This window comes from Gouania willdenowi, chromosome 24, assembly GCF_900634775.1.
Source record: "Gouania willdenowi chromosome 24, fGouWil2.1, whole genome shotgun sequence".
NCBI lineage: Eukaryota > Metazoa > Chordata > Actinopteri > Blenniiformes > Gobiesocidae > Gouania > Gouania willdenowi.
The window spans coordinates 18,871,711-19,000,284 of record NC_041066.1 but is presented as its reverse complement, the minus strand read 5'-3'; the positions used below and the strand labels follow the sequence as shown (position 1 = coordinate 19,000,284).

The 128,574-nt window shown below is 36.6% G+C and overlaps 4 protein-coding genes across 8 annotated transcripts in view; 3 read left to right on the top strand and 1 right to left on the bottom strand.

Moving 5' to 3' along the window:
* Positions 1-7,970: 7,970 nt before the first annotated feature.
* myb (v-myb avian myeloblastosis viral oncogene homolog) lies at positions 7,971-18,344 on the bottom strand. The gene is made up of 15 exons (XM_028439690.1): positions 18,227-18,344; positions 16,196-16,307; positions 15,986-16,057; positions 15,751-15,843; positions 14,127-14,347; positions 13,151-13,379; positions 12,993-13,058; positions 12,348-12,452; positions 11,881-12,108; positions 11,630-11,709; positions 11,085-11,199; positions 10,900-10,995; positions 10,303-10,392; positions 8,723-8,807; positions 7,971-8,648 (listed from the first exon to the last, which is right to left on the bottom strand). Exons 1-14 carry the CDS (start codon positions 18,247-18,249, stop codon positions 8,733-8,735), a joined length of 1,605 nt encoding a protein of 534 aa, XP_028295491.1. The 5' UTR covers positions 18,250-18,344; the 3' UTR covers positions 7,971-8,648; positions 8,723-8,732.
* Positions 18,345-28,867: 10,523 nt separating this feature from the next.
* Positions 28,868-51,273, top strand: hbs1l (HBS1-like translational GTPase). Of its 3 annotated transcripts, XM_028439406.1 has the most exons (18): positions 28,877-29,052; positions 29,629-29,694; positions 31,362-31,490; positions 31,657-31,908; positions 41,583-41,679; positions 41,806-42,017; positions 43,324-43,489; positions 45,495-45,612; positions 46,831-46,977; positions 47,285-47,359; positions 47,469-47,586; positions 47,696-47,764; positions 47,847-47,951; positions 48,190-48,280; positions 49,572-49,680; positions 49,814-49,914; positions 50,245-50,389; positions 50,955-51,273. In XM_028439406.1, exons 1-18 carry the CDS (start codon positions 29,010-29,012, stop codon positions 50,964-50,966), a joined length of 2,055 nt encoding a protein of 684 aa, XP_028295207.1. In that variant the 5' UTR covers positions 28,877-29,009; the 3' UTR covers positions 50,967-51,273. The 3 variants fall into 3 exon arrangements, 2 of the variants coding, with proteins under 2 accessions (XP_028295209.1, XP_028295207.1); XR_003672947.1 differs by lacking the exons at positions 43,324-43,489; positions 45,495-45,612; positions 46,831-46,977; ... (7 more) ...; positions 50,245-50,389; positions 50,955-51,273 and adding an exon at positions 33,398-34,883 and having other exon boundaries at positions 28,868-29,052; positions 41,806-41,841; XM_028439408.1 differs by lacking the exons at positions 41,583-41,679; positions 41,806-42,017; positions 43,324-43,489; ... (9 more) ...; positions 50,245-50,389; positions 50,955-51,273 and adding an exon at positions 33,398-34,887 and having other exon boundaries at positions 28,868-29,052.
* A 4,248-nt stretch (positions 51,274-55,521) lies between these two features.
* On the top strand, positions 55,522-65,591 carry aldh8a1 (aldehyde dehydrogenase 8 family, member A1). The gene is made up of 7 exons (XM_028439702.1): positions 55,522-55,757; positions 58,798-58,945; positions 60,514-60,669; positions 60,764-60,913; positions 62,542-62,798; positions 64,601-64,762; positions 64,848-65,591. Exons 1-7 carry the CDS (start codon positions 55,620-55,622, stop codon positions 65,298-65,300), a joined length of 1,464 nt encoding a protein of 487 aa, XP_028295503.1. The 5' UTR covers positions 55,522-55,619; the 3' UTR covers positions 65,301-65,591.
* A 41,006-nt stretch (positions 65,592-106,597) lies between these two features.
* sgk1 (serum/glucocorticoid regulated kinase 1) overlaps positions 106,598-128,574 on the top strand; it is a 39,561-nt gene continuing 17,584 nt past the window's right edge. Inside the window, exons 1-3 of one of the 3 annotated variants that reach the window (XM_028439339.1) lie at positions 106,625-106,837; positions 111,413-111,649; positions 125,077-125,295. In XM_028439339.1, coding sequence (XP_028295140.1) covers positions 106,739-106,837; positions 111,413-111,649; positions 125,077-125,295 — 555 coding nt within the window. In that variant the 5' untranslated portion in view covers positions 106,625-106,738. Of the gene's footprint in view, positions 106,838-111,412; positions 111,650-125,076; positions 125,296-128,574 lie in introns of all 3 variants that reach the window. The other 2 variants (XM_028439340.1, XM_028439341.1) reach the window with 2 other exon arrangements.

The window sequence follows — 128,574 nt, the reverse complement described above, 5'->3', positions numbered from 1 at the left end:
CGCACACGTTTCTGGCGGATGTTTTTAACCCACCAGAACAGTTAAGAACAAGAAGAAGACATCGAAACGCGTATGAAAGTAAGTGAAAGTTGATTAGGATACTCTTATATTTTTCATATCAGGCTATCATATCATAATACCCGTCCGACTGTAATACCGGTCCGTCGGAAACACTTCCGTTGTGACCGGTTTGCATTCGTGTTGTGACCTGTTTGCATTTGTGTTTGTTTCTGTAAATGCATTCACCTGACACTTCCCAGCCACCGTAGTTACCCCCCCTGCGGTGTAGTTCACACCTACACAGGCCAGACAATGGCCCCCCATGGTTTCACACATGCACAGAGCTGGTTCGGAACGGCCCTGGTTGCCAGTGTGAGTACACCCTGAGTGGTTGTTTAATGTGTCTTTGTGTGTTTTATGAATCATTTTGATATTGTTTTTCATCTTTTTGTACTTTTGTTTTCTGTGTTGCTGGGGTTTTGTGGACCTTATTGTGTTGTTCTTTGTCTAACTTCCAACTTCATGAATTAAAATTTTGTTTTGGGAGCCGCACAAAATTAGACCGAGGACCGTCAGTTGCCTGTGTCTGATCTATACTTTTACTTTTTGAGTACTGAAGACTAGTTAGTACTTTTGCCACCTCTAGACCACAGTCGAGCTTTAAGTCTGAGCGTTGTTATCTCATTGTTACATTTATGTCCAGCCCTTTTCTACTGACACTTTAACACTACTGTCTCCCAATGGCCTCCCACCACACTCACACATACGCTCCCCTGAATGAGTGAGCAGGCATTGGGGGTTTATGTATCGGAAGGGGAGTGTGTTTTGGACGCGCGTAGGCTCGATGGAGGGTGGATTTATTGACAACAGGGGCGCCCTCTGACAAGTGTCCTTAATCAGAGCAGTCAGGCATAATCATGCTGTGTGAATCGACTTGTCAGGATCACTTAGTGGCAACAATGGAGTGAGAAGAAGAGAGGAGAAGAAGAAGGAGAAAAGAGGAGGGATTTCTTAAAGTCTGTAAAGTGGTAGTGCTAGTGTGTTCTATTAAAACTAAGGGAAAATAATATTAGTTTGAAGGTGTTTGGTAGTGATAAAGACAATGCTGGGACTGCATGCATGTGTGCGTGTGTGTATGAGTATGCGTGTGTGTGTGTGTGTTTGGTAAGTTCAATTGAAAGGCCCTTCATTCTGCTCTATTTACCCAGGTGAATAGGGAAGCTGCACCAAGCCTGAGCGGGAAAACATGTCATTTTTTCACTCTGTGCGTGTATGTGAGTGTGTATGTGTGTGTGTTTGCACATTAACACTTGTGACTATATGCAAGATACACGTGGACTTGTTGTTGTGAACTACAACCCAATTGGATCAAATTGCAAACACTGACACAGACAAACAGCTACACAACAGGCAGCATTAGATTAGAAAATAAATATATATAGTCGATATGCTCAATAATTAAAAAATAATGACACAGAGATAATGTAAAGGTATACACGGCGGTGTAGGGGGAAGTGTCTGCCATGTGCATGCTTGATGATGAGGGATTACTGGGAGGTGTGAAACCTAATTTGACCATGAGCTCAAACACCAGAAGAGTGTGTGTGTGTGTGTGTGTGTGTGTGTGTGTGTGTGTGTGTGCGGTTATTAGGCATCCTGTTTAGCTAAAATCACCAAGGGATCCGACACTTGATCTGAGACCTACTCTTTTCTTGTCCTCATATAACAATTGAGTAGAGAATACAGAAGGAATCATCATTCCATCTCACCTTCTGTACCTGCTTATCCTCTACAGAGTCCCATTGGTTGCTATAGTGACTAGAGTAGCATAGTACTCAAGACCACACAATACTAGACCAAGACTGGCCAGAAACCAGAATACACAGAGACCAAGACAAGGCCAAAACCTTAGGAGTCGACCGTAAAAATCTATATTAAAAACCATGACATGGTTGATTAATTTAAGATCATTCTCTCTTTTAAATGCATTTGACATACAAGGTGTCTGCAACTCTTTCAAAGCACAACATGTGTCAGGATAATAAGGCTTAGAGTAAGTGTTCAGGAATATCTGACTAAAAATAAGATGGACTGATGTCTCGGTGTTAGCAGATGTCTGACACATCAGGTACTGGAAGAAGTTTCCAAGACGGCAGAACAATCAGTGAACCCCAGGAGCAGCGGCGAGGCCAGGGAGTAGGGGGGAGTGCCACAGATGCCGTTAGGAGGGCCAACGAGGCGAGGTGGGCCCGCTTCGCCGGCGGCGGGGAGAAGAGTGAGGCGGTGGTTGCTGCTCCTCCAGCCCATAGAATGTAACCCAGCACGAGCACAGCACCACTTCGCACCCCAGCCCCTAGAGCCAATCCTCATCCCGAAGTTATGGATCTGACTTGTAGACTTCTCTTACTAAAGAATCCACGTTTAACTGAACTATAGCGGCGATTAGTGCGCCATTAACCCAACACAAAACTACCATATTGTGCTCTTTTGGCTGTAAACAGAGAATAACTCGTTTCAACTGTCCACAACAATGGCGCCGGGTCGGGAGATGCCCGTATGTTGTGACATCATGTGGGAACTATATCTGAGCCTGTGGTTACATGACTGCCGTAAAGTGAAACGTTCTCCAGGCATTCTCCAGGTCACATGACCTGGTGAAAGACGGTCCGTCTCCTCCAAACTTACATACGTATTTCAAGATGGAAGCCCTGCATAGGAGCATTGATACTGTCAAGTGCTGTATATTGGCCTGAAGAATCATTTAAAATAACTCCTATGAGTCAACTCTTTAGGTCAAAAAGTCCAAGGTGTGTCTTTAAAGCCAGAAAGTTGCCATTTTAAATGACTTCAGTTTTGTGGCATGTCTGTGATTTACTTTTTTTCTACAAAATTAAACAACTGAATGAACATTCTCCAAGACTGGTGATTCCATAGTTTTTGCCAGGGGTTGTTGTATTACCTTCTTATTCTTTGCTTCCTCATTTATGAACTCCTATGTCCTCATTTGGTCCACCTACCTCTGATATATGGCTGCATTTTGCCACTTCTTCAATACAAATCTGATGTGAGCAACTCCATTATATAATTTTGTGCATTTATTTTTGTGAATATTTATACAATTACTCTAACTCTTGTTTTCTTCACAACGCCCTCCTTTAATGGAAATCAAAGATTCGAAATGGGGGTAGACTGGGATGTGCTCTCCCTTAACAGTTGAACATTTTGTATTGATTGGTAAACCAAATAACTAATCAACCAAAATGAATTTTGGAGTAAAAACATACAAACATGTTCTCAAACGTGATCTATATTAGCTATCTATCAATAACAGCAGTTCTGACCCCCTTTCGGAGGTGTGTACAGTTGTTGTTCAGGGCTATCTGCGGCAGGCACATTGGTCTGTGCATTTTTTGCTCCTGAAAAACAACAAACGAACGGCCAAACGAAAGGCAGCCAAGTGTGGGAACACAGTAACTGTTAGAGAGCATTGTCTAATCACCTCAGTAACACTCCTCGTCTCTCTCTCTCCCCTCCTTCACCTCTATTGCCCTCCTATCTCCCCAGCCTCAGTCTCTCTCTCCTCTAACACAGCATCATCTATCTGCTCAATCTGCGTGTTGCGGTTGTGTATCAGCATGTTCTTCATGAAAACAATGAACAGTCCATGTGTAGTGGTCGTCACTCCAACCAGGGTTGGATTTTTAGGGCGAAGGTCATGAACATTTATCATCTCACACACACACAATAACTGATGACTTTACTGTTTGGGCTTTCACCTAACAACACAATTCACAGTTCAGCACTTCTTTAAGTGGAAAAATAAATGAACTAATAATCAAATACAAGATTTTTTTTTTACGCAATATGACGCGATTACTTGTTGTAATCAACCAATGAGCCTGAGTTTTGCGGTTTGTGGTCACCATGCGTTGTTCCAGCTGTGTTCTGTGTGTCTGACTGGAACCACAGGCATTAGGCTGGTTTCAGATTAGCATCTTTATTATTCATGAGAAGAAAAAAAAAAGTAGCTTTAACCCCCAAAAATATTTTCAATTAAAAAAATCAAAAGATCAACAACTTTTTTTTTAATGAAAATAACAAAACAAATGCATTTGAACATTTTTTTATTGAGTTTTTTGGTTAAATCAACTTTTTTTTTTAATTGAATTTGAATTCCTATTTTCCTATGTTGCTCTTTATAGCCGTTAAACAGTCAAACAAAGATTGAACTCATTGTACAGAGTGATTATTGATTGATTGATTTGAAAAGCATTAACATTAAATAATGTCAATGAATTAATCTTCTATTCTTGCTTTATCTGTAGGTTGATGAAGATCTGTAAAAATTCAGCTGATATAGAATATAGAACAAGATACACTGGGATAAGGGATGCCAGTCTATCATAGAAAATACATTAATATCATGTTTCATTTCTTACAGAATTCAATGAATAAATAAATAAATAATAATAATAATAATAATAATAATAATAATAATAATAATAATAATAATAATAATAATAATAATATATATATTTATAACTATATTTTTCTTTCTCCAGATGTTGTGAAAAGGATTTGCTTTCCTTGCATGGTTATAGTTCATATAAAACAATTAAATTGCTGTTTGTTTTTATATTGGCATAATTGAATGGTGTATAAACTTTTTTTTTTTAATTTTTTTTTTAATGAAAATACCAAATCTAAAAATGGGGACACAAACATCAATACGCTGACCCAATATAACTGCTGATAAGTTGTTCCACTGAGCACTTGAGTACTTGAGATGAGTTAACAAAAATGTTCATTTTTGTGGAAACATTTGTAAATATAATTCTCCAATCTCCCTCATTATGGATTTGCACTTCCATCCTTGCCTTAGGAAAACATCTGGCAAGCTTTTATTGTACAGTTGCTTTTTTCGACTGTTAGCTATCGAGCAGCTAACCCAACTCTACAACACAGATAGGAGAAAACATCTAACACCTTTTATTCTGGAATATTGAAGTGTTTATTAATTCTAAATGTTTTCAGATCTATGAAAAAGGTTAGTTAGTCCTTGACCACAAGAAAAAATAACTCTCATGCAGCTTCCAATGGCAGAGTAGACGGCAAATTAACAGGAAGCAGTTGCTTTTCAACGTAAAATGTTATTGGAACAAATTGTATTTCTCCCTCCGCTATATAAGTGTAAGCAACACAGCAGGATTGTAATCAGGAACATTTAAGATGATGAATTCATATAGTAGTTGAATTTTTCCTTCTTTTATTTTTTTTAAGCCTCAGACATGCTGTTTGCAGCCATCATTTATTTCCTATTAAAACCTTTATACATATTTGACCTAATATCTGTTCATGCTTATTGGGATCTAAAACATTTATGATTATTGTATTATATTATATGTATTATTATAGTCTGATATGGCCTTTTGTGAGTGACACTAATATATATTAAAAAAAAAAACACACAACTCAGGGCCTAGCATGGTAATAAAAAAAAATAAAAAAGGTAACGATTAAGGTAAATAAAGATGATTGTCGAATATTTTAATGGCTAGCATTAACATTAAAATCTTAATAAACTGTGGGTTCATTGTAAAAGCTATTTAGTTTCTCATTGATCTTTCATCATTTGTCATCCCCCTATAGCCCTTACTTTTCTCTCCTGATCTCATCTCCAGTACCATGGATGGTACTTAGTTATCATGCTCAGCCAGTCCAGCCCAGCCCTCGTACCTGACCGCTGCCAGCAGGGAGCGGCTGAGCTCGCCTGAATATCTTTGACCACAAAAAGCAACCAGGGAATGAGGAAATCATGCTTAGTAATCTACACATGGGCAGCATGTGAACTTGTGGCATTTGTGTGTGTGTTTTTTTTTTTTGTGTGTGTGTTGCAGGAGCGCGTTCAGGAGCCAGCCCGCCATTTCTGCAACATCCGGCCATAAAGATATTGTGACATGCTAAACCAAATTTATGAGCCAATCTGCTTGCGAAAGGCGTGTTTGATTTGAAAAGAGGGGGAAAGACAGATTAAAAAAAAAACCTTCAGTGGTGATAAGTTAGTTCAGCTTTGACTTTTAGTGGCATGGCTCAAACATTTATTTTACAAATTACATTTAAATAGGACAAAAATAAAGTCCAAGATCATCAAACTTCAACTCATGTTGTATACAGTATTGTAGTTCAATAAGGTTTTATTTAGTTATCACACAGGAAGTTGCAAACTTAGGCAGGAAGTTGCAGACGTTTAATAGTGTATTTAACTATTGAAGAGCTAAATTTACATACTTGTGCGTTAATTTACATGCATTGTCCTTCAAATGAATTAATTTTAAAAAATTATTTTTTATTGTAGCCTAATATATATATATATATATTTATTTTTTTTTTAACATTTTGACAACATGAATAGAGCATGAATATAATAAATAATCAAATGTATTAGTTGTTTTAATTTTCCATTTATTTTCATTGCAAAAAAATTAAGCATTTGATCGAAATCGGCAACAACTTGGTAAATAATGGCAAATTTAAATTTGACTACATAAATAAATAGTCTACTAAATGATAAAAATAACTAATATGCTTAAGTTCAAGCAAAGAAAAGTCAATTTAGATTTTATGATTAAAGAATTACTATTACACAATGCAATATGGACGTATGCAGTTGGTTCCACTAAATGCAACATATGGATAAATAGATTTACGTGTTCATAGTTAGATTATTAATTAGCTTAAATAACATGAAACATATACATGGATTAAATTAAATCATTCTAAACATGTTAACCTGGAAGCAAAATTTAGTTTATTTATTTTTTTAGTTGAAGGTAGTGACGTTAAATAGACGTACATTAGATATTCTTGGGTGGTTTTATATAAGTAAAATGTTTGATCATTTAAAAAGCAGGTGTTTTACTTTAAAAAGAGGACAAAACCTCCAAATTTGGTGAAATATGGGCTGAAATTCACCCTTCACAGTTTTATATGCAATAAAACGAAGAAATGATACGATTACATTGAAAACAAAAGAAAACAAGTGCAACGTATTTACCAAAAAACAAACTTTAATTAAATGGCAGTAAATAGAAAAGTAGAAAAGACATATTTTAATAATAATATTAATAATATTAATAACAATAAAAAAAGACTTGGCATTTAAAAGTATTTGCATCAAATGCTGGTATCAAAAACTATAAACAGTTGTTTGCAAAAATGTTTGACAAGGTACAAAAGCACAATGCTGATAGTCAATGCGCAACACTAGGGAGCAAATAAAAAGTGTTTGTTTTTTAAGTACAAAAATTGTTTGAGCATTTCCTCGTGGCATCCAAACAACATATCAGTGTTTACTACTGTTCCTTTTTCATAGATATAAAAATTCAAGTTGAGCTTGGTCCGAACGCTTAACAAATAGAAGCTCAAATAAATGCATAGAGACGCGTTGCATAGACATTTGAAATTTAACAAAAACATCTGTTTGTTCATTGGATGTTTGTTTTTTTTTTTTTATACAGGCTGTGACAATTGCCTGAAATGAATCCAAGGTTGAAATGAGAACTAAAAGGCATCAATGTGGCGATCAGGTAATACTAACAAAGTCTGCCACATTTAGTCGTACACAACGTAGAAAAAAAGAAGAGCCTGAGCAGTTCTTGTACAGCAGTGTTTCCAACATCTGTCCCACCATAAAACACTTGAAATTTAGACCAATAACAGCCTTAAAGCAAAAAAAAAAAAAAAAAAAAAAAATACAGCATAAATAACAATATGTTTAAAAAAAAACAACAGTTTCATGAGTTAATTACAGAGGTCAGTTTTGAAATCATGTGCTTTTGGGTGTATTGGTAATGCTAAAAAAAGAAGGCCAAAATACTTAAAATTCCAACACTGCTATGATGGCCAATTGTAAAAAAAAAAAAAAAAAAAAAAAACTATGACATGTATAGAAAAAAAAAGAAACCAAATAAATAAACAAAACCAACTTGTTCTTTATATTAATATAAAACAAATTTGCTATTACTTTTACAGCCCAACGCAAACATAGAACGAGACCGTTTACCATAAAAAAAAACACAAAATACAAAATTGCGTTACTGATAGAAAAACAAATAAGGCATATAATATTTATAAAAAAACCCTCCCTTTAAAAAAAAAAAAAAAAAAAAAAAATCTGTATAAAAATGTAATGTCTTTGGCTGGTTGAAATCCAACAACCGTGAGTGTGTAGACAGCGATGGCTTTACGCCTCTCCCAAAAATTTTACAACAAATAAATACAACTCTGAGCTCTACATGACCCGGGCTCTGTTTCACAACACAGGTTTAAGAAAACCTGAATCTTTACATGTAATGTAAGCCTGGATTGACTTATTCAGAATGGAAAAACCCAGGATTTTCAGTGTATACTAAATTAACGAGTGAGACCATCAATTATTTTTCCAAAAAAAAGGACGCAACCCCTTCTTCTTGGTGATGTAAACGTTCTCTCTTATTTTCACTTTTTCTTTTTTTTAACAAAATACTAAAAGTTTTTCACAACGGTGTGAAATCTGGGCCCGGAGTCCATTGTGGGATAAGTGTTGTTGTACTGGTGGCTCAGGTCAGAGGTCACAGGATATTCCTCTGGTTTTCACACAGGTCTGTGGACTGTTAGAGGAAAACAACACATGGTAAGTGAGTTTTAGATGTTTCGTTGTGAAAAAAGCTTTAAAAACACATACCTGTAGTGGGCTATGAGCACCTCTGTAAGGCTGCTGGTGTGATTTGTTGTACGTTATCGCTTACTGCTGAGTTGTTGATGACATCCTGCATAGAAAAGGTTTAAAAAAAAATTAAAAAAAACATGTCATGAGCAACAATGACCAATCATCATGCAGCAGCATAGACGGAGAGAAAAACAGTCGTTGGCACAGTCAATTCTCAAATGTGTAAATAAAGTTCAGATAATGTAAATTATTAGTGAGGATGCAGAAGGCACTATCATCTTTTTCTTCTGTCGTCGTTAACTCCTCCTACACCGTGTCCGATTTTGACAAACAAACTATCAAACGTTCATAAAGTTCCCAAGATTAATGCTTGAACTTTTATAATTTGTAACTTTTATACTTTTTGAGTTAATACATTTTTTTTTTTTAGCTCCGATCCCATTTTTAGAGTGGACAGCTGGTTGAGCTACTCCACTTTTTACCCTAAAATCTTTGCAAACAAATTACAAACAATTCAACATATTTACACCTTATTGCTAATGTTAAGCTATTGCTAGGTTAATATTTAGCTAATGCTTGGTAATGCTATTGTTTGGCTAATGCAGAATGAATGCTAATGCTAGGTTAGTGCTAATGCTAAGTTAATGCTATTGCTAGGCGAATGCTATGTTTATTCTAATGCTAGGCTAATGTTAATGTCAGGTTAATGCTAATGCTAGGTTAATGCTATAGCTAGGTGAATGCTAATGATAGTGCTAATGCTAGGTTAATGCTAATGCTAGATTAATGCAAATTATAGAATAATGCTACTGCTAAAGTAATGTTAATGCTAGGTTAATGTTATTGCTAGAGTAATGTTAATGCTATAACTATGTGTATGCTAATGATAGTGCTAATGCTAGGTTAATGCTAATGCTAGATTAATGCTAAACAGAAAATAATGTTATTACTAGAGTAATGTTAATGCTATTACTAGAGTAATGTTAATGCTAGGTTAATGCTACTACTAGGCTAATGCTAGGTTAATGATATTGCTCATGTTAGGTTGGTGTTAATGCTAGGCTCCCTCTCAATCTACTATGTATGACTGAAAGGGAGATTTTTGGTCATGTTGTTGTTGATGTAATGTGTTTGTTGCTGATTTTAAACGTTTGATTTTGAATGTTTTTACGGCTGATATTAATGTTCTTGTTGATTTTTAAGCTGTTGAATGTTTTCTGTTGCACTTTTTGATCACGTAAAGCACATTGAGTTGCCCTGTGCATGAAATGTGCATACAAATAAATTTGCCTTGCCTAATGCTAATGTTAGGTTTGTGCTATTGCTAGATTAATGCTAGTGCTAGGTAATGCTAACACTAAGCTAATGCTAAAGCTAGCTAATGCTATGCTGATGCTAATACCAAGTTAATGCTATGCCAATGCTAAGCTAATGCAAAGCTATTGCAGTGCGACGCGGGCCAGCAACTGCATTCTCACTTGCAATTTCTTCAGGAAATGCAAAAACTCTAGTCAAGTTTTAATTTTTTTCATTCCAATATATCAAATCTGTAAACTTTAACTCGGCATATGTTCAAATGTGTAAAGTCAACTCACAGGAAGGCCGTAGGCAGGGTTGCCATTGTTGTTGAAGAGCTCGTTGTATCCCTCCCACGACAACTGAGGGCTTATACATGGGGATAAAACCTTGGGAAAACAATAAACAGCGATAAATAAATATTTGTAATCCTGAGAAAATAAAAAAAACGACTGAGAAAACATGAATTATTGTGTCAATTACCAAATAATCTCGCTGTAGATATCTCAAATTCACCAATTTAATGAAACTCCACAATATTTTTAAGGTCTTGCATTTTTTCCTTTGTTTATATCACATGAATGCAGTCATTTTTTTATTGTAAATTGTAGAAAGAACTTTTAACTTTTACACAAATCATGCAATTTCTCACAAACAATTTCACAAAATTACACAAAATTGTGGATAAAATCGAGAATTTTTTAAGTGAATTGAACTGATATTGAAAGCTAGGGAATATTTTGATGTTAAAATTGTTCTTTTTCCCGCCTAAAATCTGCGGCCCACTTGCGATCAAAATGATCCATATTCGGCCCCTGGACAAAAATTAGTTTGACACCCCTGACCTACAACCTAATATAACACTTTATATTATGTATTTGAAGTATTTATTTTACCTCTTTCTTTATTTTCTTCAGAGGAGGCAGCTCAATGAGACATTCATGTGGCTCTTGTTTGATGGACACAACTTTCTGCTCCTCACAAGTGTTGGTCTGTAAAACATAAAACAATTATACATAAATCCAATGGACACAACAATTATAAAACTTCATGAGATTATTTATTTTAATTATTTCCTCACCATTAGCGTCAGTGGTTTGTACTTGCTCTCCACTGAGGCCGGGTTTGATGCATATGGTGACGGGGTCGAGGGATTGGATTCGATCAGTGATTGATTGATGCTTGGATTTTGCAACCTGAGAGAAAAAAAAAAAAACTACGTTTAGTTAAAAAAATAAATAAATAAAAAAGTTAGAGATTTCAAAAGCTTTGAAACAGGGGTGTCAAACTCATTTTAGTTCAAGGGCCAAATACGGACTAGTGGGCTCCAGGTTTTAGGCACGAAAACTAACAATTTCAACATTATTGTGCCCAAGATTGCACTACCAGTTATAAATTAGACAAAGTATGAAAGACGTCAACAATATCTAGGCAACAAGTAACAGATACTTAAGTGTCCTTTGATTTAGTTATTGTTTTTGACCAATTTTTGATTGAAATTTTGTGGAAAAATGTGCAAAGAATTGCACAATTGTGTTTTTGTTTTTTTTGGTATTTTACACAATTATTCATGTTTTCATTTGCCCTTGAGTTTGACATATGTGCTTTAGAGAGAAGTACACTCACGTTTCATTCGTTGAGTTTGTCGGTGAGCTCATCGGTGAACTGTCCTCTGAGTGTTCAGGGCTCTTTGGGTGGCTGAAAAGCTGCAAAACAAGTAGGAAAAGTCAAAATGAGAAGTTAATATGTGCGTATTCGACGTGAAAGGAAGAAACATTTAAAGGATGGGATGCAAACAAGAGATCTGAATGACTGGTAGACATACAAAAGAAAGACAGACAGAGAAATAGCCAAAACCTGTTTGTAGGGACACTCACTGAATCGAGGACGCATTCCATGTACTCTGTGAAGCCTGGGCCGCTGTGTTGGCTGGAACCGTTATTGCTATAGGCTCGTGTCGCAGAGGCGCTCTCCTCGGGGAGGCCGCTCTGCTCGTGGGGCAGCGCCGGGGCGGCCGCCTGGTGATGGGACACAGACCTCGGGAAGTTGTTGGGATGGTTTGTCAAATAGCTCTGTGTGTGCCATCTTGGATACGGTACATTCACCTGGAAAAGACGAATTAGAAAGAGTGAGAAGGGGGGTCATTTAGAAAAAGCTGTTCAAAACATGAAGAAAGGGGGGGGAGAGTTTCAAAGTTTCTATTTCATCACTTCTGCTGAAAACATACAGCCCCAGATGTTTCCTCTGTCTTTTCGCACACATCCTCACGCATCTAACCACCGTCCATCGAGTAAAGATGCTCAGAAACCTTGGTGGAACCCACAGACTCAGACACAGGACTTACTGTTAGCGATGGCTGCCCTCTCAGTTCAAATTCTGTAGACATGAGCAGCATTTCGATCTCCTTCACCCTTAGTTCTTTTTCTGGGTCGTCGTCACCATAGTGTCTCTAAAAGAGAGAAAAAAGAAAGCACAGGAAACTTGCTCAACTCCGAGTCTGTAGCAACTTTATTTTTTGTCTTTTTTTGTAAACCTTCCTATTATCCTCAAATATTACTAACACACTTTACCCCAGGAATACCCCTACCTTCATGAACTGTGATTAAGTTCTCATGAGAGCATTGTCATCTACCACATCCACCCACCACCCCATTTCATGTATCAACTCAAAAGTATCAAATCTGCACCTACAGGTGTGAGAATCTCAGGTCGCATACAGACAAATTTTTCACAGCTAGAACAGCTTGGGGTCAAATTAACCACAGAGGAACACAAATACGTGCAATATGGGTTCATCACATTGAAAAAATATTATAATCATTATAAGCCTAACCAATTGTATCCATCAAATTAGGAAAATTCATGAAATATGAAGCAAAAAAAACCCAAAGTCAACTATTGTTTTTTGAATGATAAACATTGAATGGGGTCAATTTGACCCCAAGGATAATAGGAGGGTTAATTGAACCATTGTGTTTTTATTTAGTACCTGTATAGCAGCAGTCCCAGGCTGAGGAATGTTCATGTTCAAATGCATTGCCATGTTAAAGGACATCTGTTAGGCACATAATAAAAAAAACATATTTGGATTAATAAAATGTTCTCCTGGAGGTTTTTTTTTGTTTTGTTTTTGTTTTTCAAACTCACTCTGTGTGTGTCGGGAATGTAGGGGTAGGGAATTGGTGTCATTGGAGGCAGCTGGGCGTGACTGGGTGAGTGGTGGGGGAAGGCCATGATGTGATTGGCCGTCTTGACGAAGCCGTGGCTGCCGGAGTGTGACGTGTTGCTGATCTTTGGCAGGTTCTGCAGGTAGCCCTCTTGTTCCACCTTTCGCCTCATCGTGGAGTTCCAGTGGTTCTTGATGGCGTTGTCCGTTCTGCAGGGTGAGGATTGACTTTAGATAACTGACTTTTGTCATTGTAATTGGCATTGAAATTCTATAAAAAGCTGTCATTTACAATGTAATTAAATGCAAAACTGGCAAACCATGTTACTGTTCTATGGCTCACATATATAAAGTTAACAATTATTATAATATGTTTCATAGTAAGTTTACCGCTCAGTTCTCTTGAGGATAATTTTGCCATTTTTTAAAAGAAAATGGAAATTAAAGAGTATAGTGACACAAAAAAGGCTCAGATGCCCACACCAAAAATATTAATACCAATATTTGCATTGATCAGGAAGCCTAACAAGGTAACCAAGAGATGAAAAACAAATTAGATGATAGATAATATTTTCCAGTGTATTTTACAGCAGATTTAAGACATGGGTCAAAAATGACCCATTATCATAAGATATGCTAACAGAAAGCTAACACAAGAGGAAATATCAGTTTTATGAGCCTATTTATTAAAGGCTCAGTAACTGTGATTATTTGTAATTGAACTTTAGTTATAAAGAACGTAATATAATCGACTTTCACAGGAAAAAAATTATTGGAATTGGAATTAATTTGAAAAAATGCCAGTCAATGTAATCAGAATTTATACTGGATAATACTGCAACAAGGTTAGAGTGCTGTGGGTTTAAACGCAGATATGCATGGCCTTAAGCAGCACCTTGAGAAGTCTTTTTAACCATATTAACCAAAGTCCTCTAACTCCGTTTCCATCTCTCTTACCTTCCCGGGAGCAGTTTTGCGATCTCCGCCCAGCGGTTTCCAAGCCTCTCGTGCGCCTGGTAGATGATTCTGTCCTCTTCCTCCGTCCACGATGTCTTCTTCACCTCGGGATTTAAATGGTTGTGCCAGCGTTCGCGACATTGTTTCCCGATGCGTCCCTTCAGGTGCTTGGCGATCACCGACCAGCGCTTGGCTCCGTATTTCTGCACCAGCTCGATCACCTGAGGTGTGAAGGAAGTAGGCGAGAGGTGAAGGGGAGCGGGATAGACGGGAGAGAACGAGAGGAGACAAGGATAGGAAGTAGGAAACAAAACAAACATTTCATCAGGTGAGGTTGTAGGAACATTAATGAAAACGTTTCCAATAAATATTCCCCCTTTATTTTGCAGAGATGTGTGAGAACACCTGGTGGTGGTGAGCAGACAGGGAGTTTCCAGTGGAACGTTAGCTACTTGGCTAATGATTACAATGTCGTCTGGGTGGAAATATAACTCCTTTTGGGTCTCAATAAACACATGCTGCATGTTGTGTAACAGCATTTTTGGAAGAAAATGGAAATGTGGGTCAGCAGTGAAGAAAATGCAACATTCCCCATGAATGATTGATGTTGTGTTTAAGCCGTTACCAAGTCACTACAATACAGACACAACATCTACAACCTGGTTTTTCATTAATTAAATACCAATAAATCATATTCTTGTACAAGGAGTGGGGAGATATTTCTATGTGGTCCATTACATTTCAGTGGTTCTCAAACTTTTCAGCCCACGACCCCTAAAATAAAGATGCCACAAACCGAGAACCCCCACTGTAACTGTCTGTGTTCAGAACAGTCATGTGGAGGCGGGGCCGTCTATAAGGGGGAATAAAGGGTTTTTTTGGGGTCCATCCACAAATCAGCAAAAAGATGGTCCAATGTTCTATGAATCTGTGATAACCACATTTATTTACTTATCTAAATAATATCCACTGTTATCCAGGAAGTTTATTATTTGCACCATAGTATATAGTCATCTTAAAGATGTAAAGGTGGTGAAAAGGGATTTTAAAAAAACACAGAAATTGGTTAAATGTTGCAAATGAGTGTGTTCAAAAAAGTGTCAATATTGGCCTAAAACTGGCAGAAATGGGGGGAGGGGGGTTTGGGGTAATGCAATTTAAAAAGTAGGAACGATTAGTGTAAACTGGCAAATAACAGGCATGACAAACCATGAATGTGGTTCAATTTCTCAAAAAATAAACATAAGAGGTTAAAAGTGACAATAATGGGTCAAAATATGTGGCATGCGGTGGAAAGGCTTTATCTTAAAGTGGAAACAATGTGCAGAAAATACATTGAAATGTGATGGAGAAGTGGTAGAAATGGGAGTAATGTAGCAAACATGCATTAAAAGGAGCAAAAATATGGCAAGAAAATTTGATGAAAATAGGTTAAATTTGGCAAGTTTGATGTAGTTGCAGAAAAAGGGTAAAAATCAGCAAAAATGGGCTCAGAATGTTCCAAAAATATTCTTAGTTTCTTGAAGCCATCTGGTGACCCCCCTCCCAGTGTCTCTTGAAACCCAAATGGGGTCCCGACCCCAAGGTTGAGAACACCTACATTACTGTATATGCGCTCTCTTACCCTCTGGTCTTCCTCTTTGGTCCAAGGGCCTTTGATCAGTTCTGGGTTGAGAACCTTCTGCCACCTGTGCTGACACTGCATATCTGTGCGATTCTGTTTGGAAAGAAAAAGCACCGTTTAAATAACGTTATTCAGACTTAAGTTATGATGTACAATAAAAGCAGCAACTCTGAACTAAAGCTGCGTGTGTGTGTGTGCGTGTGTGTGTGAGGGAACCCACAAAGTTGTTACTTACTGGTAATAGGCTTGCAATAACTTTCCAGTCTTCTGACCCATGATGTTCCACTAGTTTCTTCAACTTTTCATCCTAAAAAGTAAGAGTTTATATTCGTCAGGCTTTTATTTTGTCAATAAATTGTTAGTTTCTTGAGATTTAAGAGATTATGGTTCTTGTATTTCGGGGATAAGATCTTAGCAAAAGTTATTCACGTGTGTGTGTGTATACCTCTTCTCGCGTCCAGCGTGTTTTCCCTAGCTGTCGTTTCCCTCCCTTGATCACTGCTCCATCATAGTCGGGTTCGTACAGCTCTTCGTCATCCTCCTCGCTACTGTAAACACTGCATTTACACAGAGAGGAAGGAACATTTTTAAAAAACCAGGGTTAAGTCTGAGTGAAAATGATCATCTAAGATAATAAATAGGTGAATAATAGTCTGACAAGTGACTGCCTATTTCAGAACTACTCCCTAATCATCTCTTTACACAGGGCATAAAGAACCCAGCCAAACTCTTTTAAACTCATCAGGTGTCAACACAGACAAGAGAACCAGTCGATCCTGAAGGTGCAGGGCTTGCAGCCAAGATACCTGCAAGGACACTGAGAACGATGGAGGGGGAAAAGGAGAGAGAGAGGGAACAGCAGTGGAGTAGGATGAACAGGTTCCTGTGTTTTTGGTTTCCACAGATACTGGGATTGGCGAAGGCATCATAATTTTGTGACCCTGACATGTTCAGGCCTGCAGTAGCATTGTGCAGCACATGCACGCACGCACACACACACACACACACACATGCTGATACTAAGTAGCAAGTTAACCAATCAAAATGTAGAGTCAGACAACGTGAAAAGCAGGTCTGACTCTGAACACAAAGTGTACCAAAAAGCTGTGTGCATGCATGTGTACACACACACTCACTCACACACACACACACACACACACACATGCCTAATGTATGCCTTAGCTTGTGCAGAAATATATTTACCTAAGCCTGATCTTCCTCATTTGTAACTATTACTTCCATGTACGACTGAACATAATCAATAGCTGTGACCATGTGGGACCGAGGAAAAAAGTTCATTTTTTAAGATAAAAAAATAAATAAAAAATAAAAAATAAAATAAAATGTAAATAAAACTACAAAAGAGATTATATATATTTTTTTTAAAAAATAAGGTGATATAAACACAATCAAATCTACCATATAAATTAAGCATATACATAAAATAGATTTCCTTAGTGCTAAAATTGAAAAAAATAAAATAAATAATAATATATATATATATATATATATATATATATATATATATATATATATTCTCATCTTTACCAATCAACAACTTCTCTTTCTTGTCTCGAATATTAATGAGTGGTAACTATAGCTGTTTATTAAGTGGTGCCTCTCACAATCCACAACTTTTCTGAGCCCCCCATCCATTCTGGGTGGGAGGGAATCAGGGGTCCTCCATCCCAAACCACTGTCCATGTCTATGGACACATCAAATCAATGTAGAATAGACCTAGCAGACATTAAAAGTTTCAAATTGAGAGGAAATAACAAAAGGGGAGACTTTTGTATTTTTTGTATTATCTGTGTTCTGTAACAGGCTCGTAGAATAAACAGTGGAGGCAAACGGATGACTTTTTACCCTACAGGGAAGCCTAGTGCCAAAGTGCAATGCCAAAAAACCCAAAACAAACACACAAAAAAAAGGAATAGATATCCAGAAAGTTTGTCTGCAGTATGTTTTTACTCAAACCAACCATCTTTATGTAGAATAATATATGAGTGGTGACTCAGCGTGGATGAACAGTGGCCGGAGCGCGTGCAGCCACTGGTCAGTATCAGTCCGTGTGTGGCTGCCTGTCACTAATGTTAGTACAAGTGAAATATGCTCGAAATCCTCCCAAAACACAAGTTTTATTCAAACCAGCAGGTTGGAGTTTGAACTAAACCATCCCGTGCTGGGGTTGAGAGGCAACAGGTGCCTTTGCTGCGCTCAGCGTGGCTTAAAAATCGCTGCGCGTCCCAGGACGCACCTGACATCCACAGCTGGACCAAAACGCACACTTTAAAAGCATTTTAAAAAAGACCTATTTTTAAAAGAAAAGAATGAATGAGCACATTCGTAACCTAGAATCATCCCTTGGCGTGTAGACATAGCATTCCCCAATACGAAACAGTAGGAAATAAAGGCTTGTGAGCAAATACAAAGAAAAGAGAGAAGGACAAAGTTGGATTTCTCTGCTTCACGTACCTGTTTCGTGGTCGGCGTTTCATTATAATAACCTGGGGAGTCCGAAGATGCTACTTTTGGCTTAAAGTGGAATTAAAGTGTGTGAGGAGAGTAAAGACTCTGTCTTTAAGCTGTCACCTCGCCCCTCCCTCCCAGAGCCCCGGCGCGTAAAAAGCGTAGCGTGGGCCACGAGCAGCATGTGAAGCACGAGAGCTCTTTACAGCCGTCAGATATTACAGCTACAGACACAGGATACAGTCACATAATAACCATGGGTAAAGTAGATACAGCAACAATACAGGAGAAAGTTCAAGATTTCAACAAAATGTACTCAAATGTAAAAAAAAAAAAAAAAAAAAGGTGAATTTATATCAAACTTGATTTAGGCTGCTACTAAGTTGTGCATCACCAACCAAAATGTACATATTGTTGAGTGACTTTTTCTAAAGTATTCAAAAAAAAAAAAATTATGTAAAAGACACGCTTGGTAGTATTGCTTCAAATCGTCCTTTAGCCATGCAGTGGTTCCCAACCACTGGTTCGTGTACCCCCAGGGATACTTGATATCCTTGCAGGAAGTGCTTGGAAATATTTATGATTTCTATTTTTTTGGATAATTTTTGTGTATTGTTGTCATTTTCTGTGTTTTCTGTTATTTATGTATATTTGTGTAGTCATTTTGTGTATTTTATTGTCATTTTGTACGTATTTGAGATTGTTTTGTGAAAATTTTGTTGACATTTTGTGTATTTTTTTCTCTCTCTCTTCGTGTATTTTTGTCCTACTTTTGTACTTTTGGGAGTTATTTTGTATGTTTACTTAGGTGGCCTCACAAAATGAATCCGAGGGCCACATGAGCTTAATTATAAGCCAAATTCAGACACTGTACATGCTCTGCAGCCTTTTTTAATTTGATTTTTTTTTATTTTTACCTGTTGACAATAAATGGCATCAATGGTACAAACAATAATGTGGCCAAAGTTTCAAAGTTATCATTCACAGTTTTGATGCTTTTTGTGTGTGAATAAGAGACAAAGTCGTGATATATTCTTTATATCCACAAAATACACCTCACAAACAGGTAAGGCGACTTAATGCATTTACAAGTCTTGTGTATGTAGTAATGTAATAGTTGCATCTAAAGACAGTTCATATTTGGGGTGAACCCAAAGAAACACAAACGGTTGGGAAACACTAATGTAGTAAGGTGAGCTTCAGATTTCCGGAATGTCAGTGAACGCACCACGCAGCAGCACGCTGCCACACAGGCACAGACGGCGGGCTCTGCTTCACTATGGCGCTAAAAGCTGAAAACACTGCTGTGCTGGTATCTGTACCTCTCTGCTGCTGCTAAAAAGCAGAAGGAAACCAACGAGTGGATGAAGTAAACAATAGGAATAGAAGCTGATGTTCCCCCCACCCCACACACACACTTACCCACCTGCTTTCACTCATTGCTGCTGTTGCAGATGTTTCCCACTGATAAAAAAAAACCCCTTCAAGACAACCTTGTCTTATCAGCTGGGGACACCGTGGGCTGTGTGCTAGCCTATGCAAATAAAGTCAATGAAATATGGTTGCACTAAAACTTCTTGTCTTGGGTACGGAAGTGTATTGCATTCACTTGAAAAAAAAAAAATCAAATTTATTTTGTGGTTTGTTTTTTCAGGCAATTTTTTTTTTCATTTTTTTTTTTTTTTTGGGAGGAACATTTTTCTTTTTTTTTGCAATAATTTATTTTTTTTGTAATTTTCCTACTATTTTTTTCTGTTTTTTTGTGCTATTTTTTTCTGGGGTTTTTTTCTGTTTTTCAAACTCATTTTTTCCTGTTTTTTTTTTTTTTTCACAATTTTTGGGACAAAATTTTGTTTTGTTTTTTGTTTTTCTGACCATTTTTATTTTGTTTTTTTGTTTTACTGACCATTTTTCTGTTTTTCGTGCTAATTCTTTTCTGTTTTTCTGACTATTTTTTTTCCGTTTTTCTGCCAATTTTTTCCCTGTTTTTTGCGCTAATTTTTTTCTGTTTTTCTGACTATTTACGAAAAACAGTAAAACAGAAAGTATTACTCAAAAAAACTGAAAAAAATGAGTCTGACCAGGAAAAATTGCTCTGAAAAACAGAAGAAGAAAAAAATTAGTCTAAAAAACAGGGGGGAAAAGCCCAAAAAACAAACTAGAAAAAATTAATTATTCAGAAAAAACTGCCTGATTTTTTTTTTTCCAAGTGAACACAAAATGCTTCCGTACTTAGGTTCACATTTCATATAAAATAAAACTTTAAAGGACTTTTTTGGAAGCCTGTTGATCAGAAGGCTTGTCTTAATTCTGTGTTAAAACACAGTCTGTCTGCATGTGTGTGACTGTGACTGTGGTTGTTTTGTTGGATCGCTCTCCATTCTCCCTGAACTAGGCCTGTCAACACTCGAACAATTATTAAAAGAGGAGGAGGAGGAGAAAAGTGGGGCTTTATTTGTATAAAAATGTCTCCTTATTGTATTAGTTCCTGCATACGCAACCGTATTGTCCTGGTCACTTGTAATTATCATCAACCCAGAGTAATCTATTGTCCCAGAGCAGCCAACATAATAGTGGGCTGATAAAGGGCCGCACATACGAGCATTACACACATTACCATGAACAGCTATTTCTCTTCTTCATGCAACAACATAGTGAATGTAATTAAGTCCAAGTTAAGAAAAGCATGCACACATTGAAAGAATGTATTTCTGAAGCTTGTCAAGTCTCTCACTATGCGTACATTTCGTTTGTGGAATAAAAACAGCATTTTTTGGTTTATAAAACATTCAAAAGGCATGACTTTGCTTTGATGCCTTTAATAATCTACACACCGGCAATAGATGGAATAATCTGAATATTTAACAAAAGAGGATTGATGTAAAGCAAGTTAACATTACTCTATAGATCAGGGGTTCTCAACCTTGGGGTCAGGAGGACCCCATTTGGGGTCACGAGACACTGAGAAGGGGCCGCCAGATGCCTTCAAGCAACTAAGCATTTTTGTTTTTAACAATTATGCCCATTTTTGCTTATTTTTAGTATTTTTCTGCAACTACACCAAACTTGCCATATCTTAACTTACTTTCATCACCTTTTCTTGCCATATTTTTGCTCCTTTTAATGCATTTTTGCTTCATTACTCCCATTTCTGCAACTTCTCCATCAAATTTCAATGTCTTTTCTGCATGTTTCTTTTCCACTTTCAAGACATTTTTGGCACTTATTAACCCTTTCCACCACTTTTCCCACCTAATGTTTCATATGTTGACCCATTATTATCACTTTTAACCTCTTTTTACCATATTTCATGAATATTTTTTTGTCAATTTACCCACTTTCCCGATTTGTCATGCCAATTGTTTGCCAGTTTAAACAAATTTTTCTGCCACTTTTAAGCCAATATTGACACTTTGAACCCTTTTTACCACTTTTTCTTTTTAGGGCCACTCTAATTTGCAACTTTTGACCAATTTTTGTGGTTTTAAATCCCATTTTACTACCTTTTCCACAAATTTTTGTGACTTTTGACCCATTTTATGTCCGATTAATAAACTTCCTGGATAACAGTGGCTGTTACATGATTGATCGTCAATGGTCATGGTTGTGTTCAACCACATTCAGGTACAGTAGGGGTCCCCGGTCTTTAGCACCTTTATTTCAGGGGTCTTGTGCAGAAAAGTTTGAGACCCACTGCTTTAGATGATGATGTTTTGATGCAAAAAACAGAAGCGTTAAATGAACCATGCCCTCTTATATAAGCAAAGTAGAATTATCCTTCTTTTTTGGATGACAAAAGTGTTTCCATTGTGCGTAAATGTAATGTCCTGTCGTGTGTGCCTCTGAAGCAATGCGCTTCACCTTCTTTTCCCCTTGAGGGCAACATTAAAAACCTGCATCTTGTTATGTGAAACCAAATTGAAAGAAGGTAGTCAGGGCATGCAAATTCCCCAGTGGTAGGTTGAGCAGGAAGCTTGAGACCCATTGACTCTTTTGCTGAGGACATTTGCATGGGCACGATTGGACAGGTTAAGGCCAGGTATTACGCCTGCTGCTGCTCCCCCACCACCCTTGCAAAGCATTGTGTGCACAGGTTGGTTCATTTGAATGATTTTAATGATGGACTCGGGGCATGAGGTCTCATCCCAGCAGGCTTTCAAATCTTCTCTCTCTCTTTCTCTCTGTGTGTATGGGTATGAATTGTGCTTTTAAGACGGGCTGATCCTAAGTCAAACAAGTATCGAATGTGAATCTGCATGTTTATGTGGTTAAAAGGACTGAGCATGCACTGGATTTCCTCAATTGTACTTCTGAATGGCAATAAAACAAGATAAATGACTTTTTTCTTCTTCTTTTTTTTTACATTTAGCATCAATTTTTAGAATGCAAAAACAAAGGACACAAGATACTGTTCCTTGTTGTCGGCAGCACATACTGTGTTCAACAACAGACTAGGACGTATATATATATACACACATAATACAGCAACCATTGGTTAATGCAACAAGGGGTTTACAGTGTTATTTAAAACAATGAATAAAACTGAAACAACTATGGTAACACTAACTTATACATCAGGGATGGGCAACTTATCACGGTGGGGGCCACAATAATCTGATCCTAGAGCCACATTATCAATATTTCATGTCAGCATTTAGAATAATGGCTAATCACTTTTTTTAGCCTTTGTGGTTTTAATGATTTCTTCATTTTCAGTCATTTTGTGTGTTTAGGGGTCATTATGTGTGTTTTTGTTATTTTTGCGTTACAATGTGGTGTATTTTTCTGTCATTCTTTGCATTCCTGTTGTCGATTTGTGCGTTTTTTGACGTCATTTTTTGTATTTTTGTTGTTGTTCTCTGTATTTTCTTGTCGTTTTGTTAGCAGTTTGTGTGTCTTTAGAGCAATTCTGTAATATTTTGTGTTTTTGTCGTCATTTTGTTTGTTTAGGTGGTTGTTGTGTCTGTTTTTGTTGTCATTTTATGTTTTGTAAGTCATTTTGTGTATTTTGGGAATTGTTTGTGTACTTTGTGCACAAGCCCTTCAAACTTCTTCAATTACAAGTTTTGTGGATTTTGCCATGTATACCAGTTGCCTATGCCTGGTATACATGTTTTAAACTATGTTCATTTCCTGTATCTAATTTTTGCTTGTTATTTTATCAGGTGTCTTTTTTTTAGTCCTGTTACATAATATTGTTAGTATTTGAATGCTTTTGTACAATTTAAATTTACACTTGTACAAAATAAAATACCAAATCAGAACAAACTAATAAATGGTAAATATAAGAAAGGGTTTAAATTTCAAGGTGACGAAGAAAAAATAAAATGCCTTGCTATAAAATGATTATTGCGGCTTTGTTCAGCGTTAGTTTTGTCGATTAAAGTAAAGTTTTCGTCAAAGTTTTTGTCGACTACCGGTACATTTTGACTAATTACAAGAAAATACATGTTGACGAAAACTCTATAAAAATGATATGCATAATATACTAACATTTTTGACAACTAAAAAGACGAAACTATAATTTCGTCACATGGAACGAAATCTAATCAGAACTCATCTGATCATGTGTTTTTATGCATTGATTGAATTCAAATCAACACTGGTTATGTTGCTGCTTCAGTTGCTGAAACTCACAAACTTGTGCCTTTAAACAACTTGATCGTATTGAATGTAAAGCTTTAAGTAATGTTAATAAATGCTAATAAAATGGCAACAAAAGCTTATTGTAGACATAATTTTTCTTTAAAAAAAACAAAACAGTTGATTAAAGCATTAATCTGTACAAAGAACAAATTTTACCGTTATTTGTTAAAGTACATTATACAGTATATAATGTATATTAACCCATATCAAGCATATTATCTTGACAATTTCAATGAAAAATGACTGCAGTCGTGTGATAAAAGCGCAGGAAGATAGTCAATCCCATCGAAACACTTTATATTTTAATTGTGTTTGTGAAGTTTAAGAGACTTAAGGAAAATCTACATCTGAATTTCCATGATGATTTATGAAGTAATTTTTTACTTTTTCCTGCAGGCCGATTTAAATGCTCCAAAAGGGCCAGATTTGGCCCCCGGGCCTTAGATTTGACACATCTGCTTTAGATGATTTGTTCTATTTCTATTTCATATCAGGCAAAGTCTGAGGTTAGAATGCCCCAGAAACCTTTGTGTAAAATAGAGGAAGAGTTCCATCTCTGTCACCTGTGTGACCCTGTAAAAGGAGCATCGTGCTTTTCCTCACAGTTCTGACTGCAATATCAACTGTTTTATTTTGAAAAGATCTTCATAATTACCAAAGCACAACATATCTTACTCCTCTCTATTTTTAGTTCGAGTTACTGTAATTGAGTTGCTTTTATGAGTACTTGTATTTTTTTCGAGTATTTTTCTAAATCAGTAGTTTTACTTGTACTTATAAAAGAAGCAACATAATTCATTACATTTCTACACCTAAACCTTATTGAGTAAATTATTCGTTTTTGTTTTAAAATGATCAACTGACATAATGGAGCTACATAAAATGAAATGACCAGACAACAATCAAATGCATCACATCATATCCGACCAATCACATTAAACGTAACGCACCGTACTGACACAGTGGTGAATGTAGGTTATTGTCTTAGTTTTAGAGTTCATAACAGTAGCTATACTTAAAGCCTGAGAATCTTTTTTATTTTTAATTGAATGTTGAGGTTTACTGTATGCAAGGGAATTGTGGCAAGATTTATTACCAAAAATAAACATGGAGGGTGAAAGTAACGAGTAACTTTTACTTTGAGTACTATTTAATTGAGCTACTTTTTAGGCTGGGCTATCAGACTCACTCTGTTCTTCTTGTTGTTCTTGTTGTTGTGTACACTAGTTAAAATCGCTACTCCTCTGTTATACGTGAACAGATTTCGGTAGGTATAATCTATGGATGTGTACGCATTGACGCTTGGAGCCCAATTTTCGATTTGGGGCCCAGAAGAAAAACCTAATGTTGGTTTCTCATTTATTTGTGAGTCAAATATTACGACGATTGGTGGTCCCGAATCATTGGCACATACCAATATATAAATGGGGCTCATTACCCTGTACGTGTCACGGGGGCGCCAGGGGGCCCCATTTTTAAAATGACAACTCCTCCGTTAGTTTTCATTAGATTGGAATGCAGTTTGGTATGAAAACCCATTTCCGATAATTAAAAAATGCATGTTAACATAGTCGTGTGATATATCGTTTCAAAGATAATTCAATGTAGATTACGATTATGCCTTGCACAATTCGATTACAGGCCCGAGGGGTCTTTTTCTCATTTGTTTTCTCATTTAATTGTGAGTCAAATATTGTGACAGTTGGTAGGACCGAATCATTATTACATACCAATATATGAATGGGGCCCACGGGGTCGCCAGGGGCCCCATTTTTTAAATGACTACTCCTCCGTTAATGTTCATTGAATCGGGCTGTAATTTGACACGGATATTCTATGAGCGGATGTCAAGAGCCTCTCGGAGACCTTTTTGAATGAATCCACACCCTTTACCGGTAATTTCTAAACTTATTGGAACATAGTCGTGTGATATATCATTTCAAAGGCAATTCAACGTATATCACGATTTTAAGTCGCACAATTTCATTTGTTGTACTCAGTGGAACCTAGTCATTTGACTGAATTCTCGGGAACGTGTACGTGCTATTTGTCGCAGAGACGATCCACAGGCCCGGCCATAGTTCATCAGACCTTGTTACTTGTACTTGAGTATTTTATGTAAAACTTCCTTGTACTTGAGTACGATTTGAATCAAGTAACAGTAGTTCTACTTAAGTGGGATATATCAGCACTCTTTACACATCTGTCCATTTTTTTGATATCTTTCATTTGCACTGAGGATAAAGTAGCGTAGATGGAATGATGACAATGCAGAGTTTAAAAACTTCTTCCACCACTATGCCTGCAGATGTCACAAATATCTGTATACAGTTATGACAGCAACATTTAGCAGAGAACTACGTGTTATTGGAAAATCAGTGAACAAATGTCACTTTATTTTTTGAGGTAGGCAGGCAAAAAAAAAAAAGAAAATGTTGGGTTTTTTGGTGCAGCAGGTGTTATGATGTCACTGTTTGTACTACTTAAGGAGTGTGTGTGCAGATGGGTTGTTTCCTAACCAAAGGGCAAAGTATTCCACTCGGTATTCCAGCTCAAGAATATTGGCAAGATTAAAATATCTATAAATTCAAGATAAAAATATTTTAAAAAATAACTTGTATAACATATCTAGCAGTACAAAAATCATCATTATTATAATTGATGATTAGTCTTTCCTCTTCTCGAACCAAAAAAAAAAAAAAAAATTTAATACAGTATATTGTCTGCATCACCACAGTCAATATGCAACTATTGCTTTTTTTTACAATTTTTTTGTCTGGAAGTATTGGATTCAATAAAGCAGAATAAGCCGCAGGTTTCACAAATATTACAGCCAATAGAAATTATTCTGCTGTGTTCAAAATTTAAAAATACACATAATTTTGTTTTAGGCTGAGATTCTTTTCCCTCTTTGAAAGTCATTAAAATGTTATTTTATAACGCTATTTGTTTCACTTCAGTTTCAACAATGTAAATATTAAATTAGGCAGTTCGGTTTCTGCAAAGAAAGCTCGAGAGTGCAGTGATGTTTCTCATTATTTGCTTTGGTGATGCGGAAAACCTCCAGGTGAAGGTGAGAAGAAGAAGAAGAAGAAGTAGAAGAAGAAGAAGAAGAAGAAGAAGAAGAAAAAATCATCATCAAAGCCATAAAATACTTTTGACGAACCAGTTCTTTTGTAAACATCGGTCATCTCTTGATAGACTCAGTCATATTTGAATTTGCTGCCTGTTAAACACACGTGAAGTGTTGTAATATCTGCTGTGTGTGTGCTCAACAAATTAGATGACAAAGCAATCCCCCCCGACATCATGTAGAACAATGATACAGTTATTAAAATCAAACAAAATGTTAATAACTGCTTATCTTGTCTAGTGGGGGTGTCATAAATTATTTTTTCCTAATTTGAGGTTGAAGAATTTTCCATTACAATTTTTTTTAACTCACAAAGTAAATGATTTAGTAAAAAAACTACTTCATTAAATGTTTTTTAAAAAGAAGTTAAAGTAACGGAATCACTATGAGGGCATGGACCTGCAACAACTGTAACAGTTTCTTATCTGTTGCTTGGAAACATTATTATATATTGAAATCATTACAATATATAACTGTATATATATTTGTTTTTTGTTTTTTTTTAAAGAAGAATATATTTTAAGTGACGTAAAGACAGACTGTTTTTATTTTAATTTTCATAAAAACAGGTAATTGTTTGTCAGGAGATACAATGTTGATGTTAAAAATGCACTTCCAGGGTCCTCAACCTCTGTAAGAAATGTTTCAGTATTAATGTCAGTGTGTGGAAAAATTATAAATAAATTAAAAAATAAACTAAAAATAAACTTCCATTGAAGTGAGTTTTGACAACAACAAAAAAAAAAACGGTTGTCATTTTTATGTTGAGGCGGAGGGGGGTGTTGTCGGCAGCTGCTGAATGTAATTAGTAAAGTAACTTGTAATCTATTACTGTAATCAGTAATGTAACTAATCAGTAATCAATAGTCAGATTACCTTTTTAATGTAAGTGTGGCAACACTGATCTCATGAGCTTTGTATATTTGTATATCGTCCAACCCCAGTAAAATTTAGACTGAACAACAAACCACTACAACTAACCCAGTGTTTTTCAATCATGGGGTCGGGACCCCACGTGAAGTCGTCTGGAGTTTAAATGATAATAATAATAATAATAATAATAATAATAATAATAATAATAATAATAATAATAATAATAATAATAATAATAAAATTCTAATTATTATTAATTTCTACATTAAAACACAAATCTTAAACAACTATATTCTATACTTTCACTTTGTCAAATATAAATCTAAATTACAATAAAAGTGAATATTTCTTTAAAATATAAAATTTGTTGTTATATTAGCAGTGGAACGGTAACAACAATGTAAACAAGTTTCAAAGTCATCATCAAAAACTGTTGAAAATGGGTAAAAATTAAATATGCGTCATAAAACGCAACGTCAGATTAGTGTCATGTTGTAACAACTGTTTTTTTTTTATTTCAATATTGTTTTTGTTCGGGAATTAAGTTCCGTTCATTCCAATGGACCGTTTTTTTTTATTTTTATTTTTATTTTTTACAGCAATGGCGGGTCATGGAGCCTCACAATAGTTCCCGAAAGTGAGCAGTTTAAATAATAATTTTGAATATGATGATGATGATGATGATGATGATGATGATGATGATGATGATGATGACTATTATTATCATCAAAACCCATTAACGTGTGCATTGTTAACTATTAATTAACTATTAATTATTATTTAATTTAATTAATAATAGATTATTAACGTGTGAATATGACGGTGTGCTGTATAAATATTGTAAATCAATCCAGTTATTGACGACAAATTACTGAAAACCCCAGTTATGTCACTCGGAATCGAATTGTTTGTCAATAACTTCCGGGAACTATTTGAGTCTACATAAATCACGTGACGGTTTCTCACTTCCGTTGTCGCTACTGTCTCTCTCTCTCTCTCTCTCTCTCTCTCTCTCTCTCTCTCTCTCTCTCTCTCTCTGAAGGCTGTGATGAGATCCATGTGAGAAGTCACAACAGTCCCAGGGCCGCATCACTTTCACCAAAGCCCGGGAGAAGGACGCGAAAAAAAACCTGCGACATGTCTCGGCACAGAAATGTTCGTGGTTACAACTACGACGAAGGTAGATTTATCTGGCTCCGTCTTTTAAAACGTCAACATAGGGCCCTTTGTTGCTAAACCCGTTAGCCGCTAAGCTAAACCACTGTTTACAGAAGCTGTTAGCGGCTAATGCTAAGCTAAATTGGCACAGCAACGTTGGTGTCGTGTCACTTAACGTTTAGCACCAAGTACAAAGTATTGCACTTTATTGTGTCCAAGCATTAATTCCATGGTGTTGTAGTATCAAGACTTCACTTTTCGTGCCCAATATTATTGTGTTTAAAATGATCTTAGAGTTAGCTAAACAGGTTGCTGGCTAATTCGTATTGTGATTTAACTACAAAGATTTACTCCTACCTGAATTCATTGACTCATTGCTTTCAGTTAATGTCTTAAAACACGTTTTTTATTTTATTTTTTTAAAATTTTGTTTCTTAAAAGGTTTGTTTGAGTTCCAGTTTATGAAACGTATGCATTTCTAAACCTGCTGACAAAGCAATGAGCCAGCTGTCACCAAACGTTGGGTTGAGGTGTATTTTGTGCAGAACTGAATAAACCTGATGTTTTACCTCTCGTCTATGTCTCTCTTTGTGTGTAGATTTTGATGATGACGACCTCTATGGACATTCAGTGGATGATGACTACTGCATATCACCTGCAACTGGTGGGTTGTAATAAATATTGTGGTTTCTAACATAATACTTTAGAGAAACCACATACATAACTTTTTACAATGGTGTATATCAGACATAGGCAACGGTGGCCCTTGTTCTAATTTTGAGCGGCCCCTAAACTGAATGCACAAAGTGAGTGGGAAAAAAAACTTACAGAAATGTACAGTATACACAAAATTACTCAAAAAACACACGAAACGGCAAGAAAAAAAAAAAAAAACTGTAACACAAAATCAGAAAAAAATTCCAAAATAGTGACAAATACACTGAAAATAAATACACAATAAACAAAATAAGAGGCAAATATGCAAAATGATTTAAAAAAAACACACAAATCGAAAGTAAAAACACACAAGACAACAACAGAAAGTGCAAAATGAGAGAGAAATACACAAAAGACCACAAAAACTAAATATAAACACTAAATGACACCAAAAACACATTAAATGACAGCACAAACTCATTGTTTGTTCCTTTATTAATGCTCAGAAAGGTCATTATTCTAAAAAGGCTGACATTAATGTTGACAATGTGGCCCTCAGATCAGAAAAAAGCATTTTTGTGGCCCCGCTGTGGTAAAGGTTGCTCACTTCTGGTTTATACACAGTTTTTTATGATAAATGAATAACAATAACTGAGTGTTATTTTTTTTATTATTATTCTACATACTCTAGATACACACACCTAAAAGACAGTGGAAGTCTGCTTTTGCCTTCATTCATAAAAATACAATTGTAACTCAGATAGTTAATGGTGGCAAAGAAAGACTTAATGCAGATCTGAATTGATCGATCTATGCCCAGTTTTAACTGGTCTATTTAACTTTAACAAAACACAAAAACCTTAATTTTTTTTTAGAAAATTGGGATTTTTCCTTTTTTATTTGCAAAATATACTAGTTGAAGTCATGAAGAAGTCACTTGATGCTTCAAGAAACAGTATTGGACATTTGAAAACAGTTTTTGAATTTGGATTATTTTTGAGAAAATATCCCAGCGGTCAGTCTCCTACATACCTCACATGCATGTTTTGGGACAATATCATGCATTTCATGCTATTTTTCCCCTTAAAAAGAGTGACTGAATGTCTAGCAAGTGTATCAAACAGACAAATATGTCAAATGTTGCTCATCATCTTGTTTAAAATCACTTGGCTGTGCAGGATTTCATCCAAAACTTGCGTGTGATTCTCTGGTTGGTGGTATTTTGCTCAAAATGAAATGGATATGGCTATATGACTCATTTACATGTTTTGGGACCATATCAGTCATTCCCATGATATTTTTTTCCCCTGTAAAATAGCTCAGCCTCCTGACAAGTCATATTTCTTGTGATTTAATCATGCGTGATTTCAGTGTAGCGCTCCCAGGTTCCGAAAGTCATTTGAAGCATAAAAGTATAAAATTGATATATATAATTGGCGCAAATGACCCTTTTCATCTTATTCGGTATGAATTTTGGGAAGTTTAATAGCCAGTAAAGTCATCTAAATTGGGATTGATGATGAGGGAAGCGAAACGAAAATGGGTATACTGACATTTTACCCAATTATGTAGAAATGGGTATACTCTGAGACAAAATTAAGGACATTTTGAGTCACAAATGATACAATTTAAATATGTTTGCTAATTTTTTCTATATATTTTCTCATTCACCAGCAAATCAGTTCATCTACTCACGCAGAGAGAAGCAAACACCAAAAGAGGAAACCCTAGAGGAAGAAGAAGATGAAGAAGATGTCCCAATGTCCCCTACCATCAACCATGATCTTGACCCCCTCAAACAAGGTAGTATTTGGAAGTAAATGGGTCTTGTTTTCATGAGAGAATTGCAAACTTTTCCAATGTTTTTGTGCTCCCAAAACAAAGCAAATCATTTGTTATTGTGGACTACTCAAATGTGTTGGGCCGCTCCTTGACGTCAGAATTAAACCTAGGTTTTTGCTCTGTTCAGCTAAGTTGTTCTCCTGTCTGGATCACATGCGGGCCGTGTTGGGAGAAGCAGTGCCAGACTCTGTCCTGAGCCAGGCTGCCATAAGATGTGGGTTCGACCCTCAGCGAGCATTGGACGCAGTGTTGTCTGAAGACGTGAACAAAGCCCCAGCTTCAAGAGGCGCAGTGGGAGACGTGACACCAATAGCAAGAGAAAGTGATGGGAAAGCACCGCTTCCACAAAGAACCAGGCCAGAAGCTGTGGCTGAGAAAGGTACGCCTGAGCTGGCAATGACTTGGTCAGGATTAGTCATACTTTACTGAAAAATCATGTTTATATTAAAATTTACATTACAGTAGTCCCTTGTTTATCGCGGGGGTTACGTTTTAAAAATAACCCGCAATAGGCGAAATCAGCAAAGTAGTCAGTTTTATTTTTTACAATTATTATACATGTTTTAAGGCTGTAAAACCCCTCACCACACACTTTATACACTTTGTCCTCTTGTTTAAACACTCTCAAAGTTCAAACCTTTGTAGATTTTAAAACATAAACCTGTTCTCTCTGTAGCACTGAGCTAGCATATCATTAGCCGCTAATCACACCGGCTTTTTTCACTGGTGGTTTATTTTTATGAGAGGAGAAAAAGGAGCACAGCTCCTCGTTTCAGCAGGCAGTGAAACTCACCGAGTTGGATGTGTCGATGGTGGATCAACACAGCATTAGCCAATCAGGATGCTAAACAAAAAAAAAATGCATCCAAAATTGCACTGTAAAAAAAATCCGCAAAACACAGAGGCCGCGAAAGGTGAACCACGTTATAGCGAGGGACTACTGTATATATTTATATTAATCACATACGGTTAATGGCAGGGTTGGGTTCAATTACAATTTTAATCGTGTAATTGATCATTTTTACAACGGTAATTGTATTAGAAAAAAGCAGTTGTGTTGTAATAATTGACTTTGTAATTGAGTTGATTTGTAAATGGCATTGAAATTCTATAAAAATTGTCAATTGCAAATTAATGAAATGCAAAACTGTGCCCATGTTACAGTTCTATGGCTTACACATACATAGTTGATAATTATTAAAATATGTTTCATATCAACATCTCCCACAACCTTTTTACCATTTAAAAAAAAATCTATATATATATATATATATATATATAAATTGTGGATATACTGACAGAAAAAAGGCTCAGACGCCCACACCAAAAATATTAACACCAATATTTTCATTAATTAGGGAGCCTAACAAGGTAACCAAGAGATGAAAAACTAAATAGATAAGGGATAATATTCTTTAGTGTATTTTACAGCCGATTCAAGACATTTGTCAAAACTGGCCCGTTATTATAAGAGATGCTAACAGAAAGCTAACACAAGAGCAATGTTACATTTTATATTGTTATTTATTTCAGGCTCAGTAATTGAATTTGAACTTTACTGATTGAGAATGATTGACTTTCAGGGGAAAAAAATATTGTAGTTTTAATTGTAATTGGAAAAGAATTTGGTCTCTGTAATCATAATTGAACTGTAATTATTATTGACCCCAACCCTGGTCAATGGCAACCTGGACACTGCATATTAAAACTACTCATACTTGTGGGATTGAATTCATTTATTTATGCTAATGTTTAACAAAATGCCATCTTTCTGTGTTTTTTTTTTTTGTATGTTTAATCCGACCCCTGTTCCGCGGCCTCCTCCAACTCTGTCGTTTGGAATCTGCATTTGGCTTTTGTAAGGTAAGGAGCCCGCTTGTCTGCGTCTCAATCAGGCATTACACACATCACAGATCACACAGCTCAGATTGACAGGCTCAAAAATGCAAAGCAGCCATCGGGAATTCCCAATTTATGTGATCTTTTGCCTCAACATAAGGCTGTACCAATTGTTAGTATCTGTGATGAGCAAGAGTGTAACTCTCAAAGTAGTAGTCCAAGTGTTATCAGTGTTACAAGTAGTCTGGCACAGCTTATGTCTGAGCATGAGCAAAAGTGCAATGGGGCGAAACAATCTGATGCCGGGAGAAGTTTGGGACTTTTGCCGTTAAGTATTCACACTGTTGGAACCCCCTCCAGTTTGTCCAGTATTTCAAACCAACACAGTCTTTCTTTGGGGACACTAGCATCACTAGGAGTGTCCTCCAACCCTTCCTCTGCGTCCCAAAACATTTCCAAGATGACATCTCCAAGCATGTTTATGGCTGATTCTACTCCTGTATTTGGAAATCTCAGCTCTCAACCACAGAACAACAACGGGGTGATTAAAGCCCAACCCAGTTGTAAAGTAGCTGCATCTAACCAGCAGGGTAATCCTTCCTTATTTGATTTAATTCAGGAGCATTCGCAGCGTAGTAGCCCAAATCCTAGCAAAGCATTTGCTTGTCCTCCGATCCCCGTACCTTCTCTTAGGAGTCAGGGAATGGCAACGTCAACTCAGACCCTGTGTCTTTTCGATCTTGCTTCTCAGCACCAACAAAAGATAGCCAACCCCTTGCCATTTTCTACTCCGAGAGCACCCTATCTAGACAGCACTTTCTCTCTATCTGATCTAAGTCTACAACATCAAGCTAATGCACCATTAGCCTCCCAACAGCCCCAAAACGCAAAAGCTCCTGTGCTTGCAGGGCACAAACCACCTGGTTTGACTAAGCAGCTCCCTCTGTCACATTCAGCATCTGAACACAAAGACAAAACCTCAAGCACCTCAAATGGGTCAGAGTACACCCTCTCCTCCCTCCTTTCACCAACGAAACCAGAAGATTCCCGTGTGCTGGTAGAAAACGTAGAAGACGACCAGAGTCAACATAAGCTCAACCACAAATGGCACAACCGAACCACCAGGCCACGGAAACCCATTGACGAAATGGACTTCAGTTCACTCATGGCTCAGTCACCCAGTGTGTACTCCTGTCAGTCGGACAAAGACTTGCCCTCACCATCCGCTTCAACTTCTTTCGATTTACGGCAGCAACTTTCTGTTTTCGCAAAACCTTCGATATTTGCCCTGACTTTGACTGATCAGAGCTGGAGGCGACAAAGAAAGAGGAGAAACATATCAAAGGGAAATGCAAAATGTCACAAGGCAGGAAATGGTTATCAGGACATCGTCGATAAAGCCGGAGACAAATCCAATGACGAGACGTCTGTTCCTTTGCCAATTTTACCATTCTGTTTCAACACCCCTTCTCCTGATGACATTGTCCGCACTAATCAGCAGAAAGCTTTCACAAGGTAAACATGCATGTTAAATTCTGCTGATTTAATCCCTTGACCCTTTTATCACATATTGCCTTACTCTGGATACGTTGGGGAAGGAGGACCAATAGATAACTCTTGGCTCATTGTGCAGCAGAAAACTCTTAACATTTAAACAAATAACACTTGTGTTTCTGTCACTTAATACACAGACATGACTGCATTTTATTACCATTTAGTCTTTTAAGGACTTGGGACTTAATTCCTTTTTTAATAGTTACATTTTTACCTTTGATTGTGTATTTGTATTTTATCATAGCAATTAGCTTTTTGATTTTTGTAGTTCTTTGCATCTCAGCTAGTGAGGCCTATACATCCTTGCCTGAGTTGAACAAAGCCTTTAGAGCACTGACACTGTCTGCAGGTGTGCTGCAGCTATTGGAATATGGATCAGTTAACCATTGCTCTGGTTTTCTGCTGCGTATGTTTGAGATCGTGAGGTTAAATTGTTTGGTTTCCAAGGACACCTGGAGATTTTCCCATGAGGTACAAGAATACACGCAGACAGCCACACAAGGGGAGCTTTTCTTTTTCTTTTTTTTCAGTTTCAAATTCAAATAGGATGAAAATGGACTATAAATACCAAGTGTACAAAATTATTATAACATGTCTTTTAAAGTGCAGAAAAAGTTTCTTTGTTCACATGGTTTTGATTTTTCTTTTTTGAGTGTCTTTATACACTGCTCGAGCTTGAATTGTCAATTTTGAAATAAAGGTGACTGAAACCATGTGCTATTATGTCACTTCTACTTAGGCACATCCTTCAGTCCGTGTGGATTTTTTTTTTTTTTTTTTTACAGGAGTATACAAATGTTCTAATGCCAAATTTCACTGGAATTACTCGTACAACCTCACAATTTTTGTTGTGTTGCGATCAAAATTCTTTTAAAGGTACTGGATATAATATTTACAGTGACAATATTTGTAATGTTAATGTTCTACCAGTCCATCAAATTGGTATTTGTTCATACCACTCAGTTTTCTGTCCTTCCTCTGTCAACTTTCCTATACCTTGACAATGCCGTTTTCACTCTCTTAAAACATTAAGCTGTGATCAAAGCTTAGCTACAAGCTCAGCTACCTTCGTTCACCACCTGCTCTCAACATCGGTGCAGAATATAAATCACGAAATATACTGAGATCATAAAACTTTAATGTGCAGAACTCTAGATTTTACATCGTACTAGGTGCAAAACATGATTAATGATAGCCTGCAGGCATGACAAAAATTTGTAAGTTAACTTTCCAGACGTGGGGCTTGTGCTTTATATAGTCGCATCTCCCCCCCCTTTTTCAGCCACAGCTTCAAGCCTGGTTCTTTGTGGAAGTTTTTATAAACAAATTTGAGCAAATTTTGGTATGCAACACAGAAAATGTCATGGAAAACTACTAAAAATGCATAGAAAATTTGCTCATCAATTCGAAAGTCGTACTTATTTTGATCACAATAGATCTATTCTCTCTTTTTATAGCCTCTGCCCTGGATTCTTGTTTTAGAAAAGAGGCTTTAAAGTGAATTTAAAATCAAAACTTTTAACGGTGGTGAAAATATTATTGTAAATATTGTATCTTGTCTCCTTCAGTCAGGCTTTCTTCGATATCACACGGTCAAATGGTTGAAAATTTAATCAAATAATTGACGACATGCGCCTGGTTGTAAATTTAGTTCTATGGTCGTTTTATAAGAATCAGGTTTATAGTTGCTTGGTTATTTTAAAGTATCAGAAAAACGGCATGTGAAGTGGACTTTAAGTGTGTCAAACAGTAGAAAGCCTGGGGGAACTAATAGGTCATAAAGAAAACAAAGAGGTCCTGATGACAAGTCAAACATTAGGAGACAAACCGGTTCCTCCTACTGCACGTTCATAATCATGGGATCATCATGTTTGCAAATAGCTGTGAGTGTTCGGTGGTCTGTTCTGCCATGAAAAGACCTGTGTAGCTCCTTTTTTAAATTTAATTTCAGATATCCCAGCCCAAAATGATCACCTGCTTTATGAAGTAGACGGAATGCCCATGTGTTTCAGTCCATGTCTTTTCTATGTCCATTTTTCCATCTCTCTTAAACCTACCCAGTGTGTGGTTTCAAGCAGGAAGCTGCAATCAGAGAAAATGTCACCTTTTTTAGCGTTTACTTGTTGACAGCTGCAGAAGAGCACCTTACCCGTATGTTTCACCTCTCCCACATAGGAAATTCTGACCATGTGTCTCTGCGTCACTGCTTTAAAACTTGACACATCAAACCTTGCCTACATCACATTGCAGACTGCAGATTTGCAAGGTGAAGATATTGCACCAATGTGTTGCTTTAGTGATTTTGGTTACAACGTTACAGAAAAGTTGTATTCTCATTGGTCATAATTTTTGCTACATGAGCATTTCTACTCTGTTAAAGATCCTGAAATAAAAATACGATGTTAATTTTGAACAACCTCGAAAAATGCATATGTTAGAGTTAAGTCCTTTTGTGTTTTTTTCTGTTTCCATATTTTCTTTGAACGCCACACGGTTGGTTAATTCATTAACACACTTGTTTACATTGCACAGGATTTTCATCAGTAAGATTTGAGTTTTAATAGTGACCGAGTATCAGGTATGTGACTAGGGGGAATGGGCGGACGGTGGGAGGGAGGGTGTGTGTTTAGTTGTGGCTTTGCTTCTCAGGTTTTTTTTTTTTTTTTTTTTTTTCTGTTTTTGTGAGTCATTCTGAAAAGGTTCTGAAGGGCTTCTACATTTTTAGCTAGAGGTCTGATTTTCCTATTTCACAATCATCCTCATTCATGGCTTGGCACTTCTTGAAAAGTTATTCTGTGTATTTTTGTTATTGTATTGTGTGTTTTTAGAGTCATTTTAATCATATTGTGATAAATATTTGTGGAGTTTAATTAAATTTGTCTATTTAGAAAAGCTGAGATATCTACAACTGAAATATTTAGACAATCATTTATTTGTTTCTGTTTTTTTAACTTTCCCACGGGGGCCGAATTGGACTGCTAAGGGGCCAGATTTGGTCCCCGAGCCTTGAGTGTGACACGTGGTTTAGAACAAGGTGGCTGGAGTGTAAACATACCTTATTGATGCTTTTTTTTCATTATGTGCCAACAGCAGGTTTTTATTTATCATCACTGCTCTCTATTTTTGTGTTTCTCTTATTTTGAAATACCTGAACAGGAATTCTCTACCTTGTGATGTCATGAATTCTTCCTCTTTACTTTACATTTTTGTGCAACATTCACTGACACCTGTGTGCATTTACCTACCAGGCACTACTGAAATCATGAGCTCCTTTAAAAAAAAATGGCAGTTCGTATATTAATTATTTTGTATCTGGAGTCAAATATGATTAGGGACTCATTAACTTTAGATCTGCTGTGACGTTTAATGTGCATTACAATGAAAATAATTGAGTAAGGGTATTGAAATTTGGGTTAACAAATGCAGTTCTAGATTTGTTTTCCATATTTAAAGATCATTAAATGGAAAGTCATTCTAAACCTATTAAAATTTTTTACTAAAATACAATTTAGCTTAGTTTTTAGTGGGTGTTTGTTCTGTGTCCTGCCTATAGCTTCCTATTGCTGGCTTGTGTAACGTGCAGCTGCACCTGCCAGTCCGTCTCAATGTCCTCCTGTGCTGGTGTTTTGACAAGGGAGGAAAACTTGTTATTTGCATATCCAGGACGGGCTCCTTTTTAGGGCCCAAGGGAATGGGTGTGTTCACGTTTAGTCTCCAATAAGGTCCGCCGCTGCAGAAAAATCCTGGATAGGAGGATGCAAGGTGTTTGCCTTCCAGTCCAAACAGTGAAGGGATATCCTTCTACGAGCTGGAGGGCAACACCGCACTGAGCAGTTGCTCTGTTTCTGACCTTTCTGTTAAAACTCCCTTAGGCACCGTGCCTAAAATCACTTGATTGCAAGTTCGTTGTTTGCATAGTAATTAGAGTATCAGGAAAAACCAAACATTTGCTATAAATGTTGATTGATTGGAACTTCAAGTTTATGGATTATGTGTTGATCCCTGTCAGAGATAAAAGTACATTTCTCATATAAACTGCAGGAGCTTTTAAGGGTGCTGATATCAGCAAAAAAAAACCTAATGCATTATGTCAGCCTGCATATCAAATCTCAGATATAATTTATGTTGTTTTATTGGATTTATTAAGGTTATTTTTCAGGGTTTTCTAATTTATTTGTATTTTCTGTTTTATTTAATTGTAGAAAATTCTTATCTTTAGAGTTAAAATGTATGTAACCCATTGGTTGATAAATGGGTCAGCGATGCACGAATGTAAATCTTGTTTCTTAGTATTGGAGCCTGACCGATATGGAATTTTTGAGGGCAGATACCATTATTGGTTTTAAAAAGCCGATATTCAATGTATCTTAACCGATTTATTGGCCAATAATATATAAGAACATTGATAGGATATATACTGTATGCAAAGACACATTTGTATAATTCAATTGCAGATCAAAGTAATGTGATGTGATTGACAAAAGTGAAGAATGATAAAAAGGTTTAGAGACTAATGCTCACAGAAGTAATTTAATAAAATAATTAAAAAGATGATTAAATAAGAGAGTCAGAAACAAAATCAAAGCAGAGAAGGGAACATTTAAAAAAAAATATATATATATATATATATAAAACATTAAAATTTGTAATAAAACATAAAAAAATTAGGAACCATAAAAATCATAAAGCACGACATAAAACCAGACTGAATAAATGGATTTTTAGTTTACGTTTAAAAATTATGATAATCTCGGCTCCTCTCAGATCCACCGTCTTGGAGCATAAAAACTGAAGGAGGAGTCTCCAAACTTTTTAGTTTTGTTAAAAAAGAATAAGCAAACTTGTGCAAGCTGTATTTCTGGAATAAAATGTAAAAAAATATAAAAAAAAAGGGCGAACAAGTAAAAACGCAAAATGGAATTGTAAACGATGAACTACTTTCACCTGTGTCGTTTATATGTGTAATCATTACTGCTGATTCAAAAGTGGCAGCTTATAATACACAAAGCACACCACAGAGCCACTCATCGGTTACATAAAATAGATTAATCATTGATCGCTAAATCGGGCTCTATTCGGTATCAATAAGAACTAGCTCAAAGAAAGAAAATCAAGAGCCTACAAACATTTCAACATTTTATGCTCACTAAATCACATTTCATTTAATTTATTTATTTGAATTATGACAATACATATTAATAAATGTGTTTGTAAACAGCGTTAACATAAATATGTCAGAGTTAGCACAATAGCTAAATTTCATTCGTTGTCCTAAGACAGATAAACGTGATAAAACATAACTGAACAATAACATTTAACATTAAACAACATCACTCAATGAGACAAACATTAAACCGACTGTTGACAGAAAACATGATGCCGCATATGCTATTTACAATAAAACAAAAATAACAGTAAGGAGTTAAAAGAGAAAAAGTACATTATTATCTGTGGGTGCATGACTGGTTTGTTTTCAACCAATTTTTGAGAATTGCTTTAAATGTTGGGTAATTGCCACAGTTTCTGATGTTTTCTGGAAGTGTATTCCATAATTTTGTGCCTCTAATTGACACCACCATTTAACAGCTATATTGTCTGACAGGACTTTCTGTAAATTACCAGGCACCACAGCACACATTCAGAATTCTAGTGCAGACCCAGTTTTGGTTCAAGGGTATTTTTCACTCAAAAGTCTGGTCCAATTTTCAGCGTTTAGAGCACATCTGTAACTTATGTTGTTTCCCCTCATCTTACTATATATTTTTTAAATGTGCTGTACATGGTTGTTTTGAAATATTAGTTGTTTTTTCCAGGTACAAATGTATTTGTAAAAAAAAAAAAAAAAACGTGTGCTGAGCTTCATCATGGTGTTGTGTGTCAATGGGTTGGAATGAAAGGGACTTTTTCCTCCGGTGCAGCACAAGTCAATCAGAGAGTTTTTGATGAGAGAAAAGCTGATTAATAATTCAGGTTACTTTTCCTCTAAATGAAACACACAACAATCAGAGGCCCACGTAAAGTATTTGTGGTCCATCCTGCTTCTGAAACCAACAACAAAATAGTTCTTTGTACGCAGTGTCTCATTTGTTTACTGGAGACTACGTCTTTTTCAAAAGACTCATTCTGCGAAATGCTTCGTCACTATTTATGCGGAGAGGGGGGAGACAACGGCCACTTCAGAAATTAACCCTTTCAGTACCAGGAAGCTTTCTGCTGCACGAATTCACACATAAGGTAGGGCTGAATGAATCAGTAAAGAGCTGATATGACTGGGACCGGTGGCCATCTGCGACTGGTATGAGAAAGCAGAAATCTCAATAAGTCTTAATGCTGCTACACTGGTGCACTCTCACTAATTCTCAGAGATTAAGTTTTAAACACGTGTGTGTGTGTGAAACTGATGGCCTAGATGTTTTAAAAGGTCAGAATACTTCAAAGGTTATGATTTAAGATCTAAATGCTTTTATTTAAAGGATTGCTAATTATCATAATCAACTAGCTGATAAAACAAACCACTGAGTCACTAAAGTGGAAACTGAAATCGGTGTGAAAGTAATTTTCTGAACACTAATAAATGCTCATTTCTTGTTTCAAAAGTCTTGAAACTGTTGAGTTTGTGAATGCCCTTTTATGTTTTCTTTTTCCCACTATACTTCAAAGCTAAAAGCAGAGATAAGGTGGACTCTGAGGTGGTGCCCAAAGTAGCCCGTATGACCGTCTCTGGCAAGAAGCAGACAATGGGCTTTGATGTCCCCAGGTTGGTAAAATCATCGATTTGCAAAATGAACACAAACTCAGTAGAAAATGTCTTAATTTTTAGTAAAATACTGGATGTATAAAAAAGTTGAGTTTCTTCATGACTAAAGTGTTGACTCTCTCCCAGCTCAGGGGAAAACGGCGTTGCCAGTGGGATTCCTGCCACTGAAGTTGCTGCTAAACGACCTGAAACCCCGTCTAAAGGGTCGAACGGGGAGGAGACCCCCTCAGTGCCGACGCCGAGCCGCTCCTCTGTGAAAGCTCGACAGTCAATCAATGTGAAGACAGAGCTGGAGAAGAGACAGGGTGGAAAACCGCTGTTAAATTTGGTTGTTATAGGTCAGTGTTTCTCAAATGGGTGTACGGGGACATGATGGCGTCACAGAAAATTAACAAACAAAAGCATTAACATGTGGGATTTTATGTTCATTTTGGGTTTAAAATGATAATCATAACGATGATGATGAAAATGACTTTAATTAGGACATGAATTAAAAATACAAGGCTCAGTCTTTGTCCTACACCAGGTGGGAGATGACTGGAAATAATAGGAATAACAAAAATGTATTCAGGAGGCACTTAATACTATTTCATTCCACTTATCTGTAGTCCCTGGACAGAATGTTCAAATGTCACCCTAAAATAATACAAAATACAGGAAATATACAATAAAATGTATAGTAAGAAATGTAACTATATAATACCATATCACACTTCCATTTACATATTATTTAAAAACAGCAGTATGTCACAAGAGACAATTATCAGATATTAAAACATACAAGTTCATAAAATAAAATGAAACATTAAAGTCACCAAGAGAGAGAGACAGTCTGCAGTTGATTTTTAACAGTATTCTGAGCAAAATGTTGTAGTCAGAAAAAGGGGGTGCATGGATTCAGAAGTAAGAGAGGGAGTACCTGAGCCAAAAAAACTGTTATAGGTAATGAGTGCACACACACAATGATTAGGAAAGCAGTTTTTCTTCATGTATATAAGGTACAATAAGCTCCAAAGCTGCAATTCTGCATATGAAAACTAACATTTTTGCTAACATTCACATATATTGGCAGAGATGCAGAGCTAATAGTTTTTATAGAAGGTGACAATAGATGAACATATTGTTTAATTAAAAAAGAAATAAAAATTACTGTGACATTTCCCCCTCAAAATTATGCTCAGATTGTATTTTTCTCCTCTTGGTTTAAGGTTTTGTTTTCAGTTGAATAATGAGGCAAAACTCTTGGTTCACATCATCAAATGTAAGTGCTGGTAAATACGTGAGATGCAGCTGTGATCTTATGCTCCTGTTTGTGCTTGCACCAGAATGTGTGACTTGGGAGTTTCATAAGTGCAGATGCTTTTACTTTCCCACAGCCAAGGAAACCTTTTGTTTTAACGCGGTTCTCAAACCCCCTCCCCTTTGCACTCGCCGCCCCGCTGTTCCCATTTTTTTAAACTTGTGCAACACGTCCCTGTTTCCTTCTCCTGTCTGTGGGTTTCCTTTGTGTTTTTCCCCCCCTACCTTTCTTATCATCTTTACCACAGTCTTCCTCATTCCTTTATCATCTGCCTCATCGCTCGTTCTTCATCCTCAGAGTCGAGGTTTTAACCTTCGTGTTTCTATCAAATGTGTTTTTCGAAGGTCATGTGGATGCAGGGAAAAGCACATTGATGGGACACCTTCTCTATCTGCTGGGTAACGTCAACAAACGCACCATGCACAAATACGAGCAGGAGTCCAAGAAGGCAGGAAAGGCTTCCTTTGCCTACGCTTGGGTTCTGGATGAAACCGGCGAGGAGAGGGACAGGTACATGACATCATTCACTGCCACTATTCAGAGGTGAAAGTAATGGATTACAAGTACTCATGCTCCTGTAATTGAGTTGCTTTTATAGTTTCTAAATCAGTATTTTTACTTTGTTTTAAAAGAAGTAAAGTAATTTGTGACATTTTTACACCCAACCATGACCGAGTAAATTATTATTTTTTGTTTTAAAATGATCAACAGACATTGTGAAACTACAAAAAATGAAATGACCAGACAACAATCAAATGCATCACATCCTAGCCGATCAATCAGATTAAATGTTATGCACTGCAGCAAAACAGAATTGAATGTTAGTTTTTTTTTCTCAGTTTTTTAGTTCATAAATAGTTTTTATTTTGAATTGAATTCATTGGTTGTATTTTATTTAATTTTTTTTAAATACATTTTGACAAAGCTTTTATTTTATACAGTTGCCTTTGTGAAAAATAAATTAAGTTCAAATTGTGCAAGATTTCATCTCTTACTTTTTAAGTTTATAGATGTAATTAAGGCAGTAATTTATTTATAAAGCGCTTTTTGCAGATGAAATCATAAAGTGCTGTACAGAGCAGTGGAGAAATTAATACAACAGGTGCAACACCCTAAAATAACAAAACATGGGTGCATTTACATCACAGGAGCAGAATCATAAAAGGATAATACAAAATTAAAATAAAGTTAACTAAAAGCTTTTCTGAAAAGCAAAGTCTTCAACAGTTTCTTAAGTGTCCACACAGTTGAGCTCCCGGAGAGACTGATCCAGGTTTTTCCAGAGTCTGGGGGTCACAGCCTGGAACGCCAGGTCTCCTCGGGTTTTAAATTTAGTTTTTGGGATATTTAGAAGACCCTGGCCTGAAGACTGAAGGCTGCGCCCTGAAGTGTAGGGGTACAACAAGGCCGTGATATAATGATGGGTCTGACCATGTAACGCTCAGAAAGTCAGAACTAAGATTTTATACTCGATGTGAAACTTGACTGGAAGCCAGTGCAGAGTAGAAAGAATGGGAGTGATGTGGGATGTTCTGGGAGCACCGGTCAAAAGTCTGGCAGCAGCATTTTGTACAATCTGGAGTCTGTTTAGGGTCAACTTAATAAAACAAGTGAAAACAGAATTACAATAGTCAATGCAGGATGATGTAAACACGTGGATGACCAGTTCGAGATCTGAGTTTCATAACAAATGCCTCACTTTAGAGATATTTCTCAGGTGGTAAAAACTGTTTTTAGTGAGTTGATGAAAGTGTCCATCCAAAGACATTGCTTGATCAAACACAACCCCAAGGTTTCTGAGGCTGGTTTTCACAGATGAGCCCAGATCACCAAGGGAGTTTTTAATCAGAGGATCTTTTCATCAGGAACGATGATCAGAGTTTCTGTTTTGTTTGAATTTATCTGAATTTACAACCACTTTTTGATACGGGATATACTGTACAATCTAAGAACTCAGATAAAAAGTGAAACTCTGAGTAGATGAGATGTTTACTGTATGCAAGGGAACCGTGACAAGATTTATTACCAAAAATAAACCTGGTGTGGTGAAAGTCACTAGTAACTTGTACTTTGAGTACTATTTAATTGAGCTACTTTTTACTTGTTCTTTATTATTTCACATATGACTTACTTGTACTTGAGTACAATTTAAATCAGGTAACAGTACTTCTACTTGAGTAAGATATATCAGTACTCTTTACACCTCTGCCACTATTTACATTACTCATTCTTTTAATGGGACAATAATAATAATTTGCCAGAATATTTACAGTTCATAGTGTAAAGTGGTTATTATGGGAATCTGTATTTCCTTCTTTGAAAAGCCTATGACGTAATGCTGCTTTTGCACACCAAACAACTACAACTTCAACGCATTTTTCTTGATTTAATGCAGCGGAAAACCGGTTCCTAATAATCCTGAGTGTTCCTCTGTTTGTTTTTCTAATGCATTTTTCCTTCTTGACGTTCTCACAGCATTTGTAAAACCATTTGAAAAAAAAATGTTTTGCTGCAGGGGTGTGACAATGGATGTGGGTATGACTAAGTTTGAGACAAATTCCAAAGTGGTGACGCTAATGGATGCACCGGGACACAAAGACTTCATCCCCAACATGATCACAGGAGCCGCACAGGTAAACAGTATTTAAGTCACATTCACAACATAGAAACTTGATCAAAAATTTTAAAAAAGTTGCAGTTAAAATCCTAAAAGACAAACGTGATTTTGTTTTGCTTAATTAACTTGACAGTGAAAAAAAAAACCCACCAGATTTGAATGATAATCCTCCTGCACTGATCGTCTTACATTTGAATACATTTGGCCACAGGTGCAGGCCACACTAGAACGGTGCTTTGCGTTGATCTCAATGTATTTTTTAAAACCTCTAATTAAAAAGAGTTCCTTTTACTTCTTCCGCACACCGCCTTGCCACACCCTCACAGCTCAACTCAGAAAAAAACTTAAGTGGTTTTTTGGGTGTGAGTGTCACTAGGTATTTTGTGCACGCATGGGCGTGTGTGGCACTTGCACCTTTTTTTGGGGGGGGAGCACGTGTCATTTCTGTTTTTGATATGACTAGTACAGTGCCCGTCGGAAGTATGTATTCATATAGTGGGAGCTTAAGTCGAGTTGTCAATTATGGTCAAATGAGTATGTGTTTGAAGGTTGGATGTACAAAGAGGTGTACATACTCTGTACTCTGTAGTGTTATAAAGGGGTATATTTGTGGGTGCAAAGTAAAATAGCATGTGCGATTTCTCTGGTTTAATTCTATGGGACGCATGATAAATGTGTAGGTGTATTTTTCTGTAATGTATGTTTTTTGGAGTCATGTGTATTTTTGTGTCTTTCTGTTGTTATTTTTATGCATTTTGTATAATTATTGTTTTTGTGTATTTTTGTATAATTTTTTTGTAGTTTTTTGCATTTCTGTTGTCATTTTGTGTATTTCTTGCATAAATATTTAGTTTTGTGTATTTTGTCATTATCATATTTTTATTGTATTTTTCTGTAATGTATGTTTTTGGGGCCTTTTTGTATATTTTTGTGTATTTCTGTTGTCGTTTGTGTACTTTTTGTAAAAAAAAAATTGTGTGCGCGTCGGATTCTCGCTCACACACGCACGCGCGGTCAGCCGCGCACAGCGAACCTTGTCTGAATAAACAAAACCTCAACTTAACATAATGTCACTCCGATGCGGGTTCACCATTTAGATAAGGACCTTTTATTTGAATTAATGCATGGACAGACTGTCAGCTTCTTAGCATGTGGTTATCCTGTTGTTAACGTATGCATTTAAATGTCTGATCTAGTTAATGACGACATGTTCCTGGCCTCTGCACTCCTTTAGGCTGACGTGGCCGTGCTGGTGGTCGACGCCAGCCGAGGAGAGTTCGAGGCAGGTTTCGAGGCCGGTGGCCAAACCAGAGAGCACGCTCTGTTGGTGCGATCACTTGGCGTGACCCAGCTGGCTGTCGCCATCAACAAGATGGACCAGGTATGAATCTATATTTGAAACTCCATGAACACACAAAGGATTTTGACGGCAACACTTTTTAACTTAAAAATCTCTAAAAACAAACAAAAGCACTTTCTGCTGTAGGGACAATTGAAATTACCATCCACAAACATGTTATTATTGAAACAACACAGTGAGAGTTCTCGTGCCTCTCATTTAAAATCGTCTTGTTGAACACTGTCAATCTGACATTTGTTGGTTGCCAGATGTGTGTGTGTGAACAGAGTGAGGTTTAATTGAGTTTCTCTGAGACTAACCATGATGTGTTCATGTGTAAATAAACCAGGTTAACTGGCAGCAAGAGCGGTTCAAAGAAATCACTTCAAGACTTGGTCATTTTCTCAAGCAAGCCGGATTTAAGGTGAGTTGATATCAAGTGCCCAAAACCTGAGTTTGTAAAGAGTTTCTATATTTTAAAATTTATATATTTAACTTTTGTTTTTGTTTAAATACATTTTTTTCCCTCCAAGGAATCGGATGTTTTCTACGTTCCCACCAGCGGGCTCTCAGGGGAAAATCTGGCAACCTGCAGCACAGTGCCTGAGCTGACCTCTTGGTACACTGGATACAGCCTGTTGGATCAGATCGGTAAAGCTACATAAATGAATAAATGATGGGGGGCAATTATATTGAGTATTTCATCTGAAAATGAAACCCAAGATTGAGCTTTGTTCTCCCTGTCCTTGTCTCCAAAAAGATGCGTTCAAAGCCCCTCAGCGGTCTATAGACAAACCGTTCAGATTGTGCGTCTCGGATGTGTTCAAAGGTACAATTACTGATTCGCTTTTTGAATAAAGTGTCGCTGTCTTTGTTTTACTCTAATTAGTTTAATTCTTCTTTTTTTCAAGACCAGGGTTCAGGCTTCTGTGTCACTGGGAAGATTGAAGCTGGTTATATTCAAACTGGGGAGAGAATGCTGGCTATGCCTCCCAATGAAACGTGCACGGTCAAAGGTGTGCGCTAGTTATTTACGGTGGTTGAATCCTAGTACTGCACTTACAAGTTTGAAACCTTGATTTGGTTGAATATAAGTTTTATTATAGTTTAACATTGTTTTTAAGTAGAATATATCTGCAGAGGCTATTTTTATTATTTTTTATTATTATTGCTTCTGTAGAAATGAATTCCATGTTCAATTAAATTGATAAACACTTTGATTTAGCGCATTGATGAGCCACGTTCTGCCACCAGGTATCACTCTCCATGATGAGCCTTTGGATTGGGCTGCAGCAGGAGACCATGTAAGCCTGACCGTGACTGGCATGGACATCATCAAGATCAAGTAAACAAAATACAAGTTTATGTGGTTATCTGCGCAGAAATACAGTTACATTTAAAGAGTAACTAAACCCCAAAACCACTTTTTCTGCAGAATAAGTATGTAGTTGGTATTAAGTAGTGTTAATAATTCCAGTAAGTTCTTTTTGTCCTCTATGCTAAGGTTTAACTGTTTGGACAACTGTTTTTCAGGAAATGTACTTTGATCTCTCCTCTTGTCAGGAGATCAAAGTACATTTTCTGAAACACAGTTGTCTGAATGAATGAAACCTTAACATATTATTCAAAAAGAACTTGCTGGAATTATTACGCGGAAGTCAAAGACACATCAAAGCGATCAGCAGACGCCTATGAAGAACATGTCGAGATCAAAGTACATTTCCTGAAAGACAGTTGTTAAAATAAATGAAACCGTAACATATTATTAAGTAGGGTTGTTGATTGATCCTGGTCCAACTCTTAACATTTTAGTCAAAGTACTACAATTTGTTGTATTTTGTTGAAAAATGTCAGAGCGACTGCCCTCTATGGGTTGAAATCCGGTTATTACAATTGAATTTTGCGATTGGCTGAGAAAGAGATCATGTGACATTTGGGGACCATCTTGTGTCACAAACAAGTATTGTTGGCCCCGCCACTTTTATAAAAGCTATCACATGTTGACTCTACTAGTTAGCATAGCATAGATAGACTGGGTGTGTCTTAACTGCCCCAGGAGCCCTGCCCATAATCAAGGCATTTTTTGAATTTCCCCCCTAGTGTCAGGTCAGCAAAAACCTTGGTGTTTAGTTAAACATTTTTTAATTTTTAGATTTAGATTAGGCTAATGTTGATGCTAGGGTATTGTTAATGCTAGGTTTATGTTACTGCTGTGCTAGTGCTATTGCTAGGTTAATGTTAATGTTAGGCTAATGGTAATGCTTGGTTAATGCTAATGCTAGGCTAATGCTGTTGTAGGTTATTGTTATTGTTAGGTTAATATTATTGCTAGGTTAATGCTAATGCTGAGTTTATGCCATTGTTTGGTTATTGCTATTGTTAGGCTATTGTTAATGTAAGGTTAATACTTATGCTCGGTTTATGCTATTGTTAGGTTAATGCTCGGTTAATGCTATGTTAATGTTGATGCTAGGCTAATTTTAGCTTAATGCTAAGCTAATACTCAGTTGACTTTAGTTACACTTGAAGATGGGGTTGTGTTAAATGACAAGCCCGAAATACAACTTATTGTTTTTGCTACACTGTAACCAAAGGAATTGCTTAAAAACAGCCTTTTTTCACTGTTTTTCTTCCAGTGTTGGCTGTGTGTTTTGCGATCCCAAGGAGCCAATCAGAACCTGCACTCGCTTTAGAGCTCAGATCCTCCTCTTCAATATTGAGGTTCCTATCACACAAGGCTTTCCAGTAAGTGCTTACGTACAAACACACATGGTAACACACTGGTGCCAGCTCTATTTTGCTAATATACATTTTCTGCTGCTTGTTTCGTTCTTAATGTCCTCTTGTGAAATGTGTGCGTACTTTTGTGTTTATCCAGGTATTGTTGCATTACCAGACAGTCAGTGAGCCGGCCACTATTAAGAAACTAATAAGCGTTTTACACAAAAGCAGCGGTGAAGTGCTGAAAAAGAAACCAAAGTGAGTTCATCAGCTTTACTTTATACCCTAAATCTAAGTGATTGTGCGTGTGTGTGTGTGTGTGCGTGTACGGAATGTTTTCTCAACATTTTGTATAATAGACTGCAGATCTGGTTTTGCTCTGTTCACTTGGCAACAATGATCTGTCACCACAATAGCATTAAAATGTTTAATTGCTGCAGTTTATTGCTTCATGTCAGAGTGTGGGAGGATGAGCTGTCGAGTGTAATAGTTTCGTGCTAACAATGTGAAAAAAGACATATTTTTCTATATTGCACACTGGAGATTTTGAAATTGTGTGCTGATCAAATCTGTTGTGTTTTTTTAAAGGTGTTTGACTAAAGGTATGAATGCAATCGTGGAGATCCAGACTCAAAGGCCGGTTTCATTAGAGCTGTACAAGGACTACAAGGAACTGGGGCGCTTCATGCTGCGATACGTGGGCTCGACTATTGCTGCGGGGGTCGTCACTGAGGTATCAGGATAGCATGTGTGCTGTCATGTTACTTAGGCTATTTAAATGCAAGCAGAAATTAACTTGAATCTTCTGACATGTTTCGACTCTCGCTTTGATATTTCCTTTGAAGTTTCTGTGATTTCCACGTAGTAATTCCTGCATGATTCTTTTTGTCTTTTTTTTAGTATTTTTGAGGTTTCATTTATTCAGACATTGCTGGAAGTACTATACGTAAATCAAGTAAATATCAAAGCGATCAGCTGACACTTCTGTCGAAGACGGGCAGTTGACATTCGAAACATGTCTGGAGATCAAAGCTGATTTCTTAAAGAATAGTTCTCAGAATAAATGAAACCTTAACATATTATTCAAAAAGAATCTTGCTGGAATTGCTACGCGGAAGTCAAGGAAACTTCAGAGGAATCATCAAAGCCTCTGACGAAGACTGGCAGTTGACAGTCATAACCTGTCAGGAGATCAAAGTGGATTTTTTAATGAAATCATAACATATTATTCAAAAAGAGTCTTGATAGAATTATTATCAATCATACATCACAAATCTTTCTGTTTTTATTGAATGCAGATCAAAGTATGAAGAGCCTTCCCATCGACAGTGGCAGCTTAATTATTGTGGAGAATATACTCGCAGCCAGAGACAAAGTGCAATTCCTCGAAGAGATGCCACACATGGAGTCAGATTGTCATTTTATTCCATCCACGTTTATATTCTGGGCATTAGCTGCTTTACTTCACTGCTCTGATCCACATTTAATGCAACTGTGTGACCAGATGCCAAGAAGAAACCAAGTCGAACAACGCCTCCAACAGTCCTGACGTCTTGACTCGATGTCGCTGAGCAGCTTTTCTTTGTTAAACAAGCTCACTAAACATCTTCCACCCACTATGGTCTTCCCTGTCTAACTTTTTGTTCATTACCGGCAATCAAACTTCTGTTTGATCAAAGTTTTTATTTCTGAACAACCATCTGTCATGGTTATATACATTTCTACTCTTATTACGAGTGTGAACGTCATAATTCCTCACGCAATAACTTTGTCTGAATGACAGAAACTTGAAGGACAAAAAAGTTTCAAGTGGTTTGCCCCCTGATTTTACATGTGATCAATGCGTATGATATAGTGACATCTAGTGGTCACTTTGATAATTTATTTATTTTAAGTGTTACTAAAGTTAGTTTTTCAAAACTAAATATAACAAAAATAATGCAAGAATCTGCCCCACAACTCAGCTCATATTTAGCTTGTTTGTGGCCACACTTTTCTTTTTAAGCTGCAGGGAAAGTTCTCAATCTGCTGAAATAAAGGGAACAAAAACATCTCTTGCTTGCAATAAATGATAAATTACACGAGTTTTATGTTTCATTGGATATGATTACTTCTGATATACTTGTTCTGCAAGCTGCTCCTGTTAATGGTATTGAGTAGATTTAAATGCGACCTCAAGGCCTAAACTGTTGAATATCAAACACACACACACACACACACACACACACACACACACACTGTGCAGGTCGGGGAATATTAAGAGGTGGTAATTAATCTGCAAACAAACAAGTTAGTAAGTTGTGGTTTTGATTTAAAACCTCTGAAGTCTCCGACCTCGTCGAACTGGATTCTAAAAGGTTTTTGTAATCATAATTAAATGAAATTGAGAAGGAGACTGTTTATCTTTAGGTTTGACACAAACTAGCTGGAAATGCTTTCTCTGGGAGGGAAACCTTTCCATCGAGGGAATCTTGTCAGTGTTTTATTTGGCATAATTTTCGATTCTTCTTTCGACCTAAAACGAGCCTGTTTGATGATGTTAAACACTTTTTTATTCAAACTATTAAAATTGTGGAGAGCATTCAAGGAGCCTTTTTTTTTTTTTTACTTCTTTTTAATCTTTATTTAACAAAGAAAGTCTAGTTGAGATTAAGAATCTCTTTTTAAGAGGGTTCTAGAAGCAGTTGGGTTTGAGGGACTTGCTCAAGGTCATAAAGTGGATTAGAGTAGGCAACTCTTTGGTTAAGCCCACTTTTACGTTCTAGTAAGCCAAGAGGAGCATTGTAAAAGTGAAATGTTGGGGAACAAAAATGTGACCAATCTGAGCATTAATGCAGGAAAAGACCAAAGCATTTATTTTGCTCCATTTTGTGTTTATTTTAATTTTTCATCTGTCTTGACTACATTCTAAGAAAAGCTCTTGGCAAAAACTCAAGAGAAAAAGGCAGGTCCCAAACTATGTTCCTTTAGTAAGGGGTCATTTTGTGGGATTGGGAAAATAACTCCTTAGTGCCAAAAAACACATTTACAACAAAATTCGAAGACATAGCACATATGGGTGGGGTCGGAAGGACTTGTGGAGGGAAAGATTGCATCCAGCCGCTGGGGGGGCTGTCTGCCACTGCGTGGGAGTGAGGGGGGACAGGGGTGCCAAAGAAGGCGTTGAGTCGTGATCCGTACGCTTCATCTCTGCACAGTTCTCAGTCTGTCGTTTGATGGTGTGAAATGACCTTGGATAGATCTGATTCAGAAACAAAGTTCCCAGGTGGTAGTGGTGATGGGAAGACGAGGTGGGGGAGAGTCATTCGGCACAATCATCCTGGAGAATAGAGAGATGAACCAGCCTTGAGACGGCTTGCCGTCTGGAGGAGCCACTAAGATAATGATTGTTTTCGGACAGGCTAAGCACAAATTCTGTCAGCCTTGAGTCCGGATCTTGGAGCAATATATCCAATATGGTGGCCATTAACTTCCAAGCCGGGCTGTCAGCTTCTCCAAGTTAGATTCGATCTATCTAAATGTTCAAAAGTTGCATCCTGCTTACTTTTGAGTTTGTTTATCGCATGAGTCTGAGTGTTAAGAGCCCTGCACAATCCACCAGTCATGATAGGCAGCCTTCCCAAAACAGCTGCCAACATTATCCAAACTTTGCGATAAATCAGAAAACAGCCACCTCCCACCATCAGAATACCTGTTATAATTGCAATTATGTAGACGTCTTCCACTTCCTCAACGGAAAGTATAGACAGGCACACGATCCTCTACCTCTCCCATGAGTCCATCGTGTATCCAGCTGCAAACGTTCCATCAGGACAGGCGAGCTCTCCTCTGCCCATTCTTTTTCTTGAAAAAATGTGGTTGATTGTATTGAGAGACCAGCTGATCATTTCTATAATTTCGGTTTTGGATAGAGATGTAGAGAGAGGCTCCTATTAGTTTCTAACAGAAGACGGTACAAGACAAAGGAGCAGCAAGCAGGGCAGATATGGGCAGGAGGAAGCAAGAGAAAAAACATCTGCATTTGTTGAGAGCTAGTGAGACACTTTACTAGCCACTCATTCTGCATACAACTATAAACATGAAAAGCAGCTTCAAGTGCAACCCGACCCAGCTCAGTCTGGTTTGGGGAAATATTTTGAAGCCAATTCCATGGTATTGAATCTAAGTAGTTTTCTAACAGCTGGTGTTTGAACTTCGTAATTACGCAACCGTTTTATTAATTCTGCTGCTGTTGGAAGTTTGCTAATGGTTTCTACCAGCTTATCAGGTATTCTCTCTGCCGGTGTTAGTCTATGAACAATTAACTCAGGTGGCCCATCAGCTGCCAAACCGTGACTCTGTTTGAGAGAGTCTGTACTTATCGAGTTGGTCTGTACCTGCTTATCAAGTATTCTTTTATCTCCTGTTTGAACTCCAGAATTGGTCCGTATATGGCTTTTAGTTTTTTTCTTTGCCTTTGTTGGAACCCTGGAGTTAGTCTTTACCCGCTTATCAGGTATTCTTTTTGCTTTTCTTTTTGCCTTGTTTTTAGTTTTTTTGTGTGCCTTTGTTGGGAATACGGAGTCAGTCTCTACCCACTTATAAGATAATCTTTTTGCTGCAGTTGGTCTATAATTAATCATCTCATATATTTGATGTGGTTGCTTTCCAGTGGCAGCATGAGATGGTCCAGCAGGTGCTACATTGTGACTCATTTTGAGTGAGTCTGTACTTATCGAGTTGGTCTGTACCTGCTTATCAGGTATTCTTTTATCTCCTGTTTGAACTCCAGAATTGGTCCGTATATGGCTTTTAGTTTTTTTCTTTGCCTTTGTTGGAACCCTGGAGTTAGTCTTTACCCGCTTATCAGGTGTTCTTTTTGCTTTTCTTTTTGCCTTGTTTTTAGTTTTTTTGTGTGTCTTTAGTTGCTGCCGCTTTTTTTTTCTTTTTTGCAGATATTTAGGAAATTCCATAGTTACAATATTGAAGCTTTGATGTTCCTGCAGCATTATTCATCTCTGTTGCAAGAGACTCCTTCTGATGGTAGAAAGTCTGTTTCAGTGAATAAACGTCAAACAGAATGACTATAAGTGGCTGCTAAGCTTAGCATCGAATCATTACGAAAGTTTGGAACAGTGACATCACACCAGAATGCCTACTGGTTCTTTCAGGGAAAAGTTGATGATGTCACTGGTTCTGTTTAGCAGCCTCTTCTTCTGGGAGGCTAGTAGTGCACTGCTGGGTTGGTTGCGGGGAGGGCCTGCCGGGGGATTGGATCCAGGGTGGCGGGGTCTGGGGCTCAGGGCTGGAGGGCCCGGCTCCAGGGGTCTTTGCTGCTCGCGGGGGCCGTCTCTTAGGCTGCCATGTATGTAGTGGTATAGGGGCAGAACTTAAGTCGCCCTGTCAATCTTTCAAAATTTAAACGCACCTCCCCACAACACAATATGCACAATAGTAGCGTCACATTATACTTTCAGTATAAGCTAAATGGCTTGGTTCTGTCACTCCTTCTAATGTCTCACCCTAACTCCCTCTACCCTATTCCTTTCCCTCTCATCAAAATATAACACTGCCCTCTCTTTTTGATATTTGTCCCTCTAATAAAGTTTTGTTTACCCTTCCTTCAGGAGGGCTGGTGATGGTCACAATTAAGCAATAAAATAAATGTATTTGTTTATATAAAACATGCAGAGCTGTCTCTAAAAGATTGCACTACGTGTAATGTTGACCTTCAATAGCATATACAATATACAAAAAAAAAATTAAGAGAAAGTATCAAATTGATCCTGTGAACCCAATGTTGTGTAACACATCATAAAATGAACCCAGTGTATCGTCCCACCCTAGTAATGAATCGGGGACGTCCTGTAGGCGGAGAAAGTTCAACATCTCACCTTGTGTTCTGGCTGTAGTTTGAAACCTTGCCTGCAGTATTTGTTGCTCTTTCTTCTGTTTGAGTGAAGTTTAACACAGTAACTGCAGAAATGTCAGACCAAGGCTCGTTGATGGTTCTGGAGAACTTCATTGGAGGGAAGTTCGTCCCTTGTCTGAGCCACGTCGACTCATACGATCCGTCCACTGGGAAGGTTTACTGCAGGGTCCCGGACAGCAGCAAACAGGAGGTTTGTCTATCACAGCACAAGTTATTAACATGGTCTGTCTGCAGATAGAAACCAAGCTATCACATGAACATGTTAAAGCAAATCATGTGTGAAGATTGCTTAAGTTAACTTCAATATAAGTTGATTGAGGTCTGATCTCTTTCTCATTTTGACTGCTTCAGAGCTGTTTTGTTTCAGCTTTTTTTTTAGAGCTTCAGGAAAAAAATATCAAACTTTTTGTTTATATATTTTTTTGCACTAAAATGTTTTTTTCATATTTGTTTTTCGAGCAGTGCTTATTGATTTATTGCTTTTTTCACATGAGTCCAACAAAGACAAAGGGGCTTGCTGCAAACAAATCATTCTTATTTCAACTAAGGCTCAGGAAAATGTATCTCTCTATATTTCTTTAGGGGTAAAAATGACTGCATGAAATGTAATATCACAAATTTAAAGCAGATGCATCAGCCCTACAAATTAAGATAACTATGTATATAAAAAATATCTGGTGCATGCATGCTGTTTTTAAAAAATTGCACTTCTCAGGTGGAAATTGTTGAAAAAAAATATGATACAATGAATTTCAAATGAGATTTAATTAATAGATTGATTGACTAAAGTTTACACTTTGTGCAAGAATACCTGTGTTGCAGACGAAAGCAGAAGACAGAAAGAAGCACCTTTGCTCTTTGCAGAGTCAACAGTCAAGTAATCATTAAACACAGTCAGATTTACTACCTGACACAGGTTACCATTTGAAGCTAATGTGTATTCACACACTGTTCAGGAATTTGTAGCCTTCAGACAGACTTCCTCATCATCTAGGGATTTCACTGGAACTCCTGAATTCCTCCAGTCTGATCCGGCCCGTATGACCTTCTGATGATGGACAGAATAAAGGAGGTCTCAGATCCTTGTGAGCCAGTCACCTCTTGGCAGGAGATGCAGGGTTTTTGGTGTTTAAAGGGTCTTTATTTATTTTTCTCACCATTGTTGGCAGCAGAAGAAGAGTTTTTCTGGCTGCCGTACTTCACTGCGACCATTGAAATAGGAAGTAGATGCTTCTGCCTGAAGACCTCAAAGAGTTCTCGATGTGGTGCTCACACATACAGTGATATCTCCAGTTTCTGTGTAACATAGAAGCTTCTGAACCTGTGTAGGACAGTAGCCCTAACTGTTATTTGAGAAAGTAAAAGTATAGAATGCAGTTGATTGAGATTGTGTCTGGTGTTTTAATTTGAAAATGAATAATATATACAGTATATATGTATTTTTTAAAAACTTTAAAATATCATTTTAATCAATCGTTGTTAAAAAACACTGGATTAATCAAATAAATACAGTTTTTGGTTAAAAAAACAAAACAAATATTAAAACACTGCACTTTACTAGAATCACTATTTATTTATTTTTTAACTTAAAATTTTGTAATAAAAACCTTGAAAACCAAGGCTTTTAAACCATTGAAATAGGGATAATCCAGAGCTATATTCATTGCAAATATTTGATGTTGCTTTGAGATTCTATCTATTGAAGTACATATGGAACCAATATGATTAAATGCCAACAAATACCTACTTATCCGACAGCATCCATCTCTCTTCAGTGCAAGGGTCATATTTCGAAAATTGTGAAAAACCTAGAAGTTTTTTTATTTTTTTATACCAATTAATTATTTAACTCTCACACTAAGCACATTTCATGGACTGCCTTTTTCCACCATTGTAATAATCCTGACTGATCCATGCATTAGTTACATTTAGACTAGATAACTGTAACCAGGGGTGGAGCACCGATTTAAAAAGTGAGGGTTTTTTAAGGATATGGCAACCGTCAACCCCCAATTTAATTTATTAAATTAATTTACTAAAACCATGGTAAAGCCGTTATTAAGTCAATGATACTCAACATGTGGCTCTTTAATTAATATTTACCCAGGAAACCTTAAAACCTTGTTTTTTTCAGGTTTTCACTTCCTTATGCCAAGAAATGTCCTTTCTTCCTCATTTTTGTCCATTTTTAAAAGTTTTTTTTTGATACTTTTTATCCAATTTTTGTTGATTCTTAAATTATTTTTTGTCACTTTTCATTCAAATAAGCTACCTTTTTGCCCAATAAATAACACCTACATTTTGCCTCTTTTTGTTCCACATTTTTGATGAGTTTGTGTTTTTATGAAAGCACGGGTGTCGCATCCCCCACTGGTGAGATTGTAGCTCTACTGTCAGTGTTTTCCAGTAATTCATTAAAAGTTGATCCAGAATGCTTTGGCGAGAGTGCTAATAGGTACAAGCAGCTCCTTTTAGCATACAAAGCTCTTATTGATCCAGCTCCAGTTCACCTTAAACACCTGTTAGTGTCCTATTGTCCAGGTTGAACACTTAGCTCCCAGTCTGCTGGTTTTACCAAATATTTTTTGAACAATTTGAGCCCATTTTTGCTTATTTTTTACCCTCCTTCTGCGATTACACCAAACTTGCCATATTTTGACCTATTTTCATCACTTTTTTGCCATAGTTTGGCTCCATTTAATGCATTTTTGCTACATTACTCTCATTTCTGCCACTTCTCCATCCTTTTCTGCACACTTGTTCCACTTTCAAGACATTTTTGGCAACTTTTAAACCCTGTCCACCACTTTTCCCACCACTTTTCTTATTTTTGCCAATTTTACCACATTCACAATTTGTCATGCCCAGTATTTGCCAGTTTAAACTAATTGGTCCTACTTATTAAATTGTGTTACCCCAGAACAGTACGGAAGGCCATAGTCTTCACCTTTAATGCTAAACTTTAAAAACTACTTGTTTGAAAAAGTGCATAATGGTAATATTATCAACCATAATGAATATTAAGATTTGTTGTTTTTTTCTATGGTAATATAACTTTAGATTGTTGTTTATGTGTGAATATTGTTTATATTAGCCACTATATAAATAAAGTTGAACTGAATTGGGTTGAAATATCTCATTTTTTTCAATAATAATTGCAGAATATAGAATAAAAGAGTTTGAAGGCCTAGGTAATAATCTAAGTGCTAAATGCTAATGTGTTCCTGTAGGTGGATGCAGCAGTGAAAGCAGCTAAAGCAGCGTTTCCTGAGTGGTCAGGTTTCAGCCAAGAGCAACGATCCCAGGTTCTGAACAAGCTGGCCGATCTGATCGAAGCCAATCTGGAGGAATTTGTCCGAGCCGAGTCCAAAGACCAAGGTTTCCTACACTCCTTGGTTTTATTCTTATTCCTATTATCACTATGATTTCCCAAATCAGGGGTTGCAAACTAAAAGTAGGTCATAGGCTTTTACTTAGTTAAAAATCTTGTGATTTAATTGGGCACAAGGCAGAACATGTATTTTTAAGGTCGCTCTGAAGCAGGGGTGTCAAAGGGGTCCAATCTGTTCAGTAGAAAATTGTAAAAATTAATAGAAACTAAGTGGCAAATATTCAGCAGAAGTTGCTGCTATTCCTAATGTGTGTTCATGGGAAACATTGTTTAATAGAAAGAGTAGCATTAAACATAAAACCAATGATCTGAACAGCAGAACCTATTGTTGTATTTAATGTATTCTATCGACATACATTTATACAGATGTGTAAAGACTACTGATTTATCCTACTCATGCAAAAGTACTGTTACTTGATTGAAATTGTACTCAAGTACAAGTAAGTCATACATAAAATACTCAAGTACAAGTAAAAAGTAGCTCAATTAAATAGTACTCAAAGTAAAAGTTACTGTAGTTACTTTCACCCCATGTTTATTTTTGGTAATAAATCTTGCCACGGTTCCCTTGGATACAGTAAACATCTCATGTATAAACTTAAAAAGGAAAAGACCAAATCTTGCACAACTGGAACTTAATTTATTTTCCACAAAGGCATCTGTATAAAATAAAAGGGTTGTCAAATTGTAAATAAGATAACACCAATGAATTCAATTCTAAATAAATAAATAAAAAAAAGATTATCTGGCTCTAAATTTATTAACTCTAAAACTGAGAACATAACCAGCATTCAATGCTCTTTTGGTGCAGTGCATTATGTTTTAATCTGATTGGTCGGCTATGATATGATGCATTTGATTGTTCGTTTCATTTTTTGTAGATTCACAATGTCCGTTGATCATTTTTTAAAACAAAAACATAATAATTTACTCTAACGGTTGGATGTAGAAATGTAACAAATGACTGTACTCCTTTTGAAATGTATTTAAGTAACTATTAAAATGACTGATTCAGAAATATACTCATAAAAATACCCATAAAAGCAACTCAATTACAGCAACGTGAGTACTTGTATTCCGTTACTTCCACCTTTGCATTTCTACATGTCCATATCCAGATATTTGTGATAACATGTTTTGTACTTATATAGATTCACATTTACACTACCATAGTAGTTGGTAATCATTCCTATATATATATATATATATATAAATAAATATTTAGATGAAGAATTAAAGGACTAGATAAGTTTATACTTCTTCCTACTGCTTTTCGTTCATGTAAACTGAGATGTGTTAGAATTTGAATATGCAAGATACTGTTGTTTTTGTTTAATTTTTTTAAGTTCTCATTTACATGATCGAAATAAATAAAGAAAATCAAATCAAGAATTGGACAGAGATGAAGCTTTTATTTTTATGGCGTGTCACAGCCAAATCTACAACTCTCAGAATGGACAAGATGAAAAATGTTTTTATTGTAATATCAAAAAAGCTTAGTTTAAAGTAATTTCCCAAATTGCATGGTTTAATATCGGAATAATCTTTTTTCCAGGTAAAACCATAGCCTTTGCACAGGCCGTGGACATTCCTCGCTCTGCGTTCAACTTCCGTTTCTTTGCCTCGGCCTCGCGCCACCACACCACTGAATGCAGCCAGATGGACCACGTGGGTTGCCTCAACTTCACCGTTCGCTGCCCTGTGGGAGTGGGTGAGAGCTCAGAGTGTTTGCATCACACGCTCCACTTTATACACCATCTGTTCTCCTGTGGTTTCTTATTTTTCTTCCTTGTGTGTGAGCACAGCTGGGTTGATCAGTCCTTGGAATCTTCCCTTATATCTGCTTACCTGGAAGATTGCACCTGCCTTAGCTGCAGGCAACACCGTGGTGGCGAAACCCAGTGAGATGACCTCTGTCACTGCTTGGATGATGTGCAAGCTGATGAATCAGGCTGGTAGGACTACAGTTCCCACAATGCAATGGGGAAGCACAAACTCTTATTGTTTTTTTTTTTTTTTTCCTAAATAATTTACATGAAATGCATCAGATGTTTGTGAATGTCTGTCTCTGTAGGGAAGACATAAGCAACAGGCGGTCCGGGGGCCACGAAATTGCAATTAATGAAGTTGGAAGTTATATGAAGCCCAACGTGATACACAAAACAAAAGTAAAAGGCACAAAATGTCAGCAAAAGCACACAAAGTAACAAGAAAAACACAAAAAGTTTAAAAAAACGATACAAAAAAAAATTCATAAAACACAAAGAAAGATAAACACAACATCCACTTAAACACACAAAATGACTACACAAGAAACACACAAAATGACTACACAAATGACATTTACAAAAGGATTTCAAAGACACACAAAATGCCAACAAGAAATACACAAAATGAATACAATAACACAAAGAAAAACACAAAAAGACAACAAAAGATGTGCCTTAGTGACAAGAAAATAGACAAAATTATTACAAAAACACAAAATGTCTAACGACTAAAAAACACCAGGTAAACCGTTCAAAAGGACGACATAGACAAAACCCTTTGTTTCCTGTATTAGCGCTCAGAATGGTCATTCTTCTCTTCAGGGGACAAATATGCAGCAGTTTATCTTAATTGGGCCGCAAATTTAGGTGGGAAAATTTGTATATTAATCAATATTTATAATAAATGATAAATTATGTAAGGCACTGATAAAATGAAAGCAATGAGTGACATATTTCAGTCCCTGCAGGATCTTCACTTTCAATTTTTTTGATTTTGTGGCCAATTTTTATGTAATTTGGGGAAATTTGGTTGAAAATATTGAAGAAATTTGAAGGATTTGGGAAAAATTGAGAGTTCCTTTAATAATTTGAGATTAAAAATGTTTGCTATAATGAGATATGCTTATATGTTTATATCCCATAGTAGCAAACATTTTTAATAATACAAATAATACATTTAATTTGTGTATTATTGTGAAGATATCTACAACTGAGCTACTTGGTAATTTTACACAGTGATTCATGGTTTCTCTGACTTTTCTTGCTTTCTGCTGCGAGCCAAATTGGATACTCTAAAGCAGTGGTTCCTAAACTGGGGTACGTGTACCCCTAGGGGCACTTGAACACCTCTCAGGAGGTACACAGAAACATTCGTCAGTTTATTTTTTAACATTATACATTGTTTTTTTTTTTTTTTTTACATGCACACAGACTTTTTTCTCATCCATCAATAATAATAATTTGTGGCACAACACTCTAAAATACACCAAAAGGTGAAGCTCAAATTTTAAAACAAGCAAAACATCAGAAATTATTGAATAAAAAGCCTTAAATTCCAGGTTAATTTTGGACGAGACACAGGAATGAGTTTAGACGAGCCTGCAAACAAATAAATTATGTATAATATGAGTTAAGGGGTACTTGCGATAAGAAATAAAGACTAAGGGGTACATGGGGCAATAAAGTTTGAGAAACACTGCTCTACAGGGCCGAATTTGGCCCCCGGGCCTCGAGTTTAACACTAGTGTTCTAAATGCTAACATGAATGTTGATAATGTGACCCTCACATTTTTGTGGGCCCTGCTGTGACGTAGGAGTTCCTCCGGGTGTGGTCAACATCGTCTTTGGCACTGGTCCAAAGGCAGGTGATGCTCTTGTGGGACATCCAGATGTTCCACTGGTTTCGTTCACGGGCTCCACAGCGACCGCTCAGCGTATCACGGAACGAGCTGCTCCGTACTGTAAGAAGCTTTCTTTAGAGCTGGGGGGTAAAAACCCCGCCATCGTGTTTGCTGACGCTGACCTGGACCAGTGCATCCCCACCACTGTTCGCTCCAGCTTCTCCAACCAGGTTCACACGTTTACTCCTCTTTCAATTGTCTAGTATTGTTCATTTGAAATGTGATTCTAGAAGTGGAACACCAAAAAAAGGCACGTTAAGAATGTTATAATATTTGAATATCTTAAGCGATGTTTCAGCAAAGACTTTATTTTAGCGTTAGCATGAGGTGGGTTTGTGTTTACACAAACTGACGTTCCCACATACTTTTTTTCTGTAAAGCTAGTTTTATCCAAGATTAGTGGACAAAATGACGAGATATGCCTGCGTCAGGGCTGGGGTCAATTACATTTTTCACTTACAATTCCGTTTTCAATTATTCGCGTTCAATTACAACTCAATTATGATTACAGTGACTAGCATTTATTCCAAATACAATTGAATTAATGGTACAATTTTTTGAATCCACAGAAAGTCCATTACAATTGACTTTCTCGTTTCCTAAACCCCCGCCTTGTGCTCAGTGTGAGCTGAAGATAAGCACCAGCAGACCCCCGCGGCCCCGGGTCTGAAAATGGATGGATTTACTAAAATTCAATTACAATTAATCACAATTACTGAGGCTGAAATAAACAACCTAATAAAAGTTAATCTTCCTCTTGTGTTAGCTTTCTGTTAGCATCTCTTATGATAACCGGTCCTAAATCAGCTGTAAAATACACTAAAAACAAATATCTATTATTTAATTTATTTCCTAATCAATGAAAATATTGGTTTTAATATTTTTGGTGTGGGAGTCTGAGCCTTTTTTTGTGCCAGTATAGCCCTAGATTTCATTTTTTTTTTTTTTTTTAAATGGTAAAATGTGGGAAAATGATATGAAACATATTTTAATAATTGTTAACTACATACTGTATGTGTAGAACTGTACATAGAACTGTTCCCCAGGTTTGTGTTCAATTTTATCTGACAATGTTTTATATAATTTTCATGGCGATTACAATTACAAAGTCAATTATCTAAACTCAAATATGATTACGACAGCAACATATTTTTAAAATGACAATTAGAACTACGCCTTAATTGTAATTAATGATCAATCACTCAATTACAATTATAATTGACCCCAACCCTGGCCTGCTTAGATATTTTTATATCGATAGATACATTTTGTTTGAACTAGATTCATATTTGGAAAAGTGAAAGTATAGAATACTGTTGTTTAAGGTTGTTTGTGGTGTTTCAATTTCAAAATTAAAAATAATTTAAAAAAAAAAACCTTTCAATACAATTTTTTTTATTATTACTAGACTTTTCAGGACACCCCATTTTATTTTGAAGCTACCTCACATGAGGTTACTACCCTAAAGTTGAAAATCACTAGATTAACCAAATGAATACATTTTTTGGTTCGAAAATCATTAAAACAAAGCTAAAACACAACTATTTGCTGTTAGTCACTAATTATTTTTATTTTTACTTTTTAACTTACAATTTTAAAATACTTTAAGAAGCTAGAAAACCAAGGCTTTTAAACAATTTAAATGGGGATGATCAATAATTAAATTAATCTAAAATATTTGGTGTCGCTATTGAAGTGTAAATCATGACTTACTATCAATTTATTATTATTATTATTATTATTAATAATAATAATAATAATAATAATAATATTTAATAAATAATTTTTTATCCCAGTGTAAATTAAAAGAATTTTCTGTTACACCATATATTTACCTTTATTTACCACCATGATGTAATCTTATAGTATGACCACTAGAGGGAACTCATAGCTTACATTTGTTTTAAAAAAATTCTCTGACTGCCCTCCCATTGCTCTTATTTTCCATTGCCTGTCCATTTCTCCCTCTTAGGGTGAAATCTGCCTGTGCACCAGCAGGATTTATGTAGAGAGGAAAATTTACCCAGAATTCTTGGATAAATTTGTGGCTGCAGCCAAAAAATGGAAAGCTGGAGATCCTTGTGATTCTAGCAACAGCATGGGAGCGCTCATCAGTAAAGAACACCTGGACAAGGTTGGTCCAAAAAATATCAAAATGAGCTAAAAGAGCTGATTTGCTGTTGATGTCATTTCTCACAAGTTTCTGTTTCACTATCAAGGTCCGTGGCTTTGTAGCTCTCGCCAAATCTGAAGGTGGTGTCGTCCACTGTGGTGAGGGGCTCGATAAGCTGGACCTCCCTGAGAAGAACAAGTGTGGCTACTTCATGCCAGCTACGGTCATCACAGGCGTGTGTGACTCCTCCCGCGTCATGCAGGAGGAGATCTTTGGCCCTGTCGTCTGCGTCAGCCCCTTTGACACAGAGGAGGAAGCGCTTACCAAAGGAAACGGCGTGCGTTTTGGCCTCGCAGCCGCTGTTTGGTCCAGGGATGTTGGGAAGGTGCATCGTGTGGCCAGACAGTTGCAGGCAGGTATTGTTTGGACCAACTGTTGGTTGGTGAGGGACCTGAACCTGCCATTTGGAGGGATGAAGAGCTCTGGGATAGGGCGGGAGGGGGCCAAAGACTCCTATTACTTCTTCACCGAGGTCAAGAGTGTCACCATTAAACACTGAAAAGGTGTTATACGAATAAAAGACAGACACACAACACTAGCTGCGTTTCCATTACCCTTGGAAATGTGCAAAATCTAAATAACGCAATAAAAACTAGTAATGGAAACACCTGAATTTCGAAAAAACACTCAAATATTGGTAAAAAGTTTTACAATTCCACGAGGAGGAATTTCATACGTTTCGATATTGAAATGTGTCGCAAAAGTGCTATGGAAACACTTTTTCCACTAATACACATCACAGAATGTGACGTACCTGGTCACATGACCTCTTCTTTCTGAGAAAACATGGCGCGATACGTGTAAATGGAAAAGGAGACCCAGACATTTCTTAGCTTTATACTTTAAAATTAGAAAATGTCTATTCATATGGTTGCCGTACGGACAACCCTACGTGCTATAGTTACGTTTACCGAAGTACACGTACGTAGCGTCTTAAGGTCAGGTTTAGGGTTAGGGTTAGGTTATAACCCTATATCGCAACAATTTTTAGGGTTAGGTTTACAGTTAGGTTTAGTCTTAGTCACGTGACCTAAACTGGCCAATAAGAGGTGCTACGTACGGATAGAATGTCAATATATTGATTCGGCAACCGTACGGATAGCCACTGCCTAAAGATATTTACTGCCACATTAGACGTGAAACAACAAAGGAATACCGGGTGTCATAAGGAGGTTTGGAGCGTCCGTCTTCCTGCAGCAAAGTCTCGCAGGATGAGATTTCACTGGAGTTACGAGGCCCCAAAACAACCTTCAATGGAAACACGTTCAAAGCGCAATTATACTTTGTCAACATTTAGAAATACCGCTTTTATTTTGCGTAAAACCTAGCTAGAGATGTGTGTCTGTCTTTGGATCTTGGTATTTTACTCTACTGGCAGTTCATTTATATTTTTTTCTGAGATTTTTAAGTCATCAGAATAAATGAATAAGACTAAATTATTTCAGTTTGCTGAATATTTTGTCATTCTGTCCATCGTTCTAAGCCGTTGAAATACCCTCAATGTGCTTGCATGTTAGTAGGAGAGTGCAGTGCCAGGAATCTGATGATACAATTCACAATTTGCATGTCACGATACATTATATGCCAATACTAAACAATAAGATATACATTGCGATATCAATAATTACAAATTTCACCTTCACATGTACAAAATGGTATGATAATAGAGCTGCACGATTATGGCCAAAAAGATAATCATGATTATTTTGATCAATATTGTAATCACGTTTATAATCACAATTATTGATCATATTAAAGAAGAATCTGTGTTTTCATTGCACTACTTTTAAACAACGTGTGTACAGTTTGCAGTGCAAAATAAGCTTTAAAATCAAATTATTAAAAAAAAAAAAAAAAAAAAAAAAAATTAACCCAGGAATTTAAAATGTAGCAATAAAGGCAAACTGAACAAATTCACTATTACAGAGTGCAGAGCCTGTATTTTATGGATCAGGTTAATTTAATCGCGGCAGCCAAAATTGTGATCACGATTAAAATGTGATTAATTTCACAGCCCTATATGAAATACAATTTATTTCAATTTTTGAAACTTGCGAGAACAAGTAAATGGTAACTAACTGTAATTCAAGTACCATTATTTATATATATATATATATATATATAAACAAGTGGTATGTTTATTAAACAGTCAAATTACATTTTTCAAAAAAGTTTAACTTTTGCTTTTATAACAGATTCTTAAATTCAGTATGTTTTATGAAAATTAAGTGCAATCATCCTCCAAGCTAAAATGGTTTTAGGGGTGAGGTAGTTTAACAAGGTCTCATGTAGTTCACTGACATGTTAGCACAAAAAAATGTTTTTTGTTGTTAAAAAATAACATTCCAAAAAAAATCTTTTTGGACATTTTTTGGATCGATATGATAATCGCACTGTGAAATATTGTGATTTATCACCCAATGTTGACCTGTCTAGAATACAATCATCATATTGAAAAACATTGTATTGTTGTTTTATGAACTTGCTTGTTTTGTAAAGCAAGAGTTGCTGCAAAGTCTTAAACAAACCCTGTAATTGCCACCCAGGCTGTGTTTTGGTGTTTATCTCCAAATTCTGGGTTATGTCACGTCTGTTTTTGTAATGCTGTGCATTCGATAGCATCTCTGAAAGAATGACAGATTATTCGACTGATAAAGCAGACAAGCTGTCAGTGCTCATATAAATAAAGAGGTCAGAATTTGAGTTATATGTTGCGTTTTTTATGAGTTTGTCACTGTTCTTCATTGATGCGGAGGGAACACATAGACGTAGACCAAGTCCATACCTGACAAACTTTGCAGCGTACGTTGGAGGTATGCCAAGAAAGATGCTTTACATTTCTGTCCTTTTTATGTAATGAAGGCCAGACTGTCACATGATGTTGTTGAACGACATGGTTGAGAAGTGATGGATGTCTGACTCGAGCCAAAATACTTGTCTCAGAAGAAACTCGTAAGCCTGACACTTGACGAGCGAAACAGAATGAGGACGTTTAGGTCGAGGGTTGGACACTGAAAAGTGCAAGACAAAAAATATTTTTTGGCATTTTAAGATTTCACTGAAGGTGGGACAATATATCGTGGGAAAAGATATTTAAAAATAAAAGTGACACAAGATATCTATCGTCAAGGATATAAGTTATCGTGAGAGGGGTGAAGTTCAGATCTTTTAAAAAAAAAAAAAATCATCACGCTCTATTTCACACCAGATTGTTATGGTTTGTTTTTCTTCCTTATATTCATATTTAGTTGAAAAGGTCATACCCAGGATAAGTATGTTAGCATATCCAGAGTTAAAGTTGAATAAAATCATGGGTACCTTTACAACAGCAATTTTAAATTCCTTTCTAAAAATATATTGTATTTAGGGCTGGACGATATGAACATAAACTCATATCTCAATATTTACGATATAAATCTTGGTATTTTTAACTGAATGATGTCTTACCAGAAAGACAATTAAGGGTTAAATTTGCTCATGCAAAATGCCACACAGGCACATTTATTAACAGGCAGCTACTTTTTCTCCTCTAAGGGACAGCACGTGTGTGTGAGTTCTGTAGTGAGGCTTGTTTAGGGGAAGGTCTGGGTTAGTACGCACTCCAATCCATCTAACTGTGCTTTTCATGCTGTTCTGAGAAGTAGCGAAAGCAGCGACTCCTAAAATCAGTCTTTTAATACAAAATAAGCCCATGAAAATATACGGGGTGGCATGTGTCACCCCTAAAATCTGATTGACCACCCCATCCTGAGTCACAAAAGACAAATGAAATTGTAGCTTGTCAATTATATATATTTTTTGTTGAAACCGTGATAAATCTGCAATCCTTAGCTAATATATATATACATATTTGTCAGGATAAACAATTTTTATGCTTTTAAAATAAGCCGTCATCACTCTAATCACACAGAGATTTAAACTTTTATGCTGGGTAGGAACTAGGGCTGGGTGGTTTGACCAAAAATGTATATCACAGTATTTTTCAAAATACTAACGGTTTCTTAGTATATGACGGTATTTTTATTTTTCATGAATAATCAGGTGTTCACAGCATGAGAGATGAATTACTGCAGTAGATTGACTTAGGATGGTCTATTTTACTGTCATGATGAGTGAATATTGTAGAATAATTCCACACTAGTAGTAATACAAGTTTGCAACAGCAGCCCACTGGCTCTTTGCCGCGCTAGCTTAGCTTTAGCATTAGCTTGATTTCTAGCTTTAAATGCTGCATACTCAGTGGTATGGTGGTTTCTTATGGTGAGTAACGTAGCGTTTTGTTTGCAGCTCCACCAGGACCTTTTTCGCGTTATAGGAATTCCAAATTGTGTATTACTGCCGACATGCTAAGCTAACCGTGCCTCCGTGTCCGTGAGCGTTGTTCTCCTGTAGCAGAGGCATGCGCACGCAGACACATGCTCACATGCAGCTTCAGAGCTTTCAATTATGTCTTTCTTATCCATTTATACGTATGATTTACACCGTAACTAACACCAGAACGCTACTGTTTACCATCCTATTTAGAAGTGCAACGATGAAAAGGGTCCGGTCTGAAATGCGGCGTAGCGTTCCAAAAGTTGTGTAATCAAATACACCGGTACGGCGGTATATTAAAAATTCATATAATGAATATATATACTGGTATTCGGTATGAACCGGTTTACCGCCCAGGCCTAGTAGGAACTTTCGTCCTGTAATGATTTTCCAAGGGAGCTAATACTCAACGGACCACAGTCACCAGGTGGAAATATATTTAATCTCCAGGAGACCCCAAGGTTGAAAAACACTGATTTACTGCCTCCTGAATAGATTTATTTCTATAGTTTCATCATTTCCAGTCATCTCGCGCCTGAGGTGGGAACAAAACTGACACTCGTTAATTTTTCTCTCTCAAGTAGGGGTACACGCATCCCCATTTGAGAAACACTGCTCTGGGGTTTGAGCTATAATGGTGGCCACAGTCCTGTATCTTTTGGCCATCTTCCTGGTTTTCTGCAGCTCTGGATGATACAAAACCTTTCAGATGAAACAGTGTTTTTGTTGGATAAGATGCAGGAAAACGTGTTTGCCTGAAACGATCCAAGAATTAAGTTTGAGTCAGATGATCAATGAAGAACTAACTCTGACAGAGTGGTTTTCCTGTTTCATGCGTTTGACTTTGTTCAGCTTCATTAGGGCTTGTGATTGTGTTTATTAGTCTCTGTACCACACCATGATGACTTATTAAAGCGTGATGGCAGATGGAGATGACGCAGGACAACCACCATCACACATGCAGATTAGATTGCGTGCATTATTGGTACGTGTGTTAAATCACGTTCACTGCCGTCTGTGTGATGTGTGCGTGTGTCCCACCCTTGGTGTTTTGACTGAGGAATGGGTATTGTGACTTGACACACACAGTTTTTGTCGTTCTGTGAAAGGGAGCGAGTGGTACCACCCAACGTTGAGGAGGGGGATGTTGACGTGTCTTGTAGCACCAACGCACTCAGTCATTCTTCTGGAGACTGAATGGAAAAACATGCGGTCAATGTGTTTTTTTTCCCTTAATAATGCCCCTTTCACTCACTTCATATTTCACGTACTCACAAGGGAGTGTTTCAGAGGACTTGATACTTATGTCAGCCAAAGGAGGCCCACAACATTACTATAGATAGATAGATAGATACTGTAGGTAGATAGATAGATACTGTATAGTAGCTTTATTGATCCCATAGTGGGGACATTTACTGTCATTACAGCCCAGATAAAGTCAAACAGAAAGTAATACAATAAAAAATAGTGCAATAAGAAAGGAGATAAAATAAACAGTACAATTATAGAGGCTAAATATCTACCTATAAAAGCAAGACATTTCTGTATGCGCGTGCGTGTGTTTGTGGTGCGAATATCTCCCCAACATGGTGTCTGTTCAACCTGAAACTTTGTCAACGGCTTCCACATACCCCAACTGTGTGCATCTGTTATTTTGGAGTAATTTGGTATTGCAAAATGTTCAAAACGTTCATTTTAATATTAAGATTACGACTCTCTCTATATTGAGCGCGGTACTTCCGGTTCCAGTTCACTGGTTCATAGCGTCACTGTGTTGCAGTTTGTTTGGGTTTAAAAAAGGTCATTATTGAAAACGTTTTTGTACCGCTAAAAGTTATTTAAGTTAATATTTCATGGTTGTTTAATACTAACCTAACGCACCCCTCATTGGCCAGTTTAGGTCACATGATAAGGTCAGTCATTGGCCAGTTTAGGTCACGTGACTAAGTCTAAACCTAACCCTAAAAATGGTTGCAATATGGGGTTATAACCAAGCCCTAACCCTAAGACACTACGTACTTGTACTTCGGTAAACGTACCAATAGCACCGGGAGTTGTCCGTACGGCAACACTTTCAATAATAATTTACTCAGTTACAGTTGGGTGTAAAAATGTAACAAATTACTTCTTTTAAAATGTAAGTAAAATATAGTCAAAAAAGTACAAGAACCCATAAAAGCAACTCAATCACAGTAACATGAGTACATGTAATCCATTACTTTCACCTCTGGAAATAAGCATGCTTGTTCTCATGCTGGTTGCAGTAATTACAGTAAGTAGGAGTGATATGTTTGTGGAAACAACAGCTTCTTAAGCCAAAAACTATTTCCTCACCTGATTTGGCTCAAACCCAGTAAGTCTGTAGAGTAGTTCTCACAGTTTTAGTTGTAGAAAACATAAAAACAAATGAAAAACGGTCCTTATATTTAATTCTAAGGATGTGTGTATAACAGCTACCTGACAAAGGCCCAGGACCATCCAACACAAATGCCTATGAATGAGTTTTGTGTGTAAGAAAACACAAGATTATAAATTGTGTTGACAAAACCCACATTCAGGAGTTTCCCCATCTTGATATCTCACACTTCTGTTTTCCTCTTTAACATTTCGCCTTCATTCTTAAATGCCACATGGCTTAGAGTGTGTGCTCTTTCTCAGCCCTTCATCCTCGGTTTTCTTCCTCTAACCGTAATTTTCCCCCTACTTCAAGGCCCCTCTGTCACATTTGGGATCAGGTAATTTTCCACAGTAGGCTTGCCTGGGGTTTTGTGCTAGATAAGCCTGGAGATGAAGTGGAGTCGTGTGAAAAGGCTACAGTTCAGGCAGGTTAAACAAACTCAGCCGAGAAATCCCAAAGAGAAGTCAGCGGGAGGGGAGAGTGTAACTCTGGCTACAGACAGCTGTTTGCAGCTGCATGAGGATTTCTGAGGTATAATCCACCCACTGTTGGAAAAAAAGAAATATATATATATATATAAAGGTCTGTGTGGAATCAGGGACACAAATAAAACCGTTACCAGGAAGAACATTTATTTTTTTCAGTTTTGTTTGATTAGCTAGGATACATTAGCTAACGCATTTAGCGCCTGTTGCAATCGTTCAAAAGACAATGCAACTGGTCAAGTGGAACAAAAAAGAAGTTGTCAATTTTTAGTTCTTACCGCAGTGTACTATTTAAATGAATCATGAACTAGAATTCAACCATATCTACCCAAAGAGTTGGAAATCACAGCCTTTTTGCAACGTTAGCAAACATTAGCTTTATCGTCTTCTGTAGCTGCAACAATACAATGGCACGGTTATTATAAAAACATTTTTTCTTCTGGTTGATATAAAACCTATCGCCCATTTTTATTTCACCTTTGGAAAAAATATCTTAGCAGCTAGATATCAGTAGCTAGTAGTTTGTATAGCTAGCTGCTGCTAAAGAGTTAGCTCATGGGATTTAGGACTTATCAGGGCCACAAATAAACTGGTATAAAATCAGGAAGAACATGTATTTTTGCTGAGTTTTGTTTGATTAGCTAGGATACGTTAGCTAACGCATTTAGCTCATGTTGCAATCATTCAAGAGACAATGCAACTGTTTCTGATCACGTGGAACAAATATCTGTCCATTCTCAGTTCTTACGACAGTGTTGCCATTATTTAACTGAACCATGAACTAGATTTTGACCATATCTGCCCGAAGAGTTGGAAATCACCTGATAGCCTTTTGCAATGTTAGCAAACATTAGCTTTATTGTTTTCCGTGACACAATTATCAAAATATATTTCCTTCTGGTTGATATGAAACATGATATTGCTTATTTTTATTTCACCTTTGAAAAAAATATCTTAGCGGTTTGATACCAATAGCTAGTAGCTCATAGCTGCTGCTAGCTATATGAGCTACTAGCTATAATATTTACAACACTGATGATAATGAATAACTTGGTTAATGTTCAAAAAGACTAAAAATGAAACAAGAATTTAATGAGCAAAGCTATGTGATACGTAGAAACAAGCAAAGAATAGAATTGGCTTCAGTTGTCAATCATTATCGATTGATAATGACTGATTATCAGTAGGAATGTAACAATTAATCGTAAGGCAGTTAAAAATCGATTCATAGGTATAACGATTCACATCGATGCTGTGAAAATTAAATCGCAGTACTTTTTTTAACCAGCAGAGGGCGCTACCCAGAAGTGTTGGCGGCAAGTGAAATCTGCTAATACTTTCTTTCTGGCCGCCTTCTACTCTTAAACATATTCATAAATGATTCCTTACCCCTTTAGCACCGAAATAATATCTGTAATATTACGTGAATATCTGTAAAAGTCAAGTAGCTCTGTCTGCTAGCATAGCATCTCTTCTTCACTGCAAAATATCTGCATGCCAACCGACCACTGGGTTACCTGCGCCCTCTGCTGGTTCAAACAAATATCTGACCTAAATACAGTAAAATGACTTGTTTTTTTGTTTTTTAAGCCCAATTGTTTAGGCACAAAATACATTTTCAGTTGCACTTTTAAAAAGAAAAAGAACTATTATGCAGTTTTGTATTGTTTACTATAGAACCAGAATTTAAATAAGCTTCTTCTTCATTTGTATTATTCTTTTATTTATTTCATTCAAGATTTATTTTTAGTTAAATTGCATTGTTTTGAATAGTTTATCAAGGGATTCTTTTGACAATGAAAAATAGTATAGTATTTTCCCAAAAAAAAAATAAAGGAATACTTTTCAGTCATTTATATACAGTCCCATTTTGTAAAATAAATCGTGAGAGAATTGTATCGTGAACCCAGTATCGTGAATCGAATCGTATCGGGAGTTGAGTGAATCGTTACATTCCTAATTATCAGGTGTAGAAAGAAAGGTCATTTTTTTACTCAGCTGGTTCAAAAACGAGTTATTTAATTTTTATTCTCAACTGCAATGAAATAGCCCTGCACCTCACTAGGTGGCAGTGTTGTGCACAGCGAGTCTGAATGTCGCAGTTGAAATGTTTGGTGTGCTAAAACAACATTTAGATTTTCTTTTGCTGAAATAAAAATACGATTACTCAATTCAAACTGAGTATCAAGTCACCCTAAAATGGAAATCCAAAGTCTGTGTGCCCTTTATACAGGTTGAGGGCGTTTATTTTCTCTTTTGTAAACACAAACGACCCTGGATTTGTGTGATATCGATTGGTAAAGACTAAAAGAGTTTATTCTTTATCGCGTCTCCCTAAACTGAATTAAACTCAGGTATTTTTAGTAAAGCCACAGTCAGGATTGTTTTTTAGCAACAGTTGCAGCTCTGGCTGGTTTGGTGTAAATGACAAAAAGCCGTACAATAATTGTTTATATATGTATCAATGGTTATAAGTAAATTCAGTTTAATGAGTTCAAAGGTCTTTGCCACTTTTTTTATACTGTATAAGAGGTGTTAAATAAAATTGCAGTAGCAATTATCTGGACATTGTAAAGCAGGGATATTTCAATTAACGGCATCAATTTATGGCTAAGTAAAATCCACTCCCTGTTTTAGAAGTGCATGACCTTATAAAATCTGTGTGTTGTTAAATCCTCATTTTCAGAACGTCCTGGATATGCATGTATGTGCTTGTCTGTGTTTCCTTAGGAAACCAGAACAGGAGTTGGTACAACATTTTGTAACAAAATCATAGTAGGGCACAAAGGTACAGACTATAGATCCACCTTCAGAAATGCAAACAGTAAAAGGAAACCAGGTCACAGAAGTTATGTATTTTCCACGCGTTATTATTGTAAAAAAAAAAAGAAAAAAGGAAGCCACAAGGTAAGAAAAGGAAAAAAAAGTCAAAATATGTGAAAATCTGAACTTGTTTTGAAAAAAGTGCTGCTGAGATGAGAGCAAAAAAATCAAAAAAAAAAACTGATTTAAACCTAAAAACAATAAAACTTTAACGGTTTTGAGCATGAGGTGAACTGACCTTGGTTATCTAACTGTTCTCAATTCAACATGTGACACATAAGTGAACAATTTGACACCCACACCATATGTAGGTTATCATAAGCAATCACTCATGTGGAGTGAAGCTTTATTATGTGAGTGTTCAGTGTGGGATGAGTTGAAGAAACCTTTATACATTCCCATGTTTAAAAAAATTTAAAAAAAATGTAACTAATGTTGTTTTTTTAAAACAAAAATAAAAGCAAGCAATTTAATCATTTTACTTTCTACAATCATGTTGACAGATAGATAAAAGGTTCCATTTCTTTTTCTACAGAACTGGTTTTTGAAGTGAAGAAATCTCAGGTATGTTAATGGGTTTGTGCAGTGAAGTGAAGAAACAGTGAATGCATCGAGTTTATTTTTTAATACTTAAGACAACATTTATTCAGATTAAATCCATTAGAAATGTGGCATCAACAAGAAAACATTTGATGTTTTGTGCTTTGGAGACCTGTGAGGAGTTTCAGAAAACCTAGATAATGGATTTAGCCAGACTAATCCTAATATCCTGGATGTGTTCATCAGGGATGTAACTGGATTAGTTGTTTCACCAAGGATAAAAACACATCTGTTGCCATGGAGATTTATTCTGTGCCGCTAGCCTGCTCCTGATCAGGCTAAAGGGCAGGATTAGCTTATCCTCATTCAGAAGAGCTTCCAACTGATCTCAAAGGGTTAATTGAAAAAACAAAAAACATTGTTTTTAGAACAATATGTAGATTTTTCAGTTAATACATTACATAGTAAACATTTATATTTTTTACGAATATAAAATGATCAGCTATTGAGTGATTGATTGGCTGATTGAATGCCGGTTTGGAACGCCCAATCCAGCTAAATCCACCGCAGGCTCAGTCTAACCCTAACCCTTTGGCTTTCTTTTAGGATATGTTGAGCCAGACTTGGAATTAACCCCTGATGTACACATCCTAATGTACTCACAATCAGTGCAATCAATAGTCAGATAATATTTTAGTGAAATCAAACTATGTGGCCATCCTTTCATTGCAAAATTTCTCTCAAATCCATCCACTTTATAATTTTTATGGGGCTGTTGTGCAGAGGTGAAAGTAATGGATTACAAGTACTCACATGACTATAATTGAGTTGCTTTTATGGGTACTTGTGCGTTTTTGAGTATATTTCTAAATCAGTAATTTTACTTGTACTTAAGTACTTAAGTTTTGAAAGAAGAAAAGTAATTAATTACATTTCACCCAACTGTTACTGAGTAAATTATAATTTTTAGTTTTAAATTGATCAATCAAATGCATCTCATCATAGCCGACCAATCAGATTAAACGTAATGGACGACGCCAAAGCAGTGTTGAACGGAGGCTAATATTTCAGTTTTAGAGTTCATACATTTAGCTATACTTAGAGCCTGATACATTTTTTTAAATTTTAATTGTGCCCAAATACCTGCTTTAGGTACTACCATTCACTCATTCCCCCTGTTCACAGCCACCACCATTATAGCTAAGCTCCGCACTTGTCACCATACTGGCTGGATTACACAACATAATAAGCACAATATATTCTACAACCTCACATCTCACCCTCACTGCAAAACAGTCTATTCTTCCCCACCTTTTCTATTTCCTGCCTTGAGTCTCTCCTCCCTGCTCCCTTTCCCCTCCCCTTACCCCCCCCTCCACTTACGTGTAACACTGCTCTCCCTTTTTACATCCTCCCTATAATAAAAGATTTCTTACCCTTCCTTAGGGAGGGCTGGTGATGGTCACAATTAAGCAATAAAATAAATCAATGTATTTTATTGCAATAACAAAATATGCATTGCTGTCTCATAATGATTGCACTTCCTGTGGTGTTGACCTTTGACAGCATGTGCAGACAAGTAAAAAAATAAATAAATAATAATAATTAATTGAATTCATTGGTGTTATTTTATTTTAAAAAGAATTATACATTTTGACAAACCTTTTATTTTATACAGATGCCTTTGTGGAAAACAAATGAAGTTCCATTTGTGCAAGATTTGGTCTCTTCCTTGTTTATACATGAGATGTTTACTGTAATAAACATGGGGGAGTGAAAGTAACTAGTCATTTTTACTTTGAGTACTATTTATTTGAGCTACTTTTTACTTGTACTTGAGTATTTTATGTATGACTTACTTGTACTTCTACTTGAGTAGGATATATCAGTACTTTTTACACCTCTGCTGTTACGTAATATTTGTAAAACTAGAACAACGGAATGCCAGTGTGTCTGATGGGATAACAATATCAGGCCCCGTGGTGTTATTGCAATATGTAAAAACATTTGAATCTTATCATAGGATATTGTGTTTGCATGGAAGTCAAGTTAAGACATCTTTTGGACAGTGGAACAGATAACAAATCATCCTAATCAACTGTGAAATTATAAACAACACAGGATGAGACCAGAAGGGAATTTGGGAGTTTTACACGCTTTATTTTGGACTATTTTAGTGCAAACCAGAAAACATTCTGCAGAAAAATCTCCAAATGGTGTTATTGCAGTGGAACGACGCTCTCCGAGACCAGATTTAACTTTCCATGCAGAGGAGGAAGGATGACACTGAATCCTCTCCTGAACATAGAAATAATGAAGCTAGAATGTCACGGTGGAACAGTGTGCTGGGCCTGTCGCCTCCAGCATGGAAGCCTCACATACAAAGACCATCAGAGCTCCACTGAGAGTGCACGGAGCGAAGGCCGGGCTGTCAGTGTGTGGGTGGAAACGAGTGTGTACGTGTGTGTGTGTGTGTGTATGTGTAGAGAGAGGAATAGTAAGAGGAGAACATGGAGAGAAGTGCCTGATTAATGCTGACTGGTCATTTCCAGGCTGGAGGAGCAGATGGCACAGTTTGCCCTCTGAGTCCGCCAACTGCTCTCCGTTTGTCTGTAGCACCTACTGTATGCATAAGACACACACACACACACACACACACACACACACACACACACACACACACACATGCACGTACGCACACACTATGAAAGCTCTCCTCATTCACCTTCAGCTCTATTTTTCAGTTCCACCTTGAGAAACTTCTTTCTTGTTCTTCTCACTGATCAATTTAAAGTAACTTTTGAGAAACCAGCATAATAAGCTTCATACCTGTGATGAAAAAAAGATCTACCAATAATTGATGGTTTGATGGGCTTTCTTTAAATTATTCTATTCACATTCAGTGTATGAAAATTAGTTGTAAAGTTCTTCAGGTTGGAAGCAACTTTTTTTTTTTTGTTTTTTTTTTTACAAATGACTTATCACAATTACATTTTAGGCAAAAATGATCACATTCCTAAAGCCTGGATTTAGCGACGGGATGAGATCTTGCATGACGAGATCTCGTTGTGATATCTTGTTGTAATATCTCGTTGCAAGACCTTGTTGCAATATATTGTGGCAAGATCTCGTCTTGTTGCTAGATCTAGTCACGATATTTTGTTGTGAGATCTAGTCGCGATAACTTGTTGCAATTAACTTGTGATACCTTGTTACACCTCGTCGCGCCATCTCGTCACGCGAGACCTCGACAAAATATCTCATCGCGATATCTTGTATCGCGCGTGTGGTATTAATGCTTCTTGTGGTGTTGTTTTATATGCTAAAATGTTGACATTTTGCTTAAGAATCATTTGTTTAAATTATTCATCAATTTATAGTATTTCATTACTTATTGATTTTTTTTGTCCTACTTTGCTTTTTATCTTTACATAAACTTTCCCTCTTTGTTTTGGAGGCTTGCTCCGTTTCGCAGCGTTTCATTGGCTGGTCGGTGACACACCTCAGGGAAACAAACTGAACCAAACATCAAACATCCCAAACCACACAAAGGAGGAATGACCCTCTGCGGCACATAACAAGGGAATGGCCATGTGACCTCTCTCTGTTTGCATTCACTTCCTGTCCTTTACTAACAGTCTAACAAGGCCTCAGTTTTACAATAATGAGCCTTTGTTCATAAGGCGATAATAGTGCAATGTATTCCATATCCACTCAAAGACTTTATTTAACATATAAAGGCTGCTTTTTTCCGGCCACGTCTGACCTGTGTTGGAACACAATATTTGCCGATAAAATCAGTTCACGGTCAACACAACATTATTCCAAATGTTTATTGACCTCACACACAAACACAAACTCCTGTTAGTACAAAATCCAGGTTTTTCTGACATTTATTCATTAAATTTCACCCTCCACTGCTGACAGAAGAGGAGATTTTGTGGAGATTGAAACAGATTCAAACACTGTTCTACTAAAATAATGACCGATTATACAAAAACTATTGGAAAAATGACTAAATGTCACTTATAACTGCTATGTCATCGTTTGGTGGTTTGCAGCGGAATTTCTTTTGAGGCACTCGGTCCTGTCCAATCTTTATTAAATCCGATCTCATTTCTTCCTCAAAGACACTCAAGCCTTAGTTTACTTCTGTGAGACGTTTTCATTTTTTTTAATTGACTTAAATCAGAGTAGGCTTTTTTTCCCAAGAAAGATGGATAAATCGTGCTCAGTTTATCCTATAAGGTGAACATTTTCACATGCATATGCAATATTTCTTTGTGTTGCAACACAATGAGAAGAATCATATTATATTATTATTTTGGTATTCTCCAACATAATTCCTTTTATTTTTGTAATTTTCTCTATATACTTGCCCTGCAGTAAGCAACTCAATCATTACTATTTAAAAAATATATATATATACAGTATATATATATATATATATATATATATATATATATATATATATATATATATATATATATATATATATTATTCCTTAAAAAATAAATAAATACATAGATAAATGATAAAAGATGAAAAAATAAAGAAAAAAAAATCTAATTAAATAAAAATTTATTTGAAATGATAGAACTATTTATAACTTAATATATTAAATATCAGTTTCAAGAAAAAAAATGTTTAAGATGATTGGTTAGACACCCAATTTCAGAAGTATTGACTTTCAATGACTCTTCAAGTCCATTTTCAAATCATTTTTTAATCATATGAATTTATTAGGAAATGTAACCACAATTAAAAATCAGTTATGTGATGAAAATATTACAAAATGAGTAGTATTAGTTTTGTTAGAATTCTGCAGCTACGATGAACATTTTTCTTTGACTGTTTACTGTTTTTTTTCTTATTCCTCACATGAACAATAACTAATACAATCTAAATATTATAGTTGTGTTGATATTTTAAAGTATTCCAAGCATTTATTATTTTTAAAACAAATGAATTTGCTGGATTAATAAGGACAGACTCAAATGGAGGACTAATATGAGTGAGTGTCCTTCATGCACAACAATGAGACAGCACTAAAGTCGCCCTGTTGATTTTTGAACAACACAAAGTAGACCTTCAGTGAATTGTTTGGATTGGTTAGAATTCAAGGTCTGTGAAAGGAGGCAGGACAGCATTGATTTATCTTCTCAATGGATACTTAGTCATACAGCTCACCATACTCAGGCTTTAAGTACAAATATCTGTAAAATAAGTATAAAAAATAATCAAATTTGATATAGTTGAAAAAAACCTCTATTTTATTTATTAGTTTATTCAAAAGTAATACAGGTTCTGTTGTAATTGTAATCACGCAAATATATGGTATATTTGGCTTTGCAGAGGTAAGTCAATGAGTCAACAAGAAAAATATTTATTACTATGAATTAATTGTTGGATCTTGTTTGGGAGCTGTGTTTTAATCAGAACTTGTGCCTAAAATGTGATTGAAAGGTCACTGTCAATGTGTACCAACCACTAGTGTTGAACATGTTCTTTTTTTTTTTTTTTTACACAAGTTTAGTTCACAAATTTTAAAATTAACTAATTCAAATAAAAATTTTTTTTTTTTTTTTTTTAAACTAAGTTTTTCAATCCGAAAATAAACCGTTCAGAGTTATTTTTCATTTATTTATTTTTCAATATGTTGCTGCTGTCACAGAATCCTGAGATTTACCCACATTAAACTAAAAAATGTGGGAAGTGTACTCTCATCCGACGCTAACGGCTATGCTAACGGCAGTTCTGCATGACAAGATCGCTGCTTCCAACTGTGCATCCGAAACGTGTCCTTTTCGCTTTAGCTGGTGTTGGGCACAGAACCTCTTCACGGACATTTCAGAGGATTAGGGTTAGAGACTCCTAAGTGTTGCAGAGCTAAAGATATCTCGGAATGCGTAACGCTTCACTTCCGGGTCACGTACTTTGGCCAATCGCTAATGGAGAAAACAAATAAAGGTGTTCGTTTTCCGTTTTTCATTTTCTGTACCCAAGCAAAAAAGCTTGAATTTGAAAAACAAGGTGTTTTCCGTTTTTTTCATTTTGGTTTTGGAAACAAATAACAAATAATGAGTGTTTTTTTTTTTCGTTTTTCATGTTTTTGATACATCATGAAAAACGAATGAACGAATGTTACATGGATTCTCCTCCTCTTCTTCTTTTCCTTCCTTCTCCTGCTTTAGGTTCTGACAGTCTAGACGTAGCAAAGGCCCATTAGTGACCCCACAGGTCACAAATACAAGTTTGGATAGCTCACAAAAAATAAATAAATAATGAAATCTTGCGAGACAGATTTTTAACGCGCAAAGAAATTTTGTTGATTTAAATCTCGCGAGATCTTGTGGCACGAGATCTCATCACACCCCTACCTACGTGCAGTTCACGCTTGGCCACATTATAAAAAAGTTCATGAACTATCATTCATTGAACTCGTTCAGGCCAGCCACAATGACTTTATCAGCACCTCATGTGCACTCATGTCACAATTCACCTGACATGTTTTTTTTTTTTATCACGTTTATTTATATTTATAATCCAGGGTTAGTTTGAAATTTTTAAGAGCCAGGTCAAATCAAGTAGGCTGGTGTTTTTTTCCTTATTATTTCAGGACTTAAAAACCAGTGTTAACAACACTGCATTGCATTCATAGCAAGAAATATGTAGACAAGACATAGACATGTGATTATAACTGTTTTAAATGCTGACCTTAATGAGAATGGTTTGCAGTGATACTATACAGTTTGTGTCAAATTCTTCTGCAAACAGTCAGTGACCCATTTAAACAGTGGGATCATAGGAACATGTAGTTCCAATACTTGTTTTAGTTTTTGCTCAAGTGTGTTACAAAGTTTGAAATCAATAAGACTGATGACATTTTGCAAGAATTTCAGTATTTTTGAGAACTTTAATTTAAGAAATTAACAGAAATCTTAGAACTTTGCATGTTTATTTACTACTATTTACAGGTTGGGAAGCTTCAGTTTGGGAAAAAAGGACATTTAACGCTACCAAAAAATGGAAAAAGTGAAAACAGGAAGTGATAATGTATGAAGTTGTGCAGTTTCTCTTTCTTTCTTTCAACAGCAAAATGCACAAAGTACACAAAAACACACAAAATTCCAGAAATACACAAAATGACAACAAAGACACAACAACCACTTAAACAAACAAAATAACTAACAAAATAACACAAAAAACAACAAGACATTACAGAATAACTCCAAAGACACACAAACTGTCAACAAGATTACACAAAATGACCGGAAAATACAGAAAACAACAACAACAATACAGACAGTGACCCCAAAAATGCACAAATTGATAACATATTTAGAAAATGAACAGAAAAATACAAAAAATTACAACAAGAACATAAAAAAAAACAAAAACACACATGGTGAAAAACACCTAAAAAACAAAATAAAAAACCGACAACAACAAAACCACAAAGACAAAAAAAGACAACCCACCCTCTGTGCTAACGCTCAGATCAATCATTATTCTAAATACTGACATAAATGTGGATAATGTGGCCCTCGGAACAGATACAATCACATTCTTGTGGCCCCCGCTGTAATCGTGTTGCCCATCCCTGCTGGAGAGCCTAAAGAGCAGGTCATCACCTACTCTTGGACTGACAGACTCTGTCCATCCTGTTTCTATTTAAAGCCTCGACTTGGGCACATGGTTGACTGTGTGCACGAGTGAAAGTCTGTCCTCCTGTGGGTAAAGGTTATGGACTGGATAAACAGAGAAAGGGCTTTGTGCATCACTTCTTTCCTGACTCTCCTCGCTTCACCGATTCCCAACTCTGCCTCTTCCATAGATGGCATCAGATTGCGTGTGTGCGTGTGTGTGTGTGTTTGACCTGCAGGACACCAGCTCAGACGGCTTGTCTCCGCGCTGAGGGCCTGCTTCCTCTCATCAAAAGCCTGCGCTTCCTGAGTCGCGGGTGTTGGAGTAATTTGTGCAGAGCAGATGTCTTACAGTGTTCACTTTTAATGAAAGAACGGAAAAGGTTATCCATTTATTCAGGAAGAATAGCTTCATAGTCATATTCATGCGGCGGTAAAGGTGGAGCCTTTTGATGAGTGACTCGCATAAAACACAAGCACTTTTTGGTCCCATTGTTTGCACGCCCAGCCGCAGAGACAGGTCGACGTCCAGGAAACTTCTTCCAAATCGGAAGATTTCCTGCAAACAATATTACTCCCTCTCATTTTGATTACATATGCAGAGTTTGCGGGTGACCAAAAGTTGTTGTTACAGTTTTCCCAAATTAATTCAAAGAAAATATAAAATAGTTTTCTGCAACATAGTACTGTTGGTTTCATGATAGACAGCTTTATTTGTCAATGAAATCAGATGAAGCTCATCATTTATTAAAATTCCAGGCTTGTCTTAAAGACATCACATCCTGGATGAGCTGTAACTCTCTCTTTTTTTAACCAGGATCAAACTGAAGTGATTTCATTTGGTCCAAAAAACCTTAGAGAGAAATTATCAGAGCAAATAATGTCTCTGGATGGCTATATTCTGTCACCCAGCACCACAGTAAAAACCTTAGGTGTTATCTTTGATACTGACTTGTTCTTTAACTCTCATATTAAACAAATCTCAAGGACAGCCTTCTTCCACCTCCGTAATGTCTCTAAAATCAGGAATATATTGGCCCAGAGTGATGCTGTAAAACTAATCAGTGGATTTATTACATCTAGACTAGACTATTGGAACTCTACTGCCAAGATGTCTCAATAACTCATTGAAAAGTCTCCAGTTAATTCAGAATGCTGCAGCTAGATTATTAACAGGAACAAACAAGAGAAAGCATATTTCTCCAGTATTGGCTTCCCTTCATTGGCTTCCTTTAAAATTTAGTAGGGTTTAAAATCCTCCTGTTAGCATACAAAGCTCTAGATGATCATGCTCCTCAGTTTCCTGGTCTTCTGGAAGTGTCTAGAAGTAGAACAGGAGGCAGAGCGTTCAGCTACCAGGCTCCTCGCCTTTGGAACCAGCTCCAGTTTTAGTATGGGAGGCTGCTACTCTCTCCATCTTTAAAAGTAAACTTAAAACCTACTTATTTGCTAAAGCGTATATCGTATAATAGCAATAACCTGAAATGGACAAAGTCTTGTCTGTAGTGGGAGCATTTCAGACCATGAAAGATGCCACAAGACTTAGGACGTTAACCTAACCACTAGGAACGAAGCCCAAAACCATGCAAACAGATCTGCTAATAGTGTATCATGTTTTTCTGCAGTCTGTGCCTTCTCCTCGCCCTCCTTTCTCTTTTTTGTTTCAGGTGTTTTGATGCTGGAGCTAGCAGTTCCTGATCAATGGTTTGCGGCTTAACTACTCTGGGACACTCGGATGATTCTATCTTATTCTGTTGGTCCTTCTGTCCACTAACCCCAACCAGTCGAAGCAGATGGCTGCCACCTCTGAACCTGGTTATGATGGAGATTTCTTCCTGTTAAAAGGGAGTTTTTTCTTCCCACTGTCGCTAAATGCTCGTTGATGTGGATCTTGTTTTGTTAAGCGCACTGTGAAGACTTTGTTGTAATTTGCGCTATATAAATAAAGATTAATTGAATTGAATTGTATTTATTGTGTATTAAATTGAATAAATTGAGGTTCTGTTTATTCAGACAAGGTTTTTCAGGAAAAGTTTATCGCCTGACATTTTTTCGACTGTCAACTGCCAGTCTTTATCAGAGGAATTCTGCTGATCGCCTTTGATGATTCCTTTGAAATTTCACTTAATATACATGTAATAGATTCAATTTGTCTTCTTTTTCAACAGTATGTTAAGTTGAGGTTTTCTTTTATTCAGATAAGGTTTTTCAGGAATTGACCTCAGGTGTGTAGAATAAGTTTTCAGTGAAATGGTCCCAAACTTTTGAGACTTTAGGTTGGTTCTTCTTCTGTTGCGCAGCTCTTCTTCATAATGTAAACTGTAGTTAACATTGTCAATTATGGAGAAGGCTTCTCAAAATAGTGGAAGTCAGGGCAGCTATTGTCTGAAGTGTCTTTCCTTGTCCTCCGGCAGGCTCCGTGGCAGCTTCCCTTTCCCTGTGCTGCGCTGAGTGGACAGTAGACACACAGGCACCAGGAGGGAAACGGTTTCTCTCAGTGCTATTCATAAGAAAACGGCCATTGTGAAATGTTGGCACGGGCCAGCAGGAGGGAGTTCTCAGTAGCACACGTTCAGCTGATTTGGCTGGTATACGTAAACGCTGGAACAATGTCAGTGTTTTGTTATCAACAGCAGCATCGAGGCACAAACTGGGCATGGGTTTTCACTAAGTCCACGTATTTAGTGTTTTTTCTTCAACAACACTGCACTCAAATCGTCAAATCTAATAATATGGAACATACAGAGAAGTTTTCCAATACAATCACACTAAAAAATATAAATACAGGCATTGGGACTGATTAAAACATGTGTCCAAGTCATGGCCCGAGGGCCAAATCCGGCCTTTTGGCGCATCCAATTCGGCCCGCAGGAAAAAGTAAAAATGACAGAAAACATGAATCATTGTGTATATGATACTAAACATTATTTGCAGGGACTCGCAGTTGAAAACTTCTAAACGGTTGAAAAACATCTTACAAATCCTTCACTGTTCCAGAAATTATGACATGATATTTCCCTTTGATCACAAAATGTAGGACATTTAAAGTGAATAACCTGTTGGGACTGATATCTGTCACTTATTGCTTGGGTATGGTGAGTTTCTTACATATTTTGTATTTTATGTATACGTAGAAGTGCAAACTATGACACAATAATGTTTAAATTACTATTGTTTCCTGCATAAAATCTGCGGCCTATTTGAAATCAAAGTGCTCCATGTTTGGCCCCTGAACTAAAACGAGTTTGACACCCCTGCATTAAAACAATGTTAAACATAATTGAAAAAAAACAAGAAATTCACAACTTAGAAACAGCAACAGTGCTATGGTAATGTGATGGTAATGGTAATGGTACATGATATATATATATATATATATATATATATATATATATATATATATATATATATATATTAAATTGAGAGCAGCATGAATATTCGTACAGTGTCCACAAAAGTAGTGTTGAAATATTTAAATGATATAAAACTTTTCTATTAAGAGTTTCCCAGCATGCTTTGTGCCAACTTCCAAAACAACGTATGTAATCAAGGTGATCTGAATATGTTCGTCAGCATCGGTTGAATTTCTATACAAAGCATTTATATACAGTATGGACATATTGTAATGGGAACAATGAAGAAATGCAATAGTTAAATAATTTAAAAAGGAATAAGAAACGAAAACTTGTGGGTGGAAGACTTGGACTAACCCAGGGCTAATGTCTTGTATGGCACCTGAAACATTTATATACTTATTATATTTTTAATATGAGTGGATTTACAAGCGCATTCTGACAATTTCCTAAAGTTTGTTTTTTTATTTTATTTTTTTTTACAGATAAAATATCACTTGCTCACATTGACAATGAATATTTAGTTTCCTTTTTCCTTGTTTTCATTCAAATCACAATTGTTTGCGTGTGTGAGAGAGAGTGCATGTGTGTGTGTGTGTGTGTGTATGTGTGGTACAACATTCAATTATTTCAGGGAGAGCAGTGAAATGAAAAAGAAAGTGTGTATAGGATGCCAATGTTTTCATCTGAGCAGTTGCTGCCCACTCAGAGATGAGATAACAGACAATACTCAGAGGACAGAGAGGTGCCGTCCTGAATTTAAAATCATCCTCTTAAACGTTCGATGAGCTGCAATCTTTTAACAAGTCAAAGAAAGGTTGAATTACTTTACTTTAACTAGTTTTCTGTTGTTATATTCAAATCCATCTCACAAAACAGATGAATAAAACCACTTAAAGGACATTATACATATTGATCAAATCCTTTCCTATTCCTATGAAATAGCACACATTAATATCATGAAGCTTTTGAGTGTAAATCTAAGCCTGAGGTTGATTTGTCAACAACTAATAGAACATCTGTAATAACTTGGTTACCAATTATGTGTCTATGCTGTTACATATTCGTTTTTTCGAGACACCTGTAAAGAACAAACAAGAACTTTGCTCCCAAGGAACAATGTGCAATGAGTGACGTTCACACCGTCACTTCAAGTCATTGGTGTAATGTTAACGTAACAGCAGTGATGGCCTTTGGCATGGTTGTTGTTATGACATTCACACACATTCACCTACGCACTCACACACACATACACACAAGAAGTGAACTTTGATGTTAATATCCACTGACACACAGAGTTAGAAGTGACCTCCAGGTATTTGTGTTTGTATATTGTCCTGTACTTGGTTCATGATCAAAAACATAGGGCCTGGCCAGGTACATTACATGGTGAAATGATTCAAATAAAACAACGCAACTACCTAAAAACTCACCCGAAAAAACATTTAGAACTATTTACAAATTCTATACATTACAATACACAGTATGTTGGTATGTGTGTGGCAGGGGAAAAGGATAAAGTTAAAATAGACAGAGAAAGAGAGGAAAAAGGTAGTAGTTTGTATTAGTAGAGGAAGAAAAAAGATTAATAAATACAAATAAATAACGCAAATAATAAGAAAGAAATTCAATAACAAGAGCCCTCAAACCTCTGCCAAGTTTACAGGTACTGTATCTATGTCTTTGATTAGAACACATTGAGTTTGTTGATGGCCTTTGTTATAAAGCTGTTTAACTATTCATCCCCATTGGTTCTCATGTTAAAGTCAAGTGAGTTGTATGTGGTCCTTAATTGACTGTTGAAGTAACCGGACCTATGAACTCAGCGTTGGTGTGTTTAGGTGATGTTTTTGATATGACAGTAGCAGTAAAGGAGCAGATACACAAATGTTAAGTTGAGCTTTTGTTTATTCAGACAAGGTTTTTCATGATTTTTTTAATCTCCCAACATGTTTCTACTGTCAGCTGCCAGTCTTCATCAGAGGAGTTTCACTAACTGCCTTTCCTTTGAAGTTTCACTTGACTTCCATAGTTCCAGCAAGATTCATTTTGTCTTCTTTCTGAACAGTATGTTAAGTTAAGGTTCAGTTTATTCAGATAAAGGTTTTTCATGAATATTTTTTTAATCTCCCAACATGTTTCTATTGTCAACTGCCAGTCTTTGTCAGAGGAGTTCTGCTGATTGCCTTTGATGGTTCCTTTGAAGTTTTACTTGACTTCCATGTAACAGTTCTAGGGAGATTCATTTTGTCTTCTTTTTGAACTTCATGTTAAGTTGAGGTTCTGTTTTTGACAATGTTTTTCAAGAATTGACTTCAGGTTGGTTCTTCTTCTGTTGCACAATTCTCCTTCACAGTGTAAACTGCGCCCAGCAGTTCATGTATGGTACTGCAGCAAAAATGAAGCAGAAAGCATGATTTTACAACATTAAATAAAACAAAACAAAACAAAACCTCAACCTAACATACTGTTTAAAAAGAAAACAAAATGAATCTCACTGGAACTATTACAGATGCACACATAATGAAAAGACCTACCAATGAAATCACTAAAGTGTGGTATTCTTTATTATCCTTTGGTTAATTAGAGCTTGTAAATCTGAGGAATCTCTTGTCTTCATCAGTTGGAGGTGACTTCCAAACATGAGGACAAACAAAGATGGATGTGAGACTGAGAAATATGAGGGTTTATTTTGAGAAAAGGTGTGGAGAGAGGGAAAAGGGGGAAAAGCTCACGTGCATGGTAACAAGTATTATTGATACCTCAGCAACATGATTCAGTCACTGAGTAGTTTCAACAGGACACCGGCTCATTGGTCCCTGCGGTGTGCAGCCTCAGCCAATGACGTTGCTGCGTAAAGTTATGCATCGTGTGCGTGTGGACGACGTCTTTGAGGTGCAAAAAGATGCAGCATAATGACTCATTAGAAACAGCTGAGTCCTCCTTAAGAGGCAGAAGAGCTGATCACCGCACAGGGCTTATTTATTACACCATGTGACTCTGCATCCACCTTTCTCTCTCTCTCTCTGAGCTAATGCCAGGTAGTATCGTAGTTGAGTTGGAGATGCAGCAAAAAAAACAACCCTTCAGGAGTCTCTTCTCCCTGCAGGGCCACTTCAGCTTCTTTTACTGTCAGTGTTTTCTAACTGCACTAAATAGTGAGAAGTCCTTCAAAATAAAGCAGACAGACAGACAGTTAGTTAGTCAAGAGCACACATAAAATAAAAACCAGTGGGACAAAAAGGAGACAAGTGGTATTTATTGGACAAAAGTTAGCTTATTTGGTTAAAAAACTGACCAAAAAAATGAAAGAAAGGATAAAAATCAGATAAAAGCGTCAAGAAAAGCTTGTAAAAATCGACAAAAAATATGAAAAAAGTGATATTTATTGACAAAAGGTAGCTAATGTCTGAAAAAGTGTCAAAAGGGCCAAAAATGGGAAAAAGGAAGTTACAAAATGGCCAAAAGAAATAGGTAAAAAGGTGTTAAAAAGTTTCCCCTTTTTAAGGTCTTCTAGGGGAATACTAATTAAAATTAAGACATGAAGAGCCACATGTTGATCATCACTGACTTAATAACGGCTTCTACATGGTGTCGCTGATAATGTAGTGGGATGGTCTGGGTAGAAAATGCGTATGTAGGCTATGCGTGTTCTGAATTGGAACAAACATTGAGTCGTGTATCCTGTGTGGGTGCTTCATAAACCCCAAACCATCCTGTGCTCGGATAACAAACGCGTGTAAAAAAACAAATCGAGGCAGCTGGAAAAAGATAAAAGAGAATGAGAAATGAGACGAAGATGAAGTGTTTCTCTGTGGAGGCTTCTGCTCCGTCTATTCCTCTCATTCCCAGCTGTGTTTTTATTTATGTTATTACTGCTTTTTGAAGTACATGAATATCTCAACAACCTTGTGTCAAAAATAGATTGCACTATATATATATATATATATATATATATATATATATATATATATATATATATATATATATATATATATATATATTTATATATATATGTGTGAGTGTGTACTGTTTTACCACAATGAATAACATATTTTCATTATAAAGAAGCGCAAGAATGAAGTTAACAAATCACTCTGGACAGGAGCAATCCACATACTTTCCCCTCACAGCTGGAACTTTTGACCCCAGTGGAATTTTAAGTATAGGAAATGCCTTTAAAAAAGGACTCTTATCCAGACTTTTAAGGTCATTTCTGCAGACAAACGCAAGCACTGCAGATAAGATACGTCTTCATATCTCAACATGGCGTAACACCCTCACTGAAGAAATATCTTTGATTTTTCTTTAAGCTCTAACTTTCTATTTCCAAACACACGTTATATGCTCACCTCTTATACCCGGAAGTATTGTTAAGTTTGAATTAAATGTACAGATTATCAAAATAAGAGTCAGAAAAAAGAGAAAAAAAAAACAGACAACATAGCATAAACAAGTACGGTAGATTTCTCAAAAGCTTTACATCTGAGCATTATGGGGCGCTGATTGTACAGTTGCACATGCTAAAATGAACAGCAACATTTAGCAACAAACCACGTTTAAAAAATTGATTTAAAAAAAATAAATGTTACTGCATTGTCCAGATTTACACCAATATTTGTGAAATTTGTGATGCTTTTTTCCTTGTAAAAATATAATTTCAATGTTAAATATAAATCTTAAATTTCAAATCTAAATCTAAATATCACAGGTGAAACTATAATGCAAATTTACCGGAATGCGCCATATATGTTTGCATTATCGAGTTTTTATTTTGGTACTTCCGGTGAATTTGCATATTAGCTAATTATGTAGTTTCACCCGTGACTTTAGGATTTAACATTCAAGATTTAGATTTAACATTTAGATTTAGATTTAGCATTTAGATATAGATTTAACATTTAACATTCAATATTTTTATTTAACATTTAGATTTAGAAATCATATATAGATTTAGATTTAACATTTAGATTACATTAATATCACAAATTTCACAAACATTCCTGTAAATCTGAGAAAAAGTAATAAAAAAAAAATTCACATGCATTTTTTAAATGTGGTTTATTGCTAAATGTTGCTGCATGCACAACTTTACAATCGGCACCCCATACAGCACCAGTGTTTTTAAGACTATAAATATTTTCAGGCACTCTGTGAGTTTTCTCACACGTTAATTTTTATTTCTTGCACAGCCTTTATTTAAAGTTCCACTCCTTTCATTTGATTGCTATAGATTTGACAGCGATTTTCTTTAAACTTCACGAAACTGGTGATTTTTCTTTTGTATCTGTACTCCAGCTTTCTCTCTACTCCCTGTTAATGACTATTGTAACTACGTATAATTTGTACCTATAGTAAAATGTAATGGTTCCCTCCACAGAGCAATTCTTACTTTTAAAGTACCAAACAAATGTCAATGTCATTTGGTGACATCATGATGACACAGTTTTGATTCTGGGGTTTTATTATGATAATTTGAATATTTATGACGTCACTGTGGAGAAGTAAAAGTTGCAATTAGTGAATCGTAATATTACTGTGGTCAAGGTGTAAGATGATGTTTTCACTTTGTAACTTCATGTATTTAAAAAAATCCATCCAGATAAAACCAATCATATGTAGGCATTTATTCTTAATTAATGTCCATTTGGGTTTTCCGTGAGTTAATTCATTTGGGCCAACCCAGTGTACTGTTCGTGACTGCATGCTTTATTTTGGGAGTTCTCTTTGTTTAGTTAATACCTTATTTTGTTTATGGCTAGTGTTGTTCATAAAGTTATATTTCTTTGACCTATTTTTTAAGCCTATATTGGGTTTCTAATTCTATATTATTTGCATAGTTTTTTTGGGTAAACGAAACCCTTATTTTTCCAATAAACTCAATTTTGATGCATTTTGATTTGCAAATAAGAAACTATGACAGAAATACAGCATGTTTCCCACATACAAAAAAACAATTCTTTAATTAGAAAAATCATAAAACAGGACATTTCTTTGAACGTCTACTGGCATTTTTGTGTATCTGCAAGGCAGAATATTGGTGTCAAAAGTCTTGAGAGTTTTTCATTGTTGTAGAGTAGGCTGGTATTGTTCATGAAGTTTTAAGGTTTTATATGATTTTTGTTGTTTTTTTGGGGTAAACAAAACCTGTAATTTTCTACCAAACTACATTTTGGTGCATTTTGTTATGCAAATAAGAAACATACCTATGACACAAATACAACGTGTTTTACACATACAAAAAACATTCCTATAATAAATATATAATTTAAGTATACAAAACAGGACTTTTTCTTAGAAAAGTTACTGGTATTTTTGTGCATCACCAAATGCAATACTACTCTGAGTTTGTTTGTGATTTGTTGTGCATGACTAGATCCTACTTAATCGTCTATGTGTAAAAAATGGAGAACAATGATGATGTTCTCCTCATTGTACTACCTGATCGCTTGTTTTTGGTGGAAAAATACTTTATAAATAAACTAAGACAATCAGAAACTCAGATCTCACTCCCCTAACTCAGTGGCTCTCAACATTTTCAGCCCATGACCCCCAAAATAAAGGAGCCAGAGACCGGGGACCCCCACAGTACCTGAAGGTGGTTGAACGCAGACATGAACATTGATGAACAGTCATGTGGAGACAGGGTCATCTATGAGGGGAATAAAGGGGAGAGATTTTTGGAGTCCATCCATAAAGTTGTCAAAATAATGGTCTATTGTTCTATGAATCTGAGATAACCACATTTATTTATTTATCTGAATAATATATACTATTTCCAGGAAGTCTATTATTATTTTTAGTTTATAGTTATCTTAAAGATGTAAAACCTTGTGTGAATCAGAAATAAAATAAATTAAAAGTGACAAAAAAGGGTGCAAAAGGTGGTGAAATGGGGATTTTAAAAAAAACACAGAAATTGATTAAAAGTTGCAAATTAGAGTGGCCAAAAACGGACAGAAAAAGTGGCCAAAAAGGGTTGAAAGTGTCAATATTGAAACAATTATTTTCAACTGGCAAATAATGGACATGACAAAACGTGAATGTGGTTAAAGTGACTAAAATAAGCATGAAATATGGTGGAAAGGGGTTAGAAAGTGTCAATAATGCATTAAAAGGAGCAAAAATATGGCAAGAAAAAGTGATGAAAATAGCAAGTTTGGTTAGTTGCCGAAAAAGTGTAGAAAAAAAAATAAGCAAAATGGACTCAAATAATTGTTCAAAACATGTTCTTAGTTTCTTGAAGGCATCTGGTGACTTCCTCCCAGTGTATCACGACCCATAGGTTGAGAACTCCTGCTCTAATTGACCGTGGATTAGAGAGGATCATCTCACCTGTTGTTAAGCAGATTAAATACACAAGAATAAAAAATAAATAAGTTAACTTTGTGTTAGCTGAAATGAGTGTGTGCGTGCGTGCGTGTGTGTGTGTGTCAGTGCGTAGGAGAATAACTAGGGCACATCCCCTGGAGATTCAGACTGAGACTCATATCCAATGCTCTTTATGAAAGAAACCAACCATGCCTCTGTGCGATCTCTTGATCTCAGCCTCAGTGAGCCTTCATCCCTTCTCCTCTTTATATTCAACTTTCCTTTCACTCACTCACTCACTCTCTCCACTCCAGCCCAGCGGTCGGCTCCAGTGATGAGAATCGTTTGAACTGGTTCTCCCTCTCTCACTGTGCACGTGAAGGACATTCATGATGAAACTTTAACTTTTGTTTTTTACAACAGTTGGTTTCGATTACAAAGTATGTATTTTATGAAGATAATATGGAATGAAGAATATGTTGAGTATTTATAAGTGTTGCTGTGGTGATGGTCTTTGTTCTTTGGATTGGCGCCAGACAGGAAGCGGTTGACCACTTGTTGTGAAGAGTCAGGAAATGGACAAACTGCATAGAACACATTGAAAGAGGCGAGAAACGTGTTTGTGCATTATGTGTGTAAGAATACAGACCATGTTTTCACTGGGTGGGGGGGGCATTAGAAGATAATAGAAGGATAGGGACAGAGCTGATGTGACCTAGCGGTGTGTTTTGTTATACTTTATATTATTAACTTGATTACATTCTCTTATACTTACTGTATTTACTTTATTTACTTTACTGCTGTGAAACACGTTGTGCCTATTGTTTGTGAGAAATGCTGTACAAATACATTTTACTTACCGCACTATTTTCACCTAACTTACTAGAACTAATGACACTATTTTAGTCAATGTGAATGGTTATTACCTTGTTTATGAAATTATTTTCATTAAGTAGAAGAGAAGAAGAAGAAGAAGAAGAAGAAGAAGAAGAAGAAGAAGAAGAAGAGAAGAAGAAGAAGAAGAGATAAAGAAGGAGAAGAAGAAGAAGAAGAAGACGTAAACCAAGCAACAGCCCATGTTGAAAGTCGTGATGATGTCAGTAGTTTTGCCTCCACAGTGATGATGTCATCAGTCCCAGCTCTCCAGTGGTTGGCTCTGGCACGCACGTGATAATGGTCAAGCCGCTCCCGGTGAACAATTTTATGAACAAATATATTAACGGTATCATTGCAGTCCAAACAAATCCGACGTTGCACACCCTTGAACCAAGCAGCGGCCATGTTGAAAGTCTCAGCTCAATCTGAGCCTGATTCTCAGAGATACAGTATTTGAGGAACTCACAAACACACACACACACACACACCACACACACACACACACACACACACACATCCACACACACACACACACACAACACACACACACCACACACACCACACACACACACACAGACAGACAGCAATTCCTTGCTTCTATAGATAGATAGATGCGATAGTTTACATCACAGTTTAGTATATTATGATAATGGTAACAACACTGTTTGAAATAGAATATACAGTATCCACAGGAATGATGTACAGTATATACTGTATGTTATAACAAAAGTAATTACTTCTTTTTTTAATGTAAACATTTCTTCGGATTTATGAGTTTTTATTGGATACCAACGTTTGCGGTGAAGATATGTAATTGCCCAAAAGTGAGATCATAGATTTACAACACAATTACAACACACCATGTGACAGTAATTCCAGGAAGTACCCAGAGCTCATATGAGACAAAGGAAAATGAGTGGCATACCATGAACTGCTGAGGAGACAAAGGGCAGAAAGCGAGCGTGTCTGTAAATAGTGAAGCTCTACATCTGCGTGGCTCCTGCTCACTTCCTTATCGGACGAATCGGCTCCATCGGCCTCTGAAGTCAACGCTTCCCATTGTTCCTGCAGAGGCTGGAATTTTGTGGCTGGTACAATGGGAGCAACAGAGCAGCGTCACATAGAGCAAAGTGTCTCTTTCAAGTCTTATATAAACTGTATCTACATGTCTAAACACGAACAACAGTAAGTCCTGAGGAGCAGACGTGTAAAGAGTAATTAATATACTGTATCCTACTCAAGTAGAAGTTCTGTTACTTGATTGAATGTACTCAAGTACAAGTACAAGTAAGTCGTACTTAAAATACTCAAGTACAATAAAAAGTAGCTCATTTAAATAGCATTAAAAGTAAAAGTTACTAGTTCTTTCACCCCTATGTTTATTTTTGGTAATAAATCTTGCGCGGTTCCCTTGCATACAGTAAACATCTCATGTATAAACTTAAAAAGGAAGCGACAAATCTTAATTTGTTTTCCACAAGGCATCTGTGTAAAATAAAAGTTTGTAAAAACGTACAATTATTATAAAAATATTTAATTTATTCAGTAACAGTTGGGTGTAGAAATGTGCTGAATTATTTGACTTCGTTTAAACTTACTTAAGTACAAGTTGAATTTACTGATTTAGAAAATATACTGAAGTACCCATAAAAGCAACTCAATTACAGTATTGTGAGTACTTGTCCATTACTCTCACCTCTGCTGAGGAGTTATTACATTTTCATTTTGTTTTTTATTTGCATGCTGATATTTATCTTATTCATGACTTATTTATTGAAGTGAAACTGAATATTAACACTATTGTTTAGGTCACTAAACCCTTTTGCACATAGAGTACAATAACAATATAAAGCATGTGTAAAAATTGACAATCAGATAAATGCATCACGCACACAGTTTTCTAAAGCCAATAGAGCTCTGAATAATTCAACACAGATTGATTTTAACAAGTGCTTTACTGTGCAAGCTCTGCCATTCAGCATTAATAAATCAGAAAACTGCCTCATTAAAACTGAGATTATAATGACTGTAGCAATGGTGAGACATGAGGACGGTGAAGTTTTTGCCTGACCTGTTCATTTACTAAATATTGCTGGGTTTTAAAACTTTGGCTGAAAGTTCTTCTTGCTCCTCTTCATAAATAAAGAACGTTTGTGCTAATTTAGAGACTGTACAGCAGACATGGGCAAACTGCTGGTCTGGGAGCCACTTGCGGCCCTCACTCTAATGTTTGTGGCCCCCAAAGTAAATGCACAAATCAAAATTACCTCAAAAAACATACAAAACTGCAGAAATATACACTAGACAACGTTAATAAACGAAATGACTCCAAAAACATACAAAACGGCAACAACAAAAAAAACATACATTTAGAGAAAATGTACAAAACGACAACAAAAACCAAGTAAACGATTACACAAACCACATGTCTCAAAATCACAAAATGACAACAAAAATGCACAATTTGGCTCATAACACACAAACAACAACAACCAATGAAATGAGAAGAAAACATGCTACACACAAACACACAAGACAACAACAGAAAGCTAAAAAAAATGACAGACAAATACACAAAATGACCAAAAACACATGAAATGACAACACAAACTCATTGTTCTTTCCTGTATTAATGCTCAGAACGGTCATTATTCTAAATGCAGACATGAATGTTGGTAACGTGGCCCTCAGATCAGACATTCACATTTTTGTGGCCCCTGTTGTGGTGAAAGTTGCCCACCTCTGCTGTAAAGCCTAATTCAGTCACTCAGCAAAGGAAACCATGCTTCAGTGCAAAAATAAAACATTTTGTGTCACATTATTGTTATTATTATTTCTAATTTTCATAATCCAAAGCTGAATATGTTTGGCATTTTTTTGGCTCTGTACAACCCAAAAGAGTTCTGGACACAACTATATAAACTCTCGCACGCCTAGAGTAGGTAACTGAAGTTTTGTGGTGTTGTCAACAAATGTGTGTACACGTCTGTGTCTGCTGGTGTGTTTATTAGGCAGAAAAATACAATGGGCTTGAAAGGAAATGAAAATGGCCTTTCAGTGTGTGTCCTTGGGATGCACGGCTCAAGTGCTGCAGGCAATATGTCTCAGGCTGTGCCGTCTTATCCCTGTCAATCATTCCGCTGAAGAACGCATTGCTGTAAAGGGTCAGCAGGCTGGGAGAATTAATTGTATTTTTTTTTTTTTACATTAATGCACAAAAGCCTTCTGCTTGAAGTAAAAATAAAATGACACCATCTCTGCTTTTCTTTTAAAATAACACTTGACTTCGTCTGCCGCCTCAAACACAAACACAGATGTAGACATATGACGACTTGTTGCTCCACATTCTTGCTTTGTCAAACATGAAGAACTCTGTGTTCCATTTTTTTCTCCACCACCACCAACCTGCCCAGTTCAGGTATGTCACACCTGCCAACAACAGCCAATCACTGCCCGGCCTCAAATCAGGTGATCCTGTGAATGTAGGAAACAGGGAGGACTGTTCGTCTAACGTGCAATTTTCATTTATAATTATGATTTTTTAAGCCTGCAGGGGATTGGCTGGAACAAAACAACACCGGACGTGCTCGAAACACCAATGACTAGACTCATGTGACAGTTGTGCCTTGATCAGATGATAAAGGTATGTGTGGTATGATAAAATCTGTCAGGTTGGGGAGGGTAAGGGATATAAGTGATATATATTCTAAAGGTTAACTCGTCACGATTAGATATTGTTTTTTTTTTTTTTTTTTGGAAAATAGAAGGAATTTAGATTAGATAAGATGATACTTTTTTAATCCCCCAAATAGAGAAATTCCCCTAATTACAACAGAGATGAGATACAATCCAAAAAGCAAATACACAAGTTACCCATGCATGGAGGAAAAACACCAAACCATTCAAACAATATACAATATATATATGTATGATTAGGGGTGTACATTGTCATGAATCTGGTGATATGATACGATTCAGGATTTGCATGTCATGATGCGATCTATCCCGATATATCATGTAACTAAACAATACAATATACATAGTGATATATTGGGATATTAGTAATTACAATGTCACCTTTACAAGTACAACATGGGATGAAATACAATTTATTTCATTTTATTTAAGCTTTCAAGAACAAGTGAATGGTAACTAACTGTAATTCAACTACCAATATCAAAAACAAGTGGTATGTTTATCAAACTGTCAAATTAGTGTAACTTTTGCTTTTACATCAGATTCTGATTTTTTTTTTTTAAAAAAGTAACAACATACTGTATATTTATAAAGTGCCCAGTGTATTTTTATGAAAATAAAGCTAAAACGCATTGAGTACTGACGTAGTTTTTGGATCGATACGATAATCGCGGGGTGAAAATATTTCGATATATCGCTGATTTTTTTTCCTACACCCGTATGTATGGGCGAGGTATGAGATACATAAATGAGTATTTTTGGATAGTAAAAGTATTTTATAACATTCCACACAACCAAAATAAGTAGTAAAAGTGTGTGTGATTTGTTGCCAGATATTGTATCGTATTGTTATTGGTATGGACTAAATACCCAAGGCTACAATATCGGTATCGTATCGGAAGTGAAAAATCGTGAGAAATCGGGACACTCCTATTAAAGATATCTGAACAAGCCACATTGATTTGATCACATTGCGATCAATTAAGTAATAACTAAAAAAAAAACCTTATTCCTCAGGTTAGGACACTATACTATACTCAGAGGTGTAAAAAGTACTAATATATCCTACTCAAGTAGAAGTACTGTTACTTGATTGAGTTTGTCCTCAAGTATAGGTACAAATAAAAAGTAGCTCAATTAAATAGTACTCAAAGAAAAAGTTACTAGTTACTTTCACGCCCCACAATAAACTTTGCCACGGTTCCCTTGCAAACATAATCTCATTTATAAAGGACAATTTGAACTTCATTTATTTTCCACAAAGCATCCGTATAAAACAAACATGCATGTTTAAGCTCCTACTGGATTTCTATTCATTCATTTGACAATTAAATCAACACCTGTTAATGATACATTGGTTTCAGAAAAACGAGCTTGGAAACATACATTCAGTCAGAAGTGGATGAGTTGCGGTAATGAGAATTTCAGCATAAAACGCAATAAAATACAAAAATAATGAATTCTTATTTAGAAATTAATTTTCGTTGCAAGGCAGAAGAAAATTGTCGTCTTTATTATAATTTTTCGTTATATAACTGAATTTCACATTTTGTATTTACAATCATTATGGACATGATATTTGAATGGTTTCATGAGAATGATCCAATTAAAGCCTCCTGCTGTTATAACTGTGTGAGCTCTGACTACAGAGCTCCTCCTCACTTCTCACTTCTTCCTCTCCACGTCTAGTTCTGCTCTCCACTGACGTCCCATAGGAACCGAGTGACTCCACTCGCTCCCACGCACACACATCATCTCACACAAACACACAAACACAAGTACACAGTGCAAATAAACAGGCTCACAAAGTTTTTCCCAAAGAGCTCCAATGGATTATTTCCACTCCTCGGATCATTAGGGCGTACATCACTAATTAATAAGCAACACACACTAACATCACCAACATCAGGCACGTGTGTGTCTGATTACGTGGCATTAATTAGCTGATGATACATTGGGCAGACTTGACTTCTTGGTTGGAGTAATGCACACATCTATAGGGAAAGACAACAACCGACGTTCACACAAAGACTCCCAAAAGGTTGCTAATCGCCTCATAAATCAGTTTAATGTGAAATTAGCAGAAATGAGTGTTGTTTACGAACAGAAATCCCCCATAAGTGACAGACTTTTGCCTTCCAGTCATCCTCACCCTTCCTGAGACGCACAGTATTTACAGTGATTTATGACTATTTCAGAAATATACTCAAACGGAAATTACATATTTAGCTTATATCTATAAATTCTGAAAATTTAGTACTAAGAAGTAACAACATTATTAGAAATGTGCAGTTAACATATGGTATTATTGTAAGTCACGGTTCAAGTTATCATCAAAAATCCTATTATAGTATAAAATGTTTCAACTTGACAGGTTGCCCAAACGCAATGAGAATACAACACGTTCTAATCACAGTTGCAGTTTTCTGTGTGATTATTAAAATAAACTGAAAATAAAACTAAAAATGGTTTAATTCCAGTTTAATTTCTCACCTAAATCTACTTTTAGCCCTTCACAACAAAAGCTGGATACATTCTGCTCCCAATAAATAAACATAATTGATCATTTCCTGCTTCTTGTTGATGAGATTTATGTTATTTTTAAAGATAATATTAAATAAATAAATAAACAAAATCATGCATTTGTTAAAATGAATTATACCTAAAAACCAAGAATAAAATCCAATCACTGACTTTCAGAAAAAGTTGTCGCATTATTTAATTCCCAACGAGACGTTTTACACTACAGTCCCTACAGGCGTAAAAGGAATACAAACTTTGTATACATATATACAGTATATACACAAAATTTGGATTTATAATTTATAATAAAGTGAGTGAAGGATGATCAAAAAATATGCTGCAAATTATCACAAAGCAATAACTCTAGCTCTAAACTATGACAATCTACATATTTATATAACCCTGATCACGACTGTGATTTTATTTCAGTCCGTAATAAATTCTTAATATAACGATGACAATTTAAAAGTAATTTTGCTTTTACTTGTAACTCTGAGTCGAGTCTTTAAAAGTATCTTTTAAAAGTTTAGGATTACATTTATTATTACTTTTAAATAAGAATCACAACTGTTTAAGTTGGAGTGTAATGTTAGATTCTTTAATTTGTTAGATTCATGTATTTATCTGGATTATATTTGTATATATTTTACTGGAATGTGTGCACTTGTATTTAATCCTTAATTTAATGTATGTATGCTTTATTTGTATTTTCTGTCTTTTCTCCCTCCAGTTTCTTCTTTTCATCTGTAATCATTAAACTATTTCTGATTCTGATTCTTATGACTTATTGTAAATAAGTGTAAGATTAAACTCTAAAATTTTGCTTCTTTTCCCACATAAAGTAAGCCTGCACTTTGAACCTGAACTATTTCTGACCTTTCTTTTGCTCTCATGAGAAATTCATCAAAGAAAACCCGGGTTCACTCGTTTTAAAAGTTCATAACCCCCTTTTTTCCCCCTGTGATGATTATTTACAAAACATTGTTTTTGAAATGGATTCAAATACAGAACATTCATCCTTAAATGCTTTTGAATCCGTGGTTCAGTCTATGAAGGTGCATTGAAAAAAGAAATATTATTTGAAACCTCTGTATGTAATGGTAACACGCCCCCAGAGGAGCTCATTAGCAGAGTGAGATAGAACGTGTAGATCATGTCTGACCGTCGGTGGAGCTTTAAACCTCCTCTATCAGCTCTATGTTAAAGCACCTGCTCTCTGATGTGACACCTGAGCAATCTGAGTAAATAAAAAGCATCGGCGTGAACGTCACCTCCTCCTATTCACAGTCGTGCAGTTATCGTGGGTTAACGCAGGAGACGCTGGTTAAATATCACACTATGGTGTATTCACATAACTCAGAGGAAAATCCATAATTCAGTACATTTCAGAATATTTTGGCAATCGCTTAAAAGAAGAAGAAGAAGAAGAAGAAGAAGAAGAAAAAAACCACGTTGTTAATATTTCAGTGTTTGCATCTGCATCCGACTTTGCAAAGAGCCTTTCAGAGACTTTAGGGGATATCACAGAATTATTCATGTGAGATAGAGCCATATATAAGTTGAAATTCTGTCACGGTTATGTAAGACTGGAGCTGCTGACAGACTTCATAATGGTCCCACAGAGCCCCCATTGCTGTGGGAGGAGAGGCATGTTTGTCACATTTACTTCTCTGACTGGAATCATTAAAGCAACGTACGGGTGCTTAAAAGCTCAAAACTTTTTATTCGCCTCATACAATTGATTTAAAGTCTTTCAAATGTGCTTATTAGAAGTTACAGTATATGCCTAACAAAATGCGTTATTATGCACTATATTCAATAAATTGCCTTTTAAAAATGGGACTATTTTACATTTTTAGAGCCTGTGATGAAGATAGCGAGTAATCCTGAGGATAGAAGTCATTTTTGGTGACAGTCCTTCAACAGTCTGTGATTAATCACTAACTTAGCCACCCGAGAATCAGCTGTTCACTGTATAAAGGGAAGTAAAGGTCCCATTAGGAGAGCTCTTCTTCTCTGCTTCATTGTCAACTACAAAACCGCAGAGTTGGAACTGTCGCCCCCTGCGGTCACAGATCATTTTCCGGTGTCATGTACTGAGTGCGCGTCGTACTGAGATTGTATATGCGCGTATATGTGCATGCGCGCACATGCGCACTATCGGAAAATGAATAATTCGTTTTTTGTTCATTTTTGTTTTCAAAGTGAACGGACGTGTTTTATTTGTTTATTAGATTAGGTTAGGGTTAGGCTTATAATCTCAGTACTGAGGTAAACACAATCTTTTATCATCTTTTAGCAAACGACAGAGCTTTAAATCGACATCTTTAAATTTTCTTGATTATTTTAGAGCAACCAAAAGCAGCACACGTTGTCATTTTGACCCCAAAAGCTGCTAAATGAACTAAAACACAGGATGAATGCTTAAAATAGTGTGGTAAAATATAAAAACAGCACTACTTGATACCCAAATACACATGTATTCAGCAGAAAAATGTGGGTTTGGCGTTTCGTTATTCTTTAACGCTCAAACAGGGTCTATTTGTCAAGTTAATAATAGCATTTTGTCAGGGTGTGTTTAGTTTTGTTTGTGTTTAGCCCTTGTGGTCCTCTTTTAGTTCAGGGTCTTTGTTTCGGGTAGTTTTATGTTCAGGCGTTCCTGCTGGTGTCTCCTCCCCCCAGTGATGGCAGTGTGTTTGGGTTGTGTGATTAGCTCCCTCATGTTTTCCACGCAGGTGTGACCCGTTACCAATCAAACCTCCATCACTATTTAGCTGAATGCTTGGACACAGAATGATTGCTGGTTTGTTGTTGTGTGTCGCTGTGTTTTGTCCCCTGCTCCCTGGTTTCCTCATGCCTCTTTGTATCTTTTTGGAGTTTTTTTTCTGTGTTAAAATGAACATGGACAGGATCTATGAACGCTTCGCCTGCTGCTGCCTCAGTCTATCTCAGTGCATGGATCCGCCACCACTTCTCCAAGGTGTGACAAACATGGTGGTGGCGGCATCATGCTGTGGGGGTGCGGGGACAGTGAGTCTGGGACGACGTATGTTAAACATTGTGTTCTGCTTCCACTTCACAATTATGAGGTACATTGTGTTGATCTAGCACACGTAGCATTCACATTGTGGATGTAACGGGACAAAATGTGAACCATTTTAAGCAGTAATACATTATTTTTTGGACATGTATCCCATATTTTATTTCACTTTGTTGGTCCTTCCACCCTCTCACCTTCTGTCTGGACATTTATTTCCCTGTGTTTAAATCACGTGTCAAACTCAAGGCCCAGGGGCCAAATTTGGCCCTTTAAAGCATCCAATTTGGCCTGCAGCAGAAAGTAAAAATGACAGAGAAACCATAATTATAGAAATGACCAAATAATCTAGTTGTAGATGTCTCAAATTCAGAACTCCACAATATATTTAGGGGCTTTGTTTATATCACATGAATGCAGTCATTTTTATTTGCAAATTGTGGAAACAAACTCACAATTTTCCCACAAACTATTCCACGAAATTCCCTTAAATTCCACAACAATTGGTCACAAAATCAAGAGTCTTTTACGTAAGTTGAACTGATATTGACAACTAGTGCACAATGATGTTAAAGTTGTTCTTTTTTCCCCCCACATAAAATCTACGGCCCCTATTTATTTTTTAAATAGGAAAATAAAAGCACGACTGAGAATAATCGTTTTGGCCAATTGTTTAAATGCTAATATTACGAAAGTAATTAGATGTGACTAATTGTGTTTAAAAGAAAGTGATAACTCCTCTAATGTATTTATTATGCAGCTAAGGTCGATCTCATGCTGATTCCCCTGATCACTGCTTTGTGTGTCATTACCGCTGAGTCACTGTCAACTGGACCTCCGGCTGAGGCTCATTACAGAGAATCCTGCACAGTCATTGTTTCCCCCTGTGAGGAGAGCAGCATCCATCTCCATCTGAGGCTGAGGTAAACCGACCTGCTCGCTGTGTAATTAGGGTTTCACTCCAGCTGAGTGCTCGCTACATTCACTATGCAGAGTGAAGTTAATATGATCCAGGTATCGTCAAACTAATCAGTGTGGTTTGGATTATATAACAACTCAGAGTAATTCAGTTAACAGCAGTAAGATTCATGAGTTGGCAAAATGGCTTTAAAAGTCAGTATTTTTTTTTTTTTATTTATTTATTTTTTTTTTTTACAGAAAACATTATTGATTTATTTGTTTGTCTGTTAGCAGGATTCATTTAAAAGTACTTAACAGAATTTTACCAAAAGAGACACCTTATGCCATAGAAGATTCTATTACATTTGAAGGTGATCAAGATCAACATACTGATTCTGGATCAGTTTTTTAAAAAAATTCAAAAATCCCTATATCTCTGATCTTTGGCGAAATTAAAAAAAAAAAATCCCTATCTTGGATCATAATTGACTGATCTTTATGAACTTTGGCGCTGTTATGTACGTTTGGTTTCTCAATTATCCCACCGAGTTTCATCCAGATCAGATCAGAATTGAGCATTTTGTCGCAATTTTTCGAAAAAAAAAAAAATTAGGTGCCTACATATTTGGACCTACTGTACGTTATTAATGGGGATAGACAAGTCTTTTACAGTAAGTGTGAATAATCATGGTACCATGATCAGGATCAATGATCCATATAACTGTCAATAACCACCTCCGCCCTTGGCGCTCTCTGAATGCTTTTGTTCATATGTAAATTATTGATATAAAATGAGATATGTACTTGTAATGTTTCAAAAACTGGAGGCTCTAAACATCACATTGCACCCCTTCCATGTCCCTACCCTGACTCTCTCTTCCCTGTTCCCTTCCCCATCACCAAGGTGTAACACTCCCCTCTCTATTTACATTTTTCATACCCTTCCTTAGAGTGCTGTGATGGCCAAAATCATACAATAAAATAATGTATTTATTTATTTAAATCTGGTTGTAAATACACCGGATTTAGCTAAATGCTATTTTCCATCCGTAGTCCCATCTTTTTTAAATTTTTTTCTAAAACATATTTTACCTGTAGACATAGTTATGCTAATGTAGGTCTGTGTGTGTCTACACAAGTATTTGTGTGACAAGACATATTTCACATAGTAAACAACAGTCTTTACTGGAGTAAATCAAACACTAGAGAATGACGACATGGAGGTAGAGGAGGGTAGGAGGAGGAAGAGGAGGAGCCATCAGTGCATCACTGCAGCAGAAAGCTGAGTGAGGTGAAATAAGGAGAGAGAGAGAGAATCAGCACCACTGCAGAGTTTTTTCATTGATAAAGTAGCATCAGCATCACACACATGTTATGTTGTCATCCCCCCCACACCACACACACCACCCCTCTCCTGTCCATCCTGTTTTGGGGCAATGCAGGAGGAGTGAGGAGGAGAGTCAGAGCACGTGAGGAGACACCTGTAACTAAGGAGGACTGATAGATATCCAGGCTCTGAGATATAAACAAGCTGCTGTGGGGTCAGCGAAGCCAGCTGGTCCAACAGCAGAAAGGTATAGAGGCATGTTTACATGTACTCTGCATGCAAGAAGAAAGAAAGAGTGATGCATGGACCCACATGACTCCTATTTACATTGTTGTGAGCAAACAAATCTGTTTCTCTCATGAAACAATCAACAGTAGCATCATCATCATCACCCTCTTCTTCTTTGTTTTCTTACATCTCCCTCCCAAAAAGCTGCTTTTCCAAAAGTATTTTATTTATTTTTTTCTACACGCAGCATTCTTTCTCTCTCCCTCTCTCTCCCTCATGTTTTGGTCCATCTGCCTCCTCCTTCTCCTCCTCCTCCTCTTCTCCATCCTTTCCACTCGTTGTCCCACACTTGTTTCTGACAGAGCTGCTGCGTTTACTGCTCATGTCTCTGACTCCCACCGCATCATTCACTCCCTGCCTATAGTCTTGCCCGTCATCCTGGGATCCACGGAGACAAGCGTGGTGGTGCCGGTGACGGCCATGAAGGTGGTGAACGGAGGTGGAGGAGGAGGAGATGGGGGAGAAAAGACTGCCTTCTCTTTTAAGAAATGCTCTGCTTTCCAGTTTGTCAAGAGAAAGGTGAGCTGGGATGGATGCTGTGTGTGTATGTGTGTGCGCCAGGGATGATGTCATATATTTTGGCATCTGCAGCAATATGAGTGTGACCATTGATGGCATATCTAGTATTATTAAACCCATTTGTTTCTGTAGTAAGAATAAACATCATGTGGCATTTTCTTCTTGTTTAAGCTGAGAAAAGTTTGAGCAGAGTTTTACAATCTAACAGATTATTCTGCTTTTGAAGTTTTGGTTTGGTTTTTCAAACATGTAAGTGTTGAATTCACAAGAAATATTCAGAGAAATACTCTTTGATTGTTTACATCTACATGGGAAATATAAAAAATAAATAAAAATTGAACCAGAGCTACGGATCATTGGTTAACTTGTTCTTGCAGCTTCATAAACTCTCGTAAATATTATATCAGGGGCGTAAAACTCAAATATGGACCAGTTTATTTCATATCGGTGTAAAAAAAAAAACCCATTTTAAACCTTTTTGTGCCCAAGTTTACACCTCCACATGTAAATGATACATATATACAGTATGTAAGGCATCAACAATATCCAACCAATATGACAGGAATCAGTCCCACTCATAAATTCCATGATTTTGTGACAAATTTTGTGAGAAATGGCAAGATTTTCAAAATAAATCTAAAGTTTTTTTCTACAATTTGAGATAAAAAATTTAAAAGAAATGACTGAATTTGTGTATTTGGAGGTAATGGGATAGCTACAACTGAATTATTTGGTAATTTTCACAATGATTCATTTTTTTTTTTTTTTTTTGTCATTTTTTACTTTCTATGCATGTGGGATGATTTTGATGGTCTAAAGGACTGGAATTGGCCCCCGGGGCTTGAGTGTGACACGTGCAGTGTATAAATTCTGTAATTCTTTTTGTCTTCTTCTTGAATAGTATGTTAAGTTTTGATTTATTCATGTCAGGAGATCAAAGTGGATTTCCTAAGTAACAGTTGTCTGAATAAATTATGCAGCATGCAGACTTTTATTAACTCCGATCTTTCTTGTTTCATTGGAGTAATTCATCACTGATTAGGATGTGATTGAAGGAGGCCACGGCATGAAGGAAATACTTGTTGAGGAGATGAAATACTTGATTTCTATTCCCTCTGATTAGGATGCAATCCAAGTCATTACATAAATAGCATTTGCGCACATTTACTGTGTTCACGCAAACATTTCGGCTTAACAACCAAATTCAGGCAATGTGTGCATAAGCATCTGTGTGAGTTATTGAGTAGTGACATTGGTCATTTGGTGGGTGTAACTGGTACCATATGGGCCATTGAGAAACATGTGTGTTGTACAGTGTGGATCACTGATGAGTCATTTGGTGAATATGGGCAGATTGTGTTGTGTTAACACCCACACAAACACTATATCTCTCCATCTACAGTATCTATCTCTCTTTTTTTTTTTTTTAATTTCCATCTGGTTTCTTTTAGTGGTGCAATCAAGCAGAAAATAATCACACAAAGGTGCTCCCAGACATACCGCGCATCAACACAAATGTAAATCAATGCCCGTTACTGTTTGTGCTTGATTTGTCTCCGTGTTTACGTCAAGATAAGCCCAATCATATAATGAGAGGAGCTGGAATCCTGACGGAGCTCTTCATCATACTAATAAGAATGGGAAATGTTGACGGGAGATTCATTGTTTGCTGGCAGCAGATATTTTAAAGCCCCGTGCAGCTGCATATCAAGAACTTTCAAAAAGATAATGCTATGTTTGAATTCGTGAACAAACGGTGGAATATTTGCTGATGAATGTTTGCGTCTGTGTGGGGTGTGAAATCACCTTATTTCAGTTTTATTGACAGCGTGACAAGTGAAACAAGGGCTACTCTCTACTGCATGTGACTGAGAGGGAGATTTTTAATCGTGTTATTGTTTATTTAATGTTTTTACTGCTGGTTTGAATGTTCTTATAGATGTTTGAGCTGTTGAATGTTTTCTGTTGCACTTTTTGTTCATGTAAAGCACATTAAATTGCCTTGTGTATGAAATGCGCTAAACCAGTGGTTCTCAAGTCCCCCCTTTGTCCAATAATATCTTGCACCAAAAAAAAAAAAAAAAACAACCATCTACAGAGCATAAAGATGTATTGAATGAGTTTTAAAGAATCTCATTTTGTAAATAAGTGGAATCATTGCCTCGTGAATGGATTTATTTCTACAGTTTTTGATCATTTCCGGTCATTTCCAGGCCTGGTGTGGGACCAAGATGACCATTGTATTTTCAATTCATGTTCCAATTGCATCTTTTCCATCATAATATCATGATTATCAAAGCTGTGTCCATTACCCTTGAAAATGCGCAAATCTAAATAGCGCAAAAAAAAAAAAAAAAAAAAACGGGTAATGGAAATACCTGAATTTAGAAAAACCCCTCAAATATTGCTAAAGTTTTTTGCGCTTTCATGATTAGGTTTTTCAGACATTTTGATTTTGAAGCGTCGCAAAAGCGCTTTGGAAACAATTTTTCAATATACCTTGTCACATGACCACTTCTCTCCGAGGAAAACATGGTGCTGTATGTGTAAACAGAAGAGGAGACCAGGACATTTCTTATCATTATACTTAAATATTATTACTGCCACATTAGTCGTCAAACAACAAAGACATGTAGAGCGTTGTAAGGACGTTTGGAGCATCCATCTTCCTGCAACGAAGTCTCGCGGGATGAGATTTCACGGGAGTTGCAAGGCTCCTGCCCAAAATAACCTTCAATGGAAATGCGTTCAAAGTGCAATTATATACTACACAAATAATTTGCCTTGCCTGTGTTAGCACGCTGCCTGATCCATGAGTCAGCATTCATTCCTCACGCTGCGTCTGATTTAGTCAGAACAATAAAGGAAAATGACATGAAAGTCGGTCATACATGCAGTATGTTCTATATGTTGCATTGCATTCCAGTTTTAGGTATGTTTGCTCCAGTTTGCACGACCCTTCTTGTTTTTCCACGTATTTTCTAACACGTGGGACATGCCATGACAGGTTTGACACAGGTATTCAGTTCTTAGGGTGTATTTTTGTGTGTGTTTTTGGACGTTGGGAGTGGTTCAGTCAGGTACACCACAACTTTTGCTGTTGTGTTGTGTTTTTGTTCTGTTCTCTGACTGTTTACGTCTCATGGCAGGGTGACATTTTGCAGAACTTGTCATTAAAATTCAGCTGCTTCCGATTCTACACACACACACACATGGACGCACATTGAGGGCTTACTGTTAGTGTCACTGCTGCCCTGTTAGTCTTAGTCACTGAAGTAGTGTTGTGCATTCATTCTATAATGCATGCACCAACTTGCACCAGCCGTGTTGGTGATGCAACAACATAAACACAACCTCGCACTCATTGCTGATGCCATCTGGCTACATAATGTGAATAATCCCTCTGGGACATAATTGCAGAGCAGTATGATTGGTAATTATTCATCATAGCCCTTCAGACAGGGATTGATCTTTGTCCCTGTGGAGCAGCTCTCGCCAAGATTCTGTGCAACACTGCGGACGTTAAATAAAGCCAAAGAGCGAGAGACCAAAAACAAGCAGATGTTCCCAAACAAGACCTTGATTGCATTCTTTAACTGAACTGTGACAGTCAAAGTTCTGCTGCCAGTTTGAAGTCCATTACTGTGGTTGTATTACATGTAAACATTGTCCATGACCAGTCATTGTGTACATTTTGATTTAGTTTTTAGTCATAGTCTGTGTTTGAAATTGCATCCTAACGTACTACTCATACTAAGTTTGACGTCAAAATGAGTATGTAGTGCGTTTCAATTAGATAGTATGGAAAGATTGCGTTTGGATGTATATGCATTGTGGGCAGTCATACTCAACAGCCCCATGATGCATTGCGAGCAACATAAAATCGCCCTGGGACCGGCTTCAAGCCACAAGTCAAACATCCCCTTTTCAAAACAAAAGCATCTCTTCTTGTCTTCCATTAGTTTTTTAACACTTCTGTGAATTGGGCTCTTGTTTTGAAGTAAAAACAATTTGTAATTCATGAAGTTGGAAGCGAAGAACATCAGAATACACAAAACTCCAGCAACACAGAAAACGACAGCAAAATGCACAAAATGTCTAGAAAAGTACAAAAAGTAACAACAAAAAGACGAGACAAAAATGATCCATAAAACACACAACATGACAACAGCAGACACACTAAACAACCACTGAAACACACACAATGACGATGAAAAGAACAACATAAACAAAAACAAAATATCAGAAAAAATATAACAAACACGCTTAATGACTTGAAAAACACACAAGACAACAAAAATGTGCCATATTGACGAGAAAATCTACAAAATGAATTTAAAAACGTGAAATGTGTGTTCAAACTTGTATTAATGCTCAGATTGGTCAGTCTTCTAAATGCTGACATGGATGTTGATGATGTGGTCCTTGGATCAGATGATCACATTTTTGTGGCCCCCGCTGTGGTAAAAGTTGCCCATCACTGCTTTACAGAATGAACACTGTTTAGTTGGGGACTGTCACTTTGCAAATGAGTAAAAATGAGCTCATACCAACTTTTTTTTTTATCTTCATCAGGTACGAAGATGGATGAGAAACCCCAAAGTGAGTGTGGAGAACGCCCAGGGAAGAAGCCACATGTGTTCGTGTCCAAAATGTACCTTGGCTGAAGATTTGTGGTTCACACACTTCCACTCACCTTATGGGTGCTGTCATTACGGGGGCCTACATGGTGGCCAGTGTTACCCCCAGGAACTCTCTCCGTGCCCCGCAAGTGGGTCGAACAACGGCCACGAGAAAAGCAAAGGATGTAAGGTAAAGGTTCAGTTTAGTGGTACCATTTCATTCTGCTTTGATAAGCCCCAGTTTTCTATTTCTCTGTAAGTGTGTCAGTTAAAAAATATAGAAACGAAATATTAAAAGGTCCCTATACATTACACTGTTTTTCTTTGCTCTCCCTTCAGGCGTATCCAGTGCTCTTACATAGCACAAACATTAAGGCTACTGGCTTGTTTTTATTTTTTAAAGTTCCTTTTCTTGTTCACTACGGGCAGTGTTTGCAGAAATTAGTACCCGTGGCATCCGTTCAGGAAGGAGTTTTAACAAGCCAATAAAAATTTAATTGCAAAAAGGAACAGTGTTGCTTAGTGCGAGAAGCTTCTTTCATCAAATGCCAGCTCTTTATAATTAGTGCTCCAGGTTGTCCTTGGTTAAGCAGCCCCACTGCCTATCAATCATTGCTCCCATCACTTAGTTCCTCCTGCCCGCGTGCTATTGTGCATCCCTGGTCTCAATGGGCAGCAGGCGGGAGTGAGTCATCATCCCAGCAAAATAAATCCACGCTGTCATTGTTTGTGTGTGAGTAGAGAGAGAGAGAGAGAGAGAGACCATGCTGAGCGCTAACAACAGGATTGTTGTTGATTTTTACAAAAGGAGGTTGTATTTAAACTGGCATTTATTTTTTGTTTGTTAGTTAGCAGGATTACATAAAAAGTACTCAACGGAACCAAAGATAGACCTTACGCAATAGAGGATTCCATTACATTTTGGAGAGGATCCTGATTCTGGATCAGTTTGAAAAATGTCTCATGATTGGTAGAAATTTGAAAATTCATCTTTATGAAATTTGACTCAGCCATGTCGGGTTGGTTCCTCAATTATCCCACCAAATTTCATCCAAATTGAATCCGGATTGCACATTTCATCACAGTTTTTCTATAAAAATAATGGTAACGCCCATTTGGAACTCATGTATTGGAATTAATGGGGATAGAAATTTTGGTAACACTACTTGATTTTTTTATACATAAGGCTGACATTAGCTGTCATTACAGTATCTACCATTAGCATGAATAAGGTGTCATGAAGGTTGTCATTAAGTGTTGTTTGCTAAATTATGACACCTTTGGAGCTATGTTGGCATTTTTTGGGTTAAGTGAAGGCCGGGGTGGATTGGGACAGAAATCAATCAAGTTGTTGTCCTTTCTTTAATCTTTTTTTTTTGCCAGTTTTTATCTAAATAAGCCACCTTTTTCCCAATAAATATCACTTGTTTCCTTTTCCTCCTACATTTTGCTTCTTTTTGCTCCACATTTTGCCCTTTTTTACTATTGTTTGCCACATTTTGCCTATTAAAGCTACCCTTTGTCATTACATACCACCTAGTTCCTTTTTATTTGCCCATGTTTTTGGCAACTCTTGACTGCTTTTGGCCCATTTTAGTCACATTTCACTCCTTTTCTTGCCACTTTTGGACAATTTTTGGCCACCTGTTGGCATGTCTGCCTCCACTCGCATGTCAAAAAATAAACGTTGCGGACCAAACCAGTCCACTTGGGGCCGACGGCCCACCAAGACGATGCCTGGTATGCCACATGGCCAGTCCACCCCTGGGTGTAGGTATTTAGTGAGGTTTGGTAGGGTTAACGTAATGAACGACACATAATGACAGCCTCCATGACACCTTATTCATGTCATAATAATGACAGCGTAATGTCAGCCTTTATGTATAAAACGTCAAGTAAAGTGTTACCAAAATTTCCTACAAGGCTTTAAAGTGTGAATATCTGTCAAAGAGGATATTTGGTGCTTGGCGGAGGTTTGCGCTCCCTGATTGCTCTTGTTTTGTGTATTTTTCCAGTCCGTGCCTCTTTCCTTTCATCAGTTCCTACTCTAGCCCTCAGAAACATCTGCTGTATGTCTGCCTGTGTGTGTGTGTGTGTGTGTGTTGACCTGTAGTAACTGTTCATATCTCATTTTTGGTTTTGTTAAATGATTGACAGCACATAAAGCATACATAGCCCACAGAACCCTAAATTCTAAATATGGTGTTGGACATTTTCAGTTGGTGTTGCCTCTATACAGACGTCAATGCTCTGTGCCATTTGCACACACAGTCCAAACACCTCGCTGCTCACGTCCTCCAAGTTGGCTTGACAAACATTTGCGTAGCGCCTGTTCACCCGATTCAACATAAAGAGAAGCGATTCCCCCCTTGCTGCTGCTGCTGCTGCTGTTGCTGCTGCTGCTCTGCTCGAAAGGAGGCCACCCACGACCTGAATCTCAATGCTCAAATGCAAATTAGTAAATCTTCGCCATGAAATGAATCAGCACAAAGGGATCCACACCATCTGCTGTCAAGCGGCTGTCAGTAACTTTGTCTTAAGAAACTTGGATGATGATGATGCAGAGAAGCTGCTTTTATTTTGTGAAGAAGGTGAAATAAGACAGTTATGACAGCAGCGTCACATTGCTTTGGGCTGAGTACAGCCGCAAAGAAAAGCTCCGGAGACTTTGTCATTTTGATACATCAGTCTTCAATCTTTACTCTTTATGCCAGTGGTTCTCAACCTTGCGGTCAGGATCCCATTTGGGGTCGCGAGACACTAGGAGTGGATTGCCAGATGCCTTCAAGAAACTACGAACATAATTTGAGCCACAATTTTGCTTATTTTTAGCCTTTTTTTTTACCACTAAGCCAAAATTGCCATTTTCATCACTTTTTCTTGCTATTTTTTGCTATAATACTCCCATTTCTGCCATTTCTCCATCAAATTTCAATGCCTTTTCTGCACATATTTCCACTTTAAAGACATTTTCGCTGATAAACCCTTTCCACCACTTTTCCATTTTAATGTTGCATATGTTGACCCATTATTGTCACTTTTAACCTCTGTTCACAATATTTCATTCTTATTTTTGCCAATTTAACCACATTCCCAGTTTGCAATGCCCGTTATCTGCCAATCTGTGTTCGGTTGGCCATTTTAACAGCCCCCACCCAAAATGAACTAGACATTTTCACTGATACATAGGAACAGACTCAGGAACACCCAGTATTCCTCAAATGGATAACCCTCTTCATTCTCCATCTCATCAAAACTCCACCACAGCACCTTATCTTTTAAAATAGCTTAGCATCAGCGTCTGTAGTAAAAAAAAAAAAAGCACGTTGGCAGGTTCAGCCTTGACCTGCTGCTCACAGCCTTCCCATCACTGTGGTATAAACTACTTGTATAGATTTCTATCATATTCTGAGATTTGTCTCCTTGATTTATGACGCTATGCTCTTTTATTAGGGGATGACTATTGTGAAAAAAATCAAGAGAGGAAAAGCCATTTACAATAACTCAGGAAAGAGATACAGTATGTAACATGAGAAGAGGAAGGACTTACAAATATGAAGACTAATAGCTCGAGGACTGTGGCAAGGGTTGTAGAAGCGCTGAGAGGACGGGTTTATTGGAAAGACTTGAAAAGCTTATAAATCCCTCCTGATAAGGACAATTTGTGCTGTACACACACACACACACACAAAACACTCTGAGTGTCCAGACTTGATGTTTATCTCTTTTCCGAAGCCTTTTATAGTCATGACCTTATATGAAAGCAAAAATGACAGAAAACAAACAAATGCATTATGTATGTCAGAGTTTAAAACTTAATCTAAAACATATTGTCTGTAAATGTTGGAGATCATAGTGCACATAAAGTTCCCTTTAACTCTACCCAATGTCATTTCCTTATTGCCTGTTTATCGGATAGAATCAGAAGTTGCCTTTGGCGCAACTAGTCGTACAACAAGCTCCACCTGACCAACTTTGCTAAAACTCCTTAAAGCTGCAGTATCTAAATTTTTATGAGTCTCATTTGGTCAAAATTCCATAATCATCTTTGAGTATATTGTAATCCAAAGTGTTCTGAGTAGACAGGGACTCTCTGTTCCTTCTCCTGGCCCTATAAAAGACATTTAGATATCCAGGAGTAGGACGCTGGATTTCAGCCAATCAGATCTTTTTATAAACAGAATACTTCATGAGCTGTTTTGGCTGTTACAATTGACTGCTTGAGTGAAGTTGTGTGCATTCACATATCATCGATAGTAAAAGTGTAATGACGGACATCTCAGCAGAAGTCTCCATCACGGGGTTAGGCCCAACAGTTACATGGCAAAGCAAAAGGAAAAAGTAAGACCATGTGGAGAAGCAACAGAATAAAGTCACAAACATAGTCAGGAGGAACGAACCGCTTTGCTTCCTCGCGGATCCCCATGACTATGCAAGATCTTCCCCACACAGTCTTCAGAAGGAGAATGAGAACAGACGTGATACATTGTGTGTAAACCTAAGAGAAGCTTAATTAAGATGGAGAGAACAGACCTAGTTAATTTTACACTCTGGATGTGGAGTGATGGCTGCCACTCTGCCTTGAGCAGCAGCTCTCTGGCAGAGACAAGCTGACAGCAGCAGCCGCTGTTCAGAACAGTAACCACAGAGTAAGAGTCTCTAAAACATCGGAAAACTCTCCGTTAATGCAATATCAATTCCATCCATTTGTGACTAGTTGGAGAAAAAAGTTGCTAAGAACTCCACAGGGAGGTTAAGTTTTGGTTTCAAGACAGGGAGCGCAGGAAGGATTCTACATACTGCAGCTTTAAGGAGAGAAGACCGAGAGGACGAGGAAGGAAGTGAAGCAGAGAGGATGAATAGTGAGGAAATTCAAAGAGATGGGAGAAGCGGAGTGTGACCAAGGAGGGGATTTGTGATTTTTATCTACATCCGTGCATTCCTGTGAGACAAAGCACACTATCAATTAAATGTCAGCCTGAAGTGTTTAGAAACAGAGTGTGAATCTCTTTTAATTGGTGCAGAAAAAGCCCCGATCGTTTTTCATCAGTTATGTAAGCATTTCTTGTTAATTATTTGTGGAAGTGAGCTGGGAAACATTAAGTGCAGATGATCGATCGGTGGGTGATGTGCGCAGGTTGGATGAGGTGTTTCGTCCACCATGAAGAGATATCAGACGTTGGACGTTCCTTGTTGCCTTTGTACTTTAGACTTCGGCCCTTTATGTTGTCTTACAGGGGGAAAGTGTTCTAGGTATTCTGATTTTCACTTCTCATGTCTTAGATATCTCAGGGTAATCAATGTGTACGTCTTAGGAAGTGAGAGAGAGATAACAAACCTGTAATGGTGACCCATGAACAGTTCGACATGATTGAAAAGAGATATAGAAAATAAAAATGTCTTTTGTCCGAAAAACAAAAAAAAAATGACAGAATAATACACAAAATGACACCTAAAAATCATACAAAATGAATCCAAAAACAGCAAAACCATAAATATATGGAAGATTAAAGAATAATACACAAAATGACTTCAAAAAAACAAACAAAATGACCTCACAATTTTTATTATCAAAAATTACAGAAAAATACACAAAATGACTCAAAAACATACAAAATTACAGAAAAATACACAAAATGTTTCCGAGAAACGTAAAATGATGTACAAAATTATTCCAAGAACAGAGAAAACAAATATATGGAAAATTACAGATAAATACACAAAATGATCCCAAAAAACATACGAAACGATTCCAAACAAACTTACTTCAAAAAACAAACAAAATTAAAGAAATTACACAAAATGACCACAAATCTTTTTCATAGTAACAATATAAATACATTCCAAAACATATATGGAATTACAGAAAAATACACAAAATTGCCCCAAAAACATACAAAATGATTCCACAGCAAAAACATACAGAAATTAAAGAAAAATACATAAATAGACCAAAAACCCTTTTCATGCTGATATGAATGAATGTTGATAATCTGGCCCTCGGATCAGGCAATCACATTTTCGTGACCCCTGCTGTGATGAAATATGCTGATCTAAAATATGGAAAACGGTTGCTGATTCAGTCAAACCTTGAAGTTGATGCCTGGGGGCCACAACTTTTAAAGTTCTGTTCATTTTAATGTTGCAGAATCATTTTTTTTTTTTTTCCATCACATGGAACTAATAAAACATAGACTCCCTCACAAATTTAAATAGTTGTTATTCTGACTGTAGGTTTGTTAAATAGCATCTCTATCCACATTGTGATGTGCAAGTAGATTTTTCTGGGTATCTCAACTTTTGGAGGAAACTGTGGAATAAGAAGAGAATGGGAAGCTTGGTTCAGTTTGAAGGATTAGTTAGAAGTTGTAAGGGATGGATGGGGTGTCCGACCATGTTTGATCAACCAGTGTTAAGTAGATATAAAGATGGCTAAATGAAAGGACAGAAAGTCCTTGGTTTGCACTTTGAATAAAAAGGGATTAAGAGGAACCATCCCCAGAGGTCCAATTATATGTGAAACTAAAAGTTACCATTTAAGGCCCAGGGGGAAAATCTCCAGGTTGTTAAATTCTCATGCATAATGTCAAGGCGAAAAGTCTTCCTTATAGCTAACTTTTGTTCTTTCGCTTTTGAAGAGTTCGGTAAATTATTTCACAGCTTTCCCTTCCTCTTGTTAAAAGACCTCAACATGTTTTTATATTTAGCTCACAGAAATGCCAAACGACACAATCCTGAGAGTGCTTTTTCATTCTCATCTTTGAAATGTTGCTGCTGGTGAGTTTGCCAGTTCCAAGCTGGTAAGAGGCCAGTTGGTGTCGGAGTTGGCCGTTGACTCGCACAATTACATTCCCATCACAATAATGAAGCCTCATGTACGCGTTTGCTTTGATGTCTCGCTCATCATTTATCCTTTCATATGTCAATGACTTTTTCCTTTTATATTTAAGCGGTGTTTAGCATAAAGTTAGCAATAAGACTCCAAGCTTCTATTTTTCTCTTGCGCTCCACACAAATACTTTGGCAGGATTAATCCCAGCATTTTAAAAGCCATTTCTTGCCTTACATCATTTTTATTATTGCACAAGCATTTGTCCCTGTTGCAGTATTTCACAGGCAAGCTGCTGTTTGGGCTCAGACAGAAATATGAAGCTAGAATTATTATGCAGAAGTTAAGGACACATCAAAGCGATCAGTAGACGCCGCTGAAGAAGACTGGAAGTTGACAGTCAAAACATGTCCCAAGAAGAAAGAAAATTTCCTGCAAAATTTGTCTAAATAAATGAAACCTTAACTTATTATTCAAAATGAACTTGTAGGAATTACTGCGCAGAAGTCAAGGACACATCAAGGCAATCGGCAGATGCCTCTGAAGAAGACTGGAAGTTGATGGTCGAAACATGTCAGGAGATCAAAGTAAGTTTACTGAAAAAAATGTGTCTGAATAAATGTTTATTCAAAAAGATGACACAATAGACTTGTAGGAGTTATTACTCGGAAGTCAAAGAAGGCATCAAGGCAGTCAGCAGATGCCTCTGAAGAAGACTGAAAGCTGACAGTCGAAACATGTCAGGAGATCAATGTAAATTCACTGAAAAAATGTCTGAATAAAGGAAACCTTAGCATGTTATTCAAAAATGAACTTGCTTGAAGATGAGACAAGTTTTAACTTGATGAAGGGCTGGATTCTTCTTAAATCTAGATCTACAAATGCTCACTAAAAGTCATCCCTTTCTTCCTTATTTTCTGGACCCACAAGGCAGTTGAAAAAAAAACCCATTACAAAACTGATTGTGGTAGAGTTTAGAAAATACTGTTACTCTAATCTACCCTGAGAACCTGTTTAATCCCATCTTCCATCAAAACTCCAGAATCAGAGCCAAAACTGCTGAGTGACAAAGACTCAGCATTTTCCTGAGTGCAACTATTCGCACTCACCCAGTCAGCACTGTTGAAACTGTTATGGGCACTGACTTGAACGCAGAGATTAAAAATGACCTCCCCCACTGCTTTTATAAAGAAACAGTCCATAAAAAAGCATTTGCAACCATTGGTGACGCGAAGAATAGATCTCAGCTTTCATGTACGTACATGTACTTTGAAATCGTGTGAATCTCTTTGAGGATTGAACTGCTTTGAGGAGGGACTGTTTGTTTTCAGCCCTAATTATCAAGCTGACGTTGGCACTTAGGTCAAAGCTCTTAATGTGCAGAAGTGCAGATGCGTTGGCCGCTGACACTCAAAACAGGCTGTTGCTAATTATCTGAGAAATGCGTATTGTGATTTATTACTCCAGTGAAAAATAGCTTCTGATCATTGTCAGAACAAATGATTAAATAACTTGAAATGAGGTGATGTGTGATGCTGGTGGATTGGAATCTATTCCCCAGTTTAATTTGACCTGTAATTAGTTTTAGAGAGGTGATGTTTCATATCAAAACAAAGAACCAATGGAAATGTTGGTTTGATTGAGGGAGAGCATAACCGAACATGTTTAAACCTGTTTTCCAAAAGTGCATATGTTTTATTATGGTTATCACAGCCTACTATTTTAACTGGCCAACAGAAAATATCAAATATTCCCATCATATCCACTTGTACAATATTTGAATCGCTTCAAACTCCAACTTAGGCACCAATCGTCCTAATAAAAACTTACTTACAAATGTCTTTTTTTTTCTTCCTTTTTAAGAGGTTTTCACCTTTTTACCCCACGTTTTGCCTGTTTTTGTTCCCCATTTTTGCCCTTTTTCACTGTTTGCCACATTTTGCCATTACATACCACCTGGTTCATTTTTATTTGCCCATTTTTTTGGCCACTCTTGACTGCTTTTGGCCCATTTTTAGTCACCGTACACTCTTTTCTCGCCAAGATTTGGCCACTTTTGGACCATTTTGGTGACCTGTTACCATGTCTGCCTCCACTCACTCGTCAAGGGAAAAAAATGATGTAGAAAACCAGACTGGCCCACTTCGGGTTGATGGCCCACCGGGACGATGCCTGGTATCCTAGATGACCAGTTCACAAGACATGTCAACTTTATGCATATCTAAAATGCTTTAAAATTATATTTTTACCAATCTCAACGTATATATTGGAGGTGTCCCGATCCGATATTGATATTGTATATCGGTCCGATATCAGCTAGAAAAAGACAATCGAATTTTATCGGACTACATCTAAAATTACCGATATAAGCTCTGCTACTGTTGCTGATTATTGTTTTTTGTTTGACTAACATCACTTGATCAAGCCTTTTCTAACAATCCACTAGGGATGTAACGATTCACTCAACTCCCGATACGATTCGATTCACAATACTGGGTTCACGATACGATTCTCTCACGATTTATTTTACAAAATGGGAATGTAGACAAAAAATTTTTTGGGAAAAAACTAGAAAATACTGTATTATTTTCCTTTTATATTTCATTGTCAAAAGAATCCCTTGATAAACTATTCAAAACAATGCAATTTAACTAAAAATAAATCTTGAATGAAATAAATAAAGGAATAATAGAAATGAAAATGAAGCCTATTAATTTAAATTCTGGTTCTATAATAAACAATGCAAAACTGCATAATAGTTCTTTTTCTTTTTAAAAGTGCAACTGAAAATGTATTTTGTGCCTTAACAATTGGACTTAAAAAAAAAAACGTGATTACACTGATTTACGTCATATTTGTTTGGACCAGCAGAGGGCGCTGGTAACACAGTGGTCGGTTGGCATGCAGAAATTCTTGCAGTGAAGAAGAGAAGCTATGCTAGCAGACAGAGCTAATAGAAAAACGTGACTTTTACAGATATTCAAGTAATATTACAGATATTCTGTCAGTGCTAAAGGGGCAATGAATCATTTATTAACATATTTAAGAGTAGAAGGCGGCCAGAAAGAAAGTATTAGCAGACTCCGCCCACCGCCTACACTTGTACACTTGCCCTCTGCTGGTTAAAAAAAGTACTGCGATTCAATTTTCAGAAAATCGATATCAACCGTGATACCTATGAATCGATTTTTAACTGCCTTACGATTAATCGTTACATTCCTACAATCCACACTACAAAATACGTAATACAAGTATTTATGACTTGTGCTGATATTGTAACGGATCAATATCGGTATCGGCCAATACGCAAGATCTGCATCATATCGGAAGTGAAAAAGTAGTATCGGGGGCTTCCCTAGTATATATGATGTATTTTTTAATGTATTTGTTGGTGTAATGAAAATGTGTCTTGAATATCTTTTTATGTAATGTTTCTGTATATTTTTAACTGTCCTTTAATTTTTTCTGTTCTTACATGTACTAGAATATTCTTTTTATGGACCCCAGGAAGATTAGGAACCACCATGGTAAAACATAAGGGGGATCCAATAAACAAATAAACTATTTAATAAGCAGTCTAATGTCAGCTAACCTTTCGTCCCTTTGGATTTCCTGAATCCGGCTTTGATTATTAAACCTGTGTTTGCGATATAACAGTAGGAGGGCTGAGGTCAGGAAGGAAGGAAAAAGCAATGACCTTGGCATTAATGAGGAAGTCTTATCTCTTACAGGGAATCGGCTGCTTATGTAACACGGTTCATACTCTGGGTTTTTTTTTTTTTTTTTTTTGCCCTTAAAACATTACTTTGTTTCCATATCTCTGCTTGCATACAGCCGACACTTGTTAATGACGGACTGAGATGGAAGATGACCAGAATAAATAAGTAGAACAGGAGGACGGAGGTCACTGAGACAAAAATGCCACGGGACAAATGACTTTTGTATCATTAGATTTTAAGCAGAGCGATTGCTAATGTTTAAGAAAACAAAACGTGCAGTGGAATCATGATGAGATCTTTTTTTTTCCCCTTTGACTAGAGTTTATTATATAACAGAAAAAGGTCAAACCAGTGAAGATTTCACAAACTAAGTTTATCAGTGACTCAAGTAGTACAAATCTACTTAGAGTTAAAGCACAATTGTGACGTATATAGTTATATAATGCCTGCTGTATGTTTTACTATACATTTAAAAGGGCTTATGTGTAGATCTATAGGCTTTTATGACTAATAAGTTGTGTTGTGTGAATGTTATGCAACCAGTGTTGGACTAATCAGTCTTTAGCTATAACAAGGAGCACAAGGTTGAAGGATTAGGATTCATACATGAACATATTTGTCTGGGTGCGTGTGTGTTCATGTAAATGCTGCACCTACATTTTTATACACACCTGTAGGAACTAATGTTAGCTTCTCTGGGTGAGGCTGAGGGAAAGATGTATTGCTCTACATGGCTGTAAATGTCAAAACACATCATGTAAATGAATGCAAATGGCATGAAATCACGAAATCAGTTTTTGACTTTTTTACCCATTTTTATGTATTTATTTAAATACATGATCATGTTGGCTGACTGAATGACTAATACAAGTCTATACGTAAAAAAAATGCAGTTTTATTGAGCAGATGCTTTCCTCCAATGTGACATACATTACAAGCACTTAGAGCAAAGTTTTTCAACCTTGGGGTCGTAACCCCATGTCACTTGGAAATAAAATGGGGTCCCCTGGAATGTCTAGTAATAATAAAAAAAAAAAAAAATTGAATTTTTTTTCCACTGATTAAGATTATATTTTTTGATTGTATTTAAAAAACATTTTTTTAAATGTTTTAAAAAATTGTTAAATTAACCAAAAAATAATCCTAATAAAATTATTTTTTATTAAATTGTTTTTTATTATTAATTGTTAGTCAAATTGTATTTTCTTTTTAAATTAAATGGTGTTATTTTTTTTTATCATTAAATTGTATTCATTATATGAATATATACATATGTAGGTGTTTGTGAGCATGTACTGTATGTATATGTATGTACTTGTACAACCGGACGCGCATGTGTGTGTATTTATATATGTAAAATTCTGTACATAACCTTTTCCCCTTTTATAACATTTAGAACTCAATTGTAAATTTTGTTCTACATCTATATATATATATATATATATATATATATATATATATATATATATATATATATATATATAAGCCTATTTTATTTTAATCTTATTTTTTTGCACAAATGTTGCTATTTTATAACATTTAATCTTTCCGTATGTACATGGTTCTCACACTTGCTTTGGCAATGTAAATCTGTTTTCTCATGCCAATGAAACTGATTTGAATTTATTTATTTATTTATTTTAAATGTAATTTATTTTAATTATGTATTTATCTATTTTGCGCAATTTAAAAAAACAATACGTAATATCACAGAAATAGGCATACAGTGCCGGAAGAGGTAGAAAACTCAAAAAGCTTAATTAATCAGATGAAAACTCCACACACAATCGCAAACAGCTGTTATATACTTTCACTTTCTCAAAATGTTGTTAAAATAAAATGCAGTGTAAACATTTCTGAGCTGGTACTTATTGTTACTTTGTGCAGGGATACACTGTAACTCAGTATAACAAACATGATCAAAAAAGAGAAAATAGATATAAAAATGGGGAAAAATGTTGGGAACCACTATACTTAAGGGACTTACTCAACATCCCACAGCGATGGTTGCATTCCAACTGGTGACCCTCCAATTACAAGCCCGCTTCCTTAACCACACGGTATTATCCGTGGCAAATTGTGGCGATGGCGTTGGCCAAAAGTGAAGCAGCTGCAGATTGAGGCTTTGATAGAGCTCGTTTGAAATGGCTGCACGCTCTGTGAGCCATGGGCGCCGTTTACCTTATGTAACAGCCATTCTGGGCCACTGCAGCAATTTGTTTTCCTCAAGAACATACGTGAACGTTGACCTCTGCTTCCAAGGCTCGTAGATTACGAGATGTCTCCTTGATTTTCATTTTGTGTGGCTGTGCATTCTGGTTCTAAAAACACTCTAGTCCGTCCTCTTTATGCAGTACTAATGAATTTTGTTTTGTTTATGCTCTGCTGTAATTTTTAAACTGTTTACTGGAGCTGAATCTTATTATAGAATTGATATATGTAAAAAAAAACAAAAAAAAAACACAGTAAGTCAATTTAAGGCTTGAAATATTTCTGCCACTTTTAAGCCAATATTGACAATTTTAACCCGTTATACTACTTTTTCTGTCCATTTTTGGCCGCTCTAACTTGCAACTTTTAACCAATTTCTGTGGTTTTTAAAATCCCATTTTACCACCTTTTCCACCATTTCATTAAAACAAGGATTGATATCTTTAAGATGACTATATACTATGGCCAATTAAAGTAAACTTCCTGGATAACAGTGGATATTATTATATTATCACAGATTCATAGAACGATGAACCATCATGTTTCTGACTTTATGGATGGACTCCAAAAATCTCTCCCCTTTATTCCCCCTTATAGATGGTCCTGTCTCTACATGACTGTTCGTCAATGTTCATGTCTGTGTTCAACCACCTTCAGGTACAGTGGGGGTCCCCCGTCTCTGGAACCTTTATTTTTGGGGGTCGTGAGCTGAAAAGGTTGAGAACCGCTGCTTTTACGCGTCACATTTGTTTTACTCATTCCGGATTGAACTTATTTGAAAACACTCTCAGTGATCAAATTAAATGAGGTCATGAATCACTGTCCAAACACGACAACAAACTCAGCATCTACTTCCAGGTTCGAAAGTGGAAGATGCTGACTCGTCACCATGGAGACATAAGCACAGGGAAGCACAAGGAAGCAGAGCCCGACCTCCACCTGGGTTGTTGTCAGTCCTGGGGGGTCGACACCTCGCCTTACCTGGCCAGCCCCGTCATGTTGGAGTGCTCCATCTGCAGTGGACCCTACATCAGTTACACCATGGAAGAGACCTGGCAACCCCGCCAACGCACACAGGCAAGTTGTCCAATAACTAAAAAACACAAAAAAGTTCTACAAGCATCTGGATTAGACTTAATTCACCCGTTGCAAACTGTTTTGTTCAGGCCAATGAACCCAGCTAGCTAACAAGCTAAAAAGGTCATATTTGCCTTTTTCTTCACTGGGTTTCAAAACAAGGAAGAGTTCATTTTTTTCAGTGAATTAAACAATCATGTAAAACTTTGTACAAATAGCTTGCAACATAATCTGCTTTAAGAGGAGTGGCCAAGAGTAAGAAAACACATTCCTCATGGGGATTTTTGTATGTTGGAAAACACCAGGAAATAAACAAAAGTCAAACAAAAGTGCATAAAAACAGTAGCAGAATAGAAGAGATTGTTTTATTTATTATTTTCAGAAGTCATAGTAAAATAATTATAATAAAGAAATATGTTCAAGCTTTGAGGGAAAAGGAATATTTGAGATGGATAAAAAAAAAATAAATAAATATCAGGGATACATTCATTTAAATTTTTCCAATTTCGTTTATTTTTTTCTTTATTTGACATTTGTTCTACATGGTAAATATTTAACTAACAGTTCTCTACAAACTCAATCTATTCAATAAAAGTTCCCCCGTGTGTGGCAGAGTTCACATGATAAAATGAATAAACACATGCTTTAGGAAGGACCTAAGAGCTTCCAAAATCAAATGAAAGGATTTTTTAACTGTAGTCGTTTGGTTAAAAACAAGCTATTATTTTGCATTTTGTGATATTTATGACTCATTTATACAATGACTCATTAGACAAACTATTGAGTCATTATTATTGGCCCTAATCACCCAAACAGTGTTTTTTGTCTGTGTTGAGCCAAACCAAGAAGAAAGAAATGAGAAATATTTAAATGTGAAAGTTTGAAATGTTTGATTAACTTCACTGCTGACTCACTGTCAGGTTTTACACGTCTGACTCTTCTCAAAACTGCGGAAAACTGTGTGTACTTGTGCTCTGACAAACCAAACTTCCAGTCTTCCTGCGACTAAAACCAATGAATAAATAAAATCCGCCATGAAATATTTATAAACTGCACCTCCGGATTCCTCCGTCACTGTGAATACATTGCTGTCACACGTCTGCGGAAATCAAAGGGCAACACAAGGGCAAAGAGAGGGCAAAAAGACAGTTATCAGCAAAGCAAATTCAAAGAGAAATGATCAAAGTGAAGTGATGCATGATGCCAGGGAGATGTTGACAGTCAGAGAGGAAAAGATAAACAACAGAAAAACAGCACTGAGAGGAAAGTTAGAGAAGCTACTCCAAGCTATAACTTGTGAAAGTTCAGTATCTAAAGCAGGGGTTCTCAACATTGGGGTTAGGACCCCATTTTGGGTCGCGAGACACTGGTAGGGGGTCGTCGGATGCCTTCAAGAAACTGCAAGTATATTTTTTTGGACAATTTGAACCCTTTTTTCTTATTTTTATCATTTTTCTGGAACTGCACCAATGTTACCATATTTTTAACCTATTTTCTACACTTTTTCTTGCCATATTTTTGCACCTTTTAATGCATCTTTGCTACATTATTCCCATTTCTGCCACTTCATCTACTTGTGCCTTTTCTGCACATTTTTTTTTTTCCCACTTTCAAGACATTCTCGGCATTAAAGGGATTATAATCTTCAATTCCAACTTTATAATAACATCCAAATAATGATAAAATGCTTCATAAAAATGTGTAAACCGTTAACAAATATCTGGTCCATGTGTCTAATTCTTATAGATGTTTTACTAATCCTTTGTTCTTCATTAACAAACACTTTATAAAGTGTATAATATGTTTTAATGTGTGCATCAATAAACTGTTAATATAACATCAATTATAGCATTACAAATCATTAAAAAACATTATTAACTATCATTTTGTTGTTTGTTAACAGTAAATAACTATTAAATAAAGCTTAATTAACTATTTATCATTATTTACCCTTTATAGATGATGGTTATTATAAAGTGTTACCAGCCTTTTTCACCATATTTTACACTTATTTTTTTTTTAACCACATTCACAATTTGTCATGCCCATTATTTGCCAGTTTAAACTAATAGTTCCTTTACTAATTGTTCCAATATTGAAACTTTGAAACCTTTTCACCATGTTTTCTGTCTGTTTTTGGCCACTCTTATTTGCAACATTTACCTGTAGTTTTTAAAATTTCACCACCGTTTTCACCATTTTTTGTCACTTAAAACAATGATTTACATCTTAAATATGACTGCATACTATGTGCAAATAATAATAAACTTCCTGTATGACAGTGGGTATTATTCAGATAAATAAATAAATAAATGTGGTTATCACAGATTCTTCTAATAATGGACCATCATTTTGCTGATTTTATGGATGGGACCCCTAAAGCTCACCCTTTTATTCCCCCTCACAGATGTCTCCTCATGACTGGTCTTCAATGTTTAGTATTTAAACGTACTTGCACACATTTACATGCATGGATGATATTCCTGATCTTACTAATGGAAGAACACAGAAATAGAACAAAGTTTCACCAAACTGATTTATTTTTCCTTTTTTTTTTTTCTTGAAAAACCGATGAGTAAATGGTAAATGGACTTGATTTTATATAGCGCTTTATCACCACACTGAAGCAGTCCCAAAGCGCTTTACATATCAGCTCATTCACCCAATCACTCTCACATTCACACACCAATGGGACAGGACTGCCATGCAAGGCGCTAGTCGACCACTGGGAGCAACTTAGGGTTCAGTGTCTTGCCCAAGGACACTTTGACACATAGTCAAGTACTGGGAATCGAACCCCAACCTCTCGATCAGAAGACGACCCGCTACCACCTGAGCCACGGTCGCCAAGTGACAACAAACAACAAACATCACAGAAAACCAATATCTGACGCGTGAAGAGATAAAGCGTAGCAACATTACTCAGCTGCTGAGGCCACATGTGCATGTGTGTGCATCCTTTAACCTTTTTCCTTTACAATTCAACATTGAAAAATATCACAAGGGTTTCATTCATTCTGATTAGGGATGTAACGATTCACTCAACTCCCGATACGATTCGATTCACGATACTGGGTTCACGATACGACTCTCTCACGATTTTTTTTTTTACAAAATGGGACTGTAGACAAATTTTTTTTTTGGGAAAAAAAAACTAGAAAATACTGTACTATTTTCCTTTTATTTTTCATTGTCAAAAGAATCCCTTGATAAACTATTCAAAACAATGCAATTTAACTAAAAATAAATTTTGAATGAAATAAATAAAGGAATAGTACA

Bases quoted from the DNA above. Each gene is read 5' to 3' on its own strand.
- hbs1l (XM_028439406.1), top strand. From the start codon at position 29,010: ATGTCTCGGCACAGAAATGTTCGTGGTTACAACTACGACGAAG. The intron at 46,978-47,284 runs GTATGAATCTAT...TAAATAAACCAG, and splicing joins CCATCAACAAGATGGACCAG to GTTAACTGGCAGCAAGAGCG. The intron at 47,765-47,846 runs GTACAATTACTG...CTTTTTTTCAAG, and splicing joins CGTCTCGGATGTGTTCAAAG to ACCAGGGTTCAGGCTTCTGT.
- myb (XM_028439690.1), bottom strand. From the start codon at position 18,249: ATGAAACGCCGACCACGAAACAG. The intron at 16,308-18,226 runs GTACGTGAAGCA...GTGTAAATGCAG, and splicing joins AAACGCCGACCACGAAACAG to TGTTTACAGTAGCGAGGAGG. The intron at 13,059-13,150 runs GTGAGTTTGAAA...TGTGCCTAACAG, and splicing joins ACATTCCCGACACACACAGA to ATGTCCTTTAACATGGCAAT.
- aldh8a1 (XM_028439702.1), top strand. From the start codon at position 55,620: ATGTCAGACCAAGGCTCGTTGATGGTTCTGGAGAACTTCATTGGAGGG. The intron at 55,758-58,797 runs GTTTGTCTATCA...GTGTTCCTGTAG, and splicing joins CGGACAGCAGCAAACAGGAG to GTGGATGCAGCAGTGAAAGC. The intron at 60,670-60,763 runs GTGAGAGCTCAG...GTGTGAGCACAG, and splicing joins TCGCTGCCCTGTGGGAGTGG to CTGGGTTGATCAGTCCTTGG.